At 39.2% G+C, this 103,030-nt stretch overlaps 2 protein-coding genes across 7 annotated transcripts; one reads left to right on the top strand and one right to left on the bottom strand.

Annotated features, from left to right (window-relative positions):
- Window positions 1-255: 255 nt before the first annotated feature.
- ACTR6 (actin related protein 6) lies at window positions 256-15,592 on the bottom strand. 2 transcript variants are annotated; one of them, XM_008144777.3, is made up of 11 exons: window positions 15,431-15,592; window positions 13,867-13,984; window positions 12,363-12,431; window positions 11,132-11,255; window positions 8,920-9,055; window positions 8,773-8,829; window positions 5,778-5,876; window positions 5,605-5,683; window positions 4,374-4,545; window positions 2,611-2,749; window positions 256-1,043 (listed from the first exon to the last, which is right to left on the bottom strand). In XM_008144777.3, exons 1-11 carry the CDS (start codon window positions 15,496-15,498, stop codon window positions 914-916), a joined length of 1,191 nt encoding a protein of 396 aa, XP_008142999.1. In that variant the 5' UTR covers window positions 15,499-15,592; the 3' UTR covers window positions 256-913. The 2 variants fall into 2 exon arrangements, with proteins under 2 accessions (XP_008142999.1, XP_054575374.1); XM_054719399.1 differs by lacking the exon at window positions 12,363-12,431.
- A 5,476-nt stretch (window positions 15,593-21,068) lies between these two features.
- On the top strand, window positions 21,069-99,382 carry BLTP3B (bridge-like lipid transfer protein family member 3B). Of its 5 annotated transcripts, XM_008144778.3 has the most exons (21): window positions 21,069-21,358; window positions 55,373-55,535; window positions 57,588-57,626; window positions 58,012-58,103; window positions 59,650-59,839; window positions 60,403-60,543; window positions 61,431-61,601; window positions 62,892-63,072; window positions 64,428-64,511; window positions 69,642-69,824; window positions 71,150-71,268; window positions 73,786-73,927; window positions 78,062-78,255; window positions 79,485-80,980; window positions 82,729-82,898; window positions 83,983-84,125; window positions 84,743-84,893; window positions 89,888-90,141; window positions 90,478-90,586; window positions 93,186-93,379; window positions 95,007-99,382. In XM_008144778.3, the coding sequence occupies exons 1-21, from the start codon at window positions 21,315-21,317 to the stop codon at window positions 95,124-95,126; spliced, it is 4,380 nt and encodes a 1,459-aa protein (XP_008143000.2). In that variant the 5' UTR covers window positions 21,069-21,314; the 3' UTR covers window positions 95,127-99,382. The 5 variants fall into 5 exon arrangements, with proteins under 5 accessions (XP_008143000.2, XP_028006065.2, XP_028006066.2 ...); XM_028150264.2 differs by lacking the exon at window positions 93,186-93,379 and having other exon boundaries at window positions 95,007-95,123; XM_028150265.2 differs by lacking the exons at window positions 90,478-90,586; window positions 93,186-93,379; window positions 95,007-99,382 and having other exon boundaries at window positions 84,743-84,889; window positions 89,888-90,020.
- Window positions 99,383-103,030: the final 3,648 nt, after the last annotated feature.

Below are 103,030 nucleotides of genomic sequence, written 5' to 3'. Positions count from 1 at the left end.
TTATTTTTAGGGCTGTTGGTCCAGCTTTTTCCTAGATTTTCTGAGCTGTCCTCTGTCCTGCTGATAAATGCTGTTTTGCTTAGGATCGCTCTAGTGAGTTCCTACTGTTTGCCATCAAAGAAGCCTACCTGACCCATTCATTAATGTCATTGTAAGCTGTTCCCTTCGATAGGAAAGCTATGGCCTTTAACATCTTAATATACTTACTGTAAATTATATGAGATTTTAAAACTAAGCACTAATATTCGTATCAAGTTGAACAACCCCAAGTTAGCTTCAAATTTATTTCAATCCCCCAAAATTGTGCGGTATTTTTATGAGTGAATACATTTCTGCCAACATAGTAGTGACCAGAAACACTTTAGTAAATTGGCTTTACTCTCCACATTTTCAAACTTACTCTAAGTAAAAAATAAACATTAAACACACATAAGAATGGTCTTTACAACTTTAGTATATACAAATAAGAATGACAAATTTAAAGTAAAATACTTAGTTCTAAGACAGAAATCATACCAGACTGAAAACACTTTGGCCAATTCCTAGTCACAGTCACACAAAACTACCTCCTAAGGAAAATTGACCAGTGAGACAGTTAAGTCTCTGCTTTCAACTATGAAGAATTAAACCTAAAATGCATTCACTCTTTCATCTTCTAATGAAAGAGAACCTACTCTCAGAAACAGCATAAGCATTGTTATAGTAATCTAGCTCCTAAATGAAAATAGGGGCTGAGTTACAGTTCATTTAGTAACCTAGCTGAGAAACCTTTGAAAATTACCCCTAGATCAAAGTATTTACATAAGTTCAAGTCTTTTTCTTAAGATAAAAGGTAGCACAGATCCTTAACCTTTAAAAAGAACGTTTAAATTAAACCTTTCTCGGAACCAGTCAAAACTTTCAGAAATGTTTCTTAAATATCAAATTTCTCTTCACAGATGCTATGTCCATTTTCTTCATAATCTTCTCTTGTTACCACCATATCTTCAAAATCATCATTCTCTGATATCAATTTTCCTCCTTCCCAGGCATAAGTAATAGGGCTAAAAATAAAGGTAACATAAATGAATCCAGGTGATCTTATAAAACTAAAAGGCAAAAACATTAATTAGTCACTAAAATGTAGCAGTCACTACCCAACAGAAAGTCATTAAAGTGTGAAAATAATCAGAAACTTCATAGGACTAAAGCAAACTCAGAAAGAAAATAATCTTTCTCTCTCTCTCATTCCCCCTCTAAGATCAATATGCATACCCTACGAAGAGGATTAAAACAAAGAAATAAATAACTATAATAAAATGCAGGATAAAAATCCAGTATGCTTCATACTGTAAAAAGAGTATATGAATATCAATGATGATAAAAATCATTTCAATATCTAATGGTAGTTTATTCTTTTACCTGATAGCTATGAAATAAGTAATCAGATGAGGGCCTGCTGTAAGTTTTGAAAATTTCTACTTTAGCTTTAAAACAAAACTCTAAAATTAAGTCAGATATGTGGGGTCTCTGCCACTTAAAACCTGGGAGGAAGCAATTATTAGATGTATATTTGGTAAGAACTCCTGCCTCCAGGTAAAGAGAACTGGGTTTTGATTTGGTCACTGCTATCAACTCACTGTAAAGCCTTTGCCAACTTATGAGTCCTTGCTTTTTTATTTACAAAGTAAGAGCATTGGACAGGATGATGTGTAAGCCTTCCTTACAGCTCTAAAATTCTGCCTTAATTTTTTTACCAGTAAAGTAGAAATGATATTTGCTTTTTCTCATAAAACGGGGTAGGGGAATATATATAAAACAGTTTGAATTTAAGAAAAACTGATTACATTTAAAAGTTAATTTAAAATATTTTAAATTATCTTAAAACATCCCAAAAAAACTTATGCATGGACATAACTTATCTCAATGGGTAAATTCTTAAATTTCTATACTTGAAACTCTCAGGAAATGACACACTTCAGATAACTCAAACAGATAATAACCAATTGCTTTGCCTATAAAAACTCTTAGGAAAGAAGACTGACTTACTATAGGGAAGTGATCTCATATTAACCAAGTGCCCATCATGTTCTAATCATTATGGTGGGCACTTAACATACTTCATAACACTGAATCTACTTAAATGGAAGGTTTGTCACTTCAATTTTGTTGTTGTTGTTGTTAATCCTCACCTGAGGATATGTTTTTCATTGCTTTACTCAGAGAGCGTGGAAGAAAGGGGGGGGGGGGGGAGGGAGAGGCAGAAGGAGAGAAGGGGCAAGAGAGAGAGGAAGAGAGAGAGAAACATCGATGTGAGAGAAACATATCAATTGGTTGCCTCTCAAATGAGCTCCAACTGGTGGGGGGTGGGGGTGGGAGGGAGTGAACCCGAAACCAAGGAACATGACCAGGAATTGAACCTGAGACCCTTCAGTGTGTGGGCCGATGCTCTAACTACTGCACCAGCCAGGGCTATCACTTCAATTTTTGAGCAAAGGAAAATAAGGATCCCAAAGGTGACATAAACCTGCCAACATGAAAGAACCAGGTTTTAAACTCAAGTCTGCTTTATCCACAGTCCACTTGATCTACAGTCTACCATGTTTTGTGTCTATATGAGCCAACACTTACTTTTCAGGTAGCACAACAGAAACATCATAATCTGTTGGAGTGAGACATCGAACTTCTGAGTAAACCCGATCCCTAAATCCTGGGAAAAGGGAATTTCCTCCTGTCAAAACAATGTTCCTAAAAAAATGCGGCTGCATTTCTTTAAAAGAAATAAAAGGAGAATGGAGAGAAAAAAGACATTAGAAAATCTGTTTACCTATCTTTATGGAACAATAAGGATGAGGGCTTAGGTAAAAGCAATTAGGGTTACAGGTACTGGTTGGGAAATTGTATAATATTTTTATAACCATATAAATTATAATTTCTGAGATTTTATAATTATATTATAGATAAATAGATATATTAAACAGAAATATGACCTCTAGATATTGAACAAATGCTAAGGTGAGGGGCTGAACTATGGGCTACTTACTATAAGCTATACATATATCAGTAACATTCTACTAGCGGACATTTGATATTTATAATTGTTCTTCCCTAAAATGGAAGGGATCTTTGTGTAGGTTGAGACTGAGCTAGTGAAAGATGAAAAGGAGGTCCTTCATTACATTTTAACTTCATACTATCTCACTCAGACAGGTATTTGTGTAAGTATTGTGCAATACTTAATAGTGAAAAATACTCATAATCTATAATAATATTTAAAGAAAGGATCTTGTTTTGCACTCATTAAAGTTACATGATGGTAAACATTAAGTGCCATATGGTTAGCCAGTATTAAAAGCCTACTCAGCACCCCAGGGACACTTATCAAGAATTACAATACTGAGCCCTAGCTGGTTTGGCTCAGTGAACAGAGCATCAGCCTGAGGACTGAAGGGTCCCAGGTTCGATTCTGATCAGGGGCACATGCCCTGATTGCAGGCTCGATCCCCAGTGGGGGGTGTGCAGGAGGCAGCCGATCAATGATTTTCTCTCATCATTGATGTTTCTCTTTCTCTCTCCCGCTCTGAAATCAATACAAATGTATTTTTTTAAAAAAAAAGAATTACAATACCGAGTACCAGCACAAAACAAGGAATGAGTATATATTGACAGAGTCTCCTGGCATGACGTTAAAGGAGTATAGTATAAAATGTTGCATACCTCATGACTATAACTTTATATAAAGTGTGAAATTAATATGAAATATTAATATGAAAATAGTTGTGAAATAATTATATTAGCTGTTGGCATTATTGACTTTCTTTTTCATTTTTCCTTTTTTTAATATATCGAAAGGAAAGGATGTTGCATATGCTAGGTTTTCTCCAATGCCTAGTGTTCCTTCCTTATGAACTAGGAAGACATTTTCAAGATATAAAAGTACTCTAACACTCGAGAATATTAGTTTAATCATGCTTCTGGAGAACCCAGACATCACTCCAAAGTATCATACTTCAATCTCATTAAAATTATATCAATCCAAATATAACAAAAAGAATAAACCAATCCTACCAACAGCTGAAAGCCATTAAGTTGCTAAGTTATAAAGTCATGTTCTGTGCAAAGGTGGGTTACATTAAAACTTTTTCTAAAATAAATATAATACTCCTGGAGAGAAGAATTTCTTCAAGCTTAAGTGGACCATAATGACTTTTCCCATAGGAGATGTAAAATCTGGGACCAATAAAGAATTACTCAAGTATATTATTGGATCTAGAAATCTCTACAAATAAAAGACTTGCTATTTCCTGAAATTATTTGGAAGAAACAGATGACTTCTCAAGTTCACATAAGGTTTTGTAAAAATATCATTACTACTCAGTATTTTAACTATGTACCTTCAGGTAAGTTCTGAATTGAATAGACAACAGCTTCTGGAATTCCCATTTCCTGAATTCCTATATCAGAAGGATTAAAGAGTATTTCCGGAACAGCAAATCTTTCATTGGCCAGACGAAGAATTTGTTCCCCAGATTTATATTTTCCACTTAACACCATCTCTTCCCTTGGCTTAAAGCAAAAGATAAAATGTTTACTACATTATCTAGCTCACATGATGAATAACATTTAGTAATATGTAATACTAATATATTAACATGTTCTTGGAAGTTTCAGGTTCTCAAAAGTTAGAAATAAGTAGTTTTCTCTCCTGTTGCCTAAACTACACAAATAAATAATTAGTGACGTTAACATAGCTATTCTCCCAAAGATAGTCCGGCTTTATTCCACACATTTTAAAACAGAAAGAAAAGAACAGATGAGAGGAAACGTCATAAACTACTTATAATAGTAGACTGATTGTGATTTCCAGAGAACAAAGAACATACTCTCAATAGAAAACACTTACTGTCTTATGTTTCTTCCGTTATCTACTTTCACTCCCCTATTGCTTATTGAATACTGTGGTTCATTCTATTAGGATATTCCCTTTCCCTTGTGCAAAAAGCCTACATCTTTACATTTATTATTTATTCAATCTCTATTTAAAAATCTGTTTCCAAATGACTTAAGCAAATATATGGGCATTACCACTGAAATTCTTGTTATTGCTAACCCACCCATCTGTGAGCTGTGTTCTTGAGGAATTAGGGGGGGAAAAACCTCCTTCTACAACATTCTACATCATTAAAATAATATTCCATCTCAATTTTACTAAGAATCATCAGCTTTTCTAAATTCAGTTATAGACATTCACTTCATTTGACTCAGATATGCAATTTTCCTCCCATAATAGAGTATATCCTAATCCTCTATATAGGTATAAAAATACTTAAAATATGTAAAAAGAAATATCAACAATTCAGTCCTGGGTCAACTGTATCAATATTCCTAACAGGCAAATAACCAACTTCTGTTTATCTCCAGATTTGTCATTCAGCTGACAGTTCTTTTTCTAAATAACTTTAGTGAGACATTTATTATTCATTTATGCACTTGTGCCTGGAAAAATGGCCACCAGGAGGGCAGCCATCAACAATTCTGTTAAGACTCCACAATCCCAGCTGGATGCTTTTCAAATCTAACTGAGGTAGTCACTTGAAGAAATATAATGAGGATTTTTCAAATTACCTTACAAAAGCCCTTTTTAATTGTACTAAAGTCAGGCAAAACATAGTCTATCATTACTGTATTTTCTTCTCCTTTCAACCTGGAAAACAAAATAGAAACTTATGAAATATTTTAACTATGGATAGCATTCCCAAGAATCAACTTCCCAATTCTTAGATTACCATTATACATACTTGGCAATATCCATATCTCTATAAAAATCCTGAGACACATAGCATACATCTTCTTTCACTTGATTAATCACGTGTGTTTCATCCATAACATGTAACTGCCTAAAAAGAAATAAAAATTTAAAATGGAAAAGACCCCGACTGGTATAGCTCAGTTGGTTGAGCACTGTCCTGTGCACCGAAAGGTCATCGGTTCGGTTCCATCCCTGATTAGGACACATGCCTGGGGGGTGGTCTAGATCCCATCCAGGGGAAGGGGTGCAGGAAGCAGCCAATAGATGTTCTCTTTCTCTCTCTCAAAAACATATTTAAAAAATGATATGGAAAAGATTTAAATAACTTTTAATGATCATTTTAAATATTTTTTTCTGGAATTAAATTTTTAGGTAACTAATTTTTTAAAATAGTAAATTCTTGAATGTGTAAAATATTTGTAACTTTATGAAATACTTATTTGTTATTATTTTTTACTTAAAACTTTTATTGTTGACACTTGCACATGTCCCCCATTTTCCCCTCCTTTGCCCACCACCACCCAGCCCCATCCTATTTCCATTATTTTATTTTATCTCCACATTATCCCTCTAAAGGCAAATATAAGTCCAGTTTAAAGGAAACTGAAAACGTGTTAAGGGGTAAGGTTTACCCAATTAAAGAGCAAACTTTTTCCTCCAACCATTCTGAATAGAATCTTGCTTTTAACTCTTTGCACTTTCTTTTCTGATTACAAAAGTATTGTGAGTCAGCACACAGTACCTGGCATGTAATGGATGCTTAGTAAATATTTGATGAGTAAATAAAAAAATAACACAGGTTTAATGTATAAAGATTTGTAAAAACAAAAATGTAAGGTTACTTCCTTTGAATATTTTTTGTGTATATAGATTATATACATGTTTACTTTTTATGTTTTAGACTAAACATGATCTCATGAACATTTTCTTATGCTATCACATACTCTTTAAAAATTATTTCTTATTGCTCTAAAATATCCAATCAGAGTGATCTATTAAAATGTATTTGTCGATGTTCCTAATGTTGGAAGTTTAGATCAGGGAGGAAAGATACCTGGGTGTTTATAAACATGGACTTAGGAGCCAGAGACTTAGGTTTAATCCCAAATTAGTAGCCAAGTTACTTTGTCTTTTTAGGACTCCAACTCTTCAACTCTAAAAAGGTAATATTGCCAATTTAACATAGCTATAAGTTTATCATTCTAATCATATATATAAAGTGTTTAGCACAGACCCTGTACTCAATAAATAATTATTGCTTCTGCCTTAGCCGGTTTGACTCGACATTGTTGATAGTGGGTACTACAGTGTCAGCCAGCGGACTGAAAGGTCCCAGGTTTGATTCTGGTCCTAGTAGAAGTCGTGCAGGAGGCAGCCAACCAATGATTCTCTCTCATCATTGATGTTTCTATCTCTCGCTCCCTCTCCCTTCCTCTCTGAAATCAATAAAAATTTATTTTAAGCCCTGACTGGTTTGGCTCAGTGGATAGAGCATCAGGCCATGGACTGGGCGGTGGCGGGGGGAAATCCCAGGTTCAATTCCAGTCGAGGGCATGTACCTTAGTTGTGGGCTCGAGCCCCAGTAGGGGATGTGCAGGAGGCAGGTGATGGATGTTTCTAACTCTCTGTCCCTCTCCCTTCCTTTCTATAAAAAGCCAATAAAAATATATTTTAAAATATATATATATATTTTTTAAATAATAATTATTACTTCTATCTTTTTGCTTTTGTTTTAACAACATAGTCATATACACCATATTCCACCTTCTCCAAGATGCACAAATGTACCAATGAAAAGAAAAAAATGCTAATTAAACTAATACAATTCTAAGGTACCAACGACTGAAAGATTCACCTCAATTTCAAAGGTTAAAATGTAAAAAAACATACAACTTAGGAGTAATGAAATATAGTACTTTTATCTATATCTCTGATTATTATGATTATTTATTCATACTCTAGAACACAGAATACGAAATACTTAGTCTCTTGGTACACTGCCAAATTGTTTACCAGAAAAGTTATTTCAAGTTGTGCTCCGATCAGCAGCAAATAGAGAGTGCCCATATCACAAATCTACATCATCTTTTGAAAAAGTTCCATAAATGTGAATTGTTAAATATTTTAATGTGCATTTTCTCTAAGAAGTGCCATGAGGAAGAGGAGTTCTTGTCTATTTTGTTAACTCATGTATCCCCAGCTCCTAAACAAATAACTGATAAGGATTTGAATTAAATCTGTAATTTCTAGAGGTGTTTAACATTTTTTTTATGTCTGAGAATTATCCATATATACCCTTTGCACGTAACTCTCTAGTGATCACCTATCTGTGCCACTGACCATTTGTTTTCTGAGAATTATCTAACTAAGGATACCTTTCTTATGGGTTAATAAGAGCCTGTAATTAATAAAGAAAATAATCCTGTCATATTTGTTTCAGGTTTATGTTTATCTTAGTTTTATTGCTTTTTTAAAGTATATTTTTATTAACTTCAGAGAGGAAGGGAGAGGAAGAGATAAAAACATCAACGATGAGAGAGAATCATTGCTCAGCTGCCTCCTGTATGCCCCACACTGGGGATCGAGCCCACAACACAGCATGTGCCCTGACCAGGAATTGAACTGTGACCTCCTAATTCAAAGGTCGATGATCAACCACTCAGCCACGCCAGCCAGTCTCCTTATACACATTTTAAATTTGTTTTACAATGCACATGTACAACATTTATCATTTTAAAATATTGATATATTAAATTCTGTAGAATTGGGGAATGTCTTTTTTAGTGGACAATACCATTTTAAATGCTAGAAAGCTTTTCGATTTAAACATCGTTAGTATTTATATATGTGATACAGCTTTTTAAGCACTAATCATATAGAAATGCCTCCTGAAGTTACAACTAAAGGTAAAGAATAATTTTAAGTTGCTTGAAAAACTTCTTGCCAGCATCCCATCCTCCCAAAGAATAAAAGTTAAGTATTACCTATAAGATATGATCTCCTTTAGATGATTGGTTAGGAGTTTCCCTCCCACATTTATCCTAAAAAAGGAGAATGGAAATTTGGATCAGTTTATTGCACATTTTTCAGTTTTATTCTAAAAAATAACATAAAAATTAAATGCAACTCACCGAATAATTGCTTCTTTTTTCTTTTTACTTCTACAATAAGGCACTATATGTGTAAAGGAGTACCCACTATCAACAATGATACAGCATAATTCGGAAGGGTTATCTCGGAAATACCTATGTGCACTGAGAGCCCCAGCTATTAAAAAAAAAGGTAAAGAGAAAAAGAAACATTATAACTATTTTAAAGCAATAAAGAAAGGTAGAAACTAAGGCAAAGACAAATGTTTTCTTTTGTTTGTAAGAAAAATGTTAACTTATTGTATTCCTAACTGTCAAAAGTTCTTTATAGTGTTTAAACTTTCAAATATCACTTTTTGTGGTAAATACAAATTTGTGATCAATTTTTAAAGGTAAATATTCATTTCATAGCTTATAAAATTATTTTAACAGCAGATAATTTTACTGAGCATTCATTACATGTTGGACACTACACTAAACCCCATTGAGTATGTGTGCTTTAAATCTCACAACAATCCCATTTTACAGAAACTGCAGCACACAGAAGTTAAACAATGGCCCAGAGTCATACAATTAGAACCAACCAGAGCCAAGATTCAAACCTATGCAGTGTGAGCTTCTCAACCTTGAAAATATTGACATTTTAGGCCAGAATATTCCTTGCTGTTAGGGCTGTCCTGTGCATTGTAAGATGTTTAGCAGCATCTGTGTCCTCTACCCACTAGACAACCGAAAATGTCTCCAGACACTGCCAAAAGTCCCCTGAGGAGCAAAATCACCTTTGTTGAGAACACTGTTCTAGAGATTCTGCTCTTAACCAGAATTCTGCTCTTAGTACTAGAGGACCAGTGCATGATTTCGTGCATTGGGGGGAGGAGGTGTCCCTCAGCCTGGTTTGCGCCCTCTTGCAATCCCCTGGCCTGTGGGGATGGGGCCTAAACTGGCAGTTGAACATCCCCTGAGGGATGTAGCCGAGCGCCAAGCGGCAGGCGGCCAGGGAGGAGCCTGAGCCGAGGCCGGGTGCTGCACCACTCACGCTTATCCCGGTCGGCTGCACCTGCTGCACCTGCTGCTCGGTAGCATTACCATAGCATTACCACAGAGTCGGGAGAGGCTCCCACCACCGCCACTGCAGCTGGGCTCGCCAGCTGTGAGCCTGGCTTCTGGCTGAGAGACGCTCCCCCTGTGGGAGCGCACTGACCACCAGGGGGCAGCTCCTGCATTGAGCGTCTTTCCCCTGGTGGTCAGTGCGCATCATAGTGACCAGTCAACCAGTCGTTTAGGCATATATATATATATATATATATATATATATATATATATACACACACACACACACACACACACACATATATATATATATATATATATATATATATATATATATATATAAATGTTGCTTTATACAGACTTTAATTCTGAAAGCTAAATATCTGAGTACATTCATTGTACGACCATTAATGTAATTCTAACCTTTAATAAACTTACTCCTTGACAGAATCTATGTTGGCAGTCTATTAACATTTTTTCAATCAATCCTATATAATAAAGATGTAATATGCAAATGGTTGTTACGCCGTGAAGTGTAATGACTGACCGCATAACGACCAGATCATGGATCAGCAGGAGGGTGGGGCAGCGAGCTACAAGCAGGCAGCTGAGAGCTGCAGGCGGCAGAGAGCTACAGGAGGGGGCAGGGCAGCAAGCTATGAGGGGGGGGGCAAAGGGGCAGAGGGAGCTACAGGAGGGCGGGGCAGCGGGCGAAGAGCTACAGGAGGGTGGCATAGAGCTACTGGCTACAAGCGGGCAGCAGAGAGCTACAGGAGGGGGCAGGGCAGCAAGCTATTAGGGGGGTGGGGAGAGCTACAGGAGAGCAGGGCAGCAGGCAGAGAGCTACTGGAGGGAGGCAGTGAGCTACTGGTGAGTTACTGGTGCACGGATTCGTGTGCAGGGCTACTAGTAATAATTATAATAGCAAGCTTACCTGTAACAGAAAAGATAACTACCTCAGAAACAATAATCTTTCAGAGATTAGATACACATGGCTAGTAACTTCACTAGGGTAAAATATTATACAAGTAAAAGATAAAATGAAAGAAGTCTGACTAACTAATCTCTAAGGGTCCATCTAGTTTTGAAATTCCATGTTTTATATTTTTCAAATCTGAAAGAATATTCTTGGATTTTAAGTGCTCATTTACCCTATTCATATCCATATTCACATAACTCAATTTCAACCAAAACTTTAACTCACCATTTACTCTTAATACTGCTTGGAACTGGTATTCTTCAAATAGGATCTCATTCATTGATTCTTGAATAGAAGTAAAGTTAAAATATGGTTCTGTGATAATAATATTAGTATCTAAAAAATCAACCTAAAAGAGAAAAAAAAATCCCAAAAGCTTTATAACTTTGTGCTATAATTACAAACATATTTCACATATATAAACAGACTTATTTGAAACTCACAATAATCCTAGGAGACAGCTCTTATTATACTCAGTCAATAGGTGAGCAAAGGGAGGCACCTGAGAAAGTTGAATAAGTTACCAAGGTTCATACAACTAGTTAGCGACCTAGGCTTTGAACGCAGGAAGTCTGGTAACAGAATTCATGCACTTTAACTATTATTCAATTTTAGCTGTCTTAATAGTAGCATGAACAAAATGGTACTATTGCCGAAACCAGTTTGGCTCAGTGGATAGAGCATCGGTCTGTGGACTGGAAGGTCCCAGGTTAGATTCCGGTCAAGGGCATGTACATTGGTTGCGGGCACATCCCCCAGTGGGGGGTGTGCAGGAGGCGGCTGGTCGATGTCTCTCTCTCATCGATGTTTCTAGCTCTCTATCCCTCTCCCTTCCTCTCTGTGAAAAATCAATAAAATATATTAAATTTAAAAAAATATTTTTAAAAAATGGTACTATGAAATTGTTTAAATATAATTATGCAAAAGTAATGAATAACTATAAGCATTGGAGCTATTGTTATTTTGCTTTTAAATGTTAAAAGGCTAGAAGCTTAAGGATATTTAATGTGTACATAATTCTCTACCACCCATTCTTAAGCAGCATTAACATTTGAACATTTTCTCTATATACTTAAAGTCACACTATAGGCATTACAAGCACAAATTTCTCATATTGTAATATTCACACATTCATATATTTAGGCAAAAATATTTTATTGTGAAAATAAAAATAAGATACTGAATTGGTCTAATAATAGAAATCTGAAGTAAACTTTTAATCTTGAGTTTCATACAGAGTATCTCTTATCAACCTCAAATTCCACTTTAATATGGAAATTCTATTCACTTGCACTTACTTATTATTTAGAAAATCAAAGCCACGCACAGAATATTAAGTGACATAAACATATATCTGAAGCATATTCAAAAGTTTATAAACCTTAAAATATAAACTCTAATTTTTCATTTGAATAAGACTTGGAAATAAATCTGAATACATACTCCAGCTTGTTACCTGATACATTTCTTTTCCAAAAAGGTAATCCCAAACTTGTCTTTGAACATCCCAATTCACCAAGTAACCCTAAAAAATTTTTAAATAAGTTTAATCATCAAAAATATTTGAACAATTAAAAAAAGTCAGATTAATATATTCTAAATTGCTGATTTCTATCTCTTTATGATTACCTTCACCAGTCTAATGATGTTTGAATTTCAAACTAATTATGTTTTTCTCCTTTTAAAAGTTCAAAAAATTACAAATTAACAAAGTGTCAAGGGTTCAAAAGATGTAACAAGTACAAATGCTTCTCTGTGCTTATTTTCTTTAATGTGTTCATCTCATTTAGCTTTAACACAAACAAGTAAAATTCAGTACCCATACCCACAATCAGTAACTAAATCATGGTTGGTTATTTATTCATTTATTTATTTTTTTTATTTGGGGGGGAGAGAGAGATGAGAGAGGGAAAAGGAAACACTGATTTGCTGTTCCATTTATTTATGCATTCATTGGTTGATTCTTGTTGTGCCCTCACCGGGATCAAACCCACCACATTGGCATATTGAGACAACACTCTAACAAACTGAGCTACCCAGCCAGGGCATGGCATGGCATGGCATGGCATGGTATTTATTTTATTTTATTTTTATTTTGTTAATCTTCATGCGAGGATATTTTTTCCATTGATTTTTAGAGAGTGCAAGGGAAGGAGGGGGAGAGTGAGAGAGAAACATTGGTTAGTCGCCTCCTGCACACACCTCAACTGGGGGGAGGGAGGGGGACAGAATCTGAAACCCAGGTACATGATCTTGACTGAGAATCAAACCCGAGACCCTTCATTGTGAGGGCCAATGCTCTAACCACTGAGCCCACTGGCCAGGGCGGTCATTTATTTTTAATAGGACACTTTAATTTCAAGTTTTGGTTTTAATAAGATCTTGTTTAACATTTAGCTCTGGCCGGTGTAGCTCTGTTGGTTGGGCAATAGCCAGTGCACGAAAAAAAAAAAAAGGTTGCCAGTTCATTCCTGGTCATGGCACATTCAGGTTACAGGTTCAATCCCCAGTAGGGGGTGTGCAGAAGGCAGCAGATCAGGTTCTGCTCTCACAGTGAATTTCTTTCCCTCTCCCTTCCTCTCTCTTTAAAAATCAATAAAAACATTTTTTAAAAAAAGAAAATTTTAATGGCATTTTTTATTTTTATTTTTGCAAAAGAACATTTATTAAGTAAATTACAAAGGCAGAAAAAGTAATTCCTAGAAGTAATGGCTTAGGAAACAAGTGATGGGAGTAAAGGAAGGGCCCTCGGAGCTTGGGAGTGAGGAAGCTGATGGTAACATGCCTGGGCCAGGAAGGGGAAGGGGAAGGCCTGCGTGTGCTCCCGGGAGGGAGAGCACCTAAATGACATTTTTTAGAAATCTAAAAGTATTTCCATACATGCAAAATCTTACATACACATTTAAAGTTATCTTTAAATTTGGGTCTATAATGCTAGAAATGGCATATAATTGAATTACCTTCTGAAAAGGAAGGATATAAAAGAGTCCAGAAGGGTCCTTTATTTCTTCTATCTGGTTAGCAGTAAAAGTTTTAAGACGTGCTGTTTTTGACCTGAACTGACAGTTAGGAATAACCCTATAAACAAAGAATCAAATAATATAATTATTCCCTAAATACTTAGTTGCTATAAATACTTTTACTTCACCACCACCCTGGATGCCAGAAAAATATCCAAAACCAGTGTTTCTCATTGTCTTCACATAATAAAAAGTGTCTTTCCCTCCCCTCACCCCCCAGGGCTCTAGTACATACCAGGTTATATACTGGATGCTTTTTCTTTCTCAAATACTCCTCAAGAGACCCTTACAGGTGGGTATTGGTCCTGCCACCACACAGATAAAAGGGCATCTAGGTAAAGTTCCTGGTCTTTCTGGCTTTAATTCATAAATTTTAAATAAAATTCTGGTAAAAAGTTTACTAGTACAAGTTCAAAATTCTGGCCATAACATCAAGTTGCCATAAAGTCAAAATTTTCAATCAGTAAGATGCTTTGGGTACAGAAGTAGGAAGTAGTACTTGTAAATGTGGTTGTGTCCACCATGAGCTTACAATCTATTTAGGAAGACAAACTAGATCCATTATCAGCACAGGTTTTTCTCTGTTTAAATACATGATTTTTTAAAGCTGCATTGTAATCAATCTTATGGTTGTACTACAATTTTAATAAATCTGGAATTCTTGATTATTTAGCATCCTTCCTTAATTTTTGCTACCACACACAGTGGCTATAAATAATTCAGAGCATCCAGTATTTACTCTTCTCAAGCATCTCTAATGGATTCCTTAGATAACTGGTAACTGCTGAGTCAAAGAATAAAAACAATGATACACATGCCTAAATATTTTCCAGAAGACTAACAATTTACATTCCTGAGCAGTTCAATTGTCCTTTTTCAAAAGAAAACGTAAAGGAAAAGAAATACACACCCCTCTGTGAATGACAGAAGAAAAGCGTGTCTTTAAATCTGTTTATTCTTTATGCAAACACATATACAGTATTTGATATATGCTATGGTAGTATTTGTTTAATTGACTCTACTAGTATAATGGAGCAGGTCCGCCAATGAGCACTTCGAAGGGCTTAAGACACAAGCTTTCGAATTCTCCAGCTACTAAGACCGTGGTTTTTACATTTTGGGGTCATAAAACCCTCTGAGGATATGAAGCAAGCTATAATCGCGTCTCCAAGAAAACGCATTTGCCCACGACTCCTGCAGATCTGTGTAAACGGACCCCACCTGGCTCCCCCGAACCGCTTCTCTGGAACCCTTCGGTACAGAGCAATTTCCGGTGACAAAAAACAAAACACACGTCCCACTTCCGGGGCCCCACAGCCCAAAATTAACATCTAAATTCCAGTTCAAAGCTTCCCGACCACCTCGCTCCCACGAGAGCATCCCTGGGGCTCAGCTTCAGGCCGCGCGGGGGCGGGGGCCCTGCACGGACGTCCCAAAGGTGAAGCGCGGTGAGTGAAGCTGCCAGGCCTAAGTGCCTTGCTCCTCGGTAAAAACGAGCACTTACGAGACATTCTCGTGGCTGTAACCGATTTTGGCGTTGTAGGCTCCGTTATCCAGCACCAACGTCGTCATTTTAGCACGAAACCCAATGCCTTTCCTGTCTCTTTCCGACCCTTCTCACGTTTTCTTCCGGCACTCTGCGGTTCGCAGGGGTGGAGCTTAAGGGCGCGCTTCCTGTATCCCTTAGCAACGGAGGACGCCGGAAGCGGGAGACGGCCCAGCCACCGGCTCTTCAGCCAGAGTCAGTACTAGGCGTTCCAGCCTAACCCATTTAGAAAAGTCATGGCGAGATCGAAGAGTGGACGCTGCTAAATACTTTTCGCCCACTTCGAATTTGTCCTTTACTTCAAAGTTTGACTCGCTACTGCAACCTTCTTCTAACCCCTGTTGCAAACCAGCTGTGTGTGTGTGTGTGTGTGTGTGTGTGTGTGTGTGTGTGTTCGGATAGTGTTCAGACAGTGACAATTATGTAGAATAAAGTGCAAAACCATACTCAGCATGGTATTAGGTATGAGGTCTCTTCAGTCTCATTCCCCTCCATTGCCCATCCTACTGTACAATCCAACTACCCTGAATTACAAATATGCTGTTAGGCAATGCAGGGTGGGATGGAACTCCATTGTTTGGGCAACAGGGTTGTTAATCTTTCCATGATAATAGGCAGTTCTTGAATGAGAATGGACCACATTCCAAGGTTGACTGTCCAAGGTTGACACCCAGGTCCTGGGGGCATACAACTCCCAGCCAGGTTAGAATGTCCTTTCTTTAACCAGAACAAGTCAATCATGGTTAACAGAGTATGATTAATATTTCCCAGTACCATAACTAATCCCCAATATTCTTTTTGCCCCCAACAACATTATTATCAGTAGTATTCTCTTTCTTCCTTTTAGCATATGATCTTTCTCTGTTAACTTGCATAGATGGCAAACTCCATGAAGTCCGGCACTCTACTCCATTGGTGTCTACATTCCTTTGTATTAAAAAAAAATCATTGAATGTACAAAATTAATTATGTCAAATTTTAGTCATTCTATTTTCTCTGATATTAAATTGATAAGATTCCTTACTACATACACGTAAAGAATATTTTATAAATCTTACCTCGTAGAGCAGCCATCATTTCTAGTCATCTCTTACCTTTTAAAATATATTCTTTTACTCCAGTCTCTCTTGAGTATAAGCCCTTTCACATTTAAGCTTCTCTTATTGCTTTCCTTTGCATGCTTCTTGGTCAGGATCATTTTTGTTCTTGACTTCAGCAGTAATTAAACACTGATAAATCCAAAAGCTGAATTTCACCCCAACTGTAACCTGAATGTTTCTACCCACATATCCTTAAAATAATCTTAAAAGGCTACAAAACCAAAATGGAATCTTATCTCCAAAATGCCTATTCCACCTACATTACTTTATCTCAATTACTAGAGGCTCAGTGTACAAAATTTGTGCATGGGTAGGATCCCTAGGCCTGTCCGGCAATCAGGGCCGATTGAGGCCTTCCTGCTGCCAGCTGGGGCCTTCCTTCCTTCCACGCTGCCGTCTGGTGGTCAGTGCATGTCATAGCGAGCGATTGAACTCCCGGTCTCCCGGTTGAAGTCCTGAGGGGACACGTGGCATATTAACCTTTTATATATATAGATTGGTGTGCCCCAAGTTAGAAACTTCAACTATTTTCAACTCCAATTTTTGATTTAATCTCTGGAATCTGTCCTTGACTTTCTTTCATCTCTACTAATATTGCCTTATCTCTCACCTGAAATAATGCCTCTGCATCTTCAATGCCCTTCCTCCCTCTATTCTCTTATCATCATGTTCTATCCTCTGTGCTGCCAGCATAGTTATCAGCAAGTGTTTTCTAAAACAGAAATTCAATCCTCCTCCCCAATTTCACTCTCTGTAGAAGTCTTCCATGGCTTGACATTGTCTATGTAATAATGTGCATGCATTTGCAACCTCACCCCCCTTCAGCCATCTTACAGTGTATGCTAGTAAATGTTTAACAACCAGATCTTCAGAAAATGAGATCCTGATGTGTAGTGTTTATCACTGTGTGCGGAACAAATGCCATCACAAAGGACATTTACAAGCTATCTTGAAATCACCAAACAACGAATACAGCATCAGAAAGAAATGCACACAGTTGGTTCTCATGAGCTGGTATAAGCCAGCTTCAGCACAGACTGTTCAGTAAAAGCTCTGACCTATCCACCTTCACACTACGCACTCTCTCCTCCCAAGTTTTAGCACAAACAATCTCAAGCACATAAGTACTTTTCAGATATGTATTTTGGCAATGTATAATTTTAAAACAATTAAAAACATGTCTCTCCTATAAATACGTAATAAACATGTGCAACATACTTATTTGTTATAATAATGACTGAAAAAATTTTTAATGTATTGATTTTAAAGAGGGAGCGAGATAGACAGAGAGAGAGAAACATCAATTTGTTGTTATACTTACTGATTCATTCATTGGTTGATTCTTGTATGTGCCCTGATCAGGGATTGGTATATCAGGACACCCACAACCTTGGGATACCAAGACAATGCTCTGACCAACTAAGCTACCCCAGCAAGGGCTTAGTGAATAGCTTTATACCCTGTCTTGTTGGTTCTTACATTAATATTGGGAGGGTTAACTTGAAATGCAGGCAGATGGGGCAGGGGTCCAGTGGAAAACAAAGGCAGGTGAAACAGGCAGGGGTAGACATGGCAGTTTGAACCAGCCTAACCACAGGAACCAACCAAGCAGAAATAATAAAATGTTTCTGGACTCAAAGCGGGAGGCATGGGAAAACAAGGGAGGGGCTGTAGCAACAAGATGTATGAACGCACAGAAACAGAACAAGTTCAGCATAGGAACAGAGAAAGAACACATAGAAACAGGGCAAGTTCAGGTCCGCTGCTTGGCAAAAACAACTGAAGGAATCAATCAGGTGATGACACAGGTAGACAAAGAGCAGGCTTGTAGCAAATATATATCTCCGGACTGCAAGGCTTTAACGGGCAGCCCACCATTGGGTCCCCCTCTCCTGCGGGGAGTCTGAATCTTGCTTGTAATAAATTTCCCACACTTCTGCTTAAATCTTCTCGTCCACGGAGCTCATTCTTCGGCATCAGGAGACACGAGCCTGGGAAAAACGCCTCAGCTCACCATTCCGGTTATCAATATGAGTTAATAAATCTTTGATGCATGTTTATTATATATTTGTATGACAGTCATGATTTTAAGTTTTTGAAAATTTGATGATTAAATGTCAATTAACAAAAAATGTAAATTAATTTGAAACACTGAATTTATGATGGTTTTTGACATTATGTGTTCTCTCAATCCAAGGAGAGTAAAATTAAAATTATTACCACGTATTTTCTCAATAACAAGATACTTTAACTACAATTATTAACCTGTGGGGTTCGTTGATACTTATTACTTTGAAAAGAAATCTACATTTTGTTCTAGCCAAAGCATTACGCCACTTGCCATTTAGAAGCCATGAACTTTGACACTTGTCTTTTTTCATAATTGTGTTTCACTTGTGTGAAACATCTTTTCCAGCCTTGTGAATTAATCATAACAGCTACCATTCTATTGTACCTGGGATTCTCTAAGAACTTTACTTTCATTAGCTTGGTTAATCCTCACAACAACCTCATGAAGATAAATAGCACCATGAAGCTCAGAGGTTCTTTTCCTGTGATCACATACCTAAAAACCTACAGGACTAGGTTTAAAATGCAAGTCTGACCTCAGAGCCAGTTCTTTCAACACATTAAGCTACATGCTCATATTTTAAATAATATCTCCATTGTAAATCTGTCTCTGATTCAGCCAGATAGAAATAAATCACTCTCTCTTCTGTGTTCTCATAGTACTTTGTTTCTGTTTTCAATTATGCTAATAATAATAGCATTTATCACTTAATTTTGTAGTTTTATTTCCCCCCCAAGTAGTTTATTTGGGCAGGCCAGAGGACAGGGAGGCCCTGCATCTGAAAGATGTTGGGTCTCTTGGTAGTGAAGGGTGGTTTGTGCTATGGACTAAGGACCCGTAGGGCAGCGGGAACTTGAACTTGGAGTTATGGAACTGCTTGACTGCCAATGGTCTGCACTTGCTGGCCACAATCTTCTTCCTCCATGATCTGGATTAAGGGGGCACCCAAGGTGCCAGGCCCCCAAATCTGGGTCTGCAGGGAGCAGGAGGGGGCAGGGTGGACGTTCACTAGGCTCTCTGAGTAGACACTCACTTTACATGCATAATCTCATTTAATCCTCACAAAATTCTGAGTTAGATATCATTACTCCAGTAGTCATATGTGGTAACTGAGGCTGAGAGATATAAATAACTTGTCCAAGTTTACACAGCTACAATGTGGCTGAGCCAGCATTTGAACTAGTCTAATGATAGAGCTCAAGGTCTTAGCACTAGTAATTGACCTTCTACACAAGGCTGTTAACTCTTTGATCACAGGAACATTTGTTTGTTTTTATTTAGACATCCCTAGTTATTTGAATAATGCCTGGTTTATAGTACATGATAAATGTTAATTGAGTAAGTAGTCAATCCATATATATCTCCTTTCACTTCTTCAGAAAGGGACAGGTGTTGGACTATGTGTAAACTACACCCTCCTCCCCCCATGTGTTCCTGATACATCCCTCAGAGGTAGTGTAATTTCTTTTCCTCTTTTAGACATCACTGGGCGGTCGTTTTCACATCTGAAAAATGTTGGTTTAGGGTTGGGTGGGGTAGAGGTGCAGAGTTGTAATAGTTCTTGCTATTTCAACAATTTCCTTCCTTTTTACAGAATTTTTCAAGTGAAATTTTACATCTTTATTTCTTTAGATACAACACCCTAATGAGGTAAGGCTGATATTATTAACTCATTGTATAGATGATTAATCTGGGGCTAAAAATAAGAAAATTAATTTCTCCAGGTTAACTCAGCTAGAAAATACTAGAGCCAGAACTTGAATTTAGGCCCTTTAATTCCCAGGTCCTGCACTCCATTAGAGCATGCTGTCAACTTTTACTTCCCTTAGGATGGGAAATCACCAGATGAAACATTACAGCACTTAGCCAGGAAAGCAGACTAGCTTAGCTAAGGAAAAGAAACTGAGGCATGGATATAAAGAGCCCTAGCTGGTTTGGCTCAGTGGATAGAGCGTTGGCCTGCGAACTGAAGGGTCCCAGGTTCGATTCTGGTCAAGGGCACATGGCTGGGTTGCGGGCTTGATCCCCAGGAGAAGACATTCAGGAGGCAGCCAACTAGCTAATGATTCTTATCATTGATGTTTCTGTCTCTCTTTCCCCATCCCTTCCTCTCTGAAATCAATGGGGATAAGCTGAGAAGTTTGTGGAACAAATTCTTAGGAAATGAAAAAGGGAAGTCGGACGTGGCCGGAGACTCGGTGATGGAGACAAGAACAGAGGAGGAGAAGGTTTTGGATTGGGAGTCAAAGCACCCAATAGCATCAGGGCAGCTGAGTTGAGGATAAGGGTGGCAGGGCAGCATACCTTCCGCGCCTGTCTGGAACCTGAGTTGCCCCGCCTCTCCCCGCTGTGGCCCCGCCCACATCACTAGACCCCGCCCCCATCCGCACGCCCCGCCCCGAGCCAGTCTCGCCCCCGCTCGCCCCCAGGTGATGCTGCAGCCAAGATGGCGCCGGCGGTGGTTGCGGCCGCCTGAGGGAGATGTTCCCGGTCCTCGGCGGCGGCAGCGGCGGCGGCTGTGGCCTCGGCCAGGGCTTTGGGTCTCTCCCCGGCGTGAGCACTCAGGCGCCTCTCCTTCTGCCGGGTTGACCCGGACAAAGAGGAGACGGCCCCGAAGAGAGGAGGCAGCGAGGAACCGAGAGGAGAGCGCGGCGCCTCCCGCCTCGGCACCATGGCTGGGCTCATCAAAAAGCAGATTCTGAAGCACCTCTCCAGGTCAGTGAGGGCCGGTCGGCCCCGCCCTGCCGGGGCAGCCTGCGCCCGCGGGGACGGCGGGGACTGGCCGCCGTGCGGAGGCGACCCTGGGACTCCCCGCTCCAGTCGGGTCCCGCATCTCCCGCCGCCCGCGGCGCCCGGGGTCGGCTTCCCGAGTGAGACCCCAGACGGGGGAGAGCCGACCGACTCGTGGAGGAGCGCAGGGGGCGGCCGGGATCGCCCCGGCACAGCGTCCGGGGGCGGCCGGGGACACCCCTTGGCGGTCCCGGCGGAGAGGGGAGATGGCCCGCGTCACCCAGGTGCGGGGTATGTGGCGGCCTGAACCCGGGCTCGGGCTCGCGTCCCCTCGGAGCCGAGCGGTTCCGTTAACCGAGGGCGCCAGGCGCAGCCCGAACTCTCAGGGCTGAGGCTTGTCTTCTCTGGGAAACAAACGTTCACCTTGTTGTTGTTCTGCGTCCACCCCTCCTCGCCGTTCCCGCTCCGCTGCCGGAGGGTGTGCCCGTTTGCACAGTTAGGATTTGCTTTAGGTAAAGAGCCAGAGGTCCCAGCTTGCACAACAAGCTCTTTCTGGAGTCGATGAGCCCCACGTCATTCTTACAAAAGAGTTTTTTGCTTTTTTTTTTTTTTTTTTAAACCCGAGACCCATAAATTTCACGGAGTCAACATCTGTGGCGATAAACCCAAGACTTGCCGTTCTTTTTCCATTTCATAAGCGGTTTTAGTCAGAAACATGACTCAGGAAAGCTGGCAATGTGTTTGTTGCTCCTGGCTTTTCCATATTTGTCTCAAGGGGCAGGCTAACTGTCAGATCTGGTGTCCAAGTTGTTAACCGCGGATCCGAAGCGCTTGGTTATGGTCCTTTTCTCTGTTATTTGTCTGTAACTTAATGATTACTTTGAACTCATTGTAGGGAAAGACTTGGGTACGATGACTTGATTCTACAAATCGTTGTAAACCAGAGGTTATATGTAGGGGTACAACAATATTTCTGTGATTCAGCAAATATTTTCCTTATAGCATTAAATACGTTTTTTTAAAGGAACAAATTATAGTACCGTTTATGAATATACATTTCTCAAAATTACCACTAATTAAAAAGTTTCTTTTAAAATTGTACTTATGGCCCATATGAACAACCTATTTTGGAAGAAGGTTTTAACTTTATTTTTAATTGATTAGTTAGGTAATGTCCGATTTATCACATGTCCTTCAGCCTCTCGGACACTTACATCCACAAGAATATTCAGACCTACAGAAAAATGATTTGAATTCTCTTTTCTCACCCTCCCAAGGGTGATAGTACGCAGTTCCATTGTAGATGCAAGGGAGGAAAGTTCACTCAATCAGGGAGTGCCTTAGACTTAGAGCATTCGAGTTTCATTCTCCTGCAGAGCCGTTGAGAAGGGCTCTTAAAAATTAATAGCCAAGGTAATGGCTTACTTCACAAAATAGACAACACCCACATATTCATTATTTGTATGATCTCTAATATGTGTTGTAAATAATAGCGAGGATTTTTTTTCAGAGATGAATTTTTGAAACGTGAGTTTTTATTTCATATTTCAAAACAACTTAGGTGACTGAAGAATAGCAAATTTATATTCTTGGATAATCTTACTGCTACTGCTGTCATCGTTATGAAAATCTAAAGGATGAAATAGATAAAATAAGGTGATAAATACTAGTTACTTAAGTAGTGATGAACTTTTTTTACAAATTACCTGGCAATGAAGATGTCACTATATTGATGTGATTATGTGGCATACAGTTTAATACAGTTTAACAGCAAATGCTTAAAACACATTACCTTCCAATAATAAATATTTCATGCGACCAGTGCATGCAACCATGGCACCTTCTCCAAGGAGGCCTTACCTGACTGACCACACTTTTCTATAGCCTTCATCCTTATCTGTCATACTATATATTTGCTGTTTGTCTGCTGCACTTGAATGTAAACTCCATGAAGGCAGGGATTTTTGTTTTGAGTCTAGCGTAATGTACACTCAACCACTATTTTTTAAAAATCCCCACCAAGGATATGCTTTTTATTGATTTTAGAGAGAAGAGAGAGAGAGAGGGAGAAGGAGAGGAAGAGGGAGAGGGAGAGAGAGAAACAAACATAAATATCGGCTGCCTCCTGTAGGTACCCCAACTGGGGAATGTAGGTATGTGCTCTGACCCAGAAACAAAGCCACCACCCTCCGTGCATCGCATGATGCTCCAGCCAACTGAGCCACACTGGCCAGGGCAACAACTGTTTTTTGAATGAATGAATGGCACCAATCAACTGACTCTCCCTCACATTGCCCCCCCCCCCTTTTTTTTTTTATAACTGAGGCAAAACTCTGTGCCACCTATGTTATGGTACTTTACCTTGGTTTTTAGGAAGCAACATGTAATTGAATCATTGAATAAATGTGATGTTTATGGTGTCCTAGAAAGGAAGGACTAAGAAAATGACTCTTCATATATAGGGTGTCTTCCAATAAGGAAGAAGGCTATCTGGGAACCAACAGGAACCAACGTACTCTGAGCCTTGAGGTTGAAGTATGGTGAAATTATAAGATCAAAACCAGTCTTACCTTAATATAGGCACAGCAGAAACTGGCTTTGAGTAAATACTGAACTATTTGAGATGTTTAAATCTATACCCTTGTTCCTTGCCTAATTGTTTATTTTCTGTCCTAAGCATGTTTGTATATTTGGAGCTGATCTGAAACTGACAGATACCAGGGTGGGAGAGAAGGTGGGAGAGACAGAGAATGCCATTTGTGTATGTGGTGGGGTGGGGGTTGGAGTCCTTAACATTTTAAGAGAAGTGAAACAGGAAGTCTTTGAAGGAGAAATTACTCCGATCTTTCAGACTGTAATTGGCACAAAATATGCTTTGGAAGGTTTCCTAGGAGTGTCCTTTTTCACAAGGGAATGGAAAGTTCTAAAGAAAGTTATAACAAGTATCAGAAAGGAAATAAGAGCAGGAGCTACCTTTTAGCTCAAGGCCTCATTATCTTTTACTGTGTATGTAAGTGAGTGCTTGAGCAAAGGCGAGAGGTAGACGGGGAGAAGCTGGAAGATGGGGTATATTTAAGCCAAGACCTAAAAAGGGGTAGGGAAGATTCAGATACAAATTCTTCTCCTTCCCCTCTGGCTCCAGGCATACTGTAATGGGCACAAGGTTTACTGGTGAGTGGGAGTTGGCAGGACAGACATACACTGCACCTGAGTGGAGCCTTTGTATAGTTCTCAACCAGAGGTGATTTTGCCCCTCTGGGGAAATTTGGCAATGTCTGGAGACATTTCTAAGTGTCACAACTGGGGTGTTGGGAAGGGGGGGTGGTTAAGGGTACTAACGTCTAGGGGTTAGAGGCCAGGCATGCTATTAAACATCCTACAATGCACAGCACATCCCCTCACAATAAAGTATTTGGTGCAAATGTAAATAGTTTTGAGGTTGAGAAACTGGTTTAAATTGTACACATGTATGTCAGATGATTCAACTAGGGTTACTGTGCTAGTGAAAGTTATTTTGTCTGTAAACAACAAAACCTTGCTCTGTTTAACTTAGGTAAAAAGTTAAATGTAACCAAAAGCTGTTGAGGTAGGTCATGGAATAAGGGGAAGGTCAAGAACTAGCCAGCTCCTGGAACCTCATGAAAGAGATCTTGGACTTCAGCACTGTTGACATTTTGGACAAGATAATTATTTATTGTGAAGGGCTCCTCTGTACATTGTAGAAGGTTGAGCAGTATATCTAATATCCACCCACTAGATGCCCATAGCCACCCCCACAATCTTGACAATGAAAAATGCCTCCACACATTGCTAAATGTCCCCTGGGGCAAAAAGGCTCTTGGTTGAGAGCCACTGCTTTAGGGTGCTATCCCATCTCTCACAACTCCCAATCTGTGATCTTTCCTGTCAAGTTTCAGATCCTGGGAGAGAGAATCTGTATGGCCCAGCTCTATTGATCCATTGGTCCGTTAGCAATGGCAAAGAATTATAGGTACAGCAAAGATATGGTCATGGGAAGAACTAGTATTTTGAGTCAGGCTTGTTGTCTTTAATAGGCACTGCACTAAATTACATGCCAGAGGGCCTCAATTTAACTTCATCCCAGGAGGTGACTTAATAAGGAATTATAGACAAAAGAAGGACACGATCACTAAAGATGCCTGGTTATCAGTTTGGTTTTTGAAGTCCAGGGTTCAGGAGCAGTTGTCTGGGGTGGAAATAAAGAATCTGCAGAGGATCTCTGGTTAATTTAAATAGAATAGTAATGTATTGGAAGGATGTCAGTATCACACAGAATTTATGGGAAAGTTGGAGAACCAGATTTGGAAAGGGACTGGATCCAGGCTAGCTCCAAGCATCTAGGTAGGAGAAACTACCTGACATCTCTACAAGACATGTTTCCTAAACTAAGGGGAAGGAACAAGTAGAAAGGGAGGGGGGTGGCCTGACAAGATTGCTGAGTATTTAGAATATATAATAGATTAGGAATGGTTGAGCATTTGGCAGAATATTGTGACTGAATGGCAAAGTAATAAGAGTTTAGATTGCCTCACAATGGATTGATGAGCTGGTTTAGGTTGCATAAGAAGGGAAGGAAGGAGGAGGGCAGCAGCTGATAGCCTGTTGAGAAAGGGAAGGAACCATCCAAGGGTTGGAAATTTTATCTAGGTGGAAGAGCAGTTGAGAAAAACAAATAAAAGAACTGGAAGATTTGGAGGTTTTGTCTGAAAGGGTTATTTATATTCAAGTTTAAGATTTTAGAGGTGGAATGGGCCTAATTTTTAGTACATGGTTTCAGATAAGGCTGTGGAAGTTAATTGCTGAAGAAGTTAAGGTGCATGTAATTGGAGATGAATACTGTTAAATCTATAATTGTTCCTCTGGACATTCTTAAAAGGAAATACAACATAGATTATTTAGACTGTCAAATTATTTTCTTTAATGATAATTTTATATAATTATTGATAGGCTAATTATTTACATCTTCCACTTTTATGGCAAAGCTCAATAATTAATTTTTGAAAGTTTATGTATACTAGGTCTTGAGTACTTGGTATTAGAGATTCAAAGATGGGCAAGATATGGTCTCAGTTCTTGGAAAACTTTAGTAATTCTCATTCTGGCATAATAAGCATAACTAAATGTAACCTATATACTGCCATTGAAATTAGTGAGATTTGTTTCACTTGGATTAGGCAACTGGGAAAAATTGAGTTAATCTTCCCTTTTAGGATTATAAATAAATTTACTTTTATAAATTTGGGGGTTATTTTTAAAAGTTTTTTTGAGAGAGAGGAAGGGAGAGGGAGAGAGAGAGAAACATCAATGTGAGAGCCCGACATCCACCGGCTGCCTCCAGCACACCCGCTACCAGGGAATCATCTCTGGGCCATGTGCCCTGATGGGGAATTGAACCAGCAACCTTTCAGTGCATAGGACGATGCCCATCCAATTGAGCCACACTGGCCAGGGCTAAATTTGGGATTTTTTTTTTTTTTTTACTATATTTTTATTGATTTCAGAGAGGAAAGGAGAGGGAGAAATAGAAACATCAATGATGAGAGAGAATCATTGATCAACCGCCTCCTGCACGCCCCCTACTGGGGATCGAGAGCGTATCCCAGGCATGTGTCCTTGACCAGAATTGTACCCGGGACCTTTCAGTCCGCAGGCCGATGCTCTATCCCCTGAGCCAAACCAGCTAGGGCTAAATTAGGGGATTTTTAAGGTAACTTTTAGTTACCTTAAAAATTGACAATATTCTTTTTGTTTTTAAAAAACATGTTCTTTTATTGAGAGAGAGACAGAGAGACATGGATAGGTTGCCTCCTGTACTTGCCCCTACCAGGGATTGAGCCCAAAACGTGGGTATGTGCCCTGATTGGGACTCAAACCTGTGACCCTTTGGGTGCACAGGTCAAGGACACTCCAACCAACTGATCCACACTGGCCAGGGCAGTGGAGTTTACATTTTAATCAGAGGATGCTGATAATAAATAAGTGAAGTACATTTTATTGGTTTGTGGTATGTGCTGGGGTTGGGAGTAGGTCAGGATAGGGGATAAGAAGTGCATGGAGGTAGGGATGGGGTTTTCAATTTTAAATCTGTTGATTCTAGAAGCCTTAATTGAAAAAGGTGGTATTTGAGAAGAGATCTGAAAGAGGTGGAAGCAAATGCAAAGATCCAGAAGTGGAAGTTTGCTTGTTATTTTGATATATATCTAGGCCAGGGATACAGGTAACAGGTGACATGGAGTGAGGAGTGAAGTGTGTAGAGGAAGATGAAATCAAAGTCCAGGTCTTGTGGGGCCTTGTACTGAGTTGGCTTTTAACTGAGTGAGATCGGAATCCACTGGAAAGCTTGGAACCAAGGATCGCTCTGCACCCAAGTGGAAAATAAATAGTGGGAGGGCAAGGGCAGATGGGAGTTCAGTTAAGTGTTAACTATCCAGATGAGAAAGATACTGGCTTGGACCTGAGTGGATGCAGTGAAGTTGTTGAGATATCATCAGGTTTTAGATGTATTTTGAAGGTAGAACTACAGGATTTTGTTGACAGATAAAATGTAATTGAGAAAGAGAGCAGTCATGGATGACTCAGGGGTTGTTTTTTTAAATTTTTATTTATTTATTATTATTATTATTTTACATATGTGTCCTTATTCCCCCATTACCTGACTCAGGAGTTTTTGACATAAGCAGCTGACAAGGTGGAGTTGCTGTTCACTAAGTTGGAGCACACAGGCTTATGGAAGAAGATCAGGAGTTTGATTTTGGACACATTAATTTGGATACCTTTCAGTTATCTATGAAGATCCCTTTTATTTGTGAACTAATTTACACTACATGTTTTAGTATGGCAACAATGTTTTTTTTGTGGTTATCCTTTGGTTTATGCAATACAGAATTTTAAGGGTGGATTTATTTACTAGAGGCCTGGTGCATTAAATTTGTGCACATGAGAGGGGGGGCCCCTCAGCCTGGCCTGTGCTCTCTCGCAGTCTGGGAGCCCTCAGGGGATGTCCTAGGGGAGTGGGCCTAAGCCATCAGTCGGACATCCTGAGCGCTGCCACGGAGGTGGGAGAGCCTCCAGCCACCGCTGCTGTGCTCGCCAGCCGTGAGTCTTGCTTCTGGCTGAGCAATGCTCCCCCTGTGGGAGCGCACTGATCACCGGGGGGCAGCTCCTGTGTTGAGCGGGATTAGGCCGAACCGGCTCTGACATCACCCAAGGGGTCCCGGATTGCGAGAGGGTGCAGGCCAGGCCAAAGGATCCCACCGATGCACGTTCGGGCCGGGGAAGGACTCAGGAGGTTGGCCAGCTGGGGAGGGACCATGGGAGGGCTCCAGAGCATGTCCGTCCCACTTTGCTCAGTCCTGATCGGCCGGACCCCAGCAGTAAGCTAATCTACTGGTTGGAGCGTCTGGCCCCTGATGGTCAGTGCACGTCATAGCGAGTGGTTGAACGACCTTAGCATATTATTAGCATATTACACTTTGATTGGTTGAACGGACAACTGGACACTTAGCATATTAGGCTTTTATTATATAGGATTATCTTTATTTATTTATTTTGGCTATTAACTGCATTATATAGAAGTATCTGAAAGCAAGCAGGTGCCCGTTTATTTCACATTAATTTTCACATAAAAACAGGTAATTGATTCTTGCAAAAGTTACTTTCAGGAGATTGATTTGAAAACTTTAGGTTAAGAGGGGATGGATGCTTGGTCCATTGAATGTTGGAATATCACCATTCTAGAATCAGAAGGGATTTGTTGCTGTCTGTGAGAAGGTAATTTTTAAGGCACTAGAGGCCTGGTGGATGAAATTCGTGCACAGGGCCCTAGCTGGTTTGGCTCAATGGATAGAGCGTCTGCATGCAGACTGAGGGGTCCCAGGTTCGATTCCGGTCAGGGGCACATGCCTGGGTTGCAGGCTCAATCCCCAGTGAGGGGTGTGCAGGAGGCACCTGGTCAATGTCTCTCATCATTGATGTTTCTCTCTCTCTCTCCCTCACCCTTCCTCTCTGAAATCAATAAAAATATTTTAAAAAATAGAACATTTAAAGAAAAAGAAAAAAAATTCGTGCACAGGTGGGGTCCCTAGGCCTGGCCAGCAATCTGGGCTGGCTGGGGCTTTCCTCCCAGCCGGGGCATTCCCTCCCAAAGCCCCTCCCCCCGGCTGGCCCCACCTTCCTGCTGGGTGCTGGCTACCTGCCAGGGCCTGCTGGACGGGGGGAGGGACCACAGGAGGTTGGCCGGGACCAGGGGAGGTTGGCTGGCCACAGGAGATTGGCTGTGGGAGCGCACTGATCACCAGGGGGAAGCTCTTGCGTTGAGTGTCTGCCCCCTAGTGGTCAGTGCACGTCATAGCGACCGGTCGTTCCGACGTTCCAGTCACATAGGCTTTTATAGATATAGATTGAAATGTGTCATCTGCCTAAGGTTAAAGTTAGACAGGTGTTGAGTGGTTACGTCACTGATCCAGCACCCTTTTAATTTGATTTTTCTATGCTGCCTGCTCAGGCTGTTCTCACCTGATAGCTTGATTTTCTTTTACTCCATTTTCAGCATTTCTTTTAGTACTCTCATGGTGTTTTACCATACTGCTGCAATATCCCTTAGGAGATTCTTTTATAACTTGGGAATCCTTTGACTCAGCAGTTCTTTGAAATTGTGGAAGCATAATTTCTGCTGGGGCTGACCAGCAGCCCCTGAACGATGGATGAACAGATTACTCAGACACATTTTGACTGTGCAAGAGAGGGCTAAGGGGCCCCTGGCTTTAGTAGCCAGAGCAGCCTCTATTGCCTGCTTCTTTAGGCCTTTCTTGGAATTTTTATCTTTAGATAAAATCAGTAGGGTGAGTAATCTTGGGAGGACACATATTTACATTGTCCTCTAGGCAAGGGCATCCAGGGATTAAGCATAAGGATTCCAGTAAACACCCGGGGGTCTGCATATGCACAGGCTTGTTTGAAAAGGTCAAGGAATAATTAGGGGTGCTGCCTTCAACACTTCCGTAAGTTGGAATTCCGATAAATAGGGCAGGTGGCCTTCCACACACTTCCCTTTTATCAGAATGTCCTTATAAACTTTCCAACCAAGTCTCTTGTGCTCCCCAACAAACTTCTCCACCCATTTCTTTTTACTTGCATAATTTTTTTTTCCAATACTGCTTTTTACAATATTGCACTTTATCTTCATACTACAGTTCCCAGTGTAAACATTTTCTTAATAAGTTGACCTCTTATCAGTTATACGTACATGTTTTAAATTCTGCAAATTATAATATTTAGGATGAGTAATTTAATATTTCTATTTAATATTGGTATTTAATCAGTTGATATTAGTGATTGGAGCTCAGATTGAATGTAAGTTACAAATAGAAGATTTAATGACTATTTCTATGATTGAAATATGAACAGTTATATCAAGACCAAGTTATTAAAACAAAATTGAGAGCTGAAGCAAATATGATTCAGGATATAGTAATTTATTGTTTGATTTTTTCAGGCATTAGATTTACTACTGGTCTTCTCTGATAATTCACTGACTTATTTTGAGACTTCTCCCAGACAAAATGAATGTAGTGTATTAATTTTGAATTCCATATTAGTCTGTCCTTTAAGACTTAATTTTATGTATATATACTCTTTTTCTACTCCAAAATACCATTAATAGAGGCATTATCTGGCTTCTTTTGTCCCTGCTGTCATAGCATCAAGTGTTTTTATCTGCTATTGTCTATTTGTAAACCTTTTGTAATTTTATTGTTAGGAATTAATATTTAGGGATAAATGTAGTAAGTACCAGAAAATTCAGAGATATTAAAATTTGGTAAAAGTATGTTTTTAGATATTAAATTGAGTTTCTGCTCCAAATTTTTCTTCTGCTCTGATGCTTTATATATAAATTAAATCTATACTAATAAAAGGGTACTATGCTAATTAAACCAGACATCTTTCAGACATCCTTCCAGACAAAGCCACGGTGGCGGGGGCGAGGCAGAGGCGGTTAGGGGCGATCAGGCAGGGGAGGGCAGTTAGGGGCTGATCAGGCCAGCAGGCAGAGGCAGTTAGGAGTGATCAGGCTGGCAGGGGAGCAGTTAGGGGCATTAGGCTGGCAGGCAGAGGTGTTTAAGGGCGATCGGGCAGGGAGGCAGGCAAGCGGTTAGGAGCAGCCTGTGTTCTCAGATTGCGAGAGGGATGTCCGACTGCCAGTTTAGGCCTGCAGGGACCAGGCCTAAATCGGCAGTTGGACACCCCTGAGGGGTCCTGGATTGGAGAGGGTGCAGGCCGGGCTGGGGACCCCCTCCCTGTGCATGAATTTCGTGCACTGGGCCTCTAGTATACTATAAAAAGGGGCATTCATAATATGTAAGATTTATCTTATCTTTAAGAAATACTGTAAATATCCTCATTGATAAGTCATTCATTTATTTTTCCTACTAGTATTTAAAGAAGGTTCTGTAAGATATAAATAAAACTATGACTTAGGAATATCTTCTGGCAACAATATGGTAGATGAGTGAGTAAATAGAATTTAAGATAAAATATTAGTTTTTTGAGACAGGCACAGAATACTATCTGCAACTTTTATCTGCAACTTTTAAATAGAGACAATGAGATGGAGGTAGTCTTAAGTGTCAGAGAAAATTGTAAAGCAATAATGAAATAAAAGCACATAAATGACAGCTTAGTGATATAAAATGGATAGTTAAGAAATCTATTTTATCTGACTATAGCATACATACCAAGAGAGTATTTAAGGCAAGTATGTAGAGACGTTAAGGATGACTTACATCCTCCAAATTTGGCTGCAATTTTATTATTCATTGTTTTCCAATGCTACATTTCTTTCCCCATCCCCACTTTTTCACCCACCTTTTGTTTTTTCCTACAGCCAAATTGTCTGTGTCCCTTCAGGAAGGACATCCTCTCAGGCTTCATTTTACTTATACATCTTCCATAGGCAACTTTAACTAGGCTAGTCTTCACTGTTCATCTTCATTTTGAAATGTTTTAGGTCTTAAAATATATGTTTGTTTTATTTGTTAATTCTGCAGCTTGTCATCTCTTTAAAGGGCAGAACCATCCTGATAGGCTCTGAATTCTGAGGACAGTGACTGCTTGTCTTGTTCGCCATTGTATCTTTATTTATTTATTTATTTTTAATATATCTTTACTGATTTCAGAGAGGAAGGGAGAGAGAGATAGAAACATCAATGATTAGAGAGAGATTTACTGATCGGCTGCCTCCTGCACACCCCCCACCGGGGATTGAGCCCGCAATTTGGGCATATGCCCTTGACCGGAATTGAACCCGGGACCCTCAGTCCACAGGCCGACGCTCTGTCCAGTGAGCCAAACCAGTCAGGGCCGCCATTGTATCTTTAACATCTGCCACAATACTGTGGTACATAATAGTTATTCAGAAACTTATTTAGCTGACTGGAGAAATAAATTTATAATACATTGGTCTTCATAGGCTACATAGAGCATGAATTAGTTACCCAGAATCCATTTTTGGCTGGTTTAAAAAGTTGATTCATATCCAAAAAATTTAGATTCAAAACTTTTTTCTTGATAAAACTATATTTCTCCAATTTATTTTTGAATATACAGATGTAGTTTATTGCTGGATTTTTCTTGTTTTGTTTGGTTATTTTTCTTTAATATATTTTATTTTATTTATTTTTATTTTTACAGAGAGGAAGGGGGAGGGATAGAGAGTTAGAAACATCGATGAGAGAGAAACATCGATCAGCTGCTTCCTGCACACCCCCCATTGGGGATGTGCCCGCAACCAAGGTACATGCCCTTGACCGGAATCGAACCTGGGACCCTTCAGTCCACAGGCCGACGCTCTAGCCACTGAGCCAAACCGGTTAGGGCTGTTTGGTTATTTTTCATAGGTAACTTTACTCTAGTATTCTCTCTGAAATGAAGTGAGGATTATTAATTTTAACTGGACCTTTTGACAGTTAACTTGACTATTTGTATTTTTTAGAGTGCTTGCCCTAATTGGTTTCATTTAATGTTGAATTATACAGTTCAGTCTTTGTATAACTTTTGTACAATATAGCCATCTCATTTTTCTTAATTAGCATTTTAAGATAAAATTTAAAAAATACATATTAATTTAATAGCATAGTAGTAATTCCAGTGGTAAGGAGAATGAAGAAATCACAAATAGTTAATTTATCTTAGAATTTTAGCAGTGTTTGCCTTTAGTTAATCCAGTGTGAGATACAACTGTATTTTTTCGAAATGAATCACAGCTAAATATTTTTATCATATCATTCCTTTCCTCTTCCTTCCCTTAAACTTGCTCCCTTCTGTGTCCCCTGTGTACCCATTCCCTGCAGCGATCCCTGCTGGCTGTGGTGGAGATTGGTGTGCTGTGAATTTCATAATCACCCAAATGAGTACCAGAGGAGTCTAAGAAACCTTGGCAACTGACTACTTGCTTTCACCAGGAATAGGGACCTTTTGTCTGAAATTTCCTGCCCTCAGGTAATAATTCTATTCCCCACGATTTTGTTTTCTTTCTATAAATGCGAGCACTTATTATGCCCATCTCAAAGATACTTAGAGAATAATTTCTAATTCTTATTTTAGTCAGATACCAATTGCATTAAAAACAACAACAACAAAGATGTAGCTACATGCTCGTGCAATTCCTCTCTTAGAATATCTTTTCTAATATATAAGGTTTGACAGTGCACTTACAATCAGCTCTTTCTGATGTTGCCAAAAGAAGAGTTTTATAATTTAGAGTCAGATACTTAGAAATAGTAATTAGCATTCTTTAATGGGTAAGGCTTCATAGTCTAATTTAATTAATGAGGTATGAAGGCTCTTTTGATAAAGAAGATGTTTTGATCAATTCTCTTACTGAAGGATTTAAGAATTTATTTTGTCTACTTAATGTTCATTATATTCTTTATTAAGGAGATTGAAATAACTCATGAGCAGCAGTGAAAACAGGTTTCATTTTTGAAGAATATAAGGACTCCCCACCCCATTCTTTTTCTCCTCCGCCCTATTCCTGTTTAAAATTCATTATCAGAGAAAGCAATTAGGTTATAAAACCAGATTCATGTGGAAATGGCACTGAATTTCTTTCAATATAGAGTTCTATGAAAATCCTAGAAACTCAATTTCAATGACTACTTCTAATGCTTGGAAAATATATCCACATAAATATTTTGAACCTATTCTAAAAGTCTAGTAAGAAATTGATACTTAAAGAATAGCCATCTGTGGAATTGTGCAACTCATTACATACATACCCTACTAGTAATGGGACAGTTGATAAACTTGTTGGCCATATGTTGGCTAGCATGTATAGGTATGATGATAAGTACTATTTTTCAATATTCTTGTCTGCCTTGATTCCATACTATCGTTTCGGTACCTGGGTCTCATAATTGCCACGAGAGAGATGCCATGCTTTAACCTTACTTATTAGGTAGACCATTAGTGAAACCTTTGAGATTCTTTCTAGGATATTGATAGTTAAGAACTTGTTTATAATGGCATTCAAAGATAGTTCTGATTTTGTATATACCTCTAGCAAATCCACTGGGACCTTTGCTCCTGATATATAGTCATAACTGTAATCCTTTGCTTTTTCTAGATTGCATCTCCTTACCTATCTTTTTGGGCTTAGCTTGTACTAAGCCTGTTGAGATGTGGTGTTATGATTTTTTTCTTAGTTTAAACCACAGCTATTCATGAGTTTATTCAAGTTACCTACCAAGCTTAATTCCTTGGTAATTTCTTTACCTTCTCATTTTAATCAGTTATGATTCCTTTATACTTAAATAATTCTTGAATTTATGTTCTTTCTCCTGAACCTAGCACATAGCCGACTTCTTGGCATAAAGTAGATATCAGTAATATTTGAATATCTCTGTTGTCATTACTCAGATTTAACTCATAATTTCTTGCATCAGTTATTGCAACTAAGTGTTCTCGTTTCCTTCTGGTCTCGTATTTCGTTTTTCATCCTTGGCACTGTTACCAGAGAGAGCTTTCCAAAATGCTAATCTTATTTAATTTCCTGATAAAAATCTTTTAATGGCTCATGTTCAAGCTCTTAAAAAAAGTTTGTTTATAACTAGGATTTTTGTCCAAAACATATTAAAATAGAATGTCACTGCATAAAATAGACAAAAATAGAGTTCCTCTAGTTGAGTCAGTAATTGGGTCAGCTGTCATAGCCTTTCCCTTTTTACTTCTTCTTCCCCCTGCGTTGAATCATGAACAATCTTCTGAAGTGGCACTTTGGGAACAATACTAAAGTATAGGATGAAACCCACAGTTCTTGACATGGGATAACAAAGAGTCCTTCATGATCTGGCTTCAGTCCATCTTTCAAGGCTTATCATTTCTTTCCAAACTCCCTGATGCCATGTACTTCATCTTTGCCTACTGTATGTGAGCCTTGAATGTGCTGCTGCTTTGCTTGAAATGTCCTTACTCTTATTTTTAAAAACTCTTACTCTTAAAACAGCTCAAGTGCTACCTCCTCCTTGAAGCCTTCCCAAAACAGTATTCTTTTTTTTTTTTTTTTTAAATATATTTTATTGATTTTTTTACAGAGAGGAAGGGAGAGGGATAGAGAGCTAGAAACATCGATGAGAGAGAAACATCGACCAGCTGCCTCCTGCACACCCCCTACCGGGGATGTGCCCGCAACCAATGTACATGCCCTTGACCGGAATCGTACCTGGGACCCTTCAGTCCGCAGGCCAACGCCCTATCCATTGAGCCAAACCGGTTTTGGCTTCTTTTTTTTTTTAATATATATTTTTATTGATTTCAGAGAGGAAGGGACAGGGAGAGAGAGATAGAAACATGAATGATGAGAGAGAATCATTGATTGGCTGCCTCCTGCACACCTCCCACTGGGGATTAAGTCCACAACCTGGGCATGTGCCCTGTTCAGGAATTGAACCATGACCTCCTGATTCATACGTCATTGCTCAACCACTGAGCCATGCCGGCCGGGCGCAAAGTAGTATTCTTTTTAACATAATTGATCACCTCTTCCCTTGTGCCTACTTCTTATCCTATTTCATTTTTAAAAAATGTTTTAATTTATTGATTTCCAAGAGGAAGAGAGAGGGAGAGACAGATAGAAACATCATTGATGAGAGAATCATTGATCGGCTGCCTCCTGCATGCCCCCTACTGAGGATCGAGCCCGCAACCTGGGCATGTGCCCTTGGCCAGAATCAAACCTGGGACCCTTTAGTCCGCAGGCCGATGCTCTATCCACTGAGTCAAACCAGCTAGGACATCCTATTTCATTTTTATTGTAATACCTGTCACACAGTGCCTGGCACATAGTAAGAACTTAATGTACTGCGATGATTTGTTTATGTGCTTGTTTCTAGTGATAAACTCTGATGTCTTTGAAAGCAGTAATTACGCCTTATTTATCTTAGTTGCCCAAGAGACTTAATCAACACTCAGTTTTTGCCATGAAGGATGTATGTGTCAGATCTCCCAGTGTTTCAAAAATTCAGAAACCAAGATTTCAATATAAGGTTCATCCATTTAAAAAAAAAATAAACGTTTTTATTGAGAGAGAGAGAGAGAGAGAGAGAGAGAGAGAGAGAGAGAGCGCGCACGCGCGTGTGCGCACTGTCAGAGAGAAACATCGATCGGTTGCCTCCCACATTCACCCTGACCAGGGATCAAACATGCAACCTGGGTATGTGCCCTGATCAGGAATCGAACCGGCAACTTTTCGGTGCATGGGATGACGCTCAACCAAATAAGTCACACTGGCCAGGGCAAAGGTCCTCCCATTTTAAATGGTAGCCACAAAATCAGGTTTATTAAAAAACACTATGTAGGCCAGACAAAACATATCTCTGGGTGAAACATAGCTCACAGCCTACCAATTTTCAACCTCTTCCATTCTTTACATATTTTTGTGGAAAAACTGGTTAGATAAGATTGATTCTTTACATGCATATTACAAAACTAACCAAGCCAAATAAAGTCTGTAAATTGAGAAGGTTAAAAGAAAGGTAATTTAGTATGTGTGTACCTTCCTTGATCCTTGTTCCATTATTGGCATTGTAGGTTTCATAATAATAATACTTACGCCTTAAATATTTAATAAGTCTCACAAATTGAGATCGAGGGTGAAAATTGCCTTGTACTCCTATACTGCCTGGTAAATGTTGAGTTGCATTGAAATTTGATCAGTATGATAATGGAAGGGTAATTGATCCTAAAATATTGTTGAATTGAAAATTGGTCTGTATGGTAATGGAATTTAACGAAAATACCTTTAAGTTAAAATTGTACAAATTTGGTTATAATTCTCTACTATAAAATGAGGACTTTAGAGGAACTATTCAGGTGCTCCACTTATAAAATTATTTGATATTTTTTTGCTAGTATGAACACTACGTATGGCTTTACTCAGTTTGTTTTTCATTTGGCTTAAAGTCTTGCTATATATATATATCAGGCTGTACTCATGATAAATTACCCTTTTTTGAGTATTCCCAGGACCCAATATACAAAATTTATTTGGCTTAATTATTTTTATAACTAGTGGCCCGGTGCACAAAATTTGTGCACATTAAGAGGGAATTAGAAGAAATATTTTAATACTGCTATTTGCCCTTTCTCTATAATAGAAGTGTCAGAGATGAAAGAAAATTATCATGTCACCCGTCAAGCCGTGCCAGGTGGGGACGCAGCCTCATGTCCCCTCGCCTCGTGGAACATCCAGCCCTGCCCACCTGTACCTACTGCACACGCAGCCTCCTGCTGATGGGTCATTACGGTGTGAGGGCATCACAATCATTTGCATATTAGCCTTTTATTATTATAGATATGTAAATAAAGAAACTAATCCAATCTTGTATAACTAGTATATATAGGGATTTTTATGGCTGCATGTTGAAGCCCCTGGACTGTGAAAGGGTGTAATTAGTTGCAGATTAATAACTTGATGTTCCTAGCCAAAGGATTTGGCAGTCTATCAGATTTTGGGGAGTATCTCCAAGAACATCCTCTCTTGTATGACTTTAACATGTGGTTGTAAGGTACTTTTCTCTTCTTGAAATATTGTTTTGAATAAAATCAAGCAGAAGTTGTTAAATTTGCTTACACGAAGATATTGCTTCTTGTAATATGCAATGAGAAATTCAATCCTTGTAGGGGCCCATAGTTTAGAGATGCTTGCTAGTGCTTTCAATTACTTGTTACTTTCAAGGGTGTTTGAATTGCTTCCAGTTGTGGAAAATGGAACATGATGGGGGAAGAATTTTTTTGGTACCTGTAAGTTTTAAAATGTTGGATCTGTGTTTTTCTTCTCAAATGTATTCTTTATTATTTGTCATCGCAATCCTAAGGTAATGCTTTAGTTTCAAATTTTGAAGCAAAGAATCTGGTTAAACAGCCTAGAAGCCTTGTCAAACTCTAGATCAATCAGCTGTAACCAAGAAAGTATGTTAAACTGTCTTCGATTTGCAACTTTCCCTATGTCTGTAGCCTTTCTTTGGGAAGATGAAATTACTCATAGCTGGGCAGCCACCCTAAATTAACTAATAAGTTAATTTAATTTAATGACATTAAAAATCAAATTATGATGTGGAAATCACTTATTTTCTGGATAGTTAAAATTAATTTTCTTTCTTTAAGGCAGTAGTTCTTGGCTTTTTTTGGTGTCCAAAAACCCTTTTGAAAATATACTAAAACTTGTGGCCTGGTGCACAAAATTTGTGCATGGGTAGGGTTGTCCCTCAGCCTGGCCTGCACCCTCTCCAACCTGGGACCCCTAAACCGGCAGTCGGACATCCCTCTCACAATCTGGGACTGCTGGCTCCTAACTTGGAGCGCCAGTGGGTCTTTCTTTATTTTTATTTATTTAATTTTTTTTTTTTTAGGGCAAAAGTCTATGATTTTTAATTAAAACTGAAAAACTGTCAGGGACAGGAATGACAGAGGACCCATCCTAGGTGGATGGGATCCTGGGGGTGGGGAGTGGGGAACATTGTTGACAAAGTTGTCAGAATTCAAATGGGGTCTGTGTATTGAACCCTAATACCATTTGAATGGAGATTTTTCTCACGTGGTTGGGTGGAGAATTGTTATGCAGGAGTGTCTGCTTTTGGGGAATACACGGGAGTATCCGGGCATCCTGTCATGTGTAGAGCATGCTCTCAAACAGCTCAGAAAAAGACAGGGGAAATGGGCATATATGTGTATAAATGCACACACTCACTCACAAGTCTAACCTTGCTATTTCCGACTCCACCTTTGTACACCTGCCTACTTGCTAAGATCCGTAACTCCAGAATCAAGGCTTGCAGAGCTTCCTTGGCCTTTGGGCCACAGCCAGGGTGCAGGAACCCTGCAGACAGGCCCGCGGGCACAGTCCCAGCTGAGGTCCAACAGGTGCCACTGTTTTCTTGGTTCCGCTCCAGTATGTGAACTGGGGTCTGTTTCGCGATGAGTTCCATTGGGGCTTTGGCATTTCTGTGCTTCCTGGTGGCGTCTGGCTGTGTGGGATGGCCAAGCTGGCGCTCCAGTGGCTGCCGGTTCCCTGAGCCCGAGAAGACTGTGCGGTAAAATACGGAGAAAAGATCGCATCCTAAGCAAGTTCAGGCTGCCCCATTTTAACCTTAAGGAATCAACAGCACCCATCACATACGGTGTCCTTTCAACAGAAAACGCAGAGAGCGCTGCTGCCCTGAGCATGCGTGGTGCCGGCTCACCGGGGCCCACAGACCAGCAGCGATGGTCACTTGCGGGTGAAGTTGTGACGCTGAGGCGATGCCAGGGGTGAATCTGGCTGCCAAGGCCACGTCCTGGCCCACTTCTGGGCCTACACCCCACAGGGAAGCCTGTGGTTGGGCACCGACAGGCGGCTCGGGGAACTGACGTAGCCATTTCAGTACCGCCGCAGTTTCTCTGTGCACGTTTAAACCATCCGCGTTCTTCTGGAAAGAAGGGCTTTTTCTCCCACTTTGGAAAGCCATGTTTCCCCGGTGGCACCCGAGGACCTGGGGCCTACCTGGCACCCCAGCCTCGCTGACCCCACGGGCCACCGCCCTAACAGCTCCGTACCTCTGCGGCCCTCTGTGCAGCCCGCCAGCACTGTCCAGTGCGGTCCGTCCAGCACAGTCTGTCCAGCACAGTCTGTCCATCTGCGCGGCACTCGAGGCTGCCCAGCCACACATGCTCGGGCCGCTCCTGCCCGGACTCTGCTTTCCCGCGCCTGGCGGTGGGCTCAGTGCGCCTGCGCAGAGCTCCCAACTGGACCAGTCATCCATCTGGTCGTGATGGCCCTAGGCTATTATTAGTATAGATAGCCTGAATCCCTTGAATCCCATCCCCGAACTTCAGATTAAGAGTGCCTATGTTAAAGGCCTGGACCGGGGCAAGGGCTGGCTAGAAGAAGTCAACGGGAGAGAAAAGGGTACATAATGTAATACATTCAACAAGAAAGATTAAAAAAATAAAAAAATAAAACCATAGGCAAAATTACTATCTAAAAAGAAAATGCCTACTTTAAATTTTTTAACTAAAAATTTAACATGCATTGTTAAATTCTCTAAAATCTAGTTGCTATAGCATGAACTGTCGTAGAATAGAAATGATTATTTCTAATTACAACTATTATTTGATAAAATATTATCAAGTGGCAGAGCTAATTCTTAAGTTTAGTTAAATAGTAGGTCTCGATATGAATCTCTAACAACATATACAATAATAGAAACCATAAACAATTTCAGGACAAGGTAGATCAAGAAATTGATTATACGATGCAAAGAGGTAAGTGTAGAAGAACGTCAGATAAGGGTTGTTTTTATTTTTTTATTGATTTCAGAAAGTGGATGGGAGAGGTAGAGATAGAAATAGCTATGATGAGAGAGAAACATGGATCAGTTGCTTTCTGCACGCCGCCTACTAGAGATTGAGCCCACTAGGCATGTACCCTGACCGGCAATCAAACAAGCAACCTCCTGGTGCATGGGATGATGTCGATCCACTGATTCACACTGGCCGGGCCATACTTAATGTTTTATAAAGTCAAAAAAGATTTTTAAATATATTTTATTGATTTTTTACAGAGAGGAAGGGAGAGAGATAGTTAGAAACATCGATCAGCTGCCTCCTGCACACCCCCTACTTGGGGATGTGCCCACAACCAAGGTACATGCCCCTTGACCAGAATCGAACCTGGGACCCTTCAGTCTGCAGGCTGACCTCTATCCACTGAGCCAAACCGGCTAGGCTAAAATAAAAAATTTTAAAAGAAAATTGTGATCACTAGTTATGTAATGTCTGTCCCTGTATTGTTGATATTCCTATTTAACCTGTATCTTAATATTAATAGTAGTTAACACTTACTGAGTTTTCCTGTGTGTTAGGGACAGTTCCTAGCATTTTAAGTTAATGCTCAAAACAGCCCCATGAGGCAGGTACTATTATTACCCCCATTTTACAGATCAGGAAACTGAGGTATCGAGAGGTTTAGTTAGTGGTATTTGTCTTCTTGCAGAGCTGGAATTCTTTCTTTTTTCTTTTAAATCTTTATTGTTAAAAGTATTACATATGTTTCCCCCCCCCCCACCATTAACCCCTTTTAGTCCACTCCCACCTCCGTCCCCCCTGCCCCAGGAGAGCTGGATTTCTTGAGTATTCATGCATTTATGCTGTGCTCCCTTAAATTATGAACCTTGATTATGTTGATTTACTCTCTTGGTTTTGCCCTAAATGTTTATTAGCATAGTGCTTTGCACTTAATTTATACTCTAATAATATGTATTGATTGTAAATTGTATGTATAAATCAAACCCATATTTTTTTATTTGCCTGAGAATTTTAGTTAGCTATTTTTATTGTTAATACTGGAAAAAAAAACCCAGTACATTTCTTCTATTATGTGTAATTAAAGAAGGTTTTGGATAAAATGGAAGCATGTTTTCATATATTACATATGTTTTGAAGTTGTTACATTGTTTAAAATATGAGAAAGTTAACCAATAAAATGTATACATTCACATTGAAGTTTATTTTATATAATACTAATGTTAGAATCAGGGCCACATTTATTTTAAAACCTCTTTGCATGCCATAATGTACATAGTAATGAAACAGTCGTGTGCATTCTGAATATTTAAAATATCAGTAAGAGTTGTGCCATTTTTATCTTTCTTATGTGGTATGACTTCTGTGCGGTTAATAACTTTGACATATTCAGGTCAATTATCTTTCTCTTTTATCTTTGTTAACATAATTACTTTTGTTTTCTATAGATTTCATGCTTCCACTAGAGGCCCGATGCACGAAAATTCGTGCAAGGGTAGGCCTTCCTTTCCCTGGCTGTTGGCACCGGCTTCCTGGGCAGCTTCCCTCCTCCGGCCACCGGCAGGCACGGGACCTGGGTTTCGCTCCAGCCCCAGCTTCGTCCAGAATGACTTCTGGAAGGATGTCTGGTCTAATTAGCATATTACCCTTTTATTATTATAGACTAGCGTTCCCATTGCAGGAAAAATCCTGCAATAGGGTTTCCTGCTGCACTCTACCCCGCCCCGCCTCCGCTCCTCCCTTGTCCCCCGGCCTGCCTTCTCCGCCAGCCCGCCCCGCCTCTGCTCCTCCCTTGTCCCCCGGCCCACCTTCTCCACCAGCCCGCCCCGCTCTCCTTCCTTCTCCCCCGGCCCAGCCTCCGCTCCTCCCTTCTCCTCCCCCCGGCTTGCTTGCTTCTCAGCAGCTTTGCTGCCTTCAGCATCTCTTGGCTTCTTTCTATGCAGTCTTGATATGCAAATTAGCCACCATCTTTGTTGGGGGTAATTTGCATACTTGTCCTGATTGGTTGGTGGGCGTGGCTTGGGCGTAGCGAAGGTGCGGTCAATTTGCATATTTGTCTATTATTAGGTAGGATTCCCCAACCCCACTCCCATCTCCACCAAGTAAGTAGTTATTCAGAGTTTAACTAATTGACCTAAATTTCTACCATTTTTTAAAACTTTGCTTTAAAATGTTTATATACCGTTTTACAGCTTTAAATGATTCTGTAGTCAGCTGGAATGGTTTATTTCAGATATATTTATTCTTTTTAGGATAAGGCCTAGAGGTATAACACTTCTCAATTATAATGTTTAGAAGTGTAATACAGTTAGTTACCTGGGGAATTCAAGTGGCAATTTAGTCCAAAGAGCTGGCAGCAACACTTGGAAGAAGCATAGGTAGACACATTTCTCTTTTATGCCATAATGCTCTTTTGTGTATATTATTCACTTTGTTTGCCTAGTATACACTTCATGAAAATCTGCTTTTCCTATATCAATTAAATTATAACACATGTGGCTAAAGAACCATTTGCTCCTTTTTGATTTTGGAAGAAGCATAATTATATTAATAAATGATTGGGAAACGTTTGTGCCAGATTTAAACATAGGTAAATTAAAGTCTAGCATATGAGTAATAGAAGATAAATAATACGATATATACATTGCCTACCCAATATAAGAAACCAGCTTTCTAATATCTGTGAATGTGAGAGTTACTAATATATTTTCAGCTATTTAAAATGTTTTTTTCTGTTGTTTCTTTTTAAAAAAATCTTTATTGTTTAAAGTATTACATATAGTATTACATATGTCTCCTTTTACCCCCATTGACCTCTCCCTGGCCACCCCCACCCTATTTAAAATGTTTTTAAATAAAAAATATCCTATATAATAAAAGGCTAATATGCAAATGGTCATCACGGCCTCACACGTAATGACCGATCAGCAGGAGGCTGCGTGTGCAGCAGGTGCACGCGCGCGTTCGGTGGGCAAGGCTGCGTATGGTGGGCAGGGCTGCGTGCGCGACCGGTCACCAGGAGATGCACGGAGCACCTTTCAGTCCCTCCCCTCTCCCCGCCTCCTGTGGAAGTGGTGCGGCTTCCTCCCACCTCCCTCCCGTGGAAGCAACATGGCTCCTGCTGGCTCCCACGGGAGCGCTACGGCTCCCACCAGCTCTTGTGGAAGCAGAAGGCGGCCTACTGCGTGCAATTTCTCGCACTGGGCCACTAGTCATACTATAAGGTGTTCTCAAAATTAGCTCTGTAGCTCAGCCATTTAAAAATCTTATTTGGATAAGCATGATTGTTTTTATATTGCTCCAATTAAAACTAAAATCAGTGTGTTAATAATTTAAACTAAATAGAAAGAGGGAAGGAAAAAGAGAACTCAGTTGAAGATCTATTTTGTATCAGATGGTTTACATATTATCTTTAATCCTCACTAAAATACTTTGAGGTTAGTATTATTTTCTCCATTTTCCAGATGAAGACATTGAGTTAGAGAGATATTACAGTAAGTGGCTAAACTAAAATTCAAACCTTTTGTTTGACTTTAAGGTCCATGTTCTTTGCAGATGTTATCCCTTTGTTATGAACTAATTAAAAGATAGAATTTCTTGCGAATTACATGTATTTTAATCTTTTCATCTTTCACTTTTACTCTTGCCAGGCCTGTCTTTTGGGGTTTTGGTTGAACTTTTGTCGTTATAATAGTGACATATGCTCCGTATATATTTTAAACATACAGAAAAGTATAAAGAAGAAGTAAACCTAAAATCTCACCAACAACATAGGTACTCTTGGTATTTGAGATTTTATAATAAGGTTTTACATAATTGAAATCACAGGGTATAATTTTGAACCTTGTGTTTTCACCAGACATTATAATATAAACATTTCTTTATAAAATTATCAAAATATAGTACTTGATATGTATATAACATAATGTATCATAATTAAAGGGTTTATTCCTTTTTGGACATTTAGCTGCTTTCATTTTTTTCCCTTTGTAAATATCATTGAGATGAACATTCTTGTACATAACCAGTCAAGATGTTGCCTGATTTCTCCACTAACCACCCCCCCCCCACCCACACACACACTCCTTTCTGCCCAACACCAGGATATATAGTAAAATGTTGTGTTCATGAGTCATTTAGATTAGTCTTTGTACATCTGTCCCTTTGTCTGTCCTTCCTTTCTGTTTTCTCCTTGAGTGTGGTTATAGTATTTTTTTTTTTTAAATATATTTTATTGATTTTTTACAGAGAGGAAGAGAGAGGGATAGAGAGCCAGAAACATCGATGAGAGAGAAACATCGATCAGCTGCCTCTTGCACACCCCCTACTGGGGATGTGCCCGCAACCAAGGTACATGCCCTTGACCGGAATCGAACCCGGGACCCTTGAGTCCGCAGGCCGACGCTCTATCCACTGAGCCAAACCGGTTTCGGCAGGTTATAGTATTTTTGAAGTACAATTAGGTTCAATTGTTTCAGTTGCTTTCAGTTTTAGGTTGTTTTTTTTCCCTTTCAGTTCTAGTTTTCTCATTTTATTTTATTTTTTACATATGTAGAACATTAACATGCTTTCCAAAGTCAAAACTATTCAAAGGCAACCCCTTCTCTTGTATACTTTATCTGCTGTCTCCTGATTAAGGATTGACCTTCTGGTACCATCAATAGTAGATTTATTTTTTCTGCATGATTGTCATCAGCATATAAGCCCGCTGACTTCTCACTTGAAAACCAAACCAAACCTGGTTTTTCTCCTTTCTCATTGGCCCTTCTTCTTAATCTCCTTCATTGGTTTCTTATACATTGCCGTGGCCTTTTAATGATCCCTGGCCACAGTCTTTGAGCCATTTTATTTTCCATCTCCATCTTGCAACCATGAACACCATCTATAACACTGGTGATTACAAAATTTCTATCTGTAGTTAATGAATGAGATTTGTATATCCAACTACTAACCTTTATAAATCCTGAATTCTAATCCTTAATTTCAATTTATTTCTTCCTCTACCTCTTTACCCCAGTAAATGGCAATTTTATTTTTTATTTTATTTTTTTATTGATTTCAGAGAGAGGAAGGAAGAGGGAGGGAGATAGAAACATCAATGAGCCGAAACCGGTTTGGCTTAGTGGATAGAGTGTCGGTCTGTGGACTGAAAGGTCCCAGGTTCGAGTCGTTAGAGTGGCTTAGAAGATCCTGCAAGATGTAGCCCCTGTTATTTCTCTAACCTCATCTCCTTTTACTCTTGCCCTTGTTCATGTCTTCCAGTCACATTGGCCTTCTTGCTGTTCCTTAGACATGCCAAGCCATGTTTCCACCTCAAGTTTTTGTCCTTGCTTTGCCTCTGCCTGGGGCATTTTTTCTTCTGGTGTTATTTGCATAGCTAGCACCTTACTTCCTTCAGCTCTTTGCCCAAATGTCAAATTTTCAATGAGGCTTTTCCTGCCCACCCTTAAAAAAATTAAAAGGTCCTCCGCTTATACCTCCTGTCTTACTATTTTGCTTTATTTTTTTCTCTCCATAGATATCAGAACTTAGCCTATATATTTAACTTATTTTTTAGTCCTCTGTATTTTTTTAATTCTCCCCCCTCACTTCCCCCATTAGGCTCCATGAATACAGAGATTTTTTATCTTGTTAATTGTTAAAATTCCCAGTGCCTATTAAATTATAGGAACAGTAAGACCTCACTTAATGTTGTCAATAGGTTCTTAGAACTGTGATGAAAGAATGTATAATGAAACCAATTTTTCCATAGGCTAATGGATATAAACAAGAATTAAGTTTCTGTGGTGTCTCATCAATGTTCTAACAGAATGACATTATTTGAGGACCTGCTGTATCAATTAAAATGAATTGAATGAATGAGTTAATGAACAAAATGGTCAGGGCCTTGGATAATTGGTTTCCTCTTTGTCCTTCTAGATTTATCTTCTACTGTCCTGTCCCTCTTGCTACATTCCACATGCTGATCTTTTCTTAGTTCTATTTTATACAATGCTCCCTCCTGCTTCAGAACTTTTAGATGCTTTATTTCCTCTTCTTGAAATACTCTTTCTTGCCCTGCCACCTTCTTTTCCTTCTGTAGTTGGTGTCTACTACTCATCCTTTAGATGTCAATTCAAAAGTTCTTGTTTCAAAGAAGCTCTGTATTAAGACTCCCTACTGTATGCTCTCTCAGTCATACAGTCTATTTGATCTTCCATCTTTCCAACTAAACTGAAACCTGCACAAAAGTAGGGACCTTGAGTGTACTGCTTGCCACTGTATGTGTCTGAATAGTGAATCCGCAATTAGTTCTTTTTTTTTTATTTTTTTATTTTTATTTTTTTTTAAATTTCTTTATTGATTAAGGTGTCACATATTTGTCCTCATCCCCCCATTCCCATCCCACCCCACTCCCCACGCATGCCCCAAAACCCTGTTGAACTTAACCGTTGGATAGGCTTATATGCATGCATACAGGTCCTTTGGTTGAACTCTCCCCCTCCCCCCACCCTCCCCCTCCCCTCCCCTATCCTCCCTCTGAGGCCCGATAGTCCGATCGATGCCTCCTTGCTTCTGGTTCTGTTCTTGTTCCTCAGTCTATGTTGTTCATCATTTCCCCTAGATGAGCGAGATCATATGTCACTAGATATATACTAATAAGAACTGAATGTGAGACGAGCAATAATAGTTATGCTGACAGGCAAATGAATCAATCTGTAGCGAGCTTCCCCCTGGACCAACAGTTCTTTTGAGACCCAATTTCAATGTCCAGTAGTTCCTTATGTGTACATGTCAGCACTGACCCCTCAGCTCTGGATGGTGGACAAATGGTGGTAATGGAGGTCCGACTCCCTCTGGTTTGGTCTCGGCCGAACCCAGGGGCACGGCGTCACCCGGACTAAGGGGCACGTGGCCTCACCCATACCCAAGGGGTGCGTGGTCTCACCCGGGCCTGGGACCCAGCCTCACCCGGATGGATCCAGGGGCGCACGGCCTCACCCGGACCCAGGATCTGGCTTCACCCGTACCCAGGGACGCTTGGCCTCTCCCAGACCCAGGGGCACGTGGCCTCACCCGGGCTTAGTTGCACAAGGCCTCACCTGGATCCAGGGACACATGGTCTCTCCCGGACCCAGGGACGCTTGGCCTCTCCCAGACCCAGGGCCACTTGGGCTCACCCGGGCCTAGGTGCACGAGGCCTCACCCGGATCCAGGGACACATGGTCTCACCCGGACCCAGGGACGCTTGGCCTCTCCCAGACCCAGGGCCACTTGGGCTCACCCGGGCCTAGGTGCACTAGGCCTCACCCGGATCCTGGGACACATGGTCTCACCCGGACCCAGGGACGCTTGGCCTCTCCCAGACCCAGGGCCACTTGGGCTCACCCGGGCCTAGGTGCACGAGGCCTCATCCGGATCCAGGACGCATGGTCTCACCCGGACCCAGGGACGCTTGGCCTCTCCCAGACCCAGGGGCACGTGGCCTCACCCGGGCCTAGGTGCACGAGGCCTCACCCGGATCCAGGGACACATGGTCTCACCCGGACCCAGGGACGCTTGGCCTCTTCCAGACCCAGGGCCACTTGGGCTCACCCGGGCCTAGGTGCACGAGGCCTCACCCGGATCCAGGGACACATGGTCTCACCCGGACCCAGGGACGCTTGGCCTCTCCCAGACCCAGGGGCACGTGGCCTCACCCGGGCCTAGGTGCACGAGGCCTCATCCGGCTCCAGGGACACATGGTCGCACCCGGACCCAGGGACGCTTGGCCTCTCCCAGACCCAGGGCCACTTGGGCTCACCCGGGTCTAGGTGCACGCGGCCTCACCCGGATCCAGGGACACATGGTCTCACCCGGACCCAGGGACGCTTGGCCTCTCAGACCCCGGGGCACGTGACCTCACCCAGGCCTAGGTGCACGAGGTCTCACCCGGATCCAGGGACACATGGTCTCGCCTGGACCCAGGGGTGTGTGGGCTCTCCCAGACCCAGGGGCGCTTGGCCTCGCCCGGGCACGGGATCCAGCGTCATCCGGGTCCAGGGGCACATGGCCTCACCCGGACCCGGAGTCCGGCCTCACCTGGACCCAGGGGCATGTGGCCTCACCTAGACCCAGGGACGTGAGGCCTCACTTATACCCAGAGGCGTGTGACCACACCCTAGCCCAGAGGCGCGCAACCCCGCCCGCACCCGGGTCTCAGCGGGGCCCCGTCTTCCCGATCCCAATTCCTGCCGGTCAATCCCCCCTCAGCAATTCCCCTGGCCATCCTTCCAGAGCTCCAGTATGGCTGCTGCAGAACACGTCGGGCGGCGGCTCGGCGAAGCTCCGGTGCGCCCGGTGCATGGCGGTGGGCCGGTCTGGCGTCGCTGCGTCGGCCCTTGGGTCTGCATCGGTGGCCGGTCGCCGAGCATGCGCACCTGGCCGCTTCCGGGGCGTTGAGATTCTTGGAGGTCAGCAAGCGCGGAGTCTCCCACCCCATGTCTCATAGGGGCTCGTCTGTCCGTGCTTGGCTGCCAGTGGAGCCGTCCCCTCAGCCGGAGACCGCCGGGGGAACTGCGCCGAGCACGTTCCAGGCCGCTGTTGTATCGCCTGAGACATAGTTCTTTTGTGTCGCCTGAGCCGTAGTTCTTAAAGTGTGGTCTTTGGGTCACCGGCATCAGCATCATCCCACATACCACTCTTTTATTCTAGTTGTAGAGCATCTACTCAGCCAGCCCTATGGTGGTCTTGGATGGTGTCTGCTCTGCTCTCTTGTCGAAGTCTCAAAGTTGTTGTGGTAGGCAACAATCAGGCTTCCGCCCTATGCCTCCATCTTGGTCCTCCTTTGTATAGTTAAGTCTTGATTGTTGTTGGTGTCACTGGGGGGGCTCTCTTTGTCTATAAAGGAAGAGTTGCTGTGCAGGAGACATGTTTATGGGCCGGGTCTTGGTGCAGCAAAGCTTTGGCGCTCACTGAATATTCCTGTTGAATGTGTCCCTTATGCACGTGGTTGAAATCTGGTGTCATCTCCCACAGACCACTAGATGCCCTCGTTTCTGGGTCTCCAATGGGGTGTAGATCAGCTACTGCCTTAGGCACTCAGCAAGGATTACAGCAAAAACTGTAGTTTCTTCCTCCTGTCTGAGTGGCCCTGGAGCAGTCCGACTAGAACAGCAGTTCATCTGGTCCGCTGCCAGAGGGCAGGCCACCCACATGCATAAGCCGTTGCTTGGGGCGCAGGTGTGCCTGCAAGACTTGCGGGGCAGGTCTTCAATACGTGCAGGGCGGGTCCCAGGGCGGGGCGGGGTCTCAGGGCGCCAACAGGCCATGGTGCGGCGAGCCGCGATGGCTGTGAGTCTGGTCCTTCTGCCTTCCACGTATCTAAGTCCCCTCGTTCCGCACTCCAGCGCAGCAAACACTGATTGCTGGGCGCACCTCCGCAAGAGTCCCGCCTCTCCCCGCAGGCATCTGGGTCTCCCGCGGTTCGCCAGAAGATGGATTTCAGGGTGATGGAGAGCTAATTTCCCCTAGGTTTAGAACAAAAGCCCCTTTCCCCCGCCACCAGCCAGACCCACGCGCCTCCACACCTCATCCCCTCCGATTTCGCTGGGTGCGAGGCAACAGAACAGCCTTTAACCTCCGCCGCCATCTTTTTCAAACTTCCCAATTTGTACTTCTTAATCCCTTCATTTCAGTCAACTCTACTGAAGTCTAGCGCCGCCGGGAGGTGCACGGAAAGGGCGCCTGGGCCTCCGTCCGGTGCGCGGTGCGCGCGTCCCGCGGAACCAGGCGCGCGAGGGCCGCGCGGCGGGGACGGGCGCTGGGCGGCCGCCGAGCTCCAGGCGCCGCCATCGCCGCGTTCCGGGCGTCGCCGCCGCGGCGTCCCCCCAATTTGTACTTCTTAATCCCTTGAATTCAGTCAACTCTACTGAAGTCTAGCGCCGCCGGGAGGTGCACGGAGAGGGCGTCCGGGCCTCTGTCCGATGTGCGGGGCGCGCGGCCCGCGGCACCAGGCGCGCGGGGGCTGCGCGGCGGGGACGGGTGCTGGGAGGCCGCCGGGCTCCGGGCGCCGCCGCTGCGGCGGCGTCCCCAGCATCCCGGGCCGGGCGGCCTGCGGGGGCGGCGGAGTTGCGAAAGTGAGTGAGTTTCCCAGGGTTTCGCCCGGAATGGGGTTCAGTGCAATCGGAGCCGGCGCTCAGCGCACTCCGGAGCCTTTATCTCCTTCCTGCCAGTGAACGCCGGCCAGGTCATCAGCCGCCCCTTCCTCTCCAGTTCCATCCTCCCCGCAGGCGCGTGTGCTCGTGTCTCCGCCCGTTTCTCCATACCTTAGGCTTTTACGGCTTCCCCGACTGTCCCCGTGGCCTTCTCCTTCCCCCCAGCTGTGGGCATTTCAGTCCACCAACTTTCCTGTGGTTCTGGACGATGTCCGTTCTGACCTCTAGTTGTATTTTTGAAATTGTTGTGCCCGGCTGCAGGTTAGGTGTTTAACCTATGGCGCCATCTTGGTTCTCCCCGCAATTAGTTCTTATTGAATGTTCCCTTCTAGCTCTAATGTTCTGCCTTAAGGAAGTGGTAGGTCATCCTATCTAATAAAAGGGTAATATGCAAATTAACCATCACTCCGTCACAAAGGTGGCGGCGCCCAGTCCTCTCAGCCCCACCAGAGTCCCCCAGTCCCAGGGGGATGGCCGCTGAGAGCGGGCAGTGTGAGCAGCCTGGTGGAATGCTTGCTTCGTCACTGCGCCTGGCTCGGGCTGGCCCCCAGGAGCCGGAGCGGACAGGGACAGGGGGGCCGGCCCACAGCCTCCGTGGCCGAGCGCAGGCCCGGAGAGGCGACAGCAGGCTCGCCTCCTGTGGAAGCAGCGCGGCTCCTTCCCGCCTCCCGCGGAATTGGCGCAGGTCCCTCCCGGCTCCCCTGGAGACAGCGCGGCTCCCTCCCGCCTCCCGCGGGATGAATGTGGGTCCCTCCCGCCTCCCGTGGAGGCAGTACGGCTCCCTCCCACCTCCCGCAGAAGCCGCACGGCTCCCGTAGAAGCAGTGCAGCTCCCGGCGGTGTGCTGCGGTTCCCACCGGCTCCCGTGGAAGCAGCGGGCAGCCTGCTGTGTGTGATATTGCGCGATGAGCTACTAGTTTCTGAATAATTAGGAATGCTGGGCTATCAGGAAACTTCATAGTATTAAACTAAATATGATTGATAGTTAAGCATTATAACACAGCATTATTGGTCAAATATGGGTTAGATATGAACTTTGTATTTCTCAGTTGACATTCCGTGAGAAGATATGAATATAGATAAAATATCGCTCAAGAATTCTGGTTTAACATAAATGGAGAAGCATGTGCATATTGATTGATATTCTTGTTGGTGTGTAGGGCATGTGAAAACACAGTACATTTTGCTACTTTATTTAATTTCAGAAAAAGGTAAAAGACTAGCTAGTAACTCTTGTTAGCCAGTAAATTTTGTATATCGTTTCACTTTTGTAAAGTAATTGCTGTGTGAAATTAGCAATTTTATATATTTTGGGGTTTCTTTAAGCATTATATAACATTATGTTTACTCATGCAATAAGTGGGGATAAAAGTAGTATTTACCCTAATGGGTAATTTTGGGAATTAGATGAGGTAGTAGTGCATGCCTGCAAAGAGCCTGGTATACAGTAAACCCGAGTCTCACATAGAGAACACCAACATCGTTTGCTAAATAGAGTTGCATAATTTCCTACCTCAGAGACATTTTAGAACAAAATATCCTATGTAATAAAAATCCTAATATACAAATGGACCGAACGGCGGAAGACTGGTCGCTATGACACAAACTGACCACCAGGGGGAAGATGCTCAATGCAGGAGCTGCCCCCTGGTGGTCAGTGCGCTCCCACAGAGGGAGCACCGCTCAGCCAGAAGCCGGGTACATGGCTGGCGAGTGCAGTGGTGGTGGCAGGAGCCTTTCCCACCTCTGCTGCAGGTGGGCGGTAAGGAGCGAGGGGTCCCAGACTGCGAGAGCCTTGGACTGCAAGAGGGATTGGGTGGTAAGGAGCAAGGGGTCTCAGACTGCGAGAGGGCACAGGCCGGGCTGAGGGAACCCCCCCTCCTCCAGTGCACGACTGTCGTGCACTGGGCCTCTAGTGTGTACTATAATTTATTCCTATAATGATCTGGGTCAGTTTCTAAAGCTGGGAAGCACTGGATGATTCTAAAAGGAGTGCCATCCCTGGCTGGGGAGCTCAGTTGGTTAGAGTATGGCCCTCAAACACTAAACTTTATGTAACTTATAAAGTGATCACCCTGTCAGGGTGATCCCCAGTGAGGGCATATAAGAATTAACCAATTAATGCATAAATAAGTAGAACAACAAATTGATGTTTCTTTCTCTTCTTCTCTTTCTACCTCCCTCCCTTCCTTTCTTTCCCTAAAATTAATCAATCAATAAAAATAAAAGGAGTGCTAACGTGGACTTACTTGTACTCACTTGCTCTGAGCACTAGTGCTGGGGCAGCAGCTCAAAAGCACCAGGGACATTCTAGCTTTCTCCTGTACCTACAGAAGTGCTGGCAGAGACCATTGTTTCTTTGCTGAGCCCTCCCCTCACAGAGCCAGCAGAGGGGAGCCATATTTGAGTCTCCATCAATCTGGCTAACAATGTTCGCCCCACCCCATCCAACTTCTGGCCCACCCAAGCTGTTTCCAGTGGATTTTCCATACAAACGGCCTGTCTTATAAATTACAGCATAGAGAATATAGTCAATAATCCTATCTAATAAAGAGTGAATATGCAAATTGACCATCACGCCATAACAAGATGGCTGCGCTCACAGTGGAGACAGGGATTCCGTAACACAAGATGGCTGCACCCACAGCAGAGGCCGAGTTCCCGAAACGAGCCTTAACGAGCAATCAGCAGGGACCTGAGGCTGCATGGTGCTGGGCTGGGGCAGGGGACCTCAGGCCGCGCCCCCTGCCCTGGTGCCAGGTTGCGGGACCTTAGGCCACGCCCCTGCCTGGCAGGGCTTGATGTGGGACCTCAGGCTTCACCCTCTGCCCGGCAGGGCTTGACAGGGGACCCCAGGCCACGTCTCCCACCCGGTGGAGCTTGACGGGAGACCTCAGGCTGCACCCTCCGCCTGGCAGGTCTTGACGGGGGACCTCAGGCCGTACCTCCCACCCCAGCGGGTCTTGACGGGGTCTGGATCTAGCTCAATGGGGGTGGGCCGGCTGGGTCTGGATCTCGCGCGATTTCGAGGCACACGTGGGTGGGCGGGGACTTGACTCTGGGTCCCGTGGTGAGCCCCAGACTCTGACAGGAGGAAGATTTTCATATACATTTTACTAATTTTCTTTCATCTCTGACACTTCTATTATAGAGAAAGGGTAAGTAGCAATATTAAAATATTTCCTCTAATTAATCAATCCCCTTTTAATGTGCACAAATTTCATGCACCGGGTCACTGTTTTTTTAACCTTTTGCACTCGGATGTCGAGTGTGACTCGACACGGTTAGCATTAGAATAAAGGAATCGAGAAAAAAGCAAGCGAGTGCAAAGGGTTAATAACTATGTATGGTGTTAGATGGGTACTAGATTTATCAGGGTGATCACTTTATAAGTTGTATAAATGTCTAGTCACTGGGTTGCACATGTGAAACTAATATAATATTGTATATCAACTGTAATTGAAAATAAAAAAATTATTTAAAAAATAAATTAGGAAAAAAGAAAATGAACGGTGGCAACTACTGCTGCTATTCCTACTTCTAAAGAGTCCCATTTTTCCTAACCTTCCTTGTAGGTTGGTTAGTGGAATAGGAATATTCCCTCTTGTGATGTAGTGTATAGCAAAGTGAACAAAATGTGATATGCACTGCCTTTCATAGTGCCTGTTAAACAATGGATACTCAGTAAATACTCATAAATTTGCAAGACAGGGAGAACCACAGTTTGATTACATATGGGTATATGATTTAAATGTATGACAAAAATACTAGGTTTTCTGTAATAGAGCTACAGACAACAGAGATGAAAACAAAAAAAAACTATGTTGAAAAACATGGATTAAAGTAGAGCTTGTCACTGCAATTTTGGGTTTCTTAGTGCTGCTATTACATTTTAAATGCTCTGTATATTTGCAAGAATGACTCTACCATAACGGATGCTAAAATAAATGTCAATATATATTCTCTTTCAGATTTACTAAAAATTTATCTCCTGACAAGATAAATCTAAGTACCCTTAAAGGAGAAGGTGAACTGAAGAATTTGGAGTTGGATGAAGAGGTGCTCCAGAATATGTTGGATTTGCCAACATGGCTTGCTATCAACAAAGTTTTTTGTAATAAAGCATCTATTAGGGTGAGATTTTGATATGTGTGAAAAGCATTTTCTTTTTTTATTTCATCCCTATATTTTAAAATAAGTATTTTGCTTTAGATAATTCTATAAAGAAGCATTTTTATTAACATGGTTTAAAAAGACAAATACCTTTGTCTAAATCAGGGGTGGGGAACTTTTTCTGCCAAGGGCCATTTGGATATTTATAACATCATTCGAGGGTCATACAAAATGATCAAAAATTAGCCTGCTATATTTGGTCAAACATTTAGTTAACTCACCCCTAATGCCTTGGCAGGGCCAGACGAAATGATTTTGCATGCCTTACTCAGCCCATCAGCCAGATGTTCCCCATGCCCTAGTCTAAATAATTACATGAATATGTGCCTTATGAATTTAGTCATATACTAACATATTAATTACTAAATTATAGATTTTAATTTTTAAAACATTTAATGTTATTAACATTAAATAAAATTATTGGGAATTTATTAGTAAAATATTCAAAGATTTTTTGTTGTCAAATGTGACAGTTTAAATTTGTGATAAGTAATCACTTTATTTTAAATGAAGACATAAGGACTGATAAGTTTCTTAATCTGTATATTTTTATTTGAAGTTTAATCTCTTTTTCTCACTTGTTTATTATTTTGAGGATTTTAAAGTTGTCTTTTGTTATTATTACTACTAATTTAAACTTATTTCTACTTGCTTTGACACTAATGTCATATCACTTCTAGTTTTTAAAGAGTAGGCCTAGTTTTCAAGTCTGCTCAGTGGAAATAGTGAATGCTAATTTGTTTCATAAAATTAAAATTGGGCACCAAGGAGAAAATAGTAGGAAAAAAGTTAGTCTCCTTTAATTTTTTTGTTCTAACCTCCTTAAACCCAAATATCTCCAATGACTTGGTATTTTAGTGCAAGTTATGTTTGAATAATATTTATTTGATATTGCCTACATTTTATAGCAATGGCCTCACTTCTGTATTTGTCTTGAATATCTATAAAAAGATTGGTCAGAATTGTAGAATATAAAAAATGGTTAAGTGAACAAAATACTGATTATGCTTTTCTCGGAAGTCTTAACTAAATTATGAAATTAAAATGTGTTTTAAGGGTTGGGAAAAGAAGATATTTCAGACAACCTGAAATTTTTATTTAAAATGATGATTAAACATATGAGTAGTCTTTATGTCAAATTTGTGCACCTTGAAAGGAACTGTGGGCCGCGAGGCTGCGGTGGGCATGGGGGCGGGTCTTGGCCTATCTGCCACGGCCCCCCCAGTCCCCTGTTTGCCGGCAGCCCGCTCCTGCCACCACCGCGTTCCACACGCTGATGGTGCCGGCCCCACTCGCACCCGCTGAAGGTGCAGAGCGATTGGGGCCGGTGCCAGCAGTGGGTGCGAGCGGGGCTGGCACAGTCAGCAGGTGTGAGCAGCAACTGCTGCCCCGATCACCCCTCAGGAGCAGGGGGAGGTGGAGAAACCTTGATGGGTGATCGGGGCCGGCAGCCACCACTTGTACCCGCTGATGGCGCCGGGTGATGGGGGCCGGTGCCGAGCACCAGCAGTGGGTGTGAGCGGAGGCTCTGGTGCCAGCAGTGGGTGCAAGCGGGGCCAGCGCCTGTGGCAGGTGCAAGCACCAGGCAGGACTGTGGCGCGAAGGAGCAAAGAATTTTCCGTAACCACCAGAGGCTTTCCCCGATGACAGCGACTGGCACCCCACCTTGGTCTGGCGCCCCTGCTCACCTGCTCCACCATCCCACCACAGCTGATGCCTGCCATGTTCCGCGCACGTTCCCTGGTGGTCATCACACGTCATGGTGACCGGTTATTCGGTTGTTCAGTTGTTCGGCTGTTTGGTCCTTTTGCATATTAGCCTTTTATTATATAGGATAGACACATCTAATTTTAAGAGTATGAATGAATTGCTCATTTTATTTTGCAATTTAAGAAAGAAGTCATCTGATACAATTTGGTATATCTGTCACTATATTAAGAAAGAAACTGTGTTGGTTACTGTTTTACATCTTTTTAATGATTCATTTTAAAGAAAGAAACTTCTTTTTTTCAGATCCCATGGACAAAACTGAAAACACATCCCATCTGTTTGGTGAGTTCTGAATTGCTTCAGAAATAAACATTTATCTAAGCTTGTAGCTTTTAATATTAACACATTCTAGTATTAGAAATTGCACTTGTATAAAATATGATTTTCTCAGCAGTATATGGCTACTTCTTATTGTTTTTCACTTAGGCTCCTGTAAAACACACAATTTTCCCACCATATAGTAAGTGCCTTGAGAAAGGACTGAGTACATTGTCTTCTGTTTTGATACTTGTCTCTTTAGGCCTTAGAGTAGCACTTAAGATGACTCCTTTCACTTAATATTTACTTAGCTCATAAAGAAATGAAAGAAGATATAGTCTTAAATATTTTTATAATATACATAAAATAAAATACCTAATTGCTTACAGTTTTAATGCATTTCTATTAGTCCTTAGATAAAGTAATAATGGAAATGAGTACATGTGAAGAACCACGAAACCCTAATGGCCCATCACCAATTGCAACTGCTTCAGGACAGAGGTAAGCTAATATTTCCATTAATCTGTATGACTGGCAAAGGGAATTCTTTCCAAGAGTCATCTCTATTTTTTTTCCTTGTTGATTTGTTGTTCCATTGGTTGAATCATTGGTTGATTTATGCATTCATTGTTTTGTGTTTTCTTTTTCACTTTATTTTTACCTATAATCATCTCTATTATTTGTAGTAAGGGAACATAAACTAAAATCCACTAACCTCAGACAGTCTCTATTCCAGTCACTTTTCCCATCACACATTGTACAGTTTTAGTATACATTATACATTACAAAAGTAGCAGAATTGAATTTAGCCTCTTTTACTAGTATTCATCTTATTTTTCTTGATATTTAAATAGTAATGATCAATCAAAGGCAGAGCAGTAGCAGAAAATGAAAGCAGAACAGCTTAGGCATTCTATAAGTCAGATGAATATCATTTATTCTATGCATCAAAGGAGCTTTTATGATACTTAAGAGTTAAATTGATGCCTAAAAAATTATAGACCTTTTGGATTATTATAAAATTCACTAAGTAAAGAATGCTTACAAATTGGATTTAGATAAAAGCCTATAATTTTGTGACTTAGTTTTATCAGAAAAATTTTCATTTTACTCATTGGTTTTCAGTTGAGGCCAATTTTGCTCCCCAGGGGACATTTGAATTTTACAGTCTGAAGTTCCAGATCTGGATGAAGACATAGATTTAGGAATAATAGTCATATTGATTGATGACCATGGAAACAATATACTAGTTGGGCAAACTTTTACCTTCCCTCCAGCCAAAATATATTGATAGTTTATATTCTAGTTATACTGTACTACTTAACATTCTTATAACCTCTGCTCTCCTACTTACCTGTGCCTTTGCTCACGCTTTCTCCATTCCAGGGTTTCCCTTCCTTCCCATCTCTCCCTTTGGAAACTTCATCTTTTTTTCCTGGATATATTTCTTCCTAGTTATAAGCAATTACTTCCTCTACCAAATGTACTGATGATTCCCTTTTTAAAAAACAATTACAAATTGCCTCATGTTTTAGTTACTAGGGTGTTTTATTTCCTCCCCAAGTAACTTGTGAGCCCTTATAATGCCATAACTATATTTTAGTTTTCCATATGTGCCAGTGTTGTTCATATAGTAGATGCTCAATAAGTATTTGCTGAATTAGAGAATGTGAACTTTTTTAACCTTATTCCGAAATTATGAAATTACATTTCACTGGCTCCTTCATCCTTCTTTGTGTCAAGAATTCAGCTCTCTTATTTGTTATAGATGCCTGCTGTCTGGACTGATACTTTTGAGATGCTGATATTAATAATTTAATTTAGGAACTAACCTCCAATTTTAAAAATCTTTTTTATCATTTTGAGAAGAGCATTTTTATAACTTAAATGTTACCAGGCTTGGCTATTGTTTTAACAAAAATTTGTTTTTTTAAGCCAAAATGAATAAATATTATAATAGTTTGTGTACATGTTTGAGAATATTAACAGATAACTCTTTTTCTTTTAATGACTTTTTGGCTTTAGCACATTATATTTTGTTTTCCAGTGAATACAGCTTTGCTGAAAAAGTAGTTGAGGGAATCACTGTTTCTGTAAATTCCATTGTCATACGCATTGGAGCAAAAGCCTTCAATGCATCCTTTGAACTTTCCCAGCTACGGATCTATAGCGTGAATGCAAACTGGGAGCATGGAGATTTAAGATTTACTCGTATCCAAGATCCACAGAGAGGAGAGGTAAAGATTTTTTGTTGTTGTTGGCTTAAAAATTACTTTAGTCAATGATAAATAAAAGAGTATGTTTAAAATAATTACTTCTTATGGTAACCTAGATTCACATACTACTAGATTTGCTTTATAGCTATATTTATCTTTGTTTTAATCTTACTCATTATTAAATATTCATATTTTAATATCTTTATTGTAATTTTTCAACCCAGAGCTAATAATCCTATTTTAACTTCACAGGTACTCAGAATTGAGTTTTACATTTACCAAACTAAAATATGTCATTTAAATTCTTGGTCCCATGATTCAAATGATCTTTGTACTTTATAGTAAAATTAAATTACTTAGAATAAAAGTATTAACAACTTTACCGATGATGACTATAATTATGAAGATGTGTTACTGAATTTGCTGGAAGAATACAATTTCAAAAAATAAAATCATAGTGACTGTCGAGAATGTCATGAAAATTAGTGAAGAGATACATTTCTATTTCTTTTTTTTTTTTAATCTACATTTTTCACATTATGTTTTGTATGAGTAAGTGAAGCCAATCTCTGTGTTCTCTTTAGGTTTTGACATTTAAAGAAATAAATTGGCAGATGATTCGAATAGAGGCAGATGCTACCCAAAGTTCACATCTTGAAATTATGTGTGCTCCTGTTCGATTAATAACCAACCAATCAAAAATCAGAGTCACACTTAAAAGAAGAGTAAGTTAACAGGGTTTCCTTTGTGATTCATGTGATAACTATTGGAATTGACGGGAAACTTGAAATGATTTTTAAGCAAAATATTGGCATATTAAAACATTGCAAAGTAAAAGAAAATATAGTGCCTAAACCAATATTTGAAGAAACCTACTATAATAACATTTTTCAGTCCTCTGGATTTAATACTTAGATTTTTATTTTTTATAATTGAGTAGATTTCTCAGTTGCCAAATAACTGTTGAACATTAACAGTTTTAACATTTTATTTCTCCTATCGAATCGCTCAAGAGTAAGTAAACAGTAACCAAAACTACTAGCTTTCGAAGGTTATTAAGATATGACTGGTAATTAAGATAAATAGGGAAGATTGGTACTTAAGGATGTAAGAAGTTGCAAGTCCACTATGGATTATGATGGAATCTAATGACAGAGTAATGACTTATTTTAACCATGGCTTAATGTCTCAACAACATGTATTGTATCACCGGACATTAATTACTATACTAAATTAAATTGGAAAAAAAATTTTTAGAATATATGGTTAAAATAGCATTTTAGTTTTTAATGAATTTTAATGCCCCTTTTTATACTAGAATTAAAATTAACATAGGTAATTAAATGATTTATTACCTTTAAGTGCAAAATTAAATTATTTAGGTACTCATACCTATATAACTTTTACCTATTTAGGTACAGGAATTTGTCAGTCTTTTTTTTACCACTGTATTGCTAATACTAAGAAATGTTTTTTCCATACTTTTAGAACTCATTAAATATTTGATGAATAACAGGATCCATATTTCTATTCAAAAATTTAAAAAATAAAAGTACATTATAAGTTCTATTTCTTGACCTCATTTTATGAATCAATTTTTTTTTTTTGACAGTTAAAGGACTGCAACGTCATTGCAACAAAGTTAGTTCTAATATTGGATGACTTATTATGGGTCTTGACGGATTCTCAGTTGAAGGCTATGGTACAATATGCAAAATCTCTTAGTGAAGCAATAGAAAAATCAACAGAGCAAAGGAAGAGTATGGCTTCTGAACCTACACAGGTATGCTATTAAGTTAACAGGAACAAAAACTCTACCTGTAAATGGTTTAAAAATCAGAATGGTTAGTTGTTTTGTTTATGTGAAATCCTACCTACCTAATAAAAGAGTAATATGAAAATTGACCGCACCTTCACTATGCCCAAGCCACACCCACCAGCCAGTCAGGGCGAGTATGCAAATTAACCAAACCAAGATGGCGGTTAATTTGCATATCAAGACAGCATAGAAAGAAGCCAAACGCTGCAGAAGGGAGCGAAGCTGTGGAGAAGCAAGCAAGTGGGGCAGGGGAGAAGGAAGGGAAGCAGGCGGGGCGGGGGAGAGCGCAGCAGGAAGCCCTATTGCAGGAATCTTCCTGCAATGGGCTACTAGTAGATTATAATAGAGAAAGAGGAAGGGAGAGAAAGAGAAACATTGATGTGAGAGAGAAACATCCATGGGTGTTTCACGTACAGTTCTAAGGCTAATATAGCATATCAAAATATGTATGCAGAATTGTTTTAGGCTATTAGAGGTACACATACTAGTATATCTATACACTTCACTAATATTCTGTGTTTTTTCTCTTGGGGGAGAAAGGATTTTGAACTTAAAATCTCTTTTTTAAAATGTTTTATTATTGTCTAAAGTTTTACGTATGTCTTCTTTTTCCCCAATTAACTCCCTCCCCGCTCCCCAGCCATTCCCACCCTGGGCAAGCCCCCTCTGCCCCAGTGCCTGTGTCCATTGGATATGCTATTATGCATGCATACAAGTCCTTTGGTTGCTCTCTAACCCCCACCTCCCCTGCCATTTGTCTCTGGATCTATTCTTGTTCATCGAACTTAAAATCTCTTACGTCTCTTCTGCTTTCTAGCTTCTTTAGATATCCAAGTTCAAAGACACACCACATCTTATAAGAGGCACTAGAGCACTTACACAAGTGCTTTTACAAAGCAGTGATTAATTTCTACAGGATATATCTTAGTGTACTAGTATACAGCTGATGTATGGTACAGGGCTCACATTTCTTTTCTCTTTAATAGATAGAACTAATAATAGTCAAATAAATAAATTGCCTTTAATAGTTAATAAGTATGTTTTCTAAGACAAGAAAGGCTATAAATATGTAAATATAACTATTCAGTTATTTACCAAAGCATTTGGGTTCATATTCAAATTGTGTATAGTTGATGCAAAAGAAAATGTATTAGCTTATTTTTTTTATCACTATTCCTAAGAATATTTAAGTTTTCTTGTGTGGGAATTGCAAGTGTTTAACCTGCAGTGCTAAGGCAGTATTGAACCTTTTAGAGCTCCACAGCAGCCCCATCTACGCAGCAAGTGAAGTCACCCCAGGCTTCAAATGCTCCTGATCTAAATGATGCAATTGTGAAACTGTTCAATGACTTCGATGTCAAAGAAACCTCCCATCATTTAGTGATTTCTCATCTAGACCTACACATATGTGATGATATTCATGCTAAAGAAAAAGGTAACTAAAGCTGCTTATTTTAAACTATTTTGGTTTTTCTAGAATTTACTATAAAAATGGATTATTTATCATTTTTATTATGTAGTATGTGCTATAAGATAACTGGTCATAACCATGAAAGGTGTAATGCTAAACATTATAGATTGCAGTACATTGAGCTCCATAGAAACAGCACCTGGGCAAGTGGGAGTTGGCGGGCACTGGGTGACTGTGCTTGCTGAGGAAAAGGAGATCCTAAGAAGCTGAGAGGGAAAATGTCATCATATGCTTGCTTTGTGCAAACTTTCTGGGAGGAGCACAAGAAGAAACCTCCAGGTGCTTCAGTCAACTTCTCAGAGTTTTCTAAGAAGTTCTCAGAGAGGTAGAAGACCATGTCTTAATGCCGGGGTCTTTCTCCAGCATCTAGAAGGGTTCAGGAATCTGGAGAAGGCGCTGCGTGTAAATTAATAGAGAGACTAGAAATATAATACAAATTTGTAATCCATGGGGGAGCCAGAGGAAGCTTAGCTGTAGTAGCTAAGTTCTGTCTATCTCCTGATCCAGGGCTTTTTTTTGTTTGGCCAACAGGAGGCAATAACATGTAGATTAAAGTGCCCTCAGCTGTCTGGTAACAGGCAATAATATATGCAGATCTTCAGGTTTGGGGAAATGCCTGTGGTTGTAAGTCTGTACCAGAAATTCTGCTAGTTGAAATAAATTAGAGTTATCAAGTGAATGTAGAGAGTGTATACATAGCTTGTGTCTTAATTTGTATTTGATTTGTCCATGCTATTTTAAGATTTGATTTTTTGTGTTGAAGTTACACTAACTTAGGTACTTCTGACCTTAATTTAGCTATGTGATCTTGGACAACTTACGCAACCTAATAGACTCAGTTTCTTCTTCAGTAAGAGAAAAGATGGTATAGTGTAGTAGTAAATATTTCCTGGTTCAAAACCAACTCTACACATATTGGCTGTATGACATTGGCCTGTTTTACTTAACTTTTTTGTGTCTTAATTTCTTTATTTAGAAAATGGGCATACTACTAATAACAGTACCTATCTTATAGGGTTGTTATGAAAAGCAAAAGAGTAAGTATACCTAAAGTATTTAAAACAATGCTTGACATGTGGTTAGGGCTATAAATATAAAAGTTGATTGCATCCTCATTTTTAAGCCTAGTACCTTGCAAATGATTGGGGCTTAATACTTATTAGATTGAATTGCATTTCCTAAAATCCTTAATGTATTATTTATGACAACAGAGAGACAGTTATTACTGCTTGTACTGTAGGTGTGGCAAATTAAGTGTTTCTGATATTTGCTTAATACTCTTCTCACTTTCTCTCAAATCCATCTTTTTCTTTTCCCAGAGTCAAATAGACGTATTACTGGAGGGGCTATGCAACTGTCTTTTACAAAACTGACTATAGATTATTATCCTTATCACAAAGCTGGTATGTATAACAATTTCTTTAAATGACATAAATCTTGCATTATATTATAAAACCAATTTATTTTATTTTGTTTTAATGTAATTTTTTTCAGTTTTTTTAATTCAAGAAAAATGATTTTAAATATAATGTTACATGCAATAAACCTTAATATTTCAAGAAAAACGATCTTAAATATAATGTTACATGCAATAAACATTATTTCAAGAAAAACAGTTTTAAATATGATAATGTTACATGCAATAAACACCAGTTATTCAAGAAAAATGATCTTACATATAATATTACATGCAATATACATTAATATTTCAAGAATAAAAGGATTTTAAGTATAATCATATTACTAAAACTGTACTAACATAGTATGATATCACCAGCGTTGTAGGAAATATTGAAAATCTGCAAATAACAGGGTTACTTATTATATTCTAGAATATTTTTTCCTATGACTATTTTTGTTCATTAGTTTATGTTGTTCATTATATTCCACAAATAAGTGAGATCATATGATATTTATCTTTCTCCGACTAGCTTATTTCGCTTAGTATGATGCTTTTAAAGTCTATTTTGTCAGATATGAGTATTGCTACTCCAGCTTTTTTTTCTTTTCCATTTCCATGGAAAATTTTTTTCCATCCCTTCACTTTCATCCTGTGTGTGTCTTTTGTTTTGAGGTGGGTCTCTGGTAGACAGCATATAGTTGGGTTTTGTTTTTGTATCCATTCAGCTACCCTACACCTTTTGATTGGAGCACTTAATCCATTTACATTTAGGGTTATTATTGAGAGGTACTTATTTATAGCCATTTCAATTCTGTATGGCTAGGTTTCTCTCTCTGTTTCTTCTTCTCAGCAATCCCTTACAGCAATCCCTTTAGCATTTCTTATAATGCTGGCTTGGTGGTGATGAACTCCTTTAGCCTTTTTTTGTTTGGAAAGCTCTTTATTTGACCATCTATTTTGAATGATAGCCTTGCTGGATATTGGTCTCAGATCCTTGCTTTCCATTACCTTGAGTGCTTAATGCCATTCCCTTCTGGCCTGTAGAGTTTCTGATGAGAAATAGGTGTCAGCCTTATGGGAACTCCTTTGTAGGTAACAGTTTTCTTTTCTCTTGCTGCCCTAAGATTCTCTCTTTGTCTTTAATTTTTGGCATTTTAATTATGATGTGTCTGGGCTTGGGTCTGTTTGGGTTCTTCTTGTTTGGGGTTCTCTGTGCCTCCTGAACTTGTGTGACTTTTTCCTTTACCAGGTTAGGGAGTTTATTTCTTCAAATACCTTCTCTATGCCTTTCACCCTTTCTGCCTCTTCTGGCACACTTACTATTCTAATATTGTTACATTTCACATTGTCCCACAGCTCCCTTAAGCTGTCCTTCTGGTTTTTAATTGTTTTTTCTTTTTGGTTCTCTAATTGAGTGATATTTTCAACTCTGTCTTCTAATTCACTGATTTAATCCTCAGCTTCCCCTAATCTGTGTATTCCTTCCAGTGCGTTCTTTATTTGTGTTATGTCATTCTTTATCTCAGACTGTTCTTTTTTTCATAATTACTGTATCTTTTTTCACACTTTTGAGCATTTTTAACATCATTACTCTGAACTCTGTTTCAGATAAATTCCTTATCTCTGCTTCATTTATCTCTTCTTCTGGAGAATTCGTTAGTTCTTTCATTTGGGGTTGTTTCTTTGTTTCCTCATTTTGGTTATCTGTTTGGGTTTGTGACTATGTATTAGGTAAATCCTCTACACCTCTCAATCTTTAGTGCAGGACAGTGTTAAAAGACTCAAAGCCTCCAGAGACCTCCTCTGTCTACAGACTAATAGGATTCCGACTTGAATTGCCTACAGGCAGTCGTCCTCAGGCGAGAGTTTTTTCAATAGGATGGGACAGTTGCTTCTGCCTGAAGGCTAATTGTTACTTTTAATCTCCTAAGTGGCCTCAGGGCAAGATGTTTTCCAATAGCGAGTGTCAACTGCCTTTCCCACAGGCAAGGCAGATGTCTATATGGGAAAGATGTCCTCCACTGTGTGAGGGAATGACTCAGCCCAGGAAACTTGGGGTGTCTGTCTTCTGAGTTCTTTCCCCCAAGTCCTGGGTCCTGGATTCTTCTCTCACAGCTCCAGTCCACTTCACCCTCCCTCTGCCAGAGCACAAGGTGGGTGGCTCCACAGGGAATTTTTGTGTGTTGGCCTTTTAATAAAAATGCCCAAACTTTCAGGTGCCACTCCCTGGCAGACAGCACCCCACTGCTTTTCACAGCTAGATGTTATGTGGGTACCCTCCTCAGTTTGGTGCTCTCTGCTGGGGAGCCCAGCTTCCTGATTAGATCCCAGAGTTATCAGTGGCTCCCCCCCCCCCCCCCCCCGCACAGCTGAGATATCTCTCCTGGACTTCAGTTGCCGTCTGTGGGTGCCCAGCCAGCCCTTTGTTGCCTACGCCCCTCCTACCAGTCTCTGTGTGGTCTCCACCTTCCGTCCGGAGGTATCAGGGTTCTCTCCTGTGAGTTTTCCGTTGATTATTCAGGAAATCATTCCGTATTTCAGTTGTAATTCCAGCTTGTTCCTCTCCCCTGATAGAAGTCTTCACTGCATTCTTTTCTTTAGAATTCAAATGAAGACAAAGGGCTAAATTAGCTTATTCATTTTCCTGCTCTTTTCAAAATGAGCTCCATCCTATCTATTTTTTTTCTCCAAACTGCACTAGAAAAACAAAATCTGCCCTTTCATTCCACCTTGTGTGTCAGGGCCTCTGCTGACAGGAGTGCTCTCTTCTTCACACTTAGCCCTTTGCACTCGCTTGCTTTTTTCTCAATTCCTTTATTCTACTCAGGATTTAATTTTTTAAATACCCCAGATTTTACAAAGCGCGGCAGTAGAATAAAAAACTGGAGTTTCTTTTCATACAAACTTATTTATTTGGATTTTTTATATTTCAAATTATTAATACATTCAAAGAGTAATTTTAATCTCTATAATTTTTCATGGTGTGATATTTTTTGAAACATTCACCCACATGAAGACCTGGTTTACATTCACGTTTCACAAATATAAATCGTCTCTCTTCTTCCTCCTTTGATTTTTCTGTTAGAACAAACAACACAATCTTTGTGTTTTTTGTTAGGGTAAGGTGTGATTATATGGAGCTTTCCATCTAAACGTTGCTCTAAGTTAGTGGATAATAATCTACCCCTGGAAGTTAGTGTACCATCTCTGAATTCTCCAACAAGATCATGTACTAGTTTCCTAATAAATTTCACATGCGTTATCGGTTTTTCATTTTTTCTTTTTTGGCATCAGTTGAGACGGCATTTACATTTTACTTGTCCTTTCATGCTAATGAAAACAAGAACAGATACTGGAAAAATAGACAAAAATCCCCCTTCCCCCCCCGGTGAAACTACGTGTCGAGTGTGGCTCGACATACGAGCTGCTACCGATGCTAACCGTGTCGAGTCACACTCGACATCCGAGTGCAAAAGGTTAGAGAGCTAATGTAATTTTTAAAGAAAAAGGAGATCAAGGCATTTGTTCCCCCCCCCATGGTATCTTACCAAGAAAATATAATTGCTATAGGAAATATTCATGCATTTTATATTGAGGTTTACATAGATTATTAGAAAGTATAATTGTTAGAAATTGGCAATAATCTAAATAACTAATTTAAAACTTAAAAAAAAAATCATAATACAGATGATACATATTTGTGCTACTTTGTTAATTGTTACCCAAAAAGTTTATTAATCAATATGTTTGAATTTTTAAATGATATTTTTAGATATTTAAAAAACCAAAAAGAGAATTTAAAGCAAAAGGATAACAAAGATTTTAGCTAAGTCATAGAAGTCCAGGTACATTTAAAAAAATTTTTTTTCTCTATTTTTGAAATCTTGTCAATAAATAAGATTTAATTAGGCTCCTTAATAATCAAATATTGATAGGTTCTTCACCTCAAATAATTAATAAAAGCAAAAGAATGTATGTTTATGGCCAAATTAAGTAATTTGACCTTGTGCACATCTCTGCATTTTGGTGGTATGTGGCTTTTTAAAAAAAATATTTTATTGATTTCTTTTTTTTTACAGAGAGGAAGGGAGAGAGATAGGAGTTAGAAACATCAATGAGAGAGAAACATCGATCAGCTGCCTTCTGCACACCTCCCACTGGGGATGTGCCCTCAACCAAGTTATATGCCCTTGTCCGGAATCGAACCTGGGACCCTTCAGTCCACAGGCTGATGCTCTATCCACTGAGCCAAACTGGTTAGGGCTGGCTTTTTGTTTTTAATTCACACAAGTAACTTGAGTTTTCTAGAATTTTAAAAAGTGATAAAATTTTTCTGTTTACAATTTTTTATCTCCCATTATTTGTCCTTTCTATATTAGTACCTGACAGGTTTTAAAGATTGTACTATTGGTTTTGATTTTTGTTGGAGGGGCTTTTTCCTTATATTTTATTTCTCCAGATTCATAAGTTAGCTACATATACCTAAAATATTTTTAACAATAGAAATCATTCATATAGTGAGGTAAAACTTTCAGTTACAGATTTTCTTTTCTTCACCCTTTTACATACATATTACTTTCATTAGTTGCTACAGAGAAACATAATCCTGATTTTTAAATTTTTTCTGTAAAAAAGTTCTCTTTAGATATATCTTTGTGACTGATGTCCATGTTGGGAATTTTTATCAATTTCTTCAGTTTTTTAATAATCCTCATCATTTTTATGGATAAGTTTTTGTTAGTCACTTTTTAATAGATCTTTGATGAAAAGACTATTTTCCTTGCTGGTGTTCTCTGTGATTCTGTGTGTGGAGCTATGCCAGGTGGTGGAGCATTCAGTGAAGGTACCACCAGCAGTGCTGTTCCCATTGGAAACTTTGAGTGACATTTTAGCAAGGGTCGCTTCTAGGTGGAAATCCTCCCAGATTATTTCCTTTTGATCTTCTTTCCCTCTATTCCAAATGTTTGTTCATATTTTCTAGGAATATTAAAATCTGTAGTAGGTAAAGGCTATAAATTTATTGGGAAATTGAAGAATCCCTTGAGAATATGAATAAATCTCACTAAAAGCATAACAGAATAAATGAAAATGGTGTATTTTTCAGTATAATTTCTTGTTATTCATTTTACAGGAGATAGCTGTAATCATTGGATGTATTTTAGTGATGCAACCAAGACAAAAAATGGATGGGCCGACGAGTTGTTACATGAATTTGAGTGCAACGTTGAAATGCTTAAACAGGCTATAAAGGATCATAATGTAGGTTCACCTCCTAAATCCCCAACACATGCCTCTCCCCAGCACACACAAACAGGTATTTTACCTATAACAACATTATGGCATTCCCCTGATATTGTGTAAATGGCATTCCCCTGATATTGTATTTACTAGAGGCCCGGTGCATGAAATTCGTGCACAGGGAGGGGGGTGTCCCTCAGCCCAGCCTGCATCGTCTCCAATCTGGGACCCCTTGAGGGATGCCCGACTACCCGTGTAGGCCCGATCCCGGTAGAATCGGGCCTATACGGGCAGTCAGACATTCCTCTTACAATCCAGGACTGCTGGCTCCCAACTTCTCGCCTGCCTGATTGCCCCTAACTGCTTCTGCTTGCCAGCCTGATCACCCCCTAACCACTCCCCTGCCAGCCTGATTGATGCCTAACTGCTCCCCTGCCGGCCTGGTTGCCCCTAACTGACCTCCCCTGCCGGCCTGGTCCCCCCCAACTGCCCTCCCTTGCGGGCCTGGTTGCCCCTAACTGCCCTCCCCTGCCGGCCCAGTCACCCCTAACTGCCCTCCCCTGCCGGCCCAATCACCCCTAACTGCCCTCCCCTGCTGGCCTGGTCACCCCTAACTGCTCTCCCCAGCTGGCCTGGTCACCCCCAACTGCCCTCCCCTGTAGGCCTCGTCCCCCACAACTGCCCTCCCCTCTTGGCCTGGTCACCCCCAACTGCCCTCCCCTGCAGGCCTTGTTCCCCCCAACTGCCCTCTCCTGCTGGCCTGGTCCCCCCCAGCTGCCTTCCCCTGCAGGCCTGGTCCTCCCAACTTTCCTCCCCTGCAGGCCTGGTCACCCCCAACTGCCCTCCTCTGCTGGCCATCTTGTGGCGGCCATCTTGTGTCCACATGGGGGTGGCCATCTTGTTTGTTGGGGTGATGGTCAATTTGCATATTACCTTTTTATTAGATAGGATGACATTACCCTGAGTGTGTGTGTGTGTGTGTGTGCATAAAATGCTATTTTCTGTGAATAAGCAGTGTTTAATGTATGAAAATCCTGCACCTCATTCAGACCATAGGTGTATGGAACAAAGCACTTTTAAAAAATATTTAAGGCTAATACCCAGATAGAATATTTGACTCTTAAATGGTAAGACTTCTCTTATTAATAAATATTTCAGCCAAAAATTATCACATGAGAGTACCTTAAATGTGATGTGATTCCTAGTTAAGGGATAATCAACATGAAAAAATAATCACAATAACTTACATTTTTATATCAATTTATATATAAAGTATTTCCACATATCTCATTTGAGAAATCAGAGTTTATCTTTATTTCTAGTAGCTGTCATAATAGTAAAAGAGTGACTGCTAGAAAAAAAATTTGCGGTAAACTGAGAGGATTTTTTTCTTTCCCACAGAGAAAGACTCAGCTGTGAAAGGGACCTCCAGAATACCTTCAGTATTTTCTCAACAGTCCAAAGCTAAGTTAATGTCTAGTTCTATTGTGGTTAGACTTGCAGATTTCAATATATACCAGGTATGTTTCACTTTATAAATTAAATCTTCTGATAAATATGTTTAGTATCTTCTGCAAACAACTTTTCTAAACTAATGCCACCATTTTGTTTTAAAACATCTTGATTAGTTTTGTGAAGTGACTAAATTAAATAGGATAGAAAATATTAGTTCATTAATTTCTGTTTGTATAGTTTCCCAGGGTTAGGCACATTGTGCAGTTAAGCTCGAGTCCTTTAAATTACCAAGTCTGCACCAGACTTCTGATAACAACTGCAAGTTCAGGGGTTTCCATAAGCTGCCCACTGATTGGAGAATTCCCTGGAAAAATTCACAGAACTCGCTGAAATCAATTACAGAGTCACATTTATTACAGGGGAAAGAATACAAATTAGAACCGGCCATCGGAGGAGAGCATACCGTGGAGCCTGGGAGGGTTCTAAATTTAGAACTTGCTTTTTTCCTCAGAATACCTTAGCCTCTTGACATGGACATGTAACAGTATGCATGAAATATTGCCCACGTAGTTGAATTCAGTCTCTAGGTAGGCTGATACCCCGTGACCCAAGGTGTCCACCCTCTAGACAGTACTAAGGCAATCAAAATGTGGCCAGTCCCACTCTGAGACATTTTGTGGGCATAAACTATCATGTTGTGGTCCCGGGGTCATCCACCATGAATAGGAAATTCCAGTAGCTTAGAATTGCCTCCCAGGGGCAGGGACAAAGGCCAGACCTCTCTCTGTAGTCCAGATTCCTTGTTACACAATTGTCTTAGTGGAAGAAACTAAAATACCTTTTTGCTTTATTAAACTACCACGTATTGTCTATACAGTGAACATAATTTTATAGCCAAGAACTCTATATCCTATTTCCACTAAAAATATTATTCAGGCTGTAATCTCACAATATGGTCTAACTTCACAGTCCTGGAGACCAACACAATAGAATATGTGATGTATTTTTTAAAAATAAAAGGAAGTATTTAAGATATGTATTAGCATTTATGAAATGTTCTCATTTATTTTGATAAGCCTATGACTTTGAACTTAGTTTTAATTTTACTCATTGGTTTTCAGTTGAGGCCAATTTTGCTCCCCAGGGGATATTTGGCATTGCCTGAGTACAATTTTGGTTGTCACAGTTGGAGGAGGTTGCTACTGACATTAGTGGGTAGAGACCAATGATTCTGCTTAACATTATACAATGTACTGGATGGCTCCCACAACGAAGAATTATCTGGCCCTAAGTGGTGCCAATTTTGGGAAATCCTGGTTTAAGAGTTTATTTTTATTTTCATTTTGCAATTGCTTCTTTCTTTACATTCTATATATAGTGCATTTCATTTGAAACAGACTTTAAGAAGGAGATTTAATAAATTTAAATGGCAATGTATTACCCATAATCTCAAATGGTTGAAGGTGAAATACGGTAAAGAAATTACGCATATACAAAATACACGAAAACAAAACAACAGTAACTGGAAAAAAATAAAATAGAATGTTCATTCCATTTTTAATAACTTTCTAACTATTAAAGGAAAAGAGGAATAAGCCATTGACGATTAAAATAACTTGACACTTTGACTTGAAAAGGGTTTATTTTCATATATGCAGAGAAAAGCTTCTTAATTAGATAATGTAAGGAACTGACAAATATATAGACTACAAATAATCAAAAGGTTTGATTAGCAATTTACATAAGAGAAAACTTGAAAAAGCATTTCACTTTGTGTGAGAAATATACGTTTGTTGAATGAATGAAAAAAATAACTTGTAGATACATCTCTAGTCTACTAAGTAAGCATAAATAAGTGAAATTGATAAAATTCTATTGATTGAACTTTGGGGAAATTAGTATATATGTTTTTAATATAATTATAAATCATCAGTTTTGGGGTGAGTATGAGAACCTTAAAACTAATAGTATATTTTTAATAATTTAAAAGATTTGAGAAGCATAATTGTATTATTTTTATTGTAAAATATATATAACATAAAAATTACCATCTTAATCATTTTTAAGTGTGCAGTTCGTTGGCATTAAGTATATTCACATTATGGTACAACTATCACCACTGTTTATCTTCATAATTTTTTATCATCTCAAACTAAAACTGTATATAATACTTTTCTTGATAAAGAAATTTGAGTAGAGAATTATTATAAAGTATATGTTAGAGAAGCTTTTTAACCTTGTGGACTTAGAACTATGTCCAGACCCTGCCATTGACTTATTTGTATTATCTTATAGAAATATTCTGTTATTTTAAGGCTCAAAATAATAAGTTTGCAAGGAATGTTATACAAGTTGATTTTGTAATTGATAATATTCCAAAGAGATTATAGTTTTCTGAATAGTTGATTTAAAAATAACTTAATGTGAAGTTAATTATATAATAAAATTTTTATTGGAAATTAACTGTTCATAAATTATTGGAAGCAGTTTTAAGAGTTTGAAGTGATGTTTATGCTGCATAAGTTCTTTGGAAAGGGCTTTGATACTCAGTGTTACTTTAGGAAATTTAATTATTTTTTTAGGTCTCTACAGCAGAACAATGTCGTTCTTCCCCCAAAAGTATGATTTCTTGCAATAAAAAATCCCTGTATCTTCCACAAGAAATGTCAGCTGTCTATATTGAATTCACAGAATATTACTATCCAGATGGAAAGGATTTTCCAAGTAAGAGGGTTTCCTATTTTGTTATCATTTGTTCATTACTTAGGAAGTTGTTTTTTTTCTTGCTAAGTTTTTTAGTTTTCTAAATGTGAAAAAAGAAACAAAGGTCCATTGTTCTTTACTCTTGTTATCATTGTGTGTAGTATACGATTCTAGTATAGCATTTTTATATATTACTAGAGGCCCGGTGCATGGGATTTCTCAGCCCGGCCTGCACCCTCTTGCAGTCCACAGTCCAGGAGCTCTCAGGTGATGTCCAACTGATGGCAGTCAGACATCCTTAGCACTGCCACCATGGCTGAGCAGTGCTCCCCCTGTGAGCGCACTGACCAACAGGGGGCAGCTACTGCATTGAGCGTCTTCCCCTGGTGGTCAGTGTGCATCATAGCGACCAGTCATTCTGCTGTTCGGTCGATTTGCATATTACCCTTTTATTATATAGGATTATTTGTTCATATGTTCTTTTCCCTCACTAGCTTGTAGGAGACTTGATGTCAGGAATTACGTGGTATTCGTGCTTCATTTTATCCCTGAATTTTTACTTATTTTTATACTGGGTGACTGTTTGTTTAATGACAGGCTATTTATAGAACAAAATAATTTTTTCCCCTTTAGTAAGTCTCCATTTATATTTCTGCTACATGACTATAAAACTGTATTTCATTGAAAAAAATAAATAATGAAGTTATCCTTTTAGCTACAGAGAATTTTTTGGCCTGGTTTTAATGTCATTTGTGTTTAGTTAAACATATATTACATGAATTTTTATTTGTAACCTACTTTCGCTGCTTAAAGTTAAAATTATTATACATTTGTATTCTTTGAATATTAAAATTCTGTTTTGTTTGTCTCCATTGATCTAGGAGTCCTTCAAACTAAAATTTGCCTTGTTTATGTGGTACCTTTTTCATTATTGCAGTTAAAAATCATAGTTGAATAGAAGTGTTTAAATGAAATCGGTTATGTTATCGGGAAAAAATTTTTTTACGTCCTCTCTTTAAGAGTGGGATTCCCAAAGTAGTTTGACCTACTTTACCCATTTGTTTAATATTGACTTAATATAGGTTCTTAGTTTCAAAGGGGATTTCTGATCTCATGCCTTTGTTGTTCATGAAAGGAAGTTAGCCTGCCCTGGGCAGTGTGGCTCAGTTGGGTGTCATCCCGTATCACGAAACGTGGCCAGTTCAATTCCCAGTCAGGGCACATGCCCTGGTTGCAGGCTAGATCCCTGGCTGGGGGTGTGCAGGAGGCAGCTGATCAATGTTTTGCTTTCACATCAATATTTCTCTCTCTAAAAATCAACTTAAAAATATTTAAAAACAAAAGGGGGTAGCCTGGAAATTACTTTGGAGAAACATAGAACTGTTTTATCACTTTAATTTTTGTTTGTGCCAGATTTTGGGATCTAATCCTCACTGTTTTATGTTTTTCAACAGTCTATTGTGTGTTTCTCATTTGTTTGTTTCTTCTACCTTCCTGACTAAAATGCTGAGAAAATTAAGATAGATTAAGATATTTGCTCAGCACCTTATAAAGAGTAGAATGGCACAGCTGAAACTCAAGCATGGGTCTTTTAAATCGAAATTCATTTCTCCCCACTGTTTCCCCAGGGCATTCACAGCCATTTGCCTATTATTGGGTAATCCTATTGTTTCCAGCCCTCTCCCACACCTCCCAAAATTGTTTACCTTAAGTAATGCATCATTGAACTAGTAATTTTTCTTCAGAGTGAAGGCCAGTTTCCAGGATTTCTAACTTCTAATCTAGGCTTATTTCTGTCAGTTTTATTAACATGTGCCAAAGGAATTAAAATCTCATTCTATAATCTATACATATTTTTCTGATACAAATATAAAAATTTCCCCCAGCAATTTAAATTCTAGACACCTAGATACCTAGGAGTGGAATTGCTAGGTTATGTTTTAACTGTTTTTATTATGGAATATTTTCAAACACACACAAATGTAAAGTGGGTAGTATACTGAATCCCCATGTATAGGGATCCACTTTCATTCCTTGTTTCATTTCTCTGTTAAACTGCCAAAAATAAAAAAAAATAGCCCATGAGCCTACAATTTAGAGCAACTTCTTCTAATACCTAAGTGTATTAGTGTGCTAGCACTGCCATAACAAAGAAGCACACACTGAGTGGTTTAAACAACAGAGCGGAGGCTCCGGAGCCCACAGCAGATGCAAGCGCCAGGTGGGACTACGATGTGCTGTGCAGGAGCAAAGAATTTTCAGTAACCACCATAGGCTAGCCCCAATGACAGTGACTGGCGCCCTGCCTTGGTCTGGCACCCTCCCTTCTCTCCCCCGCCCACCTGCTCCACCATCCCGCTACCACAGCCGATGCCCTGCCATGTTCCGCGCGTGCCCCCTGGTGGTCAGCACATGTCATAGTGACTGGTTGTTTGGTTGTTTTGCTGTTCGGTCTATTTGCATATTAGCCTTTTATTATATAGGATTGTCTCTTTAAAAGCCTTATCTACATGTACATTTACATTCTGAGATACTGGAGATTAAAACTTAAGCATATTAATTTTGAAGGGGACATAGTTCAAACCATAACAATAAGTAGAGTGTTATTCTGTTTTTAATACATGTTTCTTTTACATATTTGATTTACATCCTGTTCTTTTCTCTTAATTATATGAGCATATCCCAGGTTTCTCCAAGTTCATTTTAAATACTTTAGTAGCTACATAGTAATCTATTTCCGAAGTAGATCCCCATTAGAAACTGCATATAGATCTTTCTGCTGCTTAGAGCACCAGATTTCTTCCTCTGATCTCAGTCAGGGTTCTTTCCTTTTGTGCTCTAGCCTTGAGGACCACATTTGCTGTCTATTCTTTTCTGTGGCTGCCATCATCACTTAATATATACTTGAGATTCCTTCTCCTTTCTTCCCTTTTTCAGCATCCCACTTCCTTGCTATTTCTAATGACAAGCACCTCTACATCCCAATTGAATGTCTGTGTTGGACTTGAATTATAATTTTGCTATTTTCATGTCTGTCTCATGTAATAGTCTATGAACTTTTTAAGAAAGGGACCATGCCCTATTTTTAAAAAAGAATTCTTTGTGCTTAACACAATTCACAAAATTAGTTACCATTCATTGAATCTTTGCTAAAAGAAAATAAATGAGAGAGAGAGAGAGAGAGAGAGAGAGAGAGAGAAGGAGAGAGGGAGGGAGGGAAGGGAAGAAGGAAGGGAAGGCAAGCAGGCAAATCCTATTCAGGACATTGTTATAATGCTATCTTTACTAGTATCCCACCACTTGAGCTTATTTTCCTTAAATTAATATAGTTTAAAATTTCTAGATATACATACTACTTTGCTTTGGTAAAAGTAAATAGGTCTGAATATTTAGAATAAGGTATCTTCATCAAAATGATCTGAAAATAATATTGGCTTTTTATGATACAAATATATGTGGATTTCAGGAAGTGATGTACACTCTAATTATAAATATTACTTGAACATATATTGGCACTAAAACATTTATCAACCCCTACTAGGCATTTTTCTATTTTGGGAAGCTATGAAAAAAAGTATTCATTTGATCATTTAAGGGATAATTGAGTTTTCACTTTGCACCAAGCACTATGGTAGGTTTAGGATTAAGGGGAGAGTAAAACTGCACGTGGTCCCTCCTGTCAAGAAGATTTGCCTGATTTACCACTTTCATAAGACATTAATCATTAAGACTTGGTTCTTTCATTGTGGAGGATTCATATTCAGATTCAGGTAGTAAAAATCCTTATAGAAATAAGGGATTAAAGATCACAACTTTGATGTCATAATTCATTAAAAAGGTAAGGTTTTTTGAAGTTTGCTAATTGGTGACTATCACATTAGGAAAATAGATGTAAACAGTATTTCCCATTTATATAGCTAGTTTTAGATTAAATTATATATTTTTTAGTTAGTGAAACAAACAATTGTTTTTTTCTATCTAAATGTGTTTGCTATCAATCCACACATGTCACTTTAATTTTTGAAAGAACATCTGAAAATCTTTTTACCTAAATTGAAAAAGAATAAAACTTGTTAAAAATGTCTTTTCTGTTCTCAGGGAAGGTTAAGAACTATCTGTTTATTAAAAATCTTTTTAAAATTTTTTTCTCCACAGTTCCATCTCCCAACCTTTATAGCCAGCTGAATGCACTACAGTTTACTGTGGATGAAAGAAGTATTCTGTGGTTAAATCAATTTCTATTGGATTTAAAACAAAGCCTTAGTCAATTTATGGCTATATACAAGTTGAATGACAATACAAAATCTGATGAGCATGTTGATATTCGAGTTGATGGCTTAATGCTAAAGGTACCATATAAACAAGTGGCTACGAGAAAAAAAAACATTGTTACAGAAGAAAAGTTAACACCATTTTAATTTTCAGGATTTAAGAGGGGTGCTCAATTTAAATCAGCTTCATTGCGATCTTAATTTTGTAATTTCAGTTTTAATTTTGATTTTCAATTATAGAAGCTTTTAAGAGACTTTTTCCTGCTTTATCTTTCTTTTATTTATTTTTCATTGCTTATCCACTTGAAGGTAATCAGTAGAAGTTTAAGTCAGTCATTTTTTTTCGTGTTTCTTACAAAAGCTGATAAAATTTTGTTTTAAGGAGAGTAAATAATACAGTGAAGCTTTAAAATTATATCTAAGTATTATTTATTCACACTTACTCTATTATTAATACCCAAAGGTAATAGAAAGTTGCTTTATATTATAGCCAGGTAACTGGTAGTCTGAATTTCATGGATATTTAAACTTTAAAGGAAGGAAATTAAAAAAATAATAACAGTTTAGTGTAGTAAATAGAATAAGACTTGGGCATGGATGAAAATTTCAGTGTTGATGGAAGACTAAATTTATGTACCTTTAATTCTTCTCTGTAAAATGAGGTTAATAATACTTAACAATTACAGTGCCGAAATGTTTCAAAGATCTTAAAATATTAAATATAAAGAAACACGTTTTGTGACATAATTATAATTTAAGATACAATTATATAATGATCTTTACATTTTCTGAGTATGGAAAGTTTTAAAAACAACCACTTTGAGCTCTTTGATGTATTTTAAGCACTGGGATTAATCATCTCTGGAAAATTATTTTAGTAAATAGTTGGACCTATACACTGAAGTTTATATTCTTAATAGTTTTCTCCCAGAAAAGTGATTGACCTCAATTGAATCATTCCATTTACTCATCTATTCATCCTCCAAATTCCTTGAACCTAAAATATCTTTAAAAATTTCTTTTTTTAAACTTGGCACTTTCTTATATGTACTCAGGGCATAGTTAGCATTTAATAGTACTGATTTAATTTAAAATTTTTTTAACTTTGTGATATGTTATATGCAAATATATTTGTATGTTATGCACATTATTCATTACTTATGTTTGTTTTTCAAGCGTTTCTTAGTGGTAAATTACTTGAATCCTTTTTACTCAGTGTAATGAAAAGATTTTGGAGGGAGAGTATTTTATGTCTGGATAGGAAACTAGTATATTTTTATTTTTAAAAAATATTTTTTCTTTTCTAGGTTGTTATTCCTTCTGAAATGAAATCTGAATGTCATCAAGATCAACCACATGCAATTTCTATTCAAAGTTCTGAAATGATTGCCACAAATACAAGGCACTGTCCAAACTGTCGACATTCTGACCTAGAAGCCTTGTTTCAAGACTTTAAAGATTGTGACTTTTTCAGTAAAACATATACTAGCTTCCCCAAGTCAGGTGACAATTTTAATCTTCTACATCCAATCTTCCAGAGACATGCTCATGAACAGGATACCAAAATGCATGAAGTTTATAAAGGCAATATTACTCCCAAGTTGAATAAACACACTCTTAAAACTTCTGCTGCCACAGATGTTTGGGCTGTGTACTTTTCTCAATTTTGGATAGATTATGAAGGGATGAAAAGTGGAAAAGGACGACCAATAAGTTTTATAGACTCTTTCCCTCTTTCCTTCTGGATTTGTCAGCCAACAAGGTATGCACTGTCTCAAAAAGAGCTGCAGACTTGTAATCAGATATCTCTAAATACATCACAAAGTGAATCTAGTGATCTGACTGGCCGATGGAAGCGGAAAAAGCTCTTGAAGGAGTATTACAGTACAGAGTCTGAGCCCTTAACAAATGGTAGGCAGAAATCTTCCGATACATTTTTAAGATTTTCCTCTTCATCAGATGCAGATATTCACGTCCTGGTTCATGTTCATAAACACGTCAGTATGCAGATCAATCACTACCAGTATCTGTTCTTGCTTTTCCTCCATGAGTCACTTATTCTGCTTTCAGAGAACTTAAGAAACGATGTAGAAGCGGTGACTGGCAGTCCTGCTAGTCAGACATCCATTTGCATTGGAATTTTACTTAAAAGTGCAGAAGTGGCTCTTTTACTACATCCAGTGGATCAAGCAAATACTCTTAAGTCTTCTGTTTCTGGAGGTGTGAACCCAATAGTTCCTGATTATTTGCCTACAGAAAACAGAGAATTCTTATCTTCAAAAAGGAAACAAGTTAGTAATAGTATCAATCAAATTAGAAGTGTAACTGTTAATCATATGTCAGAGAATAGATCTATGAGTGTTGACCTTAGCCATGTCCCTGTGAAGGATCCTTTGCTTTTTAAATCAGCTAGTGATACAAATCTGCAAAAAGGTATTTCTTTTCTGGATTATTTGTCAGATAAAAATTTAGAGAAAATAAGTGAAGATGAAAGTAGTGGAATTCTTTGCAAAAGTGGCTCAGAGGAAATTGGATTAGAAACAAGGGACAAAAGGAATTTATCTTATACAGATTCAAATAGTGTCTTAAACTACAGAGAACATTCAGGCATGCTGTCATTTCATAATGATGGTAATCAAAATGTGCTTTCAAGTAGTTTAAGTAGTAAAAGAAATGAAACCATAAAGTCAATCTTTAAAGCTGAAGATTTGCTGCCAGAAACAGTTTCGCTCACTGAGAACCTGGAATTCAGTAAAGAAGAAGCACCCACAGTGAGAACACTTAAATCACAGTCATCTTTAAGGTAACAGTGTGCTGTTGGGAGGGGGTGGGGGAGTTTGTGTGTGAGCATATTTTGATTTTGGACCTAAAATCGCATGGCAAAATATGGCATTGTTAGAGTTAACACATGGAAGAGCAGGTTTTTCAAAACATGAAAATACTTTGAGGTTATATTTATAAAATACCAGAGGCCTGGTGCACAAAATTCGTGCATGGGGTGTGTGTCCCTCAGCCCAGCCTGTACCCTCTCCAATCTGGGACCCCTCAAGGGATGTCCAACTGCCGGGATCGGGCCTAAATGGGCAGTCGGACATCCCTCTCACAATCCAGGACTGCTGGCTCCCAACTGCTCACCTGCCTGCCTTCCTGATTGCCCCTAACTGCATCTGCCTGCCAGCCTGATCACCCCCTAACCACTCCACTGCCAGCCTGTTTGCCCCTAACTGCCCTCCCCTGCAAGCCTGGTCACCCCTAACTGCCCTCCCCTGCAGGCCTGGTCCCCCCCAACTGCTCTCTGCAGGCCTGGGTCCCCCCCAACTGCCCTTCCCTGCAGGCCCGGTCAACCCCAACTTCCCTCTGCCGGCCTGGTCACCCCTAATTGTCCTCCCCTGCAGGCTTGATTGCCCCCAACTGCCCTCCCTTGCAGGCCTGGTCCCTCCCAACTGCCCTCCCCTGCTGGCCATCTTGTGGTGGTCATCTTGTGTCCACATGGGGGCAGCCATCTTGTGTTGGAGAGATGGTCAATTTGCATATTACTCTTATTAGATAGGATAGTGGCCTGGTGCACAGGTGGGGGCCAGCTGGTTTGCCCTGAAGGGTGTCCCAGATCAGGGTGGGGGTTCCCTTGGGGCGTGGGGCGGCCTGGGAGAGGGGCCTGTGGTGGTTTGCAGGCTGGCCACGCCCCCCCCCCCCCCCCCCCCCCCCCCGGTCACCCAAGCAGAGGCCCTGGTATCTGGGATTTATTTATCTTCTATAATTGAAACTTTGTAGCCTTGAGCAGAGCCAAGCCTCCTGCTTGCTCCATGGCTGTAGCCATTTTTGTTGGGATTTATTTGTCTTCTTTTTTTTTTTTTTTATTTTATTGATTTTTTACAGAGAGAAAGGGAGAGGGATAGAGAGTTAGAAACATCGATGAGAGAGATACATCGACCAGCTGCCTCCTGCACATCCCCCACTGGGGACGTGCCCGCAACCAATGTACATGCCCTTGACCGGAATCGAACCTGGGACCCTTCAGTCCGCAGACCGATGCTCTATCCACTGAGCCAAACCGGTTTCGGCTATTTGTCTTCTATAATTGAAACTTTGTAGCAGAGGCCAAGGCAGGCCAGGGCTGTGGGAGCTTGGCTTCCTCCATCGCTGGGGGCAACCCAAGCCTCCTGCTCTCTCCAGCTCCGTGGCTGCCGCCATTTTTGTTGGGATTTATTTATCTTCTATAATTGAAACTTTGTAGCCTTGAGTGGAGGCCTGGGCCCACCAGGGTGTGCAGAAAGCTTGGACTTCCTCCATTGCCGGGGAAACCCAAGCCTCCTGCTCGCTCCGTGGCTACAGCCATCTTGGTTGGGTTAATTTGCATACTCGCTCTTGATTGGCTTGTGGGTGTAACGGAGTGATGATTAATTTGCATATTACTCCTTTATTAGATAGGATAATTTATACATTTGTGGATACTGTATACATATTTTTATTTTGTTAAGAGGTATTTTTTAGAAAGACTTTTTTTTTTTACCTTATATGTGATGATCTTCTAATAATTTTGTTTGTTAACAGTGGGAAGCCTAAGGAACACTGCCCACCAAACCAGGCTCCACACTGTACATCTTATAAGAACATAAAAAGAAGCTCCTCACAAACCTCATTGGATACCATTTCACTTGACAGTATGATATTGGAAGAACAGTTGTTAGAAAGTGATGGAAGTGATAGTTTTCTGGAAAAAGGTAAAGCAATACAACAAAGCGTTTATATTATATATATGTATCTTATATGTGCTTCTTTTAACAGGATATTTCTCTTTTTTTGTGTTGCTGACAGCTAGCAATTATTTTATATCCTATATAATGAAAGGCTAAGCAAATTGTCCCCTTGACTGGGTGTTTGACCAGGGGGTGGGGCCAGCCGGCCAACTGCCTGTGGTCCGTCCGCCCGGCTGGTCTGCCCGATCGGCCTGCACCCGTGCAGAAATTCGTGCACCGGGCCTCTAGTAGATCATAAATCAGATAGCATTAAGGCTACTAGCTCTCTAACAGAGACTTCTATATGTGAAATGTTGATTAGGTAACCTTAATTAGCATGATGGATTCTTAAGTATGTGGTCCTAGGACTAGAGTCCAGACTGTATCTACTTAGTCCCATAGCAGGATTCTCTCATGGAAGCTTATTATATGGTAGCAAATATAATAATAAAAACATTGAGACCATATTTTGTATGTCTTTGGCTTTTCTAATCTTTCTAGTAATTTACTAATTTTTCTAGTAATTCATCTGTGACAGATACTTAAAAAATTTGTCTTTTACCTCAGAGAATTTGAGAAATATGTAAATAATACAGCACATTGAGAAAGTATGGCAGGTAGATAAGAGTGGAGAATTATTACATTGATGGTAGTGGAATTAACTTCATGCAGAAGATCATTAGAAGCTACCGAAGGGTACTGAAAAGAAAAATTAAGTGGTCAGACTGGAATTATCCAATGTAGGACAGAGTAAAGCAGGCCATGCTGACTGACCACGAACCCGCTAGTTACAGAAGCACCGTGCCTGCACGGAGAACACCGCCTGAAGTCAGCTGTGGTAGATTTCAGACTAAGTTTAGGGCTTAAGTATCTCTAACATTTTATTGTAGGAAGTTATTTCTTATTATTTGCTAACTAATCACAATTTAATTTTTCTGTGTTTATTGTCTTTTAAACAAGGCTATGCTTAGGAAAAAGTTAAAGGGATAGCCCATTTTGGTTAGATAAATGTAACATTTTTGGATCATTGGTAAAACTAATTTTATTATTTTATTTTGTATTATTTCAGTTATTAAAAAGAATTCAAGTACAAATTATCAGAACCCAGCAAATAGTGCAAATGCCACTGCAAACCTACAGAATTATGGTGAAACCTCTCCAGATGCCATCAGTACGAATTCAGAGGGTGCTCAAGAAAACCATAATGACCTGGTAATCATTTCAGAGATTCTATGAAGAGAAATGCCAACTTAATGTGTTCACATGTTAAGACATTAATATATAAAATGATTAGATTGTGGGTGATTCACTTTGTTCTCTCTTGAAAACTCATTTTCTGTTCTTGAAAATTCATCTTACTGAATTGTTTTTCTCTGAATTTCACTTAAAAGTTTTGTTGTTTTTTTTCTATTGAGGAGGGAAGGTTCCATCTTTTTCATCTTTTATTTTTCAACCTTTATTTTAGTTTCAATTTAAATATACTTTTCTACAAAAGAAATATATTACTGGTTTATTTAAGCCTTCTTTACCCAGTGAAATATTCTGTAGATGATTTAGAAAATATCTTCAGTTTTTAATGAAAATTATTTACATGGAAATGTCATGTAATTAGTCTTTGTGTTCAAAAAATTCTTCTGTTGACTGAGTAAGAAGAAAGGGGGCTGAAATTTATGGCAATAATGTAGTAACTACATTCTTTTGATCACAAGTATATATTTGGTTTATTAGGCCTGAGTTGTATTTTTAGAGATTGTAGTTTCCTGAGTTATTTTTTAAAATTTTGTTTTAATTACTTGGTATACTAATATTATGTATGTAATCATTGTTAGATGTCAGTCGTGATGTTTAAAATTACTGGTGTTAATGGGGAAATTCACATCCGAGGGGAAGATACAGAAATCTGTCTTCAAGTGGACCAAGTGACACCGGATCAATTAGGCAATATCAGTCTTCGGCATTACCTTTCCAATCGTTCAGTAGGTGAGATTTTAATATGACTTAAAACATTTTTTTATACCTGTGATTCATCTATATATATATAAGAGGCTAATATGCTAAGTGTCCCTCTGCCCATCTGACTGGTCACTATGATGCACACTTACGACTAGGGGGCAGACACTCAATGCAGAAGCTGCTGAGCTGCAGTGACTTGGGAGCAGCAGTTCTCAGGTGATGCACCCCAAAACCAGAGAGGAGGGAGCCCAATTCCTTGCAGGGCTGTGTGATTTCATCTTCAGCCGTGGGTTATGTTGTTTCTGGGGCACTGTCGGCCCTGAATCTGGTTTACTGCACACTTGCATTTGCATTCCACACTCTGTATGACAGCAACTTTGCAGAGTGCCCTCTTGCACTCTGGGACCCCTTAGGGGATGTTGGAGAGCTGGTTTCGGCCCGATCCCCGCAAGCCAGGCCGAGGGACCCCACCTGCCAGAGGGACCCCGCTAACTCTGCAGATGCCCTTCGAGCCACAGCATCACCCCAGATGCGGCCCGTTGGGGAGGGACTGCGAGGGGTTGGCTCCAGGGCGTGTCCAGTCGGTCTTGTCTCAAGTACCGCCCCGCTGGCCACCTTCTAATTTTTTTTTTCAATGTGCACAAATCCGTGCACCAGGTCACTAGTTACCATATAAATGAATCCAAGAAAAATTACATTTACATTAGCTATTTGTTTTACGTCACCTTATTTTCATGTTGATTAAGTTTAGAAATATCTGTTGATGTATTCTCCAGTGGTTTTTTTGTTTGTTTCTTCTGTTGATAAGTTCTGTCTTCCTTTTTCAGTCTTCCCATTCTTTGAGATAAGGGTCTGAGAAAACTGAGTTCTTTCCATATCAGAAGAGTGATATAGTGATCCTAAAAGGTCAAACTTAGGGCCATTTATACTAATAAAAGGGTAGTATGCTAATTAGACCTGATAGACCAGATGTCTTCCAGACATCATTCCGGATGTCCTTCCTGTCAAAGCCAGGGCCTGGGTGAAGCCACCCGGGGTCCCAGGTGCCCGTGGCCTGCCCGGGCGAAGCTTCCTGGGGTCCCAGGTGCCTGCGGCCAGCCAGAGGGAGGGAAGCCTGGGTCTCGGGTGCATGTGGCCAGCCAGAGGGAGGGAAGCGCAGGTCCCAGTTGCCTGCCAGCGTCTGGAGGAGGGAAGCCTGGGTCCCGGGTGCCAGAGGAAAGCCGGTGCCAGTAGCCAGGGGAAGGAAGGCCTACTCTTGCACGAATTGTCGTGCATCAGGCCTCTAGTACTAGAATAAATGTCAATTTCTATATTCCATAGTTATAAGGAAACATTTCCAAATACTTGGTATTTGGAAAAATCATGTATCCTGTTCTTGTGGTTCTTTATTCTAAGATCAACACTCTCCCTTGGACATAGAGGGATATAAACAAAAAAACATGCAGGGTATGAAGAGGAAGCCACATTTTCAAATCCCCTCTTCAAAGTTTAAATAAAGGTATTTTTGGTTTTTAGTCATTTGAAGAAATGATTTAATCGATTAGTTATATTAAGAATTTAAAATGATAATATTGAAGTTTTAAAATGTTTTAAAAAATCACAGCCCTGTAATGTTTTTCTTTGCTATATATACACAGAATGCTGTATCTGATAGGTAACGTGTTCAAGTACATATAGTCTTACATGATATCAAATAAGTATGCTGTCACTTCACATCATGGGAATTGCAGATAAATTTGCCATCCTATATAATAGAAGCCTAATATGCAAATCTACCGAACGGCGGAATGACTGGTTGCTGTGATGTGCACTGACCACGAGGGGGCAGACGCTCAACACAGGAGCTTCCCCCAGCTTGCAGGCCCCAGGCCAGCCAAGGCAGGTGCCAATGGGGCCCCCCGGTCACCCCACCAGTCGCCCCATAGAGAGAGGCGACCAGCGGCAGTGGTGCGGCAATCAAGGGGGTGGGGCTGGCCAGTGAGTGGGCTCGTGCCGCCCCCTGATCGCCCTGCTGGGGGGCGGGGCTGACAAGCAGGCAGCACCAGGCCAGCCAAGGCAGGTGCCAGCAGCCCCCCCCCCCCCCCCCCCCCGTCACCCCACCGGTCATCCCACAGATCAGCCCTGATTGCCGGCCAGGCCTAGGGACCCTACCCATGCATTAATTTGATGCATCGGGCCTCTAGTTTTCCTATAAACCATTATGGGAAAAATTGGCTCCTGGCTTTTTTCCATGTGTAGGCCTTGGAGTTTACAATGTATCTGCTAAAAAAAGTCAAGAATTTTATATTAGCAAGTGTAAGATTCCAATAACATGCAAAAAGAAGGAAACTAAGTATATCATTGAAAAGGTTTTATAGTGGACAAAAATAAAAAAAGATTGAACATAAAATTTCAGAACCAAACCGTGTTCTATATACAACCCAACCACTTTTCTAATTGTACAGTCATAGATTATTTCCAGTTGCACAATTATTTTCTTAACTTTTTTTATAGTTCACTTAATACCATACCTTATTACTTTTGTTCATGTTGTTCTTAACTGAAGAAGTTCATTTGAAATGCCTTTTTGTATGGGTTATATAGTCAGTGCTATCTAATACCTTAATTTTTCTCAACCGTCTTACTCAGCTGGTTGCTAGAAGGATAAACACACACACACACACACACACACAAAAAACAAACAAACAAATCAAGGAGAGGAAAAGGATGGGGAAAGGGAATAAATGGAAAAAGATTTTAAAAATTTGCTTTAACATTTCAAACATTATTAACATATGAACAAAGATTGTATTTGGTTGCTTTTGTTTGCTTGTTTTTGTTTTTCTATAATGTGTGGATTTTGGATTTGTTTAGGGCAGGATGACTGGTGGGGTGGAGGGGGGCGCCCACTGGCACCCGCCTTGGCCAGCTTGCTGGTCCCGCCCCCCAGTGGGGAAATAGGGGGGTGGCACCAGGCCCGCTTGCCAGCTGGCTCTGCCACTTGATTTCCCTGTGGCGGGGTAATTGGGGGGGCCCTGCTGGCACCCGCCTTGGCTGGCTGGCCTGGGGCCTGTGGGCTGGGGGAAGCTCCTGCATTGAGCATCTGCCCCCTGGTGGTCAGTGTGCTCATAGCAACCGGTCGTTCCACCGTTTGGTCAGTTTGCTTATTAGGCTTTTATTATATAGGACAGACAAGTTAATTAACACGTTAAGCGCCATGTCAGTCACCGGTGACTGACACTATACTTTCTGTTTTTACTTCGTCAGTCTCCGAGCGCCAGCATGTTGGTGAAATCTGATATCACAGGCTAAATGGAAAGGAAGACTAAACAGGGTTGGCGCTTAACGTGTTAACTCTTATTTTTCTTGATATAGGAAATACTAACATATCTAAGTACATATTCACACTCATGCTGAGGGAAAATAAACATTTTTCATCATGAATTTAATTAGTGGGGTTTCTTATGTGGACCCATGGGACAGATAACTTTGGTTCCTCAACAATTGATACCTCTTGGCCTTTCCAGACAATTAGTTTGTTTTTAACGCATAGGTTTTATGAATTGTGAAATGGATCGTATTTTTCTTTTTGTTGCTAGAAAGCTCGTTTTTGGTCTGTCTTTGATACAGAAATTTAAATAATGCATTTTGAGTTATTAAGCTTCCTACCTATTTTTTCCCTTCTGTCCTTATTTTTCTGTTGCTTACTTTTTTATCTGATTATGGCATGTGCATGTTTCCTCCTGTTCTTTTTAGAGCTGGGTAAAGTAAAATAAACAAAATAGTTAGCAGAAGGGCCAGTTCACTTCAGTGGTTCCACTAGAAACTTTTCTTTTTTTAAATTGGATATTCTTTGGGTGCTTTATTGAAGTTTTAAAATTTGTTTTTGAACTCACATATTTATATCTCTGTAAGCTACCTAAAATTTTTTTTAACAAGGCCAAGGCATAAATAAATGTAAATATTTAATACCCAGTTTTAATGAAGGTGCAAAGCCATTTCGTTACTTCTTGAGAAATGTCTTAGTAGTCACTTTAAATGCCATGACTGTTTCTTCATGACCATCGTCCATTATATTACAAATTTGTAGATAGGTACAAATCCAGATACACTCTTAAGTATCTGAGGTATGCATGATATCAGATTTCTTTTTCTTTTCTTTTTTATTAAATCTTTATTGTTGAAAGTATTATATGTATCTATATGATGTCAGATTTATATCATGGTATGTTGTTTCATGTTACCAAAAAGTAGAAAATAGAGACAAATGAACATTATTGCAGTAGAAAATTGTCTATAAAATAGAAAATGATGGTTATATATGGTATCTATATATATATGACTGTCCGACCTACCGACCGACTGGTACATATGACACACACTGGCAATTTAAAAATAAACGTTGAGGCGGGGTAGGGGGTTAATGGGGAGATAAGGACACATATGTAATACCTTAATCAATATAGGAAAAAAATAATAATAAAAAAAAGAAACACTTTCCTATTCCAGAGACATAAAGACATTTTCTTCTAAAATCAATCAATCAATAAATAAACATTGACTCGCGCATGCATGATACATATAAAGCTCTCGCTGGCGCCAGTTGCATGTGTGTGCTTTGATCTGTCATTGTTGATTATGAATTTGGTTGTTTTTGTTGACATTGATTGTGAACCACTTCACGATTTATTCATCAACTGACTGGCATCAATACATATAAAGCTCACACTGGTGCCAATCATACGCGTGTTTTAATTTTATAATACTATATTATATATGCTACTTTGACATATAACTTTTTGCAGTAATGTAATTACCGCATGAACCTTTCTTCTAATTAATTTCCTTTCAATGTGCACGAATCTGTGCACCGGGGCACTAGTGTTGTGTAAGTACTGTAACTATCACTTAAATTAAGGGTGAATATTAAAACCTTATTGCTTTTCCATCGTACAAAATGATTGTAACCTCTAATGACATACAAGAGTGACATTTTTGAGTAGTACTGCAAGTTACAATTTTTACATGTTCTTTTTCCGTAGGTTCTGAGCATAAAGCTGTTATTCATTCCAAATCCTCTCCTGAGATTACTCTGAGATTTGAGAGTGGGCCTGGTGCTGTCATACACTCTTTGCTTGCAGAAAAAAATGGATTTCTGCAATGCCATATAGAAAACTTTAGCACTGAGTTTCTTACATCTTCTCTTACAAATATTCAACATTTTTTGGAAGATGATACTGTTGCAACAGTGATGCCAATGAAGATACAAGTTTCTAACACAAAAATAAATTTAAAAGTATGTCAGTAAATATTTTCACATTTTCATATTATACATGTTATCTTTGCCTAACTGAACTCCGGATTCATGCCTGAGAATATGCCTTCTCTGTAATATATACTTTATCAGCACTGAAATGAATGTGTTGGTGTTTTTAGTGAATGATGTGGAGATTCTTCATCGAAATTAGAAAACATAAAAATAGAATGGGCAGTTTCCTCTGTATTATCTAAAAGATACATTTCTAACTCATTAAAAATATTGACTGAAGTAATATGTGTTAAGAAAATGATTATCTTGATTTTATCATTTACTTAAATAACAACATGCTGATACTATATTTCTTTCCTATAGGATGACAGTCCTCGTAGTAGTACAGTATCCCTTGAACCAGCTCCTGTAGCCATTCACATTGATCATCTTGTGGTAGAGAGAAATGACGATGGCTCTTTTCATATCAGAGGTATATATGAAAAACAATTTAAGTGAATACCTACTGAAATTTGGAATTACATTATTTACATGCTGATTGTTTCTTTTCACTCATACTACCATTATATGTGTGCACATATGTAGGAGTGGATGATTGAAGGACACTTTCAGTACATTGTAATAAAATATTACCTATGTATGGATCTCTACCTCAGAAATAACTCAACTACAGTTGATTTAGTACCTATCCTACAAATGTGTTTTGAATGAAAGCAGGAGAGGTTTCATGGTCTTACATGTCTCTTGATCTTACTTAGATCTCTTATTTGATATCTTTTCTAGCTTTGCTTCCCACTATTTTTGTATATTTGCTCAACCGACCTGTTATACTCCCTGTATAGGAATTTGTCTTCCACTTTCCTACCTCTATAATCTTATTTGCTTGTTATTCCTCAATAGAACTGTTCATTTTCTTCCAAGGTTATCTGTAGCTTGCCTTTATACTTATGGTATATTGCCATGTGTTTAGTTCTGCTTTAATGTCTACTAGTATATCCATTCTAGCAATATTTTTAAGGTCTCTAATGAAAGAATTATATCTTATAAGGTAGTGTGGAGTAGTAGAAAGAGCTTGAGTTCATAGACTTAGGTGTTCTATTCCTCAATTGTTAGTAGCTACTTCAGAGGGAAATATGAGGGACTGATATATGCATGCATTCATCGCCTACAAAAATCTCATCAAATGACATAAAATATGTTAAAAGAAGAATAAAGTTATAACAATACTGCAAAAGAAAAATAAGTACCATTAGTGGGTCAGAAATTCTTCTTTATTTATATTTTATTGATTTTAGGTGGGGGAAGGGAGAGCCTTTTATTTCTTTTTCTTGCCTAATTGTCTTACCTAAAACCTCTAGGACAGTGGTCGGCAAACTCATTAGTCAACAGAGCCAAATAGCAACAGTACAACAATTGAAATTTCTTTTGAGAGCCAAATTTTTTAAACTTAAACTTCTTCTAACGCCACTTTTTCAAAATAGACTCGCCCAGGCCATGGTATTTTGTGGTAGAGTCACACTCAAGGGGCCAAAGAGCCGCATGTGGCTCGCGAGCTGTGGTTTGCCGACCACTGCTCTAGGACATTGTTATATTGTTGTCTTATTTCTGATCTTAGGAGGATAACATTTAGTCTTATACCATTAAGTAGAGGGATATTGGCTGTGGGTTTTTTGTAGCTAGCCATTATCAGATTGAGAAATACCTTTCTATTCCTAGTTCTGAGTGTTTTTATCATGAGAAAGTGTTGGATTTTATCAGATGTTTTTTCTGCATTTATTGAGATAATCATGTGACTTGTTTTATTCTATTAATGTGATGTATTATGCTTTTTGATAGTAAGTCAAACTTGCATTTCTGAGATAAATCCCACTTGGCCATGGTGTACAATTATTTTTATACTAGAGGCCTGGTGCACGAATTCATGCACAGGTGGGGTCCGGCCTGCCGCCCTGATGGGTGCTGATTGGGCTGGGCTGGTGCGGGGGGGCACAAGCAGTTGGCCTGCGGGGCCGGCCAGATGAGGGGCTGCGGGTGGGGGAGGGGCTGAAAGGGGCCCAGGCCGGCTGGGGGGTGGGCCCGATCGGGCCCTGATTGGGCTGGTTGGCTGCCGCAGTGCGAGTCATAGCAACCGATTGTTCCGTCGTTCTGGTCGTTTGGCTTTTATGTATGTGGATTTGCTAATATTTTGTGGAGGATTTTTGTGTTTATATTTATGAGCATTTTGATTTTAGTTTTGTCTGGTTTTGGAATCAGTAATACTGGCTTCATTGCATGAACTGAGAAATTTTTTCGGAGAGTTTGTAAAGATTTGGTATTCATTCTTCTTTAAATGTTTGGTAGACTTCACAATTGAAAGCTTTTCTTTTCTTTTTTTTTTTTTAATATATTTTATTGATTTTTTACAGAGAGGAAGGGAGAGGGATAGAGAGCTAGAAACATCGATGAGAGAGAATCATCGACCAGCTGCCTCCTGCACACCCCCTACCAGGGATGTGCCCGCAACCAATGTACATGCCCTTGACCGGAATCGAACCTGGGACCTTTAAGTCCGCAGACCGACGCTCTATCCACTGAGCCAAACCGGTTTCGGCTGAAAGCTTTTCTTTATGGGTAGTTTTTTGTTTGTTTGTTTTTTGTTTTATCACTGATCCAATCTCTTTAACTGTTATATGTCTATTCACATTGTCTAGTTCTTCTATAGTCTATTTTGGTAGTTTGTCTTCCTAGGAGTTTTTCTGTTTCATCTAAGTTATCTTTATTGGAATACAGTTGTTCATAGTATTCCTTTATAATCATTTTTATTTCATTAAGGCTGATAGTAATGTCCCATGTTTTATTTCTAATTCTAATTTCTTTTCTCTTTTTTTGGTCAGTCTAACTAAAGTTTTGTCAATTTTGTTCATCTTTACAATGAATGAGCTTTTGGTTGTATTCACTTTATTGTTTTTTTCTATTTCATAATGTTTTCATACTAATAGATATGTATTCATTTTAAAATTCGTTTTTCACAATAAAAATTAAGAGTTATCAAGTATTTGAAAATGTTTTATCTGAGCATTTTACTTGTTCAGATTCTGAGATGCTTAACACTGGGAATGATTTGAAAGAAAATGTCACAAGTGAATCAGTGCAGCTTTCCAGTGGAAAGTATGATCTGAAGAAACAGCACAGTGTCACTCAAGCCACTCAGACAAGTCCAGAGGCACCTTGGCCTTCTCAGTCAGTTCACTCTCCTGAGCGCTCCTTTAACTTCACTCGGGAACAGGTAATGGGGAAAACTAATTCATTTTCATTCAGTTTCAGTAATTAAAATAAATGTTAGATACTAAATAATTAAGAAGTTACTTACTTATCTAAGTAATGTTTACTGAGTACCTGTCATGAACCCCCACGTAGTGAGGGTTATAGTGTTGAGCAAGATAGGGACAGGCTCAGCCTTCAGAGGGGTTGTAGTCTAATGGGGAGATAGAGGAGTAAATGTGGAAGAGTGCTGGTTTCTGGAATCCAGGAACACTTCCTGGACGATGTTTTCATTTTGATGTCTTATTTTTAAATTGCAAAAGTATTATAATATTTCATAAAAATATTTAAAACAACTTTAATATATTCTAACCTCCTACAGTGCTTTTAGTACACTTTATTTTCTTCCTAGGCTCTTTTCCATAATTTTCCTAAACAGTGGTTATTCTAGTGTATATATTGTATTTTTTTTACTTAACATTGTTTAACAATTATTTTTGGATATTGCTACTTATGCTTCATATTTATTTTAATGACAGAGTAATATGGATGCGGATGTACTGTCATTTCTAAACCTTCCTCGTAACATTTGTTAACATTTGAGTTGCTTATTTTTTGCCACTATAAATAAAATGTCCAGCAGAAGTTTAATTTTCTATGATAGAACCACAGAATGCGCTATTTCATCTGTTCAACAGGATTTGTTGGATGTCAGCTCTGAGCTAGGATATAGAATTAAACAGGATACCACTCTTCTCTATTGAAAAACTCAAAGACTAGTGGGAAAGACGGGTGTGCAAATTTTGGTTACCACATACTGTGTAATGCTATACTAGCAATTGAGGACAGACAGTCAAGTACCCAGCTTGGTTTATGAGGCAGGAATTCTTAAACTGTAGCAAAAGAAATCTGAGAACTTTCTGAAATTAAATGCAAATATTTTTACATATTAGTAAATGCATTTTTCTGGGGACAAAGTACTTAGTTTTATCAAATCTTCATAATTAGGGGTTAAGAAACTGTCCTAAGAAGATAAAAGACTTGAACTGAGTCTTAATGAGGAGGGGAGACCTATTAGCCATCTAATGTCTAATAAGATATTCAGAATGTGGGTCTAAAGCTTGAGAGTGGTTGATGCTGGATCAGGCCACAGGAGTACATGAGATCACGTAAGAGAGTGACTCAGTGATAAAGGAAGATGACCAATTATGGAAGCTAACAGAACATTAAAATTTAAGGGTTCCTACATAGTGGAGGAAAGGATAAAAAGTTCATATGTGGAGAGGGATAAACATGAAAAAGCTGTGGCAGAAAAGGCAGAGAGGAGACACACGTAGGAAGGAGAGGAGAGGTCCGCAGTGTCTAAAGCCACAGAGAGGTCCAGGGAAATTAAAGTTAGACTAATTCACTGCTGGATTTTGAAAGTAGGCTTTAATTAGTGTTTTGAATTGCCGGGTCAGTACTTATGAACATTTTAAAGGGCTTGATATGTGTTTCCAAATAGCTTCTCAAAGCAGTTTTCAGCGTAAGTGTACCCTCTCCAGCATTGGGTATTTTTCTGTTCCAAGTGTCACACCTTTAGCTCATATATAAATTGTCTCTATTTTCTGAAAATGATTAAATTCTCTGATTTTTCAAATTTATCGTTTCAGCTCATGGAAGAGAATGAATCTCTTAAGCAGGAATTGGCTAAAGCTAAAATGGCTCTTGCAGAGGCTCACCTGGAGAAAGATGCTCTCCTTCATCATATAAAGAAGATGACAGTTGAATAGCAGGAGTGGCAGTCAAAACCCAAATTATAGCCCTGGAGTCGGGAGGTTATATTTATAATGTGATGTTACCGAGTGGGAGAATTTCCTTTTCGTGAAAAGACAATAAAATTAAATGGTATGTGATGAAGTGATGACTAGTCCAAAGCCAGTTTAGGAAGTATTAGGTACGGGCATTACAATCTTTTAGTTGTTTTGTGTTTGTTAACCCTCTTTTAAACTGGTATGATATAGGGAAGTCAGCACATACTGTAAAGTAATTACATGCCTAATGAAGATGTCATTTCCTAATTTTGATATCACACTATAGGCATTTTTTAAAAAAGAAAAATGAAAACCTGTTGTGTTCCACAGATGATTGAATTTATCACTCTGTTAATGATTACTATGATTTACAAAGATTCAAATGCTTTTAGGGCTAATGTAAAATAAAAGGCTTACATTTTAAATGTTTTAAAATAATGTACTTAAATCTATGAGTATTTAATTACTGTAAAAAGTCCAATCAGACAATAAATTATATAATTCTGGGTTTGAAAATTCTGGCAAATCACCCTATTGAACTTATAAAGTAACTTGGAAATGTGAAAAAGAAATCATTTTAAATGATGGGTAAAATGTATAAATTGAGGCTATAATTTGCCACAAAAAAATGGTACAAGTGTAAAAATAAAAAGCACAAACTGTAAAAAAGCAAAACTTTAGAGTATATGGCCAACTGATTTAAAAAGCATTACTTGTACATTCTTTGAAACATTTGTTAGAAGTAAGAGTAACTATCCTGCTAAATTTGGCAGCATTTGTAACTACAAATTTTAATTAATACAATTTATATTATTTCTTTACCTTTATCTTTTCTCTATTTAAGAGTAAAGTTTTCAGAGTATTTAATTTATACTTACAAAAAAATTTCATACCATTCTTATAGTATCAGATTAGGTGGTTGTTTGCACATACCCAGTTTATATAGCTAGTTTTGATTAAAGTTCTTTGTTATATATATATACTGTCTTCTATAATAAAAATGATTGGTAAATTTTTGAATTATATTTTCTAGGAATTGTTGAGGTTGAAGCCAACATGAGAGAGAATCTCTTTCATGCATTATGAAATAAAAGTTCCTAGTGTTTAAGCAGGAGAGGCTTTTGAAGACTTAAAGTATATTTGTGATATAATTAAACAGACAGACTTAAATAGATAGTCTATTTTAAAATTTGCAATCTTTAACATAAATATATCCAAGAGAGAACATGAAACAGCTGGACTACTTTTTCTGTAAGGTACTTGAAAATTTTAAACCACGTTATGACACTTTATGGTGCTTTGCTTGTTGGCATGACGTACAGCCATCCCTATGGCTGAGTACTTGGAGGAGAATACAGGTTTCATTTACTTAAGTGTTGGAGTGACTTGGACTTTATTTAAAACAGTACTGGTCTTTTCTTCTGTAACATCCATTTTCATTGACATGACTTTAAAATACAGGCCTTGTTTTGGGAACTGAGGATACAGCAAAGAACAGATTTAAATTGTGAATATTTTACCTCAAAGTATTTAAAAATTATGTTAAACTGTGTTAATCTAAAACTATGTAATAGTCTTAGATTAAGAACAAAGGTCTAATTCAGTATTTAAAATATATAGCTAATATCCTTCATAGAGTACTTTTGATTTATAGGCATATATTCAAGGTATGCAGTCTTTCATATAGAAAAACGATTTGACGGGACATTAACTTCTTCAGAGCTGACAGTGTTTCTCAGGATTGACCGACTTGTTCTATAGAAATTTTAAATTTGTGGTATATTATAATTGTTTAGTGTTATGGAAGCCAAATGTTTGTCTTATTCCTTTTCATTGGCCATCTTAAGAAAATCATACAAACAGTAGATATGATCATTAATATGGATCTGAGCATTCTACTTGCTATGTTGGATTTTTAAAAAATTTATAGTGAGTACTATTTTTATAGAGACTTAAAATTCACTATCTCATGTAATTCCCACAAGAAAACCTGGGAAGTAGGTATTATTCAGATTTTAGAAGTTAAATAAAAACCCTAAGGCTCAGAAAGGACAAGTGACTTTACTGAAATCACAGTTAATAACCTGCTCTTTTGATTTAAATCCCAGTTATATGCTTTTATTTTACTTTGGTCATTAATTCACGTATTTTGCCAGGGTTGGGGAAAAATCACTGTTTTTTATCTGTTTTTCTTTTAAAGATAAATATAATACTTTTAATTATGTGTGTGTGTGAGAGAGAGAGGGGAAGAGAGATAAAGAGAGATGTGTTATGCAAACAATGTATAAGATAGTGGGAGGATTTTTGATTGACTAAGTGAATCCCAATCTTTTTGGTGGTGTGAAAGTATAGAAGTAAACCACATATTAGAAATAAAGCTGCCATATCTTGAAAACAATTTTTTTCTAAATCTCTGTCAGAGACTTTACTGATCAGGGGAAGGAAATGATAATCATGTTTTGCATTTTAATTTTGTGTATGTCAAAAAACATTTTCTTGGTGTCTTGTATTTTTTTTCCTTTTCTCATATTTTATCCTAGAATTTCAAAAGACCGCTTTGTGGACACTAATTGTGATGAAGCATCATCATCATTATTCTTAACCCTCACTGGAGAACATGCTTATTGATTTTAGAGAGGGGGGAAGAGAGAGAGACCTCGATGTGAGAGAGAAACATAGATGGTTGCCTCCTGTTTGGGGATTGAACTTGTAACCTAGGTATGTGCCTCTGACTGTGAATCGAACCCACAACCTTTAGGTGCATAGGATGATGGTCCAACTAACTGAGGCACACCGGCCAGGGCTGAAGCATTATTTTTATTTAAGGCTTGTTAGTATGGCAGTGTATGATTGCAGGCAAGTATATGTGGGTTTTTATTGCAGTTATTATTATTCGATACTTGCCAATACAGGAGTTATAATTTCCTCTTTAACAAGTTTTTATTAACCTCCAGTTTATTCAAAGCATCATCCTATTTCAGTAAATGGCAACACCATCACCCTGGTTCCCAAACTACTAGTAACCTAGAATTCATCTTAGACACTGTCTTTAATTCATTCATTTCTCTCCCTCCCTCCCTCTCTCTCTCTTTCTCCCTTCCTCTCTCCCTCAATTTATTGCCTGTCATTTTACCTTACAAACATCTCTTAAACTTGTCCACTTGTCTTCACTTCTCACCACCTTTTAAATCTAAGCTACCATCAGCATGTTTGGCCTGCATTACTTGAATTGCCTCCTAACTGGTCTTCCTACAGTTACTCTGAACCTACTGTGATTCATTCTCTATATCCAGGCAGAGTTCTCGTTTTTGAAATCACACAGGATATAAGGCAACCTACTCATTCTTACCCCCAGCTTAAGCCACTTCAATGACTTTTCATTGCTCTTAAGATGAAAACAAAAATATTTGGTGACCTATGAGGTCACATATATTAGGTCTGTCATTTACTTTATAGAGTAACTCTGAGCATTAAAAGAGGTAACGTATCATAAAATTAAAACAGTGGCTGACACATCACCTAAAAAAGCACTCAGTAGGAGCTAGTTATTGTTACTACTGCTTAGTTAGCCTCATGTGTACCATGTTTCAGTTACTTTGTGTTCTACTTAACCTTTTGCACTCGGATGTCGAATGTGACTCGACACGGTTAACATCGAGATTAAAATTACTCTTGAATGTATCAATAATTTGAAATATAAAAAAATCCAAATAAATAAGTTTGTATGAAAAGAAACTCCAGTTTTTTATTCTACTGCCGCGCTTTGTAAAATCTGGGGTATTTAAAAAATTAAATCCCGAGTAGAATAAAGGAATCGAGAAAAAAGCAAGCGAGTGCAAAGGGTTAAGTATCTGGAACAAGTGAGAATAGAGTACTTCTTCCACATTGGAAACTTTGCTCATGCTATTCCTTTGGCTTGAAATACCTTTCCCTACTCATTGCCTGGTTAATTCATATTTGTCTTTCATATCTCAGCTCATTCCCTAATTTCTATCACAAAGCAAAACTGCTTGGACACATTGTCACATGAACACATACCTCCAGTTAGCATTGAACAGCTTTGTAATTTCACATGTATTTGATTAATGTAGATCCTCTAGATTGTAAACGCAGTGAGGTCAGGAATTTTTTTGTTGTTGTCATTGTTGAACTTTGTATTTCTTATGCCTCATACAGTGCCTGGTACATAGCAGGTGCTCAATAAATTTATTGAATAAAATGGATGAGGTATCAAGGATGTTTTCAGGTATTGAGTTCTTCCTCTCAGTTGGACTGAGGGGAGATGGAACGTAGGCAGAAAAGTAGATGGTGGTTATTAAAAGGAACAGTCTCCTTGCGTCCTTGGGGAAAAGGGTGGGCGATGGAGAAATTTGCCATATTGTGTTCTTCAGAATTTTGAATAGCTGAACTTCTAGTTCATTTATCACAAGCCATCCCAAAGCAAAATTAGCATATCACTTGATAACACAACTACAGAGCCAGAATGTCAGCTGGCTTTGATTGTGGCATATGGTGTTTTGGCTGTCAAGATGTGCCTGTCCCATCAGCTAAACAGAATGGAAAAGAGGCCCAAAGAGTAATGGCTGAAAGTTTTTGATTTTGAGAAATTGACTAATACACAGGATCCGTTGTGTCTAATTCCTTAAAGTGCAAACAATCTCATTTTAGCTTATGCCTAGAGATGCTAAGGAAAGTAGATTTTGAACTTGTTTTAGTTTCCTTTTAGAATATATAAGATATTGAAAGTTGAAATCACACAGGATATAAAAACACTAATGTACTAATGCTTTTAAAACACTAATTCATTGAATTATAAATCCTCATAATTGTTTTGCAGTTTTTATTGAGAAATACAAAAATTACGGTAACATGAAGCAAATAAAGTAAGCATGATGGTTTTTATAAACCATTATGCATTAACCTAATGGATTATCATAAAGTTGAAGGAAATTCATGTTAATGTTACCATATTGAAATTCAGCATATCTGTTACCAATACTTCCGTGTAGTCTTGGCAGGTTTGAGAATTTGAAATTCTTAATAGAAAAATTTTAAGAAAAATATGAAATCAACTTAATGTCTTTTTTTCTATTTATATAATAAAGCATGTATGATAATTTTTTGATCTAGAATAAAAAAGGTATTTAAATCACCAAGAAGAGTAACCTGGTTTTAAAACACTTGTGAAAAAATATTTGGACAAAAAAGCAACACTTATAAATTAGATTTTATTTTCAATTTGCATCACTAATCAAAAGTCAATTCATTCTTTACATGTTATACTTAACTGGTTGAATGGTAAGTAAAATTTCTCATTCTTCACTTTATTAATTTTTATGTGAAGAAATTGATTAGGTGAAGAAATACTTGGTGTATGGTGGTTAGGAGAGTACAATGAGGTGATTAAACTTTTTCTTGTGATCATTGAGCAGAATTGTTTTTGTTGGTATGATAAAAAAGAACTCAAATACTGCATCATTGTCATCAAGAATAAATGAGAATATTTTTTAAAAAATATATTTTATTGATTTTTTATTGAAGGGAGAGAGATAGAGAGTTAGAAACATCGATGAGAGAGAAACATCGACCAGCTGCCTCCTGCACACCCCCCACTAGGGATGTGCCTGCAACCAAGGTACGTGCCCTTGACCAGAATCGAACCTGGGACCCTCCAGTCTGCAGGCTGACGCTCTAGCCACTGAGCTAAACTGGTTTTGGCTAAATGAGAATATTTTTAAAGACATAGGCATGTGAATAAAGGTCTAAATAAGTAGAGATTAAAATAATCCCTGTAGGATATGGGTGAAATAAATTTATAGGGTATGATCAAAGTCCATCTTTCACAATATTTAAAATCACTCCAATTAAAATAGATGTACAGTAAAATCAGAGCAGGAACATTAAAAAGTAACCACTGAACAAATCTTGTGCAAGGAAATATGTTGAACAAAATTATAATTAAGCACTTGAGAAAGATCTATGATAAAGAATTCACTTGGTGTATCATATGAATTAAAGCCTTAAGCAAAAAATATATACAGACAGAAATTCTCCAATTTAATCTGCAAAAATTGGCACATTCAGAATTTTTATAAATAATGATATGCCCAAAAAGTATATCTGTTGAGTTCTGCCCGTGTGGCTCAATTGGTAGGAACATGGTCCCAAACACTGCAGAAGTTTTGGGGACAGGGCATGTACTAGAGGCAACCAGTCAATGTTTATCAGTCTGTCTCTCTGTCTAACTGTCTCCCTTCTCCTCTCTAAAAATCAATGAAAAAGTCCTCTGGTGAAGATTTAAATTTTTTTATTGAAATCTTGATTCCAATTTTGATATTAATAGGGCACTCATTGCTATTGGAAACATTTTATTTGTATAAAACTAATGGGCATCTTAGCACTTGTCTGAATTCAGTATACCAGTATTCATAATTCTTATTAGCATAATTAGCATAGATATGATAATGATTTGGTGCTTCTCTGGTTTACTTTTTACTTTCTCCATTCCTTGCAGTCAAACAAGATTTTTCTTTAGTAAATATTAGAGCTCTGAAGGCAAAAGAGTTTTAAAGAGGGATAAAAAAAATGAGCAAATAAAGCAACTTTTTAATATCCTATTTCTAAAAATTTCCAGAACTTAAGACATTCCCATATTATTATATCAATATAAAAACATGCAAAAGCCAAGTATATTAAAAGTGATAGGGTCTTGCGTTAGCATACATATTTGAGAAATTCAATATGGCTGCCAAGCACCGTTTGAGTCCAATTTCATTTAGTCATGTGTTCAAGTGAGACCAATGTGGTTGTGTGTGTTTCTCAAGCCAGGTTTCACTGCAGGTGTAGTCAGAGCTGAACACTGAATTTAATCAGGGTTTACTTAGTACAATGAAGAGAAAGCAAGGGAATTCAGAGTGTATGCAAGGGAATGATTTTATAATTTCAGTAATTTTTATATTTGGCCATATGTAATTTAATCTGGTGTATTAGTTTCTTAGGGCTGCTGTAGCAAAGTGCCACAAACAGTAGTTTAAAACAATAGAAATTTATTTCACAGTTCTGGAGGCTAGATGTCGGCCATCAAGGTGTTGGCAGGGCCATGCCCCCTCTGAAGCTTAAGGGAAGGATCATTCCTTGCTCTTCCAGCTTCTAGTAACCCCAAGCATTCGTTCCTTGGCTGTGGTAGCAGAATTCAAATCTCTCCCTGTCTTTATATGGTTGTCCAAATTTTCCTCTTTTTATAAGGATGCCAGTCATATCAAATTAAGGCCCACCCTCATCCTGACTACATCTGCAAAGCTCCTACATTCAAAGAAGGTCGCATTCATAGGTACTGAGGAATACTGGATGCAGGTACAAGGACTTCAACATATATTTTGGGAGGACACATAACACTTGAATAAAAAGAAGTAAGGATGCCCTGGCCAGTTGTGACTCAGTTGGTTGAGCGTCATCCCGTGCACCGAAGGGTTGCTGGTTCGATTCCTGGTCAGGGCACGTACCCAAGTTGTGGGCTCAATCCCCAGTAGGAGTTGTGCAGGAGGCAGCTGATGTTTCTCTCTCTTCTTCTCTCTCTAAAAATGCAATAAAAATATATTTTTTTAAAGAAGTAAGGACTAGATGGGGATAAAAGATAATGAAATAGTGGTAGAATCAATAGATTATAGACCCTAGTGGTATTGAAGGGTGCTTGGAGTTGGGAATCTAGAAATAAGGTAGAGATTGAAGGATAGGATGTTTGAAATTGAGATTATGTAAGGGTTAATTAATGGTAATTAAAGATCTAGAATGACTTTAGGAGTGAGTAGCTAACAAAGAGTCCAGGGTGTCGACGGCTTCCACAGTGAGGATCTTGAAGTCCCCAAGAATAATGACAAAAGGAG

Source organism: Eptesicus fuscus, chromosome 7 (genome assembly GCF_027574615.1).
Source record: "Eptesicus fuscus isolate TK198812 chromosome 7, DD_ASM_mEF_20220401, whole genome shotgun sequence".
In the NCBI taxonomy this organism is placed as follows: domain Eukaryota; kingdom Metazoa; phylum Chordata; class Mammalia; order Chiroptera; family Vespertilionidae; genus Eptesicus; species Eptesicus fuscus.
This window is presented reverse-complemented; position numbering and strand designations above follow the sequence as displayed.

Bases quoted from the DNA above. Each gene is read 5' to 3' on its own strand.
- ACTR6 (XM_008144777.3), bottom strand. From the start codon at position 15,498: ATGACGACGTTGGTGCTGGATAACGGAGCCTACAACGCCAAAATCGGT. The intron at 9,056-11,131 runs GTGAGTTAAAGT...TTTTTTTAATAG, and splicing joins AGCAGTATTAAGAGTAAATG to CTGGGGCTCTCAGTGCACAT. The intron at 4,546-5,604 runs GTAATTTGAAAA...TTTTGCTTTAAG, and splicing joins TTAAAAAGGGCTTTTGTAAG to CCAAGGGAAGAGATGGTGTT.
- BLTP3B (XM_008144778.3), top strand. From the start codon at position 21,315: ATGGCTGGGCTCATCAAAAAGCAGATTCTGAAGCACCTCTCCAG. The intron at 60,544-61,430 runs GTAAGTTAACAG...TTTTTTTGACAG, and splicing joins GAGTCACACTTAAAAGAAGA to TTAAAGGACTGCAACGTCAT. The intron at 63,073-64,427 runs GTAACTAAAGCT...TTCTTTTCCCAG, and splicing joins TATTCATGCTAAAGAAAAAG to AGTCAAATAGACGTATTACT.